General features: G+C 45.7%; 1 protein-coding gene across 2 annotated transcripts; it reads left to right on the top strand.

Annotated features, from left to right (window-relative positions):
* Positions 1–30292: 30292 nt before the first annotated feature.
* Positions 30293–99633, top strand: VSX2 (visual system homeobox 2). 2 transcript variants are annotated; one of them, XM_069208501.1, is made up of 5 exons: positions 30293–31178; positions 45979–46063; positions 65457–65580; positions 85028–85208; positions 96862–99633. In XM_069208501.1, the coding sequence occupies exons 1-5, from the start codon at positions 30815–30817 to the stop codon at positions 97239–97241; spliced, it is 1134 nt and encodes a 377-aa protein (XP_069064602.1). In that variant the 5' UTR covers positions 30293–30814; the 3' UTR covers positions 97242–99633. The 2 variants fall into 2 exon arrangements, with proteins under 2 accessions (XP_069064602.1, XP_069064603.1); XM_069208502.1 differs by having other exon boundaries at positions 30304–31178; positions 96925–99633.
* Positions 99634–144179: the final 44546 nt, after the last annotated feature.

Genomic DNA, 144179 nt, shown 5'->3' with positions numbered 1-144179 from the left:
ACAGTGGTGACCTATACATCACTTCTAGGCTGCGGCAGCCATATGGTAGAGGTGGAGATCAGAAGCCTCTGGTGTTGCAAAGGCTCAGCTCTACATCAGTCATCTGGAAGTATGGGTGATTCACTTGGCATTGAAAGCTTTCCTGCCTTCCATAAAAGGGAAGCAGGTCCAGGTGTTCACGGTCAAAACTACAGCCATGTAGTACTGCACCAAGCAGAGTGGAGTTGGGTTAGGAAGTCTGTGCCAGGTGTCTCTGTGCCTCTGTACATGGCTGGAAAGTCAGGATATTTTCCTGGTTGTACAACACTTGGAGAGATCTCTAAACACAAGAGCAGATTAACTCAGCCGTCAGTGCCTCAAGGTCCACGAATGGCATCTGCATCAAGAGGTGGTTCAAGGTTTCTTAAAGGACTTGGGAGAACCTTAGCTAGATATATTCGCCTCCTACAAGGACGCACAATGTTGGCACTTCTGCCCGCTGGCGATTCCAAATTGGCTCTCACTTGAAGATGCATTCTGGCTAGACTGCAATACGGGACTTCTATAGGCCTTTCCACAGATACCACTCCTCCCCTGAGTTCTCATTAAGATTTGAAGTGACCATGACTGGGCTCTGATGGTACCTAGACCCTCTGAGCACGTGCACCTGTCCTCTGATCAGGCTGCCCTTTTGGGAGGATTTCCTTTTGCAGCAGCAGGGCAGGGTCCTGCACCCAAACCACCTTCATGCATGGAGATTGAGCGGCAGCAGTTGAGGCTCTTCGACCTTCTTCCCAAGATTTGTGATGTTATCTTGGCAGCCAAGCATCCATCAACAAAAACTGTATACGCCAGCCGTTGGGACAAGTTTGTGGCTTGATGCGCTGAGAAACGCATTGACGCACCATCTGCGCCCCTGTTGGTTTTTTTTTGTCCTTAGCTCAGCAAGGCTTTGCTCTTGGCACAGTTAAGGGGTATTTTTCAGCCATCTCAGCTTTTTTGCGGTTACCAGATCAATCCTTCCTGTTTCAGTCACCCATTGTGACACATTTTTTGAAAGGTCCATAGTATATATTTGCTCCCACAGGTTTTGTTCTGTTCCAATAGGACCTCAACTGCCTGGACCCTGTGGTGGCCGTGTTCTTGTATTTAGACTGTACCAAGGAACAATGGGTAGGCAATCAACTCATTCTAGGGTTCACTGAAGGGAAAAAGTGAAAAACGGTGCAGAAATTGACCATCTCCAGATGGATAGTACTCTGTATTAAGATCTACTACGCAGTTGCCAGGAAGCAACCCCTGGAGGGCTTGCAAGCTCATGCCACCTCAGCCAAGGCGGAACCACTTCGTTAGCATGTAGAGTCCCTGATCTCAATATCTTTCAGGCTGCTATATGTGGGCATCTTTGCACACATTTACAAAACACTACTACCTTGGACTTTTTGGTTTGAGCTAGGTTGTAGATCCAACTCAGGGGAGGTATTGCTTTGGTATCTAGCCTAAGGTAAGGAATCTGCAGCTTGAAGTCTCTATTAGATAAACAAGGTACTTACCTTTCGTAATGCCTTAGCTGGTAAAGACTCTGTCGAGCCACAAATTCTTTAATGAGCCTCCCATGCTCCCCATCCTGTGACCTGCCATTTTCCACCTATAAATATCCTAGTAGGTCTTTAGAATATGCACATTGGTCATTGACCTTGTCATGGCTCCAGTCATGAACTGAAGTCAGTGGGCTTGAGTGACGCCTATATAGGCACTGCATACCTCACTTTTGGCATGGACGGCACCTATGACGCAGAGCCATTCAATGCCACTTACCGGCACGTAGGGGTACTGCTCAAGATTTTCTGGATCCAGTCTGATGCCTAGAGAATATTGTAAGGTAAAGAGTCTGTGGCTAGATAGAATGTCTACAAGACAAGGCATTGTCAAAGGTGAGTAACTTGTTCTATATGAGACCCCAAGATGACGGGGCCCTCTCTTTCAGTTAAACTAAATCTATCTGCTACTATCGAGAATGGGCAGTGTCAACAATTCTGCACCTCAGATCTTACTCCCAGGTGCCTGTTAGGAATCGCTTTGTGGCAGGAATGGAAGGATGAACTCCAGTATGCATTTCCATGACCATCTCTCCTGCCTTGGGTTATGAGGAAGATCAAGAGAGTCTGGGCCCAAGTAACTTTTTGCCCTGGACAGGAGAGTGTGGTACCCGATGCTCCTGAACATTTGTCCTCCGAACAAGCTTCCACTTTGGATGACATCCTATCTCAACAACAGCAGGGTCCTGTATCGAAGTCTTACACTTACACATCCATGCATGGAGATTCAGCAGCGGAAGCTAAATGCGTGTGATTTGCTGATGCTATCCTTGCAGCCAGAAGACCTTCAACGAAGTCTATCCATGCCAGCATCTGGGACAAACATTTCAGTGTGTGGTGCTGAAACACCAACTGAGTTTTTACATCGTTTCCACAGAGAACCATCATTTGGATGATCAGATCTTGAGGGGTTTTCTTGTTCAAAGAAGGTCAAAGCATTCAAAAGAGGACCTTGTCAAGGTGGGTAGGCCTCTGCATCAAAATTCCCTATGCACTGGCTACAAAGTAGGCACCAGAGGTCCTGTGGGCTCATTTCACAAGAGCCAAACTCTCTACAATGGCTTTTGTCTGTGAGGTGCTGATCCTAGCTATCTGCCAGGCTGTGGCATAGGCCTCTGTGCATGCGTTTACAAAACATTACTTCCTTGACAGTCCGGTCCTTCTCCTGTTTGGTTCTGCAAGACTTTTTAGTTTGAGCCCACCCCAAGATTCTCCACATTTGGGAGGTACTGCGATGGTATCCATTCGAAAGGTGAGGAATCCATGGTTAGAAGTATCTATGAGAAATGCAAGTTACTTATCCTTACCTTTTTCTAATGGATACTTTATTTAACTGCAGATTTCTCTCTGCCTTACCACCTCCCCATTCTTAAGTTAAGTGGCCTCTTTTACATTTAAAAAGGTTCTAGATAAGAATTTCAGTCTGAAAAAAATTATTCTATGTTCTGCCTCTGAGGGTGCTTAAGTGGAACGATACAAGAAGTTGACAGTGCACAAAGGTGGCACTTACATGCAGCTCGTTTGGAAGATTTCTTTTGATCTAGTCTGGTGTCTTAGGATATTCGAAAGGTGAGGAGTTTACAGTGTGATAGATTATCCACCAGAAGCAGCGTTTCTGGAGGTTAGTAACATATCCAGTGGCACCACACAGTGAGTTAAGAAATTGGCAAAGGTCATACAGATACTTCTGAAGGAGATTTCATATGATACTATATTAATGGCTTTAAAATGAGGCCAGCCTTTAGCTGAGACTCTTTGGATCCTCTTCCACAATTTATTTTTTAAAAATGGCAGCAAACAGTATATTTTACAATTCAGTTTTCCTGTGGCATTGGCTAGTAATTGAATGGTTTTAAAGGCAGTTCAGATATTCTGCATATAGAATTTGAATAGCCTCCTAATATTTTTAAAAACTTTATAAAGCACCCTCCTTCACTTCTGCCCCCCACTACCTTTTATTTTCCAATTTGCAACTTCCAAGTAGATTCTTAGAGATATAGAAGGACTGAGAGTGTACTTGAAAAATACTGGGTGGTTGAGCTCACCACAGTAGACCTATGCAACCCAATATACAGGCCATACAGACTCCAACAGAAGAGCTGAGATTGTCGAAATCTTACATGTTCAGACAGGAGATATATCCATTATGTTACACCAGCCGTACATGCCTAATGAAATCTCAGACATGAGATATATGAAGTGATAATTTCATAAACGTCTTTCAGTATAGATAATAAAATGAGACTCCATGAGTCACAAAAAAAAAAAAAAAATTCACCACGTAGGACACAAAGGAAATTATGCTGCAACAGCCTCAATAATTATGTCCAAGTGTATGTAAGTGGTACTTGCATTGCACAACCCTAATTGAGGAGCAGTGAGGCACCGCATAATGAGCAAAAGTTCAGGTGTATGATTGAAGATCACTTTAATTTAGGCTCCTATCATGTGGAAAGTAGTACCCATTTAAGAGATGTCTTCGGCTTTATTTGGTTGAAACAGTTCTTATGTCAGTGGGGACGCATGTTCCAGATTTTCGGTGCATGGATTATTTTTATGTTTTTGATCATTATGACCATAGTGAACATTCATTTGAAATTATTTCAGACATTTTTTTTAAAATAAAAAACATTAACATTTTATCATAGTAGCCATAGAATCAGTAGTTGTAAATCCAATATTTCATGAGATTTAAGCAAATCTAATGTGTATATTGGGCCAATAAAGCTACAATATGGTCTTGTGACGTTTACACACCTCTACTTGACAGTGTCTTTGCTCGAGACATCCAACTCCTCATACACTGTCAATGTTTATCAAGACTTGGATGTTCACCACCTACCTGAAGCTTACCTTCACCAAGACAGAATTCCTCTTATTTGCTAAGAACCACTAGCAAGAAATAGTACAAACCTTGGTTAATGGCAATAACCTTCATGGGTTTGATCCCCTACTTTTACCTAATACTTGGTCACTTATTCACACTGGTCATCAACTTCAGTCTGACGGAACACATTTCCAAAGAAACAAAGGTGCTCTGGGTCCAGCTGTCTTTTCTAATGAAAGTGAAACTGTGTCTTCCAGAAAGCGACTACAGAACTGCTATTCCAACCTGAATACATGCATCTCTATAATGGTAACACCCTGCTCCAGGGCTTCTCAGATTACAAATTGGTCCCACTTAAGGGCATCCTACACGTTGGTTCATGTCTCATCCAGGGCCTGAAGAAATATTATCACATCACCTCTATCCTAACAGAACTCCATTGTCTTCCCTTGCCGGCCTGCACCATCTTCAAAACTAGCTGCATTATTTGCAAAGCCATTTCGAGCACAGACCTTCTTATCTGACAGATAAACTCAGCGTCTCTGGTGCCTCTCTGCACACCCACAGCCAGGACACAACAAGACAAGAACCGAAGAAGTGCAAAAAAGAAAATCAAGGCAGCAGGTCTTTTCCATCTATGCATCTGAGATCTGAAACGACATCCAGGCCCACCAGGAGCTTTCTAGCTCTTCCCCAGTTTAAGACCGACCTGATAACTCACCTCTTTAAAGCACACTACAGCACATTGCAGTAGTAATATACTTTTGTTTCCATAACCCAGCTACCTCTCCTATCACCTTAACTGTAGGCTTGCCCACTTTACCCACTCTTTTGATTTATTATTGTATAATCAGTTCCTCTTTCGTATTGTATCCACCAGGGTGCCCTCTGGGTTTTCATCTAGTGTTCCTACTTGTTGTCTCACGGATCAGTGACTGAGCCTTGGTCAGTCTGTTGCTTTCAGTTTATTTCTGGGTTGATTTTATCTGCCATGGCCTTATGTTTCTCACTGGGTTGTAGTTCCCCCTTTATGATTAAGAATGAATAAATATTATCTTATAAAGCACAGAGATAGAAGGACAAGTGTGTCCTGGTTCTTACCAGAAGAAGGTGACAAGGCTCATGAAAGAGAGAATGACGCAAGTTACAAGATGAGTAATACATTTTAAAATCTTTATGAAGTGCTATAAAAGGAGTTTGAGCGCAGGTAGAGAGGAATGGTGTGCCATGTTTTAGATACAGCTACAGAGATGGTACTTCTGCCCATACGTGCCGGGCAGAATTTGGGAATAAGCAGCAGACAGGAAGAGCTGGAGCGAAGGGTCCCAGAGGGTCGGCACCAGGTGAACAAGGTGTTCATATACGGTGAAGAAGGGTAGGAGAGAGCTTCATGGAACATAATGCACATTGAAAGTACAGCACTTGTGAACTGGAAGCCAGTGGAGCGATTTAAGATGACTAGATATTCCAGAGTGGTAGCCAGAGGCGGCTCCTCCGCTATGGCTGAGGAGCGCCTCCCCACCCCCCTCCCCAGCAGCAGCTGCAAACTTGAAAAATAAAACGATAATAAACTGTTTATTATCGTTATATTTTTCGGGAGTGGGACCATGGGGATGGCAGGAACCAAGGGGAGTGGTAGGTGCACTCCCCTCAGTGCACATGTGTGGTTGTCCGGCCGTCTCACGATGACCAAACACACATGCGCACTAAGCTATCTCCAACCGGGCACTGTGTTGCCGGGTTGGAGAGTGCAGACACAGGCTTCCAGTCTTTCTGGGAGCGCAAATCGAGAGTGCTCAGGCCAATCCCGACACTGTTCTCAAGCTGCCAGCAGCATGAGAGCAGCACAAGGATCGGCCGCAGTGCAGGCTGGGAGCCTGTGCCCTCAGTGAGGGACCCAGAAGAGCGACAAATTGGTGGCGATGCGGCAGGCAAGTTTTTTTGTGTGCTTTTTTTTGTTTTTTGCCCACCCAAACCTCCACCCCCGCCACTTTGCCTTGACTCCAACTGCCATTGGTGGTAGTCCAAACCTACCACAAGCTTGGCTGCCGTAATTGGAGTTTGGTCAGTAAAGAAGAGGTAAAGGCTGAAGTACAAGGAGTTACATTAATCCACGTGGAAAATAGTAACTGTTTTCATAAAAGCCTCGCGAGAACATTCAGAATGAATATCACCTGAAGCATGAATACACTGTGGCAGTGAATGGGAGTTGAAATCAGATAAGACACAGAGGTTGTGAGCTGAGGCTGAAGGCGAGGGAGATGAACCCAGATTTTCAGGCCCCACAAAGACGACAAAGCGGAAGAGTGACTGAATACAAGAACTTCAGTCTTGTTAGTAGATAGTCGTGGTTTTAAGGCTGTTGACTCTAGTTTTGTGTCATGTTAGACCTTTAGCTATTCAGTAGGCTCTCTTCTTTCCACCTTGGATTTACTCTTGGGTTTCTTTTTCCTTTGTTTTTTTGTTGTTGTTTTGCTAATTGTGTAACGAGTGCACCATTCACTAGTTGCTGTAGTGCGCTCTCAAAGTGCTGCAGAAATTTCACTAAACAGATTTGTCATGCCATTGTCATTCTTTCTTCTGCAGCAGTATTACCTGATTGGCGCTGCCTGCGTGCCATTTTATTGCTTTTAATCAGAGATATATGTGGGCACGTTTTCAATCAGAGGACTAGTGGAATATTTTAGTTTTCAGCAAATACAGCCCTGGCCTCGTTTCTTCTCATTTCATTTCTGGTTCTTTGTAACCCGAATGTAATCGCAGTGCAGGGTTGAAAGTTGCGTCTATTTCTCCACATGGAGATGTATTCCATCAGTAACAGTACTTAATAACAAGTTGAAAAGAAATTCATTTAAAGTAACGCAACTTTAAAAGTGGGAAAAATTCCGAAGAGGGAGCAAAATCTGCTATTCATAGTTGAAACCTTGAACAACAAGGCAGCGTCATTTGTTTGTAGGCAGATCTATTGTGTCCAATACATAATTTTTTTCAGAATGGGCTGTTGGTCAGGTCCTTGCTGGTAATGGATTACCATGCAGCCTATCTAACTTGACTGCTCTTGATTCATTGGCTTCCCTCCCTTTTCTTGTGATTAAGACGCCCGGTAGCTTTAAGATATTACAGTGCTCTGAATGGAAGAGTTGTATCCTTCCACTGCATTCTTGAGGGAACTCTTTCTGCTTTGTACCGAGCACTCCATGAGGCGCGCATGGGCTTTCTTGCTCTCTGTCTTTTTTTCTCCTTGTAAGTCTCCCTTTGTTTTGCCCACCCCGATACTACCTACCTGGTCTTCATCTACATCAACGTTCATTTTATTTTTTCATTTTATGTGGGGCAAGCTGTTGGAAAATGCTCCTGGGCTACTTGCTTCATTTTCGGCCCTCTACCCGATGCTTCTCACTCTGGACCCCTTCCTGCTCCCAGTGTTAAACTATCATTTTTTATTTTGTTTTTATGAGGAATCGGCAGGTGCAAACTGGGCCATCAGCACAAAAAGTAGTTCACATCTGTGCCGAGGATGGCTACGCAATGTGAGTTTTTAGAAACCAAAAATATTTTTACCCTAACCCATTTTTTATATTGGCAAGGGCTCAACAGCTTCTCCAACAATTCATTTGTACCCAAACCATGTCAAAATAAAACAAACATTGACAAAACCAAAATGCTGGCAGTGGACCCCAAACCAGTTGGCCTTGCTTATGCTTGTTTCCTTTGTTGGTGGGACTGCTAGCCCAGTCTGAAATTGGTAAGGGGTACTTTGTGCTCAGTGTACCGAAGTGACTGTGCTGGACTCTAAAAGTGTGAAGGATTTCTTGGCACTTTGTTGAGAACATTAATAAGTGTGACAGACACAAGAGGGTAGGATGCAAAAACATAAATATATATTCAGGTTAAAATGTCCCAATTTGTAAAAGAATACTAATAATTTTATAAATCTGTGTGAATGAGGGAATGGACACAAACATATTCTAGGTCTAACCAAGAGACAGTTTTGATTTCCTTTACAGTCATTAGTAATGTAGAAAATTAATTTGCATTACTAATACAGCACACAGAAAGGGGGCTTTGGGTCAGTCTCCTTCTGCCATTGCTCTTTTGCTTTCACACCTTGGCTCTGCCCACATACAGCATACACAAACATAGAGAAGGTGCAGCCCAGTATTCGTTACACCCAGGGTAGTTACAAGTATCACATTTAAATATGTTCCTTTGGATTCATTTTGACTCACTACTTGTTTGGGAATCCTTAAAAATGTTATAAATACACCCCATTGCAATAAATGGACAGCACAGAATATGCTGTCTATTTACTGTAATGAGGGGCATTTATAACATTTGATAAGGCTCCCAAATAAGCAGCCTGTCAGAATAAATCCGAAAGAAGGTATTTCATGTTGATACATGGTGCATGCATCACACTTTGGTTTAGCCTACACCAGTGCATACATAGAGTGGGTAACACATTCAGCACTCTTCAGCCATTGGCTTCTTGGTAGTGTTTGTCACATTTCCTATCAAGGACAGCCATTTGTTGTCAGGTTCGCCAGGCAGTGACAGAACTGTTACTTTGCTTGCTTATGGTAAGGACCAATGGAATTATGTGGCAGATGAGGAGAAAATTATGCAGCAGGGTTGATTGAAATATGCAGCAAGAAAAGGCATATTTGTGATAGTATTATTTTATTATTTTATATTTTCACACATGGTAACAATGTCTAGAAAAAGGTTTCATTCTCACTAGTTTAACACCCAAATACAGCAATGGAAATACAGTAATAAACAACTGAAAGATGATCAGTCAACCTTTACAAAGTGCCTTCTACAGCACACGAAAACCTGTAGCCATGCTTTAGCAACTTTCGATCAATTTGATCTGCGAACAATTTTGTGGTAAAATCTGCAGATTCTGTAGCAGATGCAGGATTATGTGGCAAATGTGACAAATGTATAATTATGCACAAATACAGTGGCCACATAATCTCATAATCCCAGTGGTCTTGCTTATGCTCAATTTACACAACACACAGAAATGGGCACTGACAGAGTGAAATTCCATCAGGTGATACTTGAAGCTCTCATGCCTCTGTTCCCATTGTGAGGAGTGTGATCTTTACTTCACTGACAAACACTATTCCTCCATGACCTGACCTGTGTGTTCTGTTTCTGATCCCATTGCCTTCCTTGCCTTTCTCCTTGCCATGACACCCTGCAGTCCTAGCACTTTCTTCATCCCAGCCGCTTCCTTACTGCACCTCATGCATTCCTGGCACGTTCTCTGTCCTTCCTTCCTTCCTTTACACCACAGCTCAGGCAGTCCCAGGTCTATCTTTGTCTTGCCATTGGTGTTCATATCATTGTTTTGTGGTGAGTTGGCGTCAGCATTGTTTTTAGAGAAGTGTTCTCAGCTGCTGCTAAGTTCACCAATACTTTTTATTGCCACCTCTTCTAACCTGCATAGTCCATCACTACCAACACCAATACTATCACTACCACTACTATCACCCCTTCTACCATGGCCACCATCAATTCCAATATAAATAATAAATCCAGGATTTGTAAAGCACAGCAAATCACTCATGAAGGTCTCAAGGCGCTGAATTGTAGACTCGGAGTTTAAGTGATTTGCCCAGATTCTCTGTGTGCCGCCCGTTCCGCTGTTCCACACACAAGCAGCGGAACAGGTGGCACACGGCCGGGCCCGTCACTCTTTATCTTCACCGGCCCCTGACACTTCTTCGACTACTCACTCAAATAACTTTTGGCATACTGCACAGGCTCACTATATGCCTTTGTGTATTTACACTTTGCAAAATTACTTTTGCAACATCTGGAACACTATCTTGCCCTGAGGAAGCCCATCTGTATGGGGCGAAACTCGTTAGCTGCTTTTTCCTTATGAACCTTACGTTACAACAAGCTCTTTACGTCAATAAAATATCTTCAGAAGGCAACTGAGAGAAGTCTCGCTTTATTATCATTTCAACAGCATTGGACTCTTCCTGCTCACTGTGGTTGCTGGATGCTTTGAGGTGGTGCACCCCCTGAATGTTTTTGTATTGTTGGGGCCTCTTTTGCCCCTTGGGCTCTTTTTTGCAGCAGGGCCTGGGTGGAGTTGCACACCATAATTTCCATATAACTATTGTTTTTCACTGGGCACCTATAGGGATTGATGTGTGTTCTTTAGGCCTGCTGCATCCTGTCCTTACAATTTACTACGCATTATTATGTACGGTGTCATATGCAAGTGGGAGAGTTGATTAGTTACATGCTCTCCTGCAAGTATGGCCCACAGCAAGAGTGACATGGTACATTGTTTTGAAATACGCACTTTGTCATTGTGTGTTAACATGCCGTTATATGTTGACATTGTTGCATAACCTGTCGCACCTAGGATCACTGACATCCCGATGTGGCCTCCACTTTCTTTGAGTAGCATTTTTTACTATGATGTTGTGCACAGCATTGGCTCACCAGGCTGTTAGTGTTGGCTTAATAAATTACAGTGGAAGGGGCATATCTATTTTGCCTGTTTGTTTTCTTCAAGTGAGAGATACTTGGTGGCCTCTCCTCTTAAGAAATGTGTTTGTCTCCTTCAGCATGTCCTTTGGTCTATCCATGAAGACATGGGTGGAGTGTGTGTTCACTTTCTCTATTTAGGTTAGGGAGAGCATAGGGCAGGGGTCTCCAACCTTTTCTGTAATAAGAGCTACTTATGTTAAATGAAAATTGTCCAGGGCTACTAATATTAGTGTTGTAATAGTGACCACATCATGGAAGTGTCCAATAGTGGTCATGCCATGCAAGATTACTGGCTGTTACACATGACTGCCACTGCAGCCTGAGTGAAATAACGTCCACTTTATTTCACAGCCATTTTTACCTGCACATAAGTAACTTATAAGTCACTTATATGTCTAACCCTCACTTGGTGAAGGTTAGGTGCAAAGTTACTTAGTGTGTGGGCACCCTGGTACTAGCCAAGGTGCCCCCACATTGTTCAGGGCAAATTCCCCAGACTTTGTGAGTGCGGAGACACCATTACACGTGTGCGCTACATATAGGTCAATACCTACATGTAGCGTCACAATGGTAACTCCGAACATGGCCATGTAACATGTCTAGGATCATGGAATTGTCACCCCAATATCATTCTGGTATTGGGGGGACAATTCCATGCATCCCCGGGTCTCCAGCACAGAGCCTGGGAACTGCCAAACTAACTTTCCGGGGTCTCCACTGCAGCTACTGCTGCTGCCAACCCCTCGGATGGGTTTCTGCCCCCCTGGGGCCTGGGCAGCCTGGTCCCAGGAAGGCACAACAAAGGATTTCCTCTGAGAGAGGGTGTTACACCCTCTCCCTTTGGAAATAGGTGTGAAGGGCCTGGGAGGAGTAGCCTCACCTGGCCTCTGGAAATGCTTTGAAGGGCACAGATGGTGCCCTCTCTGCATAAGCCAGTCTACACCGGTTCAGTGTTCCCCCCAGCCCTGCTCTGGCGCGAAACTGGACAAAGGAAAGTGGAGTGACCACTCCCCTGACCAGCACCTCCCAGGGTAGGTGCCTAGAGCTCCTCTAGGGTGTCCCAAAGCAGAGGTGTGAGGGCACAATGGACAGCTCTGAGTGGCCAGTGCCAGCAGGTGACGTCAGAGACCCCTCCTGATAGGTGCGTACCTTTCTTAGTAGCCAATCCTCCTCTGTGGGCTATTTAGGGTCTCTCCTATGGGCATCTCACCAGATAACAAATGCAAGAGCTCACCACAGTTCCTCTGCACTTCCCTCTTCGACTTCTGCCAAGGATCGACCGCTGACTGCTCCAGGACGCCTGCATAACCGCAACAAAGTAGCAAGAAGACTACCAGCAACATTGTAGCACTTCATCCTGCCTGCTTTCTCAACTGTTTCCTGATGGTGCATGCACTGAGGGCTGACTGCCTTCACCCTGCACTGGAAGCCAAGAAGAAATCTCCTGTGGGTCGACAGAATCTTCCCCCTGCTAACGCAGGCACCAAACTTCTGCATCACCGGTGCCCCTGGGTCCCCTCGAATCCTGACGAGCGTGGTCCCTGGAACACAGGAGCTGGGTCCAAGTATCTTTGACAGTCCAGTGGCCCTTCTGTCCAAATTTGGTGGTGGTAAGTCCTTGCCTCCCCACGCCAGACAGTAATCCTTTGTACTGCGTGAACTGCAGCTGCTCGGGCTTCTGTGCGCTTTTGCAAGACTTCCTTTGTGCACTGCCTAGCCCAGGTCCCCAGCACTCCGTCCTGCATTGCCCAACTCGCTGAGTTGGACTCCGACGCCGTGGGACCCTCTTTTGTGACTCTGAGTCGACCGTTGTCCTCAGATCTTCTAAGTGCCTGTTCAGGTGCTTCTGCGGGTGCTGCCTGCTTCTGCGTGGGCTCTCTGTGTTGCTGAGCACCCCCTCTGTCTCCTCCACCAAGGGGCGACCTCCTGGTCCTTCCTGGGCAGCACCCAAAATCCTCAACCGCGACTCTTGCAGCTAGCTTGCTTGTTTGCGGTCTTCCTGCGTGGAAACAACTCTGCATCATCCAGCACGTCGTGGGACATCTTCTGACCAAAGGAGAAGTTCCTGGCATCTTCCGTCATTGCAGAATCTTCGTGACTCTTGGACTTGGTCCCCCTTCCTTTACAGGTCCTCAGGTCCAGGAATCCGTCTTCAGTGTTTTGCAGTCAGTTGTTGTCCTTGCAGAATCCACTATCTCGACTTTACTGTCTTTCTGGGGTAGTAGGGTAACTTTACTCCTACTTTTCAGGGTTTTGGGGTGGGGTATCTTGGACACCCTTAGTGTTTTCTTACACTCACAGAGAGCCTCTACACACTACACTAGGCCTGGGGTCCATTCGTGGTTCGCATTCCACTTTTGGAGTATATGGTTTGTGTTGCCCCTAGGCCTATTTCTCCCTATTGTATTCTACTGTGATTCTACATTGTTTGCATTACTTTTCTAACTGTTACTTACCTGATTTTGGTTTTTGTGCATATTATTTGTGTATACTACTTACCTCCTTAGGGAGTATATCCTCTGAGATACTTTTGGCATATTGTCACTAAAATAAAGTACCTTTATTTTTAGTAACTCTGAGTATTATGTTTTCTTATGATATAGTGCTATATGATATAAGTGGTATGGTAGGAGCTTTGCATGTCTCCTAGTTCGACCTAAGCTGCTCTGCTATAGCTACCTCTAACCTACTAATAAGGGATAACTGGACCTGGCACAAGGTGTAAGTACCACATGGTGCCCACTATAAGCCAGGCCAGCCTCCTACAGTGGGTAATACATGACAGCCAAAACTGTAATGTTCCTGGAACCAAGGTAAAAATATTAGTAATATTGTATGATTTATCACTAGACTATCAGCTTCAACTACATTTTGGATTTTTTTCTCCAAGCACCAGTCTCTGAGTTATGAACATACACACATTTTCATCACAAATTCATGCTTTTCATTTTTGGGATACATTTATTAATTCTGCCAAACAAAAGTGTGACTATACAAAGGAGAGCTAATTTAAAGTAGCTGGAGAGCTATCAGTAGCTTCTGAGCTATTCATCGGAGAAGCCTGGCATACAGCATGTGTAAGAAAATGCCTCCTTGGCATGGTTACCCCCTAACCTTTTGCCTTTGCTGATGCTAGGTTTTGATTGAAAGTGTGCTGAGACCCTGCTAACCAGGCCCCAGCACCACTGTTCTTTCCCTAAACTGTACCTTTGCTTCCACAATTGGCACAGTGATGGCAGTCAGGCAAGTCCCTTGTAACAGGTACTCCTAGTACCAAGGGCTCTGATGCTGGGAAGGTCTCTAAGGGCTGCAGCATGTCTTATGCCACCCTGGGGACCCCTCACTCAGCATGTGCACACTACCTCACAGCTTGTGTGTGCTGGTGGGGAGAAAATGACTAAGTCGACATGGCACTCCCCTCAGGGTGCCATGCCAAACTCACACTGCCTGTGGCATAGATAAGTCACCCCTCTAGCAGGCCTTACAGCCCTAAGGCAGGGTGCACTATACCACAGGTGAGGACATATGAACATGAGCACCATGCTCCTACAGTGTCTAAGCAAAACCTTAGACATTGTAAATGCAGGGTAGCCATAAGAGTATATGGTCTGGGAGATTGTCAAACACGAACTCCACAGTTCCATAATGGCTACACTGAAATCTGGGAAGTTTGGTATCAAACTTCTCAGCACAATAAATGCACACTGATGCCAGTGTGCAATTTATTGTAACATACACCCAGAGGGCATCTTAGAGATGCCCCCTGAATACCAATCCGACTTCTAGTGTAGGCTGACCAGTTTCTGCCAGCCTGCCACACACCAGACATGTTGCTGGCCATATGGGGAGAGTACCTTTGTCACTCTGTGGCCAGGAACAAAGCCTGTACTGGGTGGAGGTGCTTCTCACCTCCCCCTGCAGGAACTGCAACACCTGGCGGTGAGCCTCAAAGGCTCACCTCTTTTGTTACAGCGCCCCAGGGCATTCCAGCTAGTGGGGATGCCTGCCCCTCTGGCCACTGCCCCCACTTTTGGTGGCAAGGCTGGAGGAGATAATGAGAAAAACAAGGAGGAGTCACCCACCAGTCAGGACAGCCCCTAAGGTGTCCTGAGCTGAGGTGACCCCTGCCTTTAGAAATCCTCCATCTTAGTTTTGGAGGATTCCCCCAATAGGATTAAGGATGTGCCCCCCTCCCCACCGGGAGGAGGCACAAAGAGGGTGTAGCTGCCCTCCCAGACCTAAACACACCTTTAAATTTAGTAATTAGGGGCACCCCAGAACCTAGGAAACTAGATTCCTGCAACCTGAAGAAACAAGAAGGACTGCTGACCTACAAGCCTGCAGAGAAGACAGACGACGACAACTGCTTTGGCCCCAGCCCTACTGGCCTGTTTCCAACTTCGAAAACCTACAACCAGCAACGCATCCGACAGGGACCAGCGACCTCTGAAGCCTCAGAGGACTGCCCTGGACTAAAGGACCAAGAAGCTCCCGTAAGCAGCGGCTCTGCTCAAAACCAGCAACTTCTTTGCAACAAAGAAGTAATTTCCAAAGACTTCAAGTTTCCCGCCGGAAGCGTGAAACTTCACACTCTGCACCCGACGCCCCCGGTTTGAGATCCAGAGAACAAGCACGACAGGGAGGACTCCCCGGCGACTGCAAGCCCGTGAGTAGCCAGAGACGACCCCCCTGAATCCCCATAGCGACGCCTGCAGAGAGAACCCAGAAGCTCCCTCTGACCGCGACTGCCTGTAACAAGGGACCCGACGCCTGGAACCAGCACTGCACCCGCAGCCCCCAGGACCTGAAGAAACCGAACCTCAGTGCAGGAGTGACCCCCAGGCGACCGTCTACCTAGCCCAGGTGGTGGCTGTCCCGAGAAGCCCCCCCTGTGCCTGCCTGCACCGCTAGAGTGACCCTCGGGTCCCTCCATTAATTCCTACCTGAAACCCGACGCCTGCTTTGCACACTGCACCCGGCCGTCCCTGTGCCGCTGAGGGTGTGTTTTGTGTGCTTACTTGTGTCCCCCCCAGTGCTCTACAAAACCCCCTGGTCTGCCCCCGAGGACGCGGGTACTTACCTGCTGGCAGACTGGAACTGGAGCACCCCTGTTCTCCATAGGCACCTATGTGTTTTGGGCACCTCTTTGACCTCTGCACCTGACTGGCCCTGAGCTGCTGGTGTGGTAACTTTGGGGTTGCCGTGAACCCCCAACGGTGGGCTGCCTATGCCCAGGAACTGAGACTTGTAAGTGTTTTACTTACCTCACAATCTAACCAATACTTACCTCCCCCAGGAACTGTTGATTTTTGCACTGTGTCCACTTTGAAAATAGCTTATTGCCATTTTAACAAAGACTGTATATGATATTGCTTTTATTCAAAGTTCCTAGGTTACCTGTGTGAATCACCTTGCATTTTATGTGTTTACTTAAAATCTTGAACCTGGGGTTCTTAAAATAAACTAAGGAAATAAATGTTTCTATATAAAAACCTATTGGCCTGGAGTAAGTCTTTGAGTGTGTGTTCCTCATTTATTGCCTGTGTGTGTACAACAAATGCCTAACACTACCATCTGATAAGCCTACTGTCGACCACACTACAACAGAATAGAGCATTGGAATTATTTAATTTTGCCACTATCTTACCTCTAAGGGGAACCCTTGGACTCTGTGCACACTATCTCTTACTTTGAGATAGTATATACAGAGCCAACTTCCTACAGCACGTGTGTGTGTTTTTACTGTAAGGGCAAATTAATCCCTTTTGGAGTTCCTTTTTAGGTCGAGCATAGCAGTGCACAAGCGCTGCTTTTTGACCTGTTGTAATGTATTCTGAGGCCCTTAACCACCCCCATCTCATGCTTATCACTTTTATTCGTTCCTTGGCCTGCCTTTAAAAAATCCCTTGATGTCATTGGTAAATGCTTACCATTTCAGGCACCTTGCTCTTTCTTTGTGATGTCTCTGGGGTCTTTTGTTTTATTTATTTTTTGCAGTTTTATGTAGCGCGAACGACATGAAGGTATTGGGGCACTTTATTTTTTTGTGGTTTTATATAGCGCAAACTTGATACGAAGGTACTACAGTGCTTTACATAAGCACCGCTTACATTACACAAGAACACATTCATTTTTGGTAACAAGGGGAAATTAAGCGATTTGCCCAGATTCACAGGATGTTGAGCTGACGCCGAGACTCAAACCATGTTCCCCAGTCCCAAAGTCAGCATCTCTGGCCCTTTTGCCACATTCTCTCCCCTTGGTTCTTTGTCTGGTGCGTGTTGGGGCAGTCTGGGAATAACTCTTTTTTTTATATAGTGCTTAATAATACAGGTTCTGCCATTTCATAGCACTGCAAAGCAGGTGCCATTCTTAACAAAATTGCTATAATTAATTTGCACGGAGCTTGCAGAGATGAAGGGGTGAAAAAGCTATTTCAGGATAATGTATTTATTTTTTTGCAATTTTATGTACCGTGACCTTGACACAAAGGTAATGGAGCACCTTATGGTTTTTTGTTTGCAGTTCAATACAGCGCAAACTCAATACAAAGGTATTACAGTGCTCAAATGAGCACCGGCTACATTACACAAGAACACATTATTTTTTGGTAGCAAGAGGAGATTAAGTGATTTGACCAGAATCACAGGATGTTGGGTCAGCACTAAGACTCAAACCATGTTCCCAAGCTCCAAAATCGGCAGCTCTGGCCTTTACGCCACATCATCTCCCTTAGGGTTCTTTGTCCGATGCATGTTGGGGCAGTCTGGGAATAACCTTTTTTTTTATATATATAGCGCTTGGTAATACAGGTTCTGCCTTTTCATACTGCTTGCAAGCAAGTGCCATTCGTAACAAAATCGCTATAATTCATTTGCATCGACCTTGCAGAGATGAAGAGGTGAAAAAGCTATGTCAGGATTGTAATCTGTGACATTCTCGTTCTGTCAAGCCTTCTGCAGTGGGTGCATTAACCAACTGACTTGAGTAGAGCTTGACACTAGGCAATAGCACGTGCTCTTGTTAACCTCTGGAGGGTCACCAACCAAGCACATAAGTTAGTTCTAGGCAAGAAGATGTCGAAAGGTGTCTCCAAAATGGTGGAAAAGGAGTTATGACTCCAGACCAAAGCACTTCACGGCCTCAAGCTTGATAGCAAAAATACATCTAGCCTTTGGATGTAAATTGGGCCTCTTTAAATAGAGTTCAGTTCTCAGGAACTCAATACAAATATATTACAGTGCTTTACATTAGCACTGGTTACATTACACAAGAACACATTCATTTTTGGTAGCAAGGTGAGATTAAATGATTTGCCCAGAATCACTGGATGTTGAGCCGGCAACAAGATTTGAACCGTGTTCCCCAGCTCCAAAGTCGGCAGCTCTGGCCCTTGCACCACATCCTCTCCCCTAGGGTTGTTTTTCTGGTGCTTGTTGGGGCAGTCTGGGAATCACTTGTTTTTTTTAATATAGGACTTGGTAATACAGGTTCAGCCATTTCGTAGCGCTGCAAAGCAGGTGGCTTTCTTAACAAAATCGATATCATTCATTTACAGTTCAGCTGCTTCTTCTGTTATTCTCCTTGTATATAGTCAGTTTTTTTAAAGGTTAGGCTGGTGTTGCCAATGTAGAGGAATAATTCCTTTAAAAGTTTAAAACATAGAAATATATGGCCGCTCCCTTTTCTTTGCTCCTAACTCTTTTGACCCCATCATTCTCAGGGTTAAATGCCACAAATGTGCCTCATTGTGGCTTGTTTGGTGCTATAAAAGTTTAGATAAACACACTAGAAAGGGTTGCATCTAAAGGGTATCACAGCCAGTCTGTAAGAATTAGGCAAGAACACTCCCAAGATGGTGGCCTTGTTGTGTCATCTCTCTTGCAGCGACAGGCCTGGGAGGGTTGCTGTGGCACCTGGCATACATCCACTGCACTCCAAACCAAAACACATAGCTAAAAGACATTGTAATTTACAAAGCCAATAGCTTTAACTCTCACAAAAATGTGAGACCTTTTGCACTGCAACTGTCATTGTGTGTTGCTACAGAAAACTGAGTGCTTACGTCAGGCTGTTCGTGCCCATTGTTAGCCCTGAGTAGAAGGCCTGGAAGATTCCTAAATCTTCCCCTGGACGTGTTTACAGTAGCTGAAACCCAGTGGGTGGTGGGAAATAACCTTACTTTTGTCCTAATTACGAATGAGAACTGGAAGATCCCTGCATATTCTCTTAGGAATGTCACTGTTTTGGGGTTTTGTTGTACAGTTTACCCTCATGTCCCCTGCCATGCCACTCTCAGCTCCCCCTCTTTCTCTGCTGCAGTTCAGTGACAAAAGATCTGGCTTTACCAGTCTAGAGCTAAAAAACTAAATATCATGAACTGCCCTCAAACCAACCCCAGATAAAGCATTCGGTAAATCACACGCACGTCTGGACGATGAGTAGAGCAATCCCTCTCCCTTATAAAATATGAAAATAGTTCTGATTTATATAAATAAATATTGGTCAGCTGCTATGTTGAAGGAGGCTGGAGTCTCACAGACCAGTGCCAAGATGCACACAGTTCTGTGGGTGAGAAGACAACTGTGTGCCAGGACTAGGCATCTGGTCACCAGTCTCCATTTCAGGGTGGGCACAAAACCTGATCCAAGTCCCTGCAAGGGGAGCTGAAGATGGTTTGAAACTGGAGGAATGACCTGCAGGGTAACGGGGTGCTGGACTTCTTTCCCAGGGAAGCACCTGCCTTGGGCGGTCATCAGCCCAGCTTTCTGGTCACTTGGAGCTGTGCATGGCACTTGGGTTTGAATACTCAATGGTGCTGGAAGTAGGGGTTCAAGAGGTGCTGCAGCACTCCAGAAACCTCTCATGCAGCTTTTTTAGAAAACAGGCAAGAAGAAGGCCTCTGGTGAGCTTTCCCCGTCAGCATTTGATGTTCGTTAAAAACAGTAAGACTATCCAAAGCTTCTGCAAAGAGCGCTGTTTGCATTCCAAAGGCCATTGTTTTGCTTTTTACAATTATCATATAAGACGGTGCACTTTTCTTTACAATATATGTGTGGCTATTATGTGAGTGGGCATAGAATTAACGAAACTGCATTTCTGGAAAATAAACATTGTTACAGGACATAGCTCACAATCAGTAGTAGAGGGTGCACCAGTGCACTTTCTGACCCTTTACCTACAAAAGTGCAAAAACTGTGTCTGATCCGATTTTATGATATCCCGCTAAAACCGATCTGTCAACATATGCACACCTTCAATGCAAGGCATGTGCTTCACAATAGCACACAGTTGTACACTGGAAGTGCGTTCGGTCATCTTCAGTCAGATATATTAATCACTTCATGAGGCGCGAAGCAGACCGAGGTGTGAACACTTGAAAGACGCACTGTGATAGCGTGATTGCTAAGCAGCAGCACTGCCCATATGTAGTACGCACTGGACCAAATGATATGTGCTAGCGAAGCACAAACAAATGCACCAATGAGAAGTTAAAATACATAGGTGCCAAAACAACAACGTATGATATGGTTTTGTGCATAGGCACAAATATATACAGTGATCACTTGCTGGTGAGCCTTTTCATGATACAGGCATGCATAATCTTGCAACTCTAGGTACAGAGCGTGAGATAGCATAAGCCACAAGCCTCTGCCTAAGTAGAATCAGCCTCTGACACAATATTGTTTGTATTTAGTCTTGACCCGTATTCCAACAAGCACAGTTCTGTGGGTCACGGCCAAGGCATAGTATTCCATTGAAGTGCAACATTCATTCCACCTTATTTCTTCTGGGCACCCAGACTATTTGATGGCAGTACTTGCCTGGCAAGATGGATCGTTTTCTGCTTTTTATTTAACAATTACACAATGGTTTTGATAATACAGTATTTACTATTTTTTTCACTTCTGCTTTGGCCCAGTGTTTCACAATGAAGCTATTTTAAAAGCCACACAAATTTGGCATAAATGAGCTAAAGAATTGAGGAAGAATTGTGAAACTGTGATGGGTAAGATCATTTGTTAGTTTCACTATCAGAGCTGCCTTTTTTAAGTTATTTTGTGTGGACTGTAGAGAACCTGGATAAGAATATATGACAACTATTACACCTTCACTAACAAAATTATACAAAACTTATTCTTACAACTGCGGTGCAGTAACAAGTGACCTAACTTATCTTTCCTGCATGTTCCTTACCTCAGCGACAGACGAATAAATGGATCACTGTACAGCAGAGATAGACTGGAGATTCCTTTACCAGCACCAGTAGTCCCTAGCAATATGGCTAGGGCACAATCAACTCATTTTTTGGATGTACTAAACTGGTGATGGGGTGTTTATGAAAGGATGAACTAAAACTGTCAAGTGACATCAACCATGTGTCACACCAGATACTGGTTGAGGTTGTGAAAGAATATTTTTATATGATTGGGAAAGGCTCATAACACACTGGGGTATTTTTAAAACAGACTATGGTATGTCTTGAAAAGCAATTAAGGCCTCACTCTTTCCCAGTTGTTTAGTTAATAAATATCGAATTACAAGTATTGTTTTAATTAATAAATTAGTAAATAATAATAATATAGTCTAAAAATAAAAAGTTTCAATAATTTACATTACAAATGTGTGTATATATATATATGTGTGTGAGTTTATATATATACAGAGATATATTCTTATACATTTTAAAGACATTGACTTTACTATATTAACAAAAATAAAAGTTAACAAACGTATACAACCAACAAATATGTGACGTAAATTAAATTTTAAAATTAACATAGAGAAATAGTTTTAATTAATGATTTAAACTAAGTGTATAAATATATATTTTAAAAACTACGAGAACAATCTTTAAACAATTTTCAAAAAATATATTAATAATAACAGTAACCAAAAAACTAAATAGAAAACATTAACAAAAACATTTATAATAATGAAACGTAATAGTAAAACAATTAAATAAAAGTAAATGTTTGCAAAATAATATAAACTTTTTTTTTAATTACAAATGAAACATAAACAGAAGCACCAATTCAAACAAAAAAATAAAGTGTGACACCTTGCAGAGATTACATTTACTATTCCCACTCAAACGTAACCAAAACCAGGGAAAGCGTGGGACTTCAGAGTGGCTAGATTTACTATTCCGACTCCAGTTTAAGCAATAGTAGGGAAAGTGGTGGACTTCAAAGGGGTTAGATTCAGTATTCCTACTCCAATTTAAGCAACAGTATGAAAGATGTTGGAATTCTGATGGGTTAAATGTGGTACTCACACCCAAATCTAAAACAACAGTAGGGAAAGGACTGGACTTCAAAGGGGATAGATTTACTATTCCCACTCCAACCAAAACAATGGTAGGGAAAGTGCTGAACCTTAAGTGTTAGGATTTTTCATTCTCACTCCAGTATAAGCAACAGTAGTGAAAGTGTTGTACTTTGGAGGGGTTACATTTACTATTCCCACTACAATGTAATCAACAGTAAAGGAAGTGTTGGGACTTTGGAGGAGTTAGAATTACCATTGCACTCCAGTCTAAGCAACAGTAGGGAAAGTATTGGACTTCTGAGGGCTTAGATTATCTAAAGCCCCTCCAGTGTGAGCAATAATAGGGAAGGTGTTGGAAATAATTACATACCAAATAATTTAAACAATTACATAATTATCAATTAAATATTTAAGTAACATAAATTTATTAATAAACAAGCATAGCAAATTATACGGCTGTGGCCAATATGGTTGACAGGTTGGACACTTACTCCTGCTCTCCCTGGGCTGACTAAGCATTTAAAAGCATTAAACAGGGGCTGAACAACCCTCAAAAGTAAGCCAAACCGTGGGGGAAGCAATAGGGGTGTTATGGCTCCAAAACCAAGATCAGAGCCCAACTGCAGCATGCACAGAGCAGCTCACAAATTGACCTGTACAAACAAAATTCCAGTAGACGCTGAATGGCAGACCTGGGAGTGAGGGTAATCCATCTGGTGGAAAACTCAGCCCCCTGGGAGAAGATACAAAGCAGTGAAGCCTGTAAACGCTGCTGAGCTTGCCCTGTACTAAAAGCAGTATGGAGCAGGATAGACTGGCCTCCTGGTTTCATGACCTTCTGAGCAGAGAGAGAGAAGCGGCCAACCTGGGGACAGACACCCAGAGGAACGGACCTAAGAGAGGAATGCCCATCGCGATTAACACACACAGCCTAGGGCTGGGAGAGGATCCTGGGTCTCCCCAAACATAGACCTTGCTCGCCTCCATAGGAGATAACGTTTTTCACTAAATATATTTGTCATGAGGGCAGGGAAATCCAAAAAGAAGGTAATGTCAGAGCCATGTGGACAAAATGATGGGCCCTTACTTATTGGAAAAGGGATACTCAGCCCCCAACAGCCAGTATCAAAAGCAGAACGCCTGACCTAAACATTTACGGAAAACCTATTTGGTGCGCTGTGGAAGGACATTTATGTGGTTAAACTAGATCAAACAAAACAACTGAGAAAGGTTAAACGGGTCCTGACAGACATTGGTAATAGCGTTTCTGCAATTGGAGAGCCTGTGACGCAAGAGAAGGTGAGATGGAGATGCTAAAACAAGACATTTTGCTACTAAAAGAGCAGCACAAAGATCTTCAGACTTATGCAAAAGGTTTAGAGAAACCCTTCAGGAGGCAAAACATTTGCATAAGAGGGGTCCCACACAATGCAGCCAAAATATACTAAATTCCTTCTGCCACATCCTCGACAAAGATTTTACTTGGGACTTTAAAATCACCAGAGTGCACAGAGTCACATGCACAGATGCATCAGGCCCTAGGGCGTCAGATATACTTGCCTGCATCCACCACTTCACTACTATGGGGACATCCTCAAAGCCAGCTGTGACAAAGGTACTGTAGAATCCCATGGCCATTGGATATCCCTATACCAAGACCTTTCAGCAACCACTGCGCAAAGGCATAGGGACTTCAAACTGGTCACTGACTTTCTCCTCAAGCAAGACATCAAATATAGCATGGGTCAACCCCTTAGCTTAGACTGGCAAGATCACGTTCCTCAAAGGCGATCATTCACTCAGGAATGCGTGCTGCTGGGCCTCAAGACTGAAGATGCACCGCAGGGCATACATCAGTGAAGACAGTCCTGCTGATGTTCTTGCCAAAGTTAGAGAAGAGTAATTTGGTAATTCAAGGCCCTGAAACCAGATCCATCGACAACGACCCGGGAGAGAAGGGCGGTTCTGGTATGCTACAGCAACAGGAGGAAGCCCAAGAGACGTGAACTATATCCTTTCAATGACTTCCATTTACAGGTTGAAGTGGATCCAGTGCCTGCTTATTTAGAGGGCCGGATGGTATAGTTGGCTGTAGGGAGTGTTTGGGTTGCACAAAGAGCTTGATTCGCTGCCCCGCTCCATACACTGGCTTACTTTCTAGGAGAAAACCTTACTTTGGGGATTCTGGACTATCTTATGACGTTAAAAGGACATATGTCCTAAAGTGTATGTTGTTCTTAAGTTACATACTTTGGTCGCTTTGCCACACACATCTTTGCTACACTCTCTACTACTAAAAAGCACTCATGCCCCACTTAACGCCAGATGACTTCAATAGATAAATCTGGGCTTGCCACCGAACTCAGCAAGCCATGGAATGCATTAAGATTGTCAGTTTCAATGCCAGAGGTCCAAACAGCCTGGAAAAGAGGGGAGCTATACTCACGATGTTGGATAAAACTGAATGCAATATCTGCTTGATACAGGAAACTGACCTCTACAGACTGGCATATACTCAGATTCAAATGGTTCCCGAATCAATACCCTGGCTCTCCGTGCTGAAGCAATACTTCTCATTAGGACCAGCAAAAAAGGAAGGGGTGAGTTCTGATAAGGTTGTACAACAGAGTGCAGGCGCCAGATCTGGCGGTCGCCCTGGAGGAGTTTGGCTTTGTGGAGAGATTTTGGAGATGTGGTTACTCTTCCTTCGAGGCCCTAATAAACTAACATTTGGTTCTGTTTCCACCCTTTACCATCTAATTGGGAACAAGACAGGGTTGCACCCTTTCCCCACTCATGTTTGCCTCATACATGGATTCTTTTGCACTGATAATCAGGGCACTTCCCCTCATTCAAAGTATTCTGTTTTTAAAGGAGACACCTAAATTAAATATGTATGTTGACAACATGATCTTCACACTTGAGCAACCCAGATTAATTGCTCCAAGCAGTGGTGGATGAAATGTACATTTTTGGGGAGGTCTCTGGCCATTAAACTAACAGAAGTTCCAAATTCTTAATCTCTCAATTCCAGTCCCACAACAAGAGACCCTTTGTGAGCTGCTCCCAATTCCCTGGGTCCCAAAGTTTGTTACATATTTGTGGATAGAGCTGGCATCCTCACTGACCGCCACGGTGAAAGTCAATTATCAAAATCTACTTTGACAGACCTAAGAGGACCTCAGAATGTGGTCAAAACATGGGCTGTATTGGTCAGCTTGAATAGCTGCCATCAAGATTGTGGCTCTTTCATGAATATAATTTAAGTTTCAATCAGTTCCTTTAGAAACTCTCTCCTCTTTCCCTCTCACCCCCTCCTCGACCCCTGGGCTTTCTCTCAACACTCCAAAATAAACAACTCCTTTACATGGGGGGGCTATAAAACATGCATGTCACTCACACTCTCATACCACCATACACAGGAGAAATGTTTGGGAGTCCCATGTGTAAAAATGCTGGTGCTTTATGGACCAACAGGTAGCAGGGATACACATTTGGAAGGTACCACTGCTGAATAGAGGCCATAGACCCTGGGGCCTATATTATTTCCAGTATAGATCCACTATATTCCCCTAGCCGCTTACACCCATCATCTCCAACCTGGAGTTCACTTCAGCCCTTCATTAAGACCAATTTAGAGCATGACAACATGCAGGCTGCAAACGCACGGGAGAAAGGACGATTGCAGAGGGAGTGCTTATCTATGAGCAACTCAAAACAGAAAGGGGACTGCCCGAAACGGAGTGACTGCCCTAAGCTCGGCGAGGCGCCGCGTCACAAGCAAGACAGCTAATCAGCCTTTGAAAAATAGTTGCTCTTGAAAAGCAGCAACAAAAGTACCCTCTAAGAACGTTATTCCCTTCTACAGTCGGCTGTACAACAGCCCAAATCTCAGGGGCAATTAAGAGGGGGAGGAACTGGGACGCCATCCTCAGGTCAGAAACGGGCTGGCATCTTTCTGAGAACGTGCACGTCACCGCGCTCTGCGGCGGCGCAAGAACAGTGGATAAGGTAGTGACGCACTGGAATTAAAACCCACACAACTTCACAAAAGGTATCCCCAGAAAAGAGATAAATGCTGGAGGGTTCTGATAACACGGGGACGGCGCTTCACCTATTACGGCACTGCAGATACTGGGGTGAAACATTGGAAGGCTTAGATATTATAACGGACAGGGTGATCCCTGTTTACTTGCATGCATACTGCTGGGTCTCCTAAGCAGCCTACCGTGCCCGCCGCGCGGCTCTGCGGAAGGGAAATTGTGCTGGCATTATGCGGGGCTACCTAAACGAGCCTAGCTAACTGACCACAAAGCCTGACAGCTCCAGATATGGGACCTGAAGGCAGTGCTTAATTTGTAAATAAAAACGTGCCGGTGCCCAAAGCCCTCCTCTTAAACACGCGGCTGCTGCAATTAAATGTGGGAACATAGAATATTGAGGCAGCGTAATCCTGAAGCCATCGCAGGCCTCTTCAATCCACATAAAGCCACTCCCTGCCACTTCAGTTGACTCTTGCAGCTTTCTACTTTCTCCCTTTGTGACGCTTTTTCGTTTTTCCCTTCCCCCGTCTTTCCCTTGTGTCTTTTGCTCGCAGCAAAGGCTTGAGGCAGAAAAATAAGCCCCGGCCCTCAAGATTAAGTGCCGGTGCTCAGCACCGGAAACAACAAGCACAAATTAAGCACTGCCTGAAGGGTATGGAAACCCCAACCAGCAAAGAACGTTCTGTTGCATGGCCCTTTTCATTACACTCCCCTCGCATTCGGTACTCACTAATCTTGCATACCTCACAGGCTAACGCAGTCGCCAACAAGAAGTAACACTCTTGAGTATAGTTACCCCTCGGCCTTCCCGATGATGGACAAATGGCCTCACTAATGTCACTGGGGCAGACTGAGCGCGCGCTTCCGCAGTGGCGAAATGTATGGTGTAATGAGCTTGGCTTCCCTGTTTCTGTTATAATTTGTTCAGAGTTATACATTTTGTAGCTTTCAGACACCACCATCAAAGTTGTAGGCCTTAAGCTTGTAACTTATTTCCTTTCCCTTTCCTTTTGTTTGAAAACTAAGACATGAAATGGATCCATACAAAGTATAGTTTGAGTAACTTCCCATCCTATTGCCCTATAGACCCAACAACCTGCTACTAAAGTATAAATTACTAAATTAAACTATACAAAATAACAACGTAAAAACAAATAAATGTTTCTAAAATAAACAATTTGCATAACTGATAATAGGTAAATATTTACATTACTTTAGAATGTAATTAACATTAAAAAACAATACTTTATAGTTTAACTTCCCACTGTGTTCCCCTGCAAACTCAGAAACCTGCTACTAAAATATACATTACTAATTATCCTAAAAGGAAAACAGATAAAATAATAAAAAATAAATAAACAACAATCAGCCAGTTAAACATTTTACATCAGTAATAACATTAAATATTTAATTTACATTAAAAAATAAATAACACTGAAAAGCAGTAAATTATAATTTAATCAATTTCCCACCCTGCTTCCCAACAAACCTGACAACCTCCTGCTAAATTATAAAGTATTCATTAATTTAAAAAAAAAAAAAAACTACACATTTAAACTGATAAACTAGTAAAAAAAAGTACTAAATATACTAATAATACTCGTGGTTAAAATTAATATACTAATATATATATATATAATATACTAACATATATTAAATTGTTTAAAACATGAGTAATTACAACTATATTAAAGTCAATAATAAGAAATAGAAGCCTTAATAACAAAATTTTGTTCATAAAACACAATGTTGTTACTTTTGATACTTTGTTACTCCATGACTTTCATAACTTGATTTCTGTGGCCAGCACCCTGACTCTAAAAATGGTTCCAGCATCACTGCTAATCCTTCTTAAGAACTGTATCTGCCTTAATGGAAGAAGGCACCTCACTGTGCAGAGAAGTGCTGAAAGTGTGCTCCTACAGAGGACTCCATCTAGAAAAAGAGATCATAACTGTGCGGAAGGACAAAGACCTGTGATCAATGCTCTATGGGTCCCAGGGCAGGATCACTTCTCCTGATCCCTTTTTGATGAGCCTCCTTTGAACCTTTCCACTCACTGTGCCCCTAGTATTCCCCAACATGACTTCAAGGGAACTTGGTCCTCCTTCTTAGCCTGGACATGTGCGCGAGGTTGGCCAAGCTAAACTAAATGGAAGACATCCATGCAAACCACTTTAAATTCTGCTGGATATAAAGCCCCCGGCCTTGGTGATGGGAGCCTTTATGTGTCTGCCCCATGCTCTACAACCATATGGATTGCATGGTAGAAATTAACCACATTTGCCAGGGTTTGGGGTATGACCCCTGAAGCGCTGTGCAGTTCGTAGCTGTAGGTGTTTGATGTACTGGGCTTTAACATATGTCTGCTGAGTGGTCACCCTTTGTAAGTACCTGCATTCAGCGGTTTGGAAGATCTTGGTGTTAACCACCATGCAAAGGCTGGAGGACTCTGGGTTGTAATCCCCAGGGCAGCGCTGCTTCGGTGCTGCTCTGGTGGATTAAGACCGCCGGCACTGCCAGGCTGTCAACCGGCGGCAACCTGGCGGTGCCCGTGGTTGAACTTTGGCACTTTCGCCACAGTCAAAATGTGGAGGCCGGACTGCCGCGAGTTTCGCATAATTATTAGGTTTACCTCATAATTCATTGTCTGCTTCCGATTTTAACAAATACATGTTTTTTTCTACCTCAAACGGTTCAAAAGTTACCAAGAATGCTCCATGTGCTGCCCCGTGGTGGAAGGCCCTTTGTAAAGCTGTACTGGACACCATTCTGTTGCTTATTGCTATATTTGGGTGTTAGACTGGTACTAATAAGGTGCAACCAATGCCCAGGCAGCGTTTTCAAGTTTAAAAATGACAAAATAATGAAATAATACTAAGACAAAATGTGCCGCTTATGTTGTATAATGTGCCTTTTCTTGCTGCATAATTTACCTAACATAATTTGTCCCTCTCTTGCCGCATAATTCCAGTGGCCCTGGACATGAGGAATTATCGGAGGAACTGGTACAACCCCAGTAATTCCTCATTTTTTTCCCGGTATTTCACCCGGTGACTCCCTGTGTTTTCAGTTAGTGAAATTTCTGGGCAAAGCACCACAGGCCCAAGAAGTTACTGCAGATCTTGTAATCCCAGTTCAGACTTTCTGTTGCCCTCCGAAAAGAGGGAATACTGAAGAAGTGCCTTGGTACCGGTGTGTTACATATCGAACCCAACGGGTAATGATGCCACACTGGGGGCAGCTGTTTATCAGATGCGAATAACACTAACTGCACACTGCCTGTGAACATGGTGAATACCATGGCCATTGTGGTGTTTACTTCTCGAAAATCTTCATGTCCCTGAATTTACATGGCTTTTTTGTCTGGTACATACGTTTGAGCTGGTGAAATGTATCAGGGTAGCTTTTCATGAGTAATACAACAATTAAACCGCCTTTCCACGCCCCGAGGCAAATAACCGGTCTATTCGGAGGATATGAAAAGACACATTCTTTTAGTCTATGTACCAGCACTTCCTCGGCCGGGAAGCGCCTACTTACGATACAGTTCTCAAATGAGCGCTATGTAGGCCTTCTCGTGCACTTGTCGACAGGATCGAACTGAGAAAAAAAAATAGTCCGGGCAAGAAAAGTGCCCCCCTCCCTCTCTTAGCGTACCATAAAGGTAAGAAATTGTCCCACATTTACAAATCAGGCCAGGTCTGAACGTGTAAGGACACCCTGTGTGGATATTTTGCAAGGTACGGGAGCCTGCTCGCACTTGGGTTTGCTGCAGGCATTGTTTGCAGTAATTTCAGAAAAATGAACAGCAGGAAACAGCCCACCTGGCCTCAGAACAGGCCCACACACTGATCTGTCTGATCAGCCCTTCGGGCACTGCCTGGCTGTATATAGGCCAGTCCGACCTTGCGTGTGACATTGGCAGGAGGCTTCGATGCTTCTAGGCGCCTCTCCTATTGCCCGGGTGCGTCACCTGGTCAGTGACTGCTGCTGAGTGTCAGCCCGGTGTGAAAGGACCCGCGGAGAGCGGGGGAGGCTGCAGACTGCGCCGCTGGTGCTGCCCCGGCCGCCCTGTGTCCCTGCCACTATCCACCTGTGGAGGGCCGGCTGGGAGCTGTGGTGGTGCTGGAGGTCCTCTGGCGTGAGCCTGACGCACGCCCCTTCCTAGTCTGCTCCGCTCTCTTTCCCTGGCCCCCCTCTCCCTCGCCACCCTCCTTCCCACACTCCCTACGCTCCCACCTCTCCCTATGATGTCCCTTCTCACCGTCCCTGCCCCCGCCCTTCGCTCCTCCCCACCTCGATGCCATCCCTCCGATGACTGCACTGATGGATTCCTACTTTTGGCATCCCTAATCGCTCGGGGGCTGCTGATTGGCTGCCAGCTCTGACCCCGTTCGGGTGGCCCCTCCGGATAAAAGGGGGGTTTGCTGGGGGCTGTTGAGCATTGATGCTGAGGGGACACCTGGGACATACTTCAGGAGGGGCAGACGTCACAGGTGGCACAGGAGGACGAGGAGGCCGCGGCCCGGGTGGAGCACGAGGCGCAGGTGGCACAGAACGCATCCAGCCGTAGAATGACGGGCAAAGAGGGGCAGCTGTTGCCGGAGCCCCTGACCAAGACCCGGACGCCCCCAGCCGTGCCCCATCAGCCCCGATGCACCAGCTTCGGCATCCAGGAAATCCTGGGCTTGAACAAGGACCCCCCCGCGCCGCCCAGGCCCGGCCTGGACGCCCTGACCCCCGGGGCGCACCTGCTGGCGGCCCGCGGCGTGCTGAGCCCGGCGGGGTTGGGCATGGGGCTGCTGGGGCCCGGGGGCATCCCAGCCTTCTACAGCCAGCCCGGCTTCCTGGAGGTGCTGCAAGACCCCCAGGGTGTTCACCTGCCGACCCTGGGGAGAGGCCCGGGGCAGAGAGACGGCCGGGAGACTGGCAGCTCAGGTAACGGCAGATTGGAGAAACTGTAAGGGGGGATCATATGTGGCACCAGAAATCTATATAACACCTCACATACTGTAGCACCTCTCCGACGGAATTGATATAAGACCCTTCGCGCACTCCCGGTGCGTCCCCATGCAGTCCGTATATACTCCTCTATTCCCCCAAATTTATGAAATACCCTCCGCGCAAACAACACGAGGGCAGACTCAGAATTTACGGTACACCCCCTCGCACCCCTCATATACAGTACCCCCCACCCCAATTTATAGAACACTCATCGTGCTAAATGCACAAGGCCACACTCGTAGAATGTACAGAACACGCCTCGCGTCCCCCCGAATTTATAGAACTCCGCAAACTACACGAAGAATTTACAGTACACCCCCTCGTACCCCACATATACAGTTACTCGTCCCACCGAATTTGATTGCACACCCACCGTGCAAACCCCACGGCCAGAATATACAATACACCCCTTCGAATCCATCATATATAGTAACTCCCCTCCCCCCGATTTTTTAGAGCACCCTTCCTATAAACAACTCACCCCCAGAATCTACAGTACAGCCGATGCTTTAAATGGGCAGGCACTCAGTACCCGCACGTCTTTACATTGGAAGGAATAACGTCTCCACTTCTTACCAAGGGTGCGGTACTTTTAATGGGAGAGTAATAGTACTTCTCTGTAGCAAACAGGTACTCTGGGATAGCAAGTAACAATACTTTCATATTTCCATTTCGCTCATTAGATACACCCCTCCGTGCTAATAGCACATGCGGCCACACTGCGCACCCTCCTGCATTCCGCACATTAAGTAACATCTCCTCCCCCGAATGTACAGAACATGCTCCGTACAAACGGCACCAGGGGCCACACTCCCAGAATGTACAATGCCCACCCCTTCAGTGACTCCCTGAATTTATAGAACACCCTCAGTGCAAGTAACATGTGGCCACACTCTCGGAATATATAGTGCCCGCCCCTCACAAATACAGCGACCCCCACGATCCAAAGTGCACCTCTCGTGCACTCCGCAGACGGGCGGGCCCCACACGCAGCAAGGAGCCCAGGGTTTAAAGATAAAACACCTACTATCGAAGGGATAGTGTTGAGGGGTCTCACACTCCGTGAGTGGCAGAATACTTTGATTGCCGAGGTGGTCTGTCTTATAGTGGACGGCAGTTCACTGGTGTTATTGAGGGAGCCTGTCATACTGTGGAGGGCAGATCACAATTTGTGCTGGGGGAGCATGTCACTGTGAAAGGCAGTTCACTATTATTATTGCGGGACCCATGCCATATTCTGGTCAGCTCACTGTTGTTGTGGCAGTCTGTTATATTGTGAAAGGCAGCTCACTATTATTGTGGGAGTCTGTTATATTGTGAAAGGCATTGAGAGAGCCTGTCCTATTATGAAAGTCATCTCAGTATTATTATTATTGAGGGACCCCGCCATATTGTGAAAGTCAGCTCACTATTATTATTGAGGGACCCCGCCAAATTGTGAAAGTCAGCTCACTATTATTATTGTGGGACCCCGTCGTATTGGGAAAGTCAGTTCGCTATTGTTGTGGGAGTCTGTTATATTGTGAAAGGCAATTCACTATTCTTGTGGGAGTCTGTCATATTGTGAAAGTCAGCTCACTATTCTTGTGGGAGTCTCTCATATTGTGAAAGTCAGTTCACTATTATTGTGGGCGTCTGTCATATTGTGAAAGGCAGCTCACTATTATTGGGGGTGTCTGTTATATTGTGAAAGTTAGCTCGCTATTATTATTATTGAGGGACCCCGCCATATTGTGAGTCAGCTCACTATTATTATTGTGGGACCTCGTCGTATTGTGAAAGTCAGTTCGCTATTGTTGTGGGAGTCTGTTATATTGTGAAAGGCAGCTCACTATTCTTGTGGGAGTCTGTCATATTGTGAAAGTCAGCTCACTATTCTTGTGGGAGTCTCTCATATTGTGAAAGTCAGTTCACTATTATTGTGGGAGTCTGTCATATTGTGAAAGGCAGCTCACTATTATTGGGGGTGTCTGTTATATTGTGAAAGTTAGCTCGCTATTATTATTATTGAGGGACCCGCCATATTGTGAAAGTCAGCTCACTGTTATTGTAGGAGTCTGTCATATTCTGAAAGACAGCTCACTAGTATTGTGGGTGTCTGTTATGTTGTGAAAGTCAGCTCACTGTTATTGTGGGAGTGTGTCATAATGTGAGAGACAGTTCACTATTATTGTGGGAGTCTGTCCTATTGTGAAAGGCAGAAGAGGACCAAGATACACTGGGACGTTGTATGAAGTAAAGAGTAGGTACAAGGCTGTGCGTGATAAAAAGATAGGAATGGGAAACATGATAATATTTGAAAAATATTAATACTAATATTAAAACTACTACTAATAATAATTATGATAGTAACTGTGCTAAGCCGGCAGAAGAAACACCTTCAATCAAAAAAGTAGTAATAATAAATATTATTCGTGACGATGATGGTAATGTAGCCATGCACCGTGGAAGTTGGATATGGACTCCATTTTAGTCAGGCGTGTCCTCGCAGGTTGGCCGTGCAACATTTCCCTCACACTGACACCACGGGGGACACAACTGAGGGAAGTGACACCTCGTATTTTTCGGCATCTTTCGTCTGAGGCTCACCCCTGCCCTGCGCCCCCCGAGGGGCTCACGCCGCCCGGGCCCCCTGTCTCTCAGGGGCTCTCACGAGCCGTGGCCCCGGTCTCCTCCGCGCTGTGAAGGCTCCGCGTCTTTCACTTCCATTTCTAAGGCTTCCCAAATGTTGCCAGCAAAGTTTCCGTTTTATTCGTTTCCGACTTTTCCACGTCAACGGAAACCAGTCTCGTGGGGGCCTGTATGGGGGCTAAAGGGGGAGGGCGGTTCTTCTCGAAAAGATGCTTCTTTCTACGTTGCATTGACTGTGGGGGAAAATCTATTTAGCGTTCCAGTTACATCGAATATTTTTTACCGGACAATCATTCGTTGATTCACGAGTAAAGTAGGGATTATTCGATTAACGGGGAACAGTGGACCTATCCCTTCGATGTTTGCGGAATATAAAACGCCAGGGACCGTTTACAACCAATGGATGCTCCTTCCCAGGGCGGGCCGCCGGGCCGGGAGCAGGACGAGGGGGCTTCGCAGAAAATGGAAACCACAAAAGCAGGATATCTATCTATCTATCTATCTATCTATCTATCTATCTATCTATCTATCTATCTATCTATCTATCTATCTATCTATCTATCTATCTATCTATCTATCTATCTATCTCTATCTATCTCTATCTATCCAGCTATCTATCTATCTATCTATCTATCTATCTATCTATCTATCTATCTATCTATCTATCTATCTATCGATCGAATCGATCGTCCCGGCTTCTCTTGTCTTCGCATCCATCGCTCCCTTTTTGCTATTCCTCTAATTCCAATCCTTCTACCCCATTCCCTACTCACTCCCCACCCTCGTTCCTCTCTCTGTACGTCTCCCCCTCACTCACTCTCCATAGGCCACCATGTCTTTCTCCGTCTGTCTCAGACTATAGGCTCTTCTAATCTCTCTGTCGCCCTCTTTAACTCTCTCACTAGTTTCGCTTGACCCTCTGTCACTTTCGAGCCTCAGCTCTCTCTCCAGACTGTCTCTCTCTCGCTTCCCCCGTTTCTCTGTCCTCACCCCTCTCTATATCCCCAGACATCCATCCATACAGCCATCCATCTCCGCTCTTACTCTCCACCCTCGCCTGTCTATATTCCATCTGCCCCCCCCCTCCTTGTTTCTCCCTCTCTCACTGCTCCCCCTCTCTCTCTAAATATATATTGCTCTATTGGCAGCCCCCCTCCCCACACCTCCAGCCTCACCTCTCCCTCTCTATAAGCCTCTAGCCCTCTTCACCCTCACCTCTCCCTCTCTATCAGCCTCTAGCCCTCTTCACCCACACCTCTCCCTCTCTATCAGCCTCTAGCCCTCTTCACCCTCGCCTCTCCCTCTATATCAGCCTCTCGCCCTCTTCACCCTCACCTCTCCCTCTCTCTCAGCCTCTAGCCCTCTTCACCCTCACCTCTCCCTATCAGCCTCTCGCCATCTTCACCCTCACCTCTCCCTCTCTATGAGCCCCTCGCTCTCTTCACCCTCACCTCTCCCTCTCTGTCAGCCTCTAGCCCTCTTCACCCTCGCCTCTCCCTCTATACCAGCCTCTCGCCCTCTTCACCCTCGCCTCTCCCTCTCTCTCAGCCTCTAGCCCTCTTCACCCTCACCTCTCCCTATCAGCCTCTCGCCATCTTCACCCTCACCTCTCCCTCTGTATGAGCCTCTCGCTCTCTTCACCCTCACCTCTCTGTCAGCCTCTAGCCCTCTTCACCCTCGCCTCTCCCTCTATATCAGCCTCTGGCCCTCTTCACCCTCACCTCTCCCTCTCTCTCAGCCTCTAGCCCTCTTCACCCTCACCTCTCCCTCTCTATCAGCCTCTAGCCCTCTTCACCCTCACCTCTCCCTCTCTATGAGCCTCTCGCTCTCTTCACCCTCACCTCTCCCTCTCTATCAGCCTCTTCACCCTCGCCTCTCCCTCTAAGTCTGCCGCAGCCTAAGCCCATCTTCACCCTGTCTCTCCACAGGATCTCTTTTCCTCCAAATTCTCTCCTCTCTCGCTGGAGGCAACCTCCACCCCTCACCTCCAGCTCTCTGTCCCCCGGCAGCCTCCTGCCCTCTTCACCTTCAGCAATTTCCTTCCCTACCCCATCCCCTTCTCTCATAAACTCCCTTTGACTGAAAACACTACTTTTTCGGTAGGATTTCCTTAGTTTTTAGTGTCTTAAAGCTGTGCGTCCAGCTCGGCCCCAGCCCGCTGCTCCGCCGGGGGGAAGTTCAACATGTACACAGCAGAGTGAGACGAGGCGTGTGTTTCCTGTCTCCAACCCCGCCCCTCAGCCCCGCGAGCTCCGCCCCTTCCTTGTCCCTCACAGTCTGTCTCTTTAGAGAGCCCTGTGTTTATTGGTCCAATCCGGGGGCTGCACGCGGGGACATCCGCACCTGTGCACGCAGGACCCTGACAGTAAAACTTGACAGGATCCTCCCTCTCAAGACCCTAGGCACCTGTCCGAACAACTGACCACTGCCTCAAAGCGACTCTGGTAATCTTAGACAGGGTGACGGCCTTTCCTGCCCGTGACTTTTTGCTTTTTGGAGAGAGTACTAATTGTGATTTCGTGGAGTGATAAATAGCACACACCTAATTTTCATATATTCCCCTTTCAGAGTCATTTCCAGACGATTTCATCCCATATAAGATTGTTCCCCCATCAAACCACCGGCCTGCCTTGTTTTATCCTCCGGTGTCATTTTCCCCAGTCGACATTGTTGTATTTGCTTCGTTCTTTCAGTTTATTTTACGCTATCGATGTCCTTCAATTCCTTTTCTATTTGTTGCGAGATATTACGTTTTAGTCTTCTCAGTCTTTGCTCATCCTTTTTATATTTCTCCTGATTTTTTCCGTTTATTTCTTTATGTTTTTATTTTGTATGCTATCCCTTTTCTTTCATTTGTTTTTTCTCGTTTTTCTTTCGAATATTCATTTGTTGTGTCTTTTTCCTTAATTTCTTGTTCCCGTTCTTTCTTTGTTAGTTTGTTTAAAGATTTCTTTGTTTCATAATTTATCTCTCTCATTTTGTTTTTTTTCCCATTTGTATCTCCGTGATTTTATGTTTTTTTCTTCTTTGGCTCTTTCCTTCGCTCTTTTCTTACCCATGTGTTTTTCTCAATTTCTTTCCGTGGTTCTGTCTTTCTGTCTACCGTTCGTATTTACTAAGTTTTAATTCGTTTCTTTCACACATTCAGTCTTTGTTCCGCTTATTTTTGTAAATCTAATAATTACGTCCCTTCTCCTTTTTCGATTTTGATATTCCACACTTTTACTCCCCTTCTACTTCCTTTACCTAGCCATTGTACAATTATTCAGCTTTATTTTTTGTTTTCATTTTCTGTCTGTCTTCTGTGTTTCCCTGTCTCCCCCTTTTCTGTATTTCCTTTTTGAAGTTTTATTTAATTTCCTTCTTTTTGGCAGCTTTCACTATTCGCTTTCTTTTTCTTTATTGCGTTGTTTGGCTTTCCTTTTTGTGTGTTCATTCTTACGTTCTTTCGCTTGTTTCTCTTTCTTCTTTGCTTTTTTCTGTTTAGTCACTCTATCTTCTTCCTTTCATTTGATTTGTTGCTTATTGAAATCCCTCTATTTCCCTCTATCTATATCATTCTCTGTTAGTTTCTCCTCTCTACTCCCTGCTGGTTTTCCTTGTCATTTGTAAGGGCTGAAAGTATGCGACTGTTACCACAAGTATTTTTTTTTTGTATGAAGTCTTTATTAGATGCTACCAAAGCATACAAGTCAGAGTCAGCACAGTCTTTGTGCCATATACATTTTTCTTGGAAAACAGCAAATAATTTGCCCATCTCCCCCAACCCCCCTTCTGCTCTATTCATCACTCAGACATTTTGGTTAGACTATGGCATCAGTGTCATCAACCATCTCAGGATCCGATCGTAACTACTGGTATTATTTACTTTTTTCCTCTTCCATGAGTAATAGTTCCGGTTGGCGTCAGCCTTCGGTTATGGGACATGGTTTGTGGCCCAGTGACATGCGCTGGTCCAGCTACTCCTCTTGCGGAGTGGAAGATGGGGATGAAACCAATCAATGCTTATAAATTTGTCACCAGACACTGTCTCACTTCTATTTCATGGATTATTTGGAAGTGTACGGATAAATGTAGGGGTTATGAGACCACAGAGTCGTGGTGGAAATATCTGCTGCTCAGAGGCAATGGAATGAGGGCAAAGAAAGGTGGTGGGAATGACTGATGGTCAGAGATGGGCCAGAGGGACATAGAAAGTTGATGAAAACGATCTGATGTCGAGGATGATAGATGCTGAGAGGTGAGGTATAAGGACATAGAAAGTGATGAAAATGGTAGCTGGTGCGAAGTGGCCAATGAAGGCAGAGAAACCGATGAGAATGACTGATAGGGGAGCCTGATTTGGGCTGGTGAGAACAGTTTCATGAGGCATTCTAATGGGGGCCACTGAATGATGGTGAACGTGATTTATGGTCAAAGGTGGGGTATGAAGACATAGAAATGGTCAGATGAGAGATTTTGGGGTTATATATTGGTGGTGAAACTGATATCCAGATGCAGTGAAATTGGGACATAGAAGGGTGGTGAAAATCGATTGTCAGAGATATGCAATGAGAACATATAAAGGTAATGAGAGTGATTGATGGTCAAAGGTGGGGGCTTAGGTGATGAGAATTGATGGCTATATGTGCGATATGGGAATAAAAGCTGGTGGTGAGAATGAATGATGGTCAGAGGAGATAATGTGGGGACATATGTTGGGGGTGAGAATGAATGGTGGTCAGAGGAGATAAAGGTTGGTGGTGAGAATGAATAATGGTCAGAGGTGAAGTATGAAGACGCGGAAAGTGTTGAGAATGATTGATGGGCAGAGGAGATAATATGGGGACATGGAATGGTAGTGAGAATGAATGGTGGTCAGAGGAGATAATATGGGAACATAGGTTGGTGGTGAGAATGAACAATGGTTAGAGGTGAAGTATGAATATGCAGAAAGTGTTGAGAATGATTGATGGTCAGAAGAGATAATATGGGGACATGGAATGGTAGTGAGAATGAATGTTGGTCAGAGGAGATAATATGGGGACATAGGTTGGTGGTGAGAATTAATAATGGTGAGAGGTGAAGTATGAAGACACGGAAAGTGTTGAGAATGATTGATGGTCACAGGAGATAATATGGGGACATAGAATGGTAGTGAGAAAGAATGGTAGTCAGAGGAGATAATGTGGGAACATAGGTTGGTGGTGAGAATGAATAATGGCCAGAGGTGGAGTAAGAAGACTAGGAAAGTGTTGAGAACGATTGATGATCAGAGCAGATAATATGGGGACATAGAATGGTCGTGAGAATAATTGAGCATCAGAGGTGTGATAGCTGCCACACAATTGTGGAAAGAATGATTGATGGTTGAAGGTGGACTTTAGGGGAACTGAATGCTGGCAAGGATGACTTATAGGCTGTGTGACATAATGGTAGTGAAATTGATCTTCAGAGACAGTTGTATGGATAAATAGAATGGTGATGGAAATATTTATGGTCCGAGGTGGTGCATGAGGATATTGAATAGTATTGAAATTCATGATCAGAGGCGGATTATAGGTATATGTAAAGATGAGGAGAACGACTGATGGTCAGAGGCAGTTATACGAGAACATAGAATGATGGAAATATTCATGGTCAGAGGCGATGTATGGGGACATAGAGTGGTGATGATAAATTTGGTCATAGGCAGTAAAATGGGGACATAAAATGCTGGTGGCAATTACTGATGTAAGAGGGGGTATGGGCACATATAAAGGTGAAGAAAATGATTGCTGCTCAGAGATGGGGTATGGGGGCATATAGGGTTTTCCCATATATATTGATTAGAAAATTTAGTTTGACTGCATATTGTAGACAAAGTATCATGGCTTCAACAGTGTTGAGGACTGAAATATTGAAGGTAAGTATATTTTTTACTTACTTAAAATAACATCAATGTGTAAAGTATAGTTTAATATGTTTTTTTTCCCCTATGTTGTTTAATTGTACTGTGTTATGCTTCTATTTCATTATTTGTTATGGTGGAATATATTTGTAATTATTTGAAATAATATAGGTGGGTAGTTTCTTTTTTAATTATATATTGATTTTAATTGGTTTATTTGATATTTTCTTACTTGATGTTTATTTGCTCACATGTTTAATACATTTTTTATTTTTTCTGTTCAATTTTACTTTCAGGCTGTGGGATTTTGGGGGTTTGGTTGAGTAGTGTTATTTAAAAAGAAATATTAATGTTAACTCATGTTTTAAATTAATTATGTGTTTACATGTGTAATCATGTTTTAAGTGCTTTAATAAACTCAAATTTTTGGTTGTGGGTTTTATTGCGGATTGGTTGGGAAGTGCTTAATTAAAACATAGTTCAAGATATAATAATCTTATAATGTAATAATTATGCTAGTATTTTATTTTTGAACGTGGTCTATGTGTTTAACTATCTTTAATTTATAAAACTATTTGTATATGTTTTTCTATATACTTGTTTAGGTATTTCATATCTATGGTGATGTGCAATGGATGGGTATTTTTATTTCTTAAGGGTAGATTGATTACTTTTTTAATATTTCCACATTTTTATGTTTGATTTTTAAGGTTTTTTATTGTTTTATATTTTATATGTTGCATAAACGGGGGAAGGAGAGAGAAGTCTTTGTGTAAAAAATAAATACTTAAAGCATTAATACCAAAACTATCCTTTTTTATCATAAATTTGTTTGCTACATTTCTTATGTTTGTATGTCAAGTTGGGGGATTGAGGGAATGTTGTTTATTTTATTATTCTTTATATATGGCAACGGAAAATAATGTGGAATTGTGATGTATCTTGTATTCATGTTTTAAATGCTTGCTACATTAAAGATTTTAAAGTTGTTTACAGTTATGAAATCATATTTAACATTTATTTTATTTGTTTTGTTGTATTTAAACCCCATACATATGGTCTTTGCCCAATGCTTGGTAGACTGGAGTTAGAAAAGTAAATCAACACCCTTGCATATGTACTTTTTCTAGTGTTTGTTAGATGGGAGTTAGAATAGTATATCTGAAATCCAAATGTATGCACTTTCCTCTGTGTTTGCTAGATTGGAGTTAGAATAATAAATCTAACCCTCCCAGTGTATTCCCTTTTTTTATGTTTGTTGGTTAGTTAGAATATTAAGCCTGATCCCCAATGTATGCAGCTGTACCAGTTAGACTGGTGTTAGAATTGTAAATCTGTCCTCCAATATCCCCACTGTATGCACTTTCGCCAGTGTTTGTCATATTGGAGTTAGAACAGTAAATGTCAACCCTCAATGCATTTTCCTCTATTTTTGTAGGGTTTTAGTTACTATGGTATAGTTGAATTGTCCTTTTAATTTTAATTATTCTCGATTATGATTAGTTTGCTACATATTACTTTGTCCCTGATTGTTTTTAGATTTTTAAACATATTTAATTTAAAATGCTTTATTTTTACACATTACTTTTTTATGTTTCTAAATCTTCATTTTAACTTTTTATTTACACATTATTTATAATGGTTGAATACATATAAAATATATGTTAATATATTGTTTGACTATTTATCCATAATTATAAATGTATGTGACATTTTATTATTTAGTAGAAGTTACAATCATTAAGTAGTATTATTTAAGAATTCTGTTTAATGTATAATATGTTTACTGTAATGTATAGGTTAATATTACCATTTATTGTGTAATTGTAAATGTATTATACATGTATACATATTTTATACAGTTAATAAAGTAATATTTGTGTTATTTTTATTATATCTGTATGCATTAATTATATGAAACAATTTAGCTTTTAAATTAAAATCATGTTAAGTATAATTAAATACATATAATTGTCATCATATTGTTTTTTTTTAGAATGCATTATTTTTGCACTTCACAATATAAATATGTTAAGTTGATATATTTGTTGTCGATGTTTTTAGCTCAATATTTTTGTACTATGATATTTCTGTGAGTGATTTTTCATCATACAACCACATAGGATGACTGATCATCAGAGGTCGGACTTGGAGACATAGGGTAGTGGTGATAATGACAGATGGTCAGAGGTTTGCACTTGGACATAGAATGGTGGTGAAAATGGTTCATGGTCAGAGCAGGTGGTATGGGAAACAGAATGATGGCCAAAATACTGATGGTCAGCGGTGTGACGTATCATCATGGTGAATATCATGAGCGTAGGTGGTGCTATAGGGACGCTGAATTAAGTTCAAAGTATTGATGTGAGAGCTATTGAATGGGACAGTACAAAGATGATGAGGGTGACTGATGGTCAGATCCAGTTAATGGGATATAGAATGTTGTTGAGAAAAATATCTCGTTATTAAAATACTTGCTGTGGTCGATTCGAATGTCCCTCCGGCTCAGTAGAGTACTTACGAGTCGACTGGACGGCAGAGGGAGGTGGGTTGGAATTACAAAGCTTGCATTAATGGACGCGTTTGCTGTTCACTTGGAGTAGGAAAGATTACCATGGAAATTAAACGAGGCACCATTCTGGATGTCTGAGCCCTGCACACCTCCACAGTCTGCTCACCTGTAAAATCCGCGTTGTGGCATCCTGCTCTGAGAACTAAGCGCCCGGGCAGGAGGCGCAAAAGCTCAGGCGACTGACCGGATCAGAGTCCGCTGCCTGAGGTGACCAGGCGCCCCGGATTTTCCGGGACAGTCCCGTTTTTTTTACCAGCTTTCCTGGTAGATTTCGGGAAATTTAGCTCATGTCCCGGTTTTTAGAGAGGGTCGACTGAGAGCAGGAATATTTAGCAGGTGTCATAAGAAAGCAATTTGAAATACAGGCATGATTTTGGCTTTAAAAACTGTATTTTATTTAGGTTCTTAGTGTCTCTGCTGTAATTCTATGGTGATAGCGCGGTCATTCTGCTCACTCGGTTGAAGTACAATTGTAGTCCTTTTTCAATTTTTATGTAATGTCCCGGTGTTTTTACTTTAAAATTCTGGTCACCCTATGGAAACCGCGGGACATTTATGTCCTCACAGACTTCGACAGGTAGCCACAGCCCGGGCATAAACAGGTCTGGAATGGGACATCACAAAACTAGATCCCGGGGAGGAAGGGAGGCTGCATGGACAGACAGGTGACCGCAGCGAGAGGCAGGCTGCAGGGATGGCAAGAGATGCTGGAAGAAGACAGACAGTAGGAAGAGAGGAAAACGGTGAGAAAGAAGGAGAGAGACCGCAGGAAGACAGGGAAGGAGAGGGGAAGGCAGGCAGGAAGAAGAGTTGTAGACTGCAGGACGAGGGGCAGACTGGAGGAAGAGAGGTTTGAGAAGGAGAAAGACAGACTGGAGGAAGACAGAGTGAAAAGACGAAGACAGACTGAAGGGGAAGATAGGAAAACAGATCGGAAGAAGAGAGGAAGACATACTGGAGGAAGAAAGGAAGACTGGGTGAGGAAGGCGAAGACCGACTAGGGGAAGAGAGGAAGACAGCTCGGAGGACTGTAGGAAGACAAACTGGGCACGGAGAGGAAGACAGGGTGAGAGAGAGGAAGAGAGACAACAAGAAGACAGAGGGAAAGAGAGAGGAAGACAGACCGGAAGAAAAGAGGTAGACAGCAGGGAAAGGGGCAGACTGGAGGAAGAGAGGAAGACAGACTTGAGGAAGAGAGAGATTGGAGGAAGAGAAAGGCAGAATGGGGCACAGAGGAAGACATGCTTAGAAAGAAAGACAGAGGAAGACAGACCGGAAGAAGAGAGGTATACTGCAGGAAGAGGGAAATAGTCTAGAGGAAGGGAGGAAGACAGATCGGAAAAAGAGAGGAAGACACACCGGAACAAGATGGGTAGACTGCAGGGAGAGGGGTAGACGGACCTCTAGAAGAGGGCGATAGACTGGAGGCGAAGAGGAAGGCAGTTGACTGTAGCAAGAAGCAGGCTACAGGGAGAGCAAGAAAGGCTGGAGGAAGAGAGGCTAGAAGAAGAGAGGAAGACAGGTTAGAGAAAGAGGAAGACAGAGCAGGGGAAGAGCGGAAGACAGAGGGGGAGTAGAGAGGAAGACAGACTGTAGAGAGAGAGGAAGACATTGAGGAAGAGGATGACAGACCGGAGGAAGAGAGAATTACAAACGGAGGAAGACAGACCGGAAGAAGAGGGGTAGACCGTAGGAAAGGAGGAAGACAGACTTGAGGAAGAGGGAAAACAGACAGGGGGAAAAGGGCCAGACTGCTGGAGAGAGACTTCAACTGAGCCGGAATGGAGAGACCGCAGGAGCCGGGGCAGCGGAAGTCTACAGAGCCAGGCCGACCACACGAAGAGGGAGACAGACTAAAGGACAAGGGAGAAAGACTGACTGAAGAGGGAGATGTACTTTATAAAGGGGGATATAAACTGGAGGAAGAGTAAGATGGACTGTAGGAATAAGGAGACAGACTGCAGAGATAGAAAACCTGGAGGAACAGACAGTAGTGGGTAGTGTGCAAGAACGGAGACTCTGCAGGAGGAGGGAGCCTGTGACAAGCTCAGCAAGGGCACAGATGGACTGGCTCTGCAGGAGAGTGGGTAGCCTGCAGGAACAGAGACACTGCAGGAGGAGGGAGCCCGTAACTGGCACTGTATGGGCAGAGACTGACCAGGTCTGCAGGAGCATGGGTAATGTGCAAGAACAGAGACACTGAAGGAGGCGGGAGCCTGTGACTGGCACTGCATGGGCAGAGACTGACCAGGTCTGCAGGAGCATGGATAGCCTGCAAGAACAGAGACACTGAAGGAGGCGGGAGCCTGTGACTGGCAGTGCAGAGACAGAAACAGACCGACTCTATAGGAGAACGGACAGTCTGCAGGAGCAGGGCCGCAGCAGAAAGAGAGGGAGAGTCCGTGACTGGCAATGCCTGAACAGAGATAGACTGGCTCTGCAGGAGCACGTGCAGTCTGCAGGAACAGAGCCGCTGCAGGAATGCAGGAAGAGAGAGAGTCCGTGACTGGCACTGCAGGGCAGGGAGAGGAGCATGCGCAGTAACCGGTGCACGACGGAAGAGGGGCGTGGGCGTAGGCTGCGTTGTCTGAGTGCAATCCATCCAGCGCTCCTATCCGTATTTATATCAGTCTCCCAGTGCAATCATCATTAGTTTTAACACGTGGTAACGGGGCTCGGCAGACACCGGCTGAGTGACGTGTGCAGCCCCCTCTGACGAGAACGCGTAGGTAAGGCTGACCGTAACACCAGACATTCATTTAGGCAACAACAGATACATCGACAAACCCCTTTGACGTAACTGTAGTTACTCGGGCCTGGACGGGGTAATCAGGGAGCACACCGCCTGCACTCCTTCTGTAAAACAGTCTCATATCTCATTAGTAGTCTAGCTGTGACGTCACGTGTCCTAATGACATGTCCTATTTAATCATTACAGCAGAGTTGTGGTATCACAGCTCCTGTGTCAGAGCCAAGCAGCCTACGAAGCAACACCTGCCACTTAAGCAAGAGCAGCCCCCCTCCCCTCCCTCCTGGAGAGCCACTGACTGTGCTTGAGTGATTTTGGGCGCTTCATTTGTTGCACTGCTGCAGCTCATTAGAAGAGTGCATGAACACATCTGGCTGTTACCGCACATTGTAAACCACAATGCCGGCCTTGAAAGCGACTTCAATTACAACTCATTAAAAAAGTCTGTAAAAAAGTTAGAAGCCGCATAAGCGCGTTTTTAGTGGTGTGGAATGTATTGTCACATGACACATTTAACACATGCAGGAGTTAATAAAGGAGGACCTTGAATGTAGCCGTGCGTTGTGTGGTCTTGGGCACTGAGGGCCTGATTTATGAAACGTGTGCGCCGCCTTTACGTCATTTTTTGACGGAAAAGCAGCGCAAATTTACAAAATATGTACGTCTGCGCCGTTTTTGCGTCAAAAAATGACATCAGGGCGGCGCTAACTTTTCTTAAATCAGGCCCTGAGTTCGTAGCGGCCTCTTAGAGTCACCTTGCCCTCTATACTGGCGAAAGGCGGGGTTGGGGTGTTAGGTTGGCAGGCTCATTGTGTGGGAAAATGTGGGCGAAGGAGTGGGTGAGGCTAATAGCCTCATGCAACAACAGATCGTCGGTTTCACAAACAATATCTGTCTCTTCTAATCCCTCCAGATTCAGAGGATGTTTCTTCCAGCGACAGAAAAATGTCAAAATCCACCATAAATCAAAGCAAGAAACGGAAAAAGAGGCGACACAGGTAAGGTCTCACCTCTTGAAACCGAAGGCTGCTCGATCAGCCACCATTCAAAGAGCCCATCGTTTTCCAAAGTAACCTCTCCCACCCAGATTACCCATCCTACCCCAGACTCACTCGTCCTCTTTCGAGTTACAGACTCACCTATTTGCTCCCAAACCCTCCCATTTTGTCTAATCCTCACCTTTCGAATTCCAAAATTATTCTCCCAATCCCCGATTCAACCACATTATACCAAACCCACTAGTCCTTCCTAATCGAAATCACAGAACTATCCAAAACCAACTAATTTTATCGGAAAATACCCTAACTTTTTCTGTGCTCATACACCATGTAGTGAATGTATTCATTCATATTCACTCCCATCCTAATTATTCAGAACACACCCAACCAATTCCAAACTCTTCCATCCTATCTCAAGTTCATCCAAGATGTTTCAAACGCAACAATTTTAGTCAAAACTCCCTTTACTTTTTCAAAGCTCACACACACCCTATCCAAACTCGAGCCATTTTATCCCACGCTCTCCGAAATTTAAACACAGCACATCTTATTCAAACCAACCCACTTAACACAAACTCACCCACCCAATTCCATGCACCAATTATGTTAAACATAGCCATACTAACACAAACTCAGCCAATGAGTCTTAAAATCACCCACCCTAAGAATTCCAGTCTAAGCCTACATATCCTACAACCTCTGGTCGTTTCAAACCTCACCCATCCTATCTAATCCTAACCCAGATAAATTTATGCTATTCCGGACTCAAAAATCCTACCCCAAACGTACAGTTTATTCTACAATTTCCTAATTTGCCCCAGATTTTTACTTTCTGTCCCAAGTTTTCACCTTTAATGCAAAGCTCGCCCATAGCTAAGTGATTTCCAGTTAATCCTACAGTTTCCGAGTTTGTTCTAAATCATCTGTTCTTTACTTGAGTTCAAAGAATCTGTGCAATGCCTTCTTAAATCACAGTGAACCAGCCACCCTCCCCAGAAGCCACACAGTTTTACTCATTACATTTGTCTGCCTCCTCAAGGAATCTGTCCCGCACAAGCTGAGTTTATCTCAAACTTCCCCATGCAACATTAACAGCACAGCAAATACATGAGCAGAGGCTGTCTGCTGGCGTTAGGAGGGTCTGGGGAAAGCCAGATTGGGTGGGAAAGGACTAAGGTTGCTTAGCTGGTTAATCGTGTGACTTGTGCTGCACTAATGTCCATCAGTCAACATTTTCAAGTAGTTTTTTTGTAATGATTTACATCAAATTTCCTTTGTTAAACGTTGTTGCCACATTTCATTTACACTTAGCACTGCATCAAAAGATTTTCTGTTTTGTATAAGTGCTTTATGGTGTCATTTACGTCAAATGTTTGGAAATTGCTAAACACCCGCACTGGCAAATATTTTAATGGTATCGAATGGAGGCAGATATGTTGTACCTTCCAAATCTGGTAAACTTTTCTTCAGCAGTTTTCAGGTTTGTCAGCCATAAAAAAGCCCGTATGGAGGCTTGGATAGCATGGCTCGCTTATGAAACGTTTGGGTATAACTCTATCTCTTTGCTTCCCCTTCACCATAACCCTAAAACTTTACTAGAAAAAGTGGCCCAAAGAGGGTTTTGGGAATGTTTAGTGCATGCTGGTTTAGGGGGTAGCTGTGCTAACGCTGCAGGCCATCAAAACGTCTCCTCCTCCGGGGAGTTATGTTGTAAACATAAATGTGGACCACTGTGACGCTCTCCAAAATATGCACAGTGTGTGTTCAAAAGCCTTAAAAGTGCATTTATTATGGTTAAAGAGATCCTTTGCTTGATGTAACTGCAGTCCTACTTAGTTCTTCCTTTGGCTCCAAGATGGACACACACACACAGATATTGAGTTGTATAAGTAAATAATCTTACACTTTTATTACATGTGATTAAATATATTATAGTGAGTGAGTGGACCAGCTCAACTCTTTATTAACCGGAGCATCGCAATAATGACAATGTTACAGCAGCTTTAGATCTATGAAAGTTGAGTGGTACTGTAGATGCCCTTCTCTTGCGAGGACATCTGTATGTTGACAGTGGTACTACAGTCTTCTGACTTCATTTAATGTGGAAAAAATAAGTACTGTTTTAAAGAGTAACTACAGGAGTAATTAATGTCCAGAGTCTTAGGGTGAGGGTTTCTACATGTTGATCAGGATAGTGCAGCCTAACAGTTACTAATGAATTGCGAAAGCAGTTGCAGCCGCCTTTCTCCTCCATATAGACCATCAGAAGGAACATCTAAACGTTGACAGTGGTACTGCAACGCTACTGCTGCCTTCATCCTATATCTGAGTACCACTTGTGAGTGAAGCTGCGGGAGACTTTCACAACATTTAATGTGAAATGTGTTGGTACATGGGGTTTATGTTTGATCATGCTATTGGTTGTCATTTGAGTGATCATGAGCAGTGCATTGGGGCGATGTTAGAATTAGATAGCTATCTATAACTAGGAATGGTAGTTGGTTTTAGGGAAATCTTTGTGTTTTGTAAGGAATGTTTTTATTTATACCATTCACGTTAGTTTGTGACCACAGTAGCCAGCCTAATGTCCCTTTAAGATTTTTTTTTCAGTTAATTTTTTTGGTTTCGTAATTATTTACTGGGGCCTGCAGAGGTGGTGCTTACTCATGCCAACGCAGGAGCCCACTGGGCATATCCTTTGACTTTACTCAACAAGGGTCTGTGGCTAGTTATTCTGCCTACAGAGCACAATGGGCACTACATTTGGTCATGTGCACTGGGATCTGGACAAAGGTCTTGACGTTCAGCAGTGCCATGTACCCACTCACACAATCCTAACAGCCCAGGAAGCATAGCCATATACAATGGCGAGCATGTTCTAGGCATAGGGTACCAACCTTGCTGTGCCTTTTCCCTTTTCTCTGCAATCAGAGTCCAGTGGACCTCCAACCACACCAGGAAAACTTTTTTTCACACCAAGGCCCTAAAACAGGCCCACAATCAAAGAATATCATACTAAAACAGTTTTGGACCGCCCCATCTATCAAGTATGACAACCCCAAGTTTTAATATTAGAAGACAGAAGGTGAATACCAAGATGAGAGGAGGAAGGAGTATTAAGAGAGGGTCCTGACTGGAGTTCCCAGGTCCTCATGGCAGATGATAAGCACCCTCTGAGCGTTTGTCAATAAGAGAAGGAAGCTGGGGAGAGCTTTTACTGGGCTGACCAATTAATTTGCCGCCCTCTGAACAGGAAAAATGTCATGCTAGCTCTTTCATGGCACATGCATACATATTGTGCAGGCGATGGAGGGCTACCAAGTTATGCCACTCCATTCCCTCGTGCCCAGTGTGCCTGTGAAAGACATGAGTGTTTACGCCTATGGATTTCTGTTGCACTCAAGGTTAGACTCCTGATACATGTGCAGTGTCTAAAGAAGTTAAGAACAGTAAATCTATACGTTCCTATGTAAACCTACCTTGACAGTGTAGTAGTAGTAGCATTTAGCAATCAATTGTCCTGGAGGGTGACATTGTGGCATATGATATTGTGGTTTACAACCACGCAGAGCCCTTCGGGCTACCACAGTTAACTACTGCAGGTTTGTATTTGGAGTTCTCTAGCCTAACCTGCTGATCTGGTGCTTCCCTGTGTGGAAGAGGGACGGTTGCAACGCTGTTCCAGTGCTATGTGTGAATGACAGAACCATGGCTTGTAATTGTCTCTCTAACAACTGTTCTCTGGGTGAAAGGGAATCTTGCGCTGCTAACGAGGCAGTACCTGTTTGTGAGAGAAAACTTGATTGCTCCTTCCTGTACTGTGAGTGATTGTACCTGTGTGTTAAGTAAACTTCCTCTGACACTGCTGTACCTCTTTTGTGTTTGTGATTTTAAGCCTGATTCACTTCTTTGTGTATTGCATTCATATTTAAGTAGCACTTTCTATACCTCTTGCAAGGCCTGAAGGACTTTCTGGGTACACTTTTCGTACACCACGTCTTACCCCGTTGCGGCTCGCGGCAACTAAAAGGGGCAGGGCGGTGCACGCAGGGGGGAGAAGAATTAAATTTAATTAAAAATAATAATAAAAAAAAAAACACTTACCTGCCTCCTCTGTCTTCTGCTGCAGGCACAGGCTCCCACCATGTCCTGCGCCCAATACTGACACAGCTCAAAGCAGCGCCAGGATTGGCTGGGAGCGCCCAGCCAGGACGCTCCCAGGCAGACTGGGAGCCTGTGCAGGCTCTCTCCAGCCCGGCAACTGTGTTGCTGGGCTGTAGTGAGCCTACTGCGCATGTTTGTTTTGCCGGCCTGAGATGGCTCGGTCAAACACACATGCGCTCTGAGGGGGGAGTGCTGTGCACTCTCCACCTTTGTTCATCACCCCGTGGCCTGACCCTTTCCCCAAAAAAACTATCAAGGGTTTCAGCTGTTGCTGCTGGCAGGAGGGGGGTGGCGATGCTCCTCCGCCAATATGGAGGAGCCGCCCCTGGTCTTACCTCGGGCAAGGTCATGAAGTGCTCTGATTTGGATCAGGTTCCTGGAGGCCCTTTGGGAATGCATGGTTGGAAGGGTGTTGTTTAAACTCTGGCCTATGTGGAACATGTTGGGTTAGGTGTGTCTGGTTGGAACAATGTGGTGAGAGCATGATGAGCTTAATTTTGTTGTTCATGTGCTTTGGGTGTAGAAGAAAGTAGGGAAACAGAAACCATCAGGCATGCAGGTACTAACCAACTTTAGGATGAACAGTATGAAATGGAGTACTTGTCGTTTATTTACATTGTTGGGTCCCCTGGGTACATGGAGTCCACTCAGTTGCATCAAAAATCCTAACCCAGCGGACAGGATTGTTAAACCACCATGGGATTACTACATACGGTTCGGCCAGGAACAACAGAGTCCCCGACCTGTGAGTCACAAATAAGCCTCCAAAAGAGGCTTTCACGGAGTCCCCCTAGGATAAACGTGACCTCCACTGCCCCATTGACGAGTCCGAGAAGCTAGTCAGGAGGGGAGGGGAAAGGCACAGGTTGTGGCCCAGGATCGACAGCAGTGCCTTCCAAACATGACAGTAGACACCACAGTAGTGGGTCTGCAGGTCAAACCCAATCCGCTGATATCACGTCCCAAGGACAACTAGAGACACCACAGTAGTGGATCTATGAGACAACTATGGAGCTGTAAGGGTACAACCCAGCGCACATTAGAGATACCACAGAAGAGGGAATGTAGGTCCACCCAGAGGTAGCAGAGGCTGATTCCACATGAGTATCACGCACACCATAGTACTTGACCCAGGAAACTGTGGAAGGAATTAGTGCTTAGATTTAAGGTGATGAAGGTGAGGCATGGTGGAAGTGTGGAGGAAGGCAGAGGGTTTGGCCCAAGGCTCTTTCTAGGCCCTTACACCCTAGGCAGGAATGATGCTACAGGAAGACACCACTAACCTCACCACCTGTTACCCGGGTGACCTGGAAGGAGAGATGAAAAGGAGCTGTACATGTCAATTAAGAATAGGAGGAAGGAGGGACTAGAATGAGAGTGGGGCTTACCTAGCACATATGGACAATTATCATTAGCCCAAGCCATGCAAGAAAATACGTACAACAGCAAGGGGAAGGCTAAGCCAAAAAGGATCAAACTAACTCTACAGTGCTTTAGGTTTGTGTGTGAGAGTGAGTGAGAGAGAGAGGCATTAACTTTTGCATGTCTGCTCATGTTGAGGAGATGATTGATCCCTGTGCGACTCCACATTCTGGGTTATGGAGAACAGATGTGAACAGCTCAGGGTTACCCGGTTTGGTCTGCCTTTGAGATATGAGATAATTCATTTTTAGAACATTTCCACAAATGTCAAGACTTTCCAGTCTGAGTAATATTGATTGGTGATGGACTGTGTTGAAGGCTGCTAATAAACCCAGAAGCAGGTGAACTGCTATGCCGTTTTGTGCACAATACATTTTAGATCTTCCCAGATAGAAATCGGGCCGATTCTTTGCCTCTACCAGGCAAGAAACCCATTTGTTGATGTGAGATCAGGTTGTTTTCCTCAATGAAGTTAGTCAGTTTGACAAAAAACCCTCTCACATCCAGCTCATCCAGGAATAGGCCATTTAAATTCCTCGTCGTTTTTAGGTCTGGAAAAGTCAAGGCTCTTCTGTTTGAGTGGTGGTCCCATGTATGAGTTCTTCAGCTCTAATGAGAAGGATTGTTGTTCCGGGGATTTGTTCAGGTTGTTCCTGGCTACTGATTCAGCACAAGTGTCCAGAAGGACTGTTTTGAAGATTTTTGGCAGGCCTGGGTCTGCTGTGGAAACTGAGGAGTTGCTTGCTTTGAAAAGGTCACAAAATTCCTTTTCCAATAGAGTGCTGAAAGAAGTTAGAGATTGTTAAAGGATTTATATGATAAACTCGCTGGAACTTGTGTCACAGAAAACTAGAGATTGTGGTATCTCAGAATTGAAGCACTCTTGGTCGCATTACGCCAGAATCCTGTGTAGCTGCTTTGACTGGCTTTCTGCATCCATTATACTATGCTGCAGTAGAATCTCAGTGCTTCCTCTGATGCCATGACCCAACTGGAACTATCAAAAAGGACTTGTCGTCCTCTACACCAAAGAGGAGATGGCAGCAGGAGACAGGGGTGTGTAAGAGTTGTAAACATCATTGCTCAGTTTCCTCCACAGCTCAGTATCTGTTCTGCCTTTCTCTCTATAGCTCTAGGCCCAAGTCTAATAAAACTAATTCTGATTCCCAAAAATGAGTGAGAATGCCAACCACCTGTAACCACTTACACAAATTAAGCAGTAGCACTAGCACATAGGACTCATTTTTGGGGACTCATTTTTCATCATCAGACTTTGACTGCAAAAGAGAGAGAAAGGCAGAAAGGGAAGAAGGAGGAAGAGACGGTTAGGAAAAAGTGAGAAAGGGATAGTATTGGTAAAAAAGAGTTAAGCGAAGAAATAGGAAATGTATGGTGGCTGAAGAAAGAGTCATGAAATTGAATCAGGAGTTATGAGTTAGTCTTAGTACTAGCAGTACAAGGAGCAGAGTTCTAAGAAAATCTTTGAACCCCTGCCACTTTTACAAATGAAGCACTGGCTGTGAGTCTCTTCCCCTGAGTCCTGAAAGGGTGCACGCCTTTCCCATGGGAGTGCAGGATGATTTCATGGAAAGACCACTTTTTTGTGAAAAGTCAACAATTAGGTAGGAACGACAAAGCCATCTTTCCCTTTGGGGAAAAACTGGGACATAAAACTGTATTTGACCTGATGACCTTAAATGTATTTTGGGTACCCTTTATGGAGCGGTATTCTGGGGGTTCCAAAAAACAGATCTTATACAACATTTGCAAAATCGCTTCATATGCAGATTTTTGGCCGTACCTAAAAATACCCCCATCATCATCTGCCACGAGGAGACGGGTCCCTGATACATGAATGATCAGACTGGGGTTTCTCCTCTCCTTCTTTGGATTAAATGCTGGAGGAATGCTGAGGCAAGTCTGATTAGAGGGTGCATGGTTGAATGTCCAGCTTTGGGTAACGTAAATGGGATTCTGTGGCACCCTTTTTTTAAATTGTCTTTTCAAAATTTGGGCCTCGGTGAAATGTTTTTTAACCCTCAAAATCTTGACTCCTACTCCAAAGAGATTGTAAAATAATGTTATGGGGGGCTTCCACGAGCAGCAGAATAATGATGGCCCAGAAGATGAAGACATTTGAATACTACATTCACATTTCAACGACTGAGCCCTATTTACTATTGATCGAAAAATCAGTTTATTGATCCTATTTGACCCTTTTTAGATTGAATGTAATTCATTTTAAGGTGGCTTTTCCAATACAGTGGATTTGGCAGAAGGATTTGCCCCATGTAATTGCAATTATATGTTAAAACAAAGCACGTCATTTTTTATGTTTTTGTCCTTTAAACTGCGTTCCAAGATCAACCTTTATACTGCCAGTGACATAGTGCAAATATCAGGCACTTTTGAAAGCGCTGGAATACTTACAGAAAGTATGTACACCCCACATTTGTAATGCCGGGCTAAATTTTGTCAGATCTGCATTAACCATCTGGAAACTATATGAGTTAGTCTCTCTTACATGAACGGTATAATCATTTTATGCTCAATAGCTATTTTAGAGATTGTGTACTTTTTGAAAATGATTGCAAAGGTATTGGTTAAGAATATGAAGTGTTTGTTCAATGTTTAAAAAAAAGTTTATATTTGTCTGTATTTGCATTTTATATATATTTTATGTCAATAGCCGAATAAAGATTAATGACTAACCGGGGAATGCAGGAGGAGTGTGATCCTCTCTCGCTGAGCCCCCTGGGGGCAAAAATACCCTTCCTTCGAGCCCTGAAAGGGTGTGAGTCTTTCCCAGTAAGTACAGAGGGGTGTGAGCCTTTCCCCACGGGTACGGGGCTGGGGCGGGGTGAGCCTATCCCGTTGTGCTCCACTGGAACAACGAGCCTCTTCCCCTTGAGCCCTGAAAGGCTGTGAGCCTTTCCCCGTGAGTACAGACGGGTGTGAGTCTTCCGCTCTGAACCCCACTGGAGCAAGGATACTTTTCCCTTGAGCCCTGAAAGGATGTGAGCCTTTCCCCGTGAGTACAGAGGGGTGTGAGCCTTCCGCTCTGAACCCCACTGGAGCAAGGATACCTTTCCCTTGAGCCCTGAAAGGGTGTGAGCCTTTCCCCGTGAGTACAGAGGGGTGTGAGCCTTTCCCCGTGCGTACAGAGGGGTGTGAGCCTTTCCATCTGAACCCCACTGGAGCAAGGATACCTTTCCCTTGAGCCCTTAAAGGGTGTGAGCCTTTCCCCACGGGTACGGGGCTGGGGCGGGGTGAGCCTATCCCGTTGTGCTCCACTTGAACAAGGAGCCTCTTCCCGATGAGCCCTGAATGGCTGTGAGCCTTTCCACGTGAGTACAGAGGGGTCTGAGCCTTCCGCTCTGAACCCCACTGGAGCAAGGATACCTTCCCCTTGAGCCCTGGAAGGCTGTGAGCCTTTCCTCGTAAGTACAGAGGGGTGTGACCAGAGCAAGAATACCTTTCCCTTGAGCCCTGAAAGGCTGTGAGCCTTTCCCCGTAAGTACAGAGGGGTGTGAGCCTTTCCATCTGAACCCCACAGGAGCAAGGATACCTTCCCCTTGAGCCCTGAAAGGCTGTGAGCCTTTCCCCATGAGTACAGAGGGGTGTGAGCCTTCCACTCGGAGTCCTGGATGGCGGAGAGCAGCTCCGACGGGCAGAGAGCCTCTCCCCGGTGCCATGGAGGGCGGTGAGACTTCTCCAAATACCTGCAGTGGGTGAGAGCCTCAGCTCCGAGCCCCGGACCACTGTGAGCCTCTCTCTCTGAACCCCGGGCGGCCCTGAGCCTCTCTCCCCAGCCCGGGAGCCTTAGAGTCCGCATATTCACTGCGGTGAAAGACGCGGGGATTAGTGTCAGCGGCGGTTCAGCTACTCACTGCATTTATGTGTATTTTAAATCCCCCAAGGATTTACAATTCCATTTCTGTAGCTTCTTTGTGGAGTATTTGTCTACAGGGGGTTTTCTGTAATGCCTTTATCCAAATCCTTTATTTTGCTATTTCAAAGGCGGGAATTAGACTCTCTCCAGAATCAAATCAGTGCAGTAATCTGTGGGCGAGAAACCGGGGCAGAGGCGGAAAGTGTGACCCCGAATGTCAGGATGTTTCCCTGCTCAATCTGCAAATCCACCGCGTGCTCCCCTCCCACATCTCGAGAACCCCGCCCGTGCGCCCCTCACTTTCACACAGCCCCCCCGGCACCTCCCCACTCCACCTACAGGCTCCATGCTGTACCACGAGCACCCCAACTATATCCACACACTCCTTGTTCTACACAACAGCTCCCGCAATGTACCCACAAACTCCATGCTGTGCTCACTAGCACCCCCATTTTACCTGAAAAAACCTTACTCCACCAAACAGTATCCCCACTCTACCCACAAACTCACTGCTTTACTCACAAGCACCCTCGCTCCCTCAACAAACCTCCTGGCTCCACCCACAAACTCCTGCTCTCCCCACAAGCTCCCACGCTCCACCCACAAACTCTTGCTCTCCTCACAAGCTCCCACGCTCCACCCACAAACTCCTGCTCTCCCCACAAGCTCCCACGCTCCACCCACAAACTCCTGCTCTCCCCACAAGCTCCCACGCTCCACCCACAAACTCCTGCTCTCCCCACAAGCTCCCACGCTCCACCCACAAACTCTTGCTCTCCCCACAAGCTCCCACGCTCCACCCACAAATTCCTGCTCTCCCCACAAGCTCCCACGCTCCACCCACAAACTCCTTGCTGTACCCACCAGCCCCCCTACCTACTAACACATCCCCTGCTCTACCCCAGTGGCAGCTCCTTCGCTATGGCGGAGGAGCGTCGCCCCCCACCCCCCTCCGCCAGCAGCAGCTGCAAACCGTTAACAATAAAACGAGAATAAACTATGTTTATTCTCGACTTATTGTTAAAGGAGCGGGGCCATGGGGCATGACAGGGGCAGAAGGGGAGTGCACAACACTCCCCTCAGTGCACGTGTGTTTGCCGGCTGTCTCTGGCCAGCCAAACACACATGCGCACTGAGCTTTCTCCAACCCAGCACTGTGTTGCCAGGTTGGAGACAGCAGTCAGAGACTCCCAGTCTGCCTCTGAGCGCCAAGCCAATCCTAACGCTGCTTTCATGCTGCCAGCAGCATGACAGCAGCATTAGGATTGGTCGCAGGGCAGGCTGGGAGCCTGTGCCTGCAAATGGAGCCAGCAGAGCGGTGCGGCGGCTTGCAGGAAGGTATGTTTTTTTTTAAATTTAATGTTGTCCATTTGTTTTGCGTGCCCGCATCGCCCACCCCACCTCTTTACTGCATTGCAAGCCGCGTCTGCACTACCCACAAGCACCTTCGCTCTACTCAAAAATCTGTTCAGTCTACCAGCTCCCCAGCCTATCTAAAACTCCTTGCTTCTCCCACAGATTCACCAGCTCCATCCACCAGCAAGTACCCTGACTCTACAGACAAACTCCTTATTTTACCCATAAACATCCTGGTCTACGCACAGTTGCATAAACGTCCTGGTCTACACACAGTCGCACCCTGCTATACGAAGTGGGCAGAGACTGTCATCCCCACAATGTATTAGGTTGTTAAAGGAAAGGCCCGGATTGGAATATGTGGTACATGATGAATGGGCTATTTGGTAACATTCCACACTTGTGCTCGCAGGCCCCTCTTAATGCCTATAATATGGAGCATTGGCCCATTTTGCAACCTCAGTGAGATGTGCACAATTGTGAGGGGCATGGGATAGCTATAGGTCCCCCTCGCTTTAGGATTTTCCCTTTCACTCCTTTGGTTGACAGGGGCTTTAATTATTATTAGTCAAACAGACAAAATTAATTTCTGGCACGGTATGTTTATTTCATTTGTGTAGTTCACAGTGCAGAACTTGCCACCCTCTTAAATCGTAGAAATATCAAGTACATTTGCCCGAAGTGTTTCTTGGGAGTTATTGCTGGTGCTGCTGAGTGTTGTGTTGCTGAATACCAAGGTTGTCTAGATTTGATTCCATTTTAACCTTCTTTCCTGCACCATCCCACACTTCTTGTCTCTTTCATTTTGTGCCACTCAGTTCCTTGCCATTATTAGTGTTTGTGTCCACAATCGAGGAAAAAAAGCAGGCCCTGGACTTACTAGGCCCTTTATCAAAAGCAGGTCCCTGGTTCAGGGCTCTTTATAGCACACAACAAACCATTGTCGGCAGGTGGAAAATGGTAAAAACACAGTTTTTACAGTTTCATTTCTGCACCCACTGAATGTCTGAATCGGGCAGGGCATCGTCCCCTCCCCTCCTCAAGTTCCACCCCAAGACTGCGCTGCCGGACTCGTAATGATGGCCGCAGAGTTTTAATGTTAGGGTTACTTCACTAGCAGCATCCCACGTCCCTGTCAGAGATAGAGCAAGAACAGGTGGGTTTTATTCTTGTCTTGGGGGTGCTTCCGATGTTTTGGAGTATGTTGTTCTAGAGTTGTGGGCAAGAAGGCATCTGTCTCTGCATTTGTATATGTTTCTAGAGATAACTGGGAGGTTGACTTACCCAGAACGGAGTGGTGTATTAGGGAAATGGTCAATTTTAACTATGGGACAGATGGTCACTTATGAAACCACTTTAGGGGGCAGCACGCAGTGCGTTACCAGAGATTCCTTAAAGGAAGCAGGCAGCTGGTAGAAGGAGCAGGACAGGTCACCATTCACAGGGTTACACGCAGACCGCTTTAACTTGTTTTGGAATGCCCGCAGAGATGCTCTGCTCTCTTAGACACTTCACTCTTCTATCTGAAGTCCCAGAATTCCTGGTTCTCAATTCCAAGGAGCAGCTGTCTATCTCATTCTAAGATATTCCTTCCCAACCCAGTCTCTCCCAGGCTGATACAGTCAACTTACTTGCGAGTTGACAATATCTTGATATCCTCAACGTCCTCTAGTCCATTAAGTCACACTACTCTTGACAACCCAAATCAATACAGACTATTTGATTGATTAGGTCTAAACATCAGTTCCACTCAAGGCAGGCACGGAGCAAGAGAAACATTATTTCTAGTATGACTAAACATCTTAACACCCCTCACATCAAATCAGTCATCTCAGCTTTACGCTGCATGCTTCATAAATGTAGATCAGAAACTAAGCAAAAGCTGGAAAATGCGGACACTGTCGAACACTATAACCCTGGCCTATTAGTCATTTCAGAAACCTGTAATGCTATATCCCACAACATAATAGACCTTCTTCTTCTCCCAAACCACTCCATCATCAGAAATGACCATGTAGGGCGAGAGGGAGGAAGCATCAAAGCTATCTTCAGGGACTCCTTACAATGCAGAGACATACCCAATTGCCTATTTTTTACATTTCAATGCCTAACTCTGTTTCTACTATTCCATATTCAGAATAAATGCCATTTAGCACCAACTGGGTAATAATACAGCTTTTATCAGGGAATGCATGGACTGCACAAATAACTAATCAATATCAAGTGACAAAGTGATCTTTCAGGGACACTTTAAAATTCATTGGGGCATCACAGAAGACTCAGCAGTCAACCATTCTGCCTCTTTCTTTCTGGAAATGATCTGATCCAATATAACCTAAGACCAACACACTCAAGGCGATCCATATTTGACTTAATAACCTCTAAAGAAGACCTCAGTGGATGGACCCATACCAGAAGACCGGTCCATTCATTTTCTTATTCCGTTCTCTCTGTGGCTCTCACATTGCGTGACCCTGGGCAACCAAAAAGAGTGATAGCCTGGTTTTCTGACATCATGAACGTACTTCACAATAGAAGGTACTATTGTCCATCGGCCCGTCACAGATATCAATGACTCGGCTGCCAGCTGTTTTGACTGTCTTTCGGATCAGTTAGATGAGATAACTCCTCTCCAGTGCAAAAAGAACATTCTTAAACCATTGTCTCCCTAATTCAACAAAGCTCTGAATAAGGAAAGAAGAGTCCTAAAATTTTTGGAGAAGAAATGGAGACAATTTCTCTCCGTCAATACCATCACATGTCTCTGAAATGTAAGATCACTATGCAAATGAAATATTTTCTATGTCAAATCAAATCACTTAAGATCTCTTGTTGACTCATCTTAATCCTCTTTAACACTCCTACTATAACCTGGAAACTCACACTGCACAGGGATTTCCAGCTTATGGTATCTCCCAGTGTGTGGTATTCGGCTCCTAAGTGGCAGACTGTGTGAGCAGATCCGCTATCGTGTGACACACAGTTGGACCGTGTGTGAGTGTTGGCAGGTCTTGACATATTGTTTCCACGCTCATTAAAGCTGCAACACGATTATCGTGCTGGAGAGATCACAAGAACTTGAAGGAACATGCGTGGAGTTGTGAACTGCAAAAATCTAAAGAATGTAGCATTGGTTTGTCTTCACCTTGACTGTAAATAAATATTCATTTCTGACATACTTTGTTGTCTGTATGGGTTCGAAGGATCAATGTTTTAAATCGCCTTAAAAAAAGAGTATTCATCAGAAAATGGGGATGCTGAACCACACACTGTCTCTTCTCAGAAGGGCTGTGAGTGTGCGTTGCTCTATGACAGCCGTATAGCTCTTAGAAACTCAAACATTCATAAGTAGCTTGGTGGATATTGTGGTGCTACACACAATAAATTGACTCTGTTACCTCCCATCTCGTCAGACATTTCCTGCTCTGTCCAGAAGCTCCCTTTCTCTACCTAAAAGCTCCCCCTTAACTTCAAGGCTCCTGCTGTACCCTCAGTTCACACAAGGACTATCATCCAACCCACTAGCCTCCAATTTTCATCAACTTGATTAAAATGTTTTTCCGAAAAGTCTCCCTGGTCTACTCACATTATGTGCGGGGATGGGCCATGTTCAGTCTGCAAGTCTCCATGATCAGCCCACAAACCTCCCTGCTGAACCCACAAGTCTCCCTTGTCTCCTCCCAAGTCGCTATGATAGACCCACGACTCTGACTGGTTTATCCACAAGTCTCGGTGATCAACCCACAAATCTGCCTTGCTCTCTTCGGAAGTATTTACAACTCTTCCCTTAAGCCCCTGCTGCTATCTCAACAAGTCTTCCAAACCTCTCCACAGGTCTTTCCTATCCAGATATCTGTTCCTCTCTTTTCACCAGTTTCCTGCTCCCTCTGCACACTTTAGTCACACGTCTTCTCCACTTCACCTGTAAGTCTCCACTGCTCTGCCGAAGAATCTCTCTAGTTTCACCCAGAAGGTGCACTCTCCTGCATAGGTTGGTGTCTCCTCTACCGCCCCTGTGCTAGTCTCTATTTTCCACTTCTCAGGTCTCCTGTAAATTAAACCACGTCTTCCAGAGTCCCCCTGAAAGCCCACAGTTCTAGTTCTCTGGTTAGTTTGTTTCAGAGAAAGAAGGAAAAGGCACTTTTAAAGCTAGGGCTTTCAGACCATTATTTAAGATGACAACAAATGAATTCAAGTGCAACACTGAGTTAATTTCCTGGAAACAAGAAAGAGATTCCCCAACTCTGATGTTCTGATGTTGTGTATTGTAAATCAGCTAGCCGTTTCACACACTACCGCCATAGTGACCACACATTTGACCCCTGCTATGGACAACCTGCCAACTACTTCACATACCTCTGGTATAGAAGACCAGCTAGCCTCGTCACAGACCCCAGCTATTGCTGACCAACCTACCTCTGCACACCACCCTACCATGGCCGACCAGCTACCGTCTTCACACAGCCCTTCTACGGAGGACCAGCCAGGCTCTTCACATACACCAGGTATTTCTGATCAGCCAGCCTCTTCACATACCGCAGCTGAGGCCCACCAGCCAGCATCTTCATACACTGCTTCCTTAGAAGACCACCCAGCCTCTGCAGATACTCCATCTGTTGCTGACCAGCTAGCGTCACCACTTACTCCTGCTACGGACAGCCAGCCAGCCTCTTTATCAACTCCTGCATCAGACGACCAGCCAGCACCATCACACACCCGTGCTATGGACGACCAGCCACCCTCTTCATATACCCCTGCAATGGATGACTACCCAGGGTTTTCATACACCCCTGCTACGGAGGACCAGCCTGCCTTTTCACATACCACTGCTATGTACTACCACATTGCCTCTTCATACCCTCCAATGTGGACAACAACTCAGCTTCTTCATACAGCCCTGCTATAATGGCCATCCACCTTCCACACATACCCCTACTCTGGATGCTCAGCCAGCCTCTTCACATATTACTAGTATCGATGTTCAGCCCACTGCTTCACCAACCCCAGATACCTATCACATCCAGCCTCTTCACATACGCCTGCTATGGACAACGAGCAGAGCCTCTTCACATACCCTTGCAGTGGACGGCCAGCCTTCCTCTTCACATACCCTTGCTGTGGACGGCCAGCCTTCCTCTTCACATACCCTTGCTGTGGACGACCAGACTTCCTCTTCACATACCCTTGCTGTGGACGACCACCCTTCCTCTTCACATACCCTTGCTGTGGACGACCAGCCTTCCTCTTCACATACCCTTGCTGTGGATGACCAGCCTTCCTCTTCACATACCCTTGCAGTGGACGGCCAGCCTTCCTCTTCACATACCCTTGCTGTGGACGACCACCCTTCCTCTTCACATACCCTTGCAGTGGACGGCCAGCCTTCCTCTTCACATACCCTTGCAATGGACGGCCAGCCTTCCTCTTCACATACCCTTGCAGTGGACGGCCAGCCTTCCTCTTCACATACCCTTGCAGTGGACGGCCAGCCTTCCTCTTCACATACCCTTGCAATGGACGGCCAGCCTTCCTCTTCACATACCCTTGCAGTGGATGACCAGCCTTCCTCTTCACATACCCTACCATGTCTTCCACTGACACTTTTTAGAGTAGGGTGCTGGCCACTATTGCTTCCTCACTAAAGGCATAGGGGGGGTGTGACAGTCATTCCAAGAATTAAGACTGTATTGTTCCTGCATACTCAGCATGCACTAATACCTCTCCTTACCGGTATACATACTTGTTGAGTGTGCCCTGTTGTACCTGCACTCTGATACTCTCACTCAGTGTATCCTGGTGTACTCTGCTCATTGATATATTGTACACACTCTTGTGCACTATTGTGTGGCACAGTGTGTCCTAATGTATCTGATGTCATGCCATACTCCTTCTGTTTGCACTGTTATTATCTGATTATTGGTATGCCCCCTTTTATACTCTAGACCCTGGAATACTCTGTCAGTGAACAGCAAGATTATTCTGTGGCAGTCACAAATATCAGGAAGCTATGGACATCTGTTAGTAAATGGCTGGTAACCCCAGGGCTTTACAGCTATTACGATAAAGCATTTCACACCAACACACACACAGCAGTGCCCATTGGTACTAAGTGTCGCGCAAACTAGGACCAGCGTGATTGAAATTCAAGCAACACAGTGCTGCGTTAAAATCAGCAGTGCTGGGTTGCTCAAATGGGAAAAGCTTGTGTGCACCATTACAGTTACTAAGAGTCATACGCTGATGGTGTCATATGTCACACTCATGCTAAAAAAAAGTTGTTTTAGTGTGATCTTAATCATTGCACTGTGGCGCAAAGGCGAGCCAGCCATGCCCGGCGAGGACAACCAGCCACGCTTAAGCTGCGTAAAATGTGTATTTTCACATAAAGTACTAATTATGAGTGGGAATATTAAGCAATATTTCACATGCCCCTTGTCTGCTGGTTTAATTTGCTATTAAGTTCACATGCACAACCAGGTCATGCTAGTTTACAAGATCCAGCATACTCCACCACTGTGCTGTCCTGCAGTTTACTCAGGGGCAATCTCTATCAGTGAGCCTAGGTACTAACATACTTTGTCGCTGTGCCCTATTGCACCCTTCTCAGCCACTGGCATACTTCATTTGTGTGCCCTATATCGGTCTTCTTTTTGGCCTACTGTGGCAGAGTCCCCATTAGAGTCTATTCATTGACATATTCCCTCTCTGGGTCCAGCTGTAGTTTGCTCATTGGCTTATTCACCAGTATACCCTAAAGTCATCAGCTCACACTCTGTCAGTGTTCACTGTTGTTGCATGTGTCATTGACCCACTCGAAGTCTAGCTCGTGAACATATTTCATCAGCATCCCTTATTGTTATCTACTTATTGACACAGTCCATTAGTGTATCCTGTTTTTAGATGGAGCCTACTGAACAACGCATGGGCTGCCTGTTGTGAGGCATATTGTGGCTTACAAAGAACATAGAGGGGCTCCGAGCCTGCCCATTGCACATCATTGGTTTCATTTCCTGTCACTCCCATTTGCCTGCTTATTATTGGTGTCCCAGCTTGTAAGTCTTGTGTTTGTCCCTCCCGTGGAGCATTGCCTCCTTACCATCGCTTTGACAGGCACCTCTGCATCCATTGCCTGCTTTTCAAGCGCTAATTTGTTCTTTTGTGTTAAGCACTCCATGAGAGAACATGTGTACATGAACTGTCTGCTCATGTACTTCTCTCCCCTGGCGTGCATGTTGCTCCCTGTGCCTGGGTGCTTCTCCCCATCTCCTTCTCTTTTGTGCTTCCTAGATTGGTTCCTCTCATTGCCTCTCCCTGCCCTCCATGCTCCTTCCCCATCTGAGCTATCCTTTTCTGTCCCAGCTGTTTGTCACCCCACACCAGTGCATTCTTCCAGCCCGTGTTGCTTCATTGTCCTCTCCAGCGTTGCTTTCACCATCCACCTGCCCCCCCTTGTTGCTTTCACCTCCCTCCCACCACCTTGCATGCTCTCCCCATGTTGCTTCTGTGTTCCCTCGCCGCCACCTGTGCTTTTCCTTCGCCTCAACCCACTTACCCCACGTTTCGCTTATTGAACATTTAGTTTCCTTTTAGTTACCAATTCAATTAGGATCAGTACCTAAAAAGTAAAAAAAAAAAAACATCTGTATGAAAGACTTTAAAACAAAAAGTTTAGGCTCTCAGCGATGCTGTGCAGTGTGGCATAACACAATGGCAGAGAGTGAAAACCATTGGCTTTGACGGTGCTTATTATTCTTCCTTTGACATCCAGCGGATGCCTGACCTACTGTACTGTTCCTGTTTCCTGGCACTCTGGTGTGGGGTACCCTGATGTGCCAGCTAGCGAGCACTCAGCAGTGAGCAGCTGTACCGAGCTCCTTGGCATCGCCGCCAGAGTGCCCGCGGTACCCGTTTTGTGGCGCTGCTGTACCCTTGTGTGCCAGCCGCAGAGAGGCAAGGAAGGATTAGAAGGAAGGCCACTGAGAGAGAAATAGGAAGTGAGAGAGAAAGAGGGGAAGAGAGGTCAAGTGAGAGGGAAAGAAAGGGAGAAATAGGAAGTCGGAAAGTGAGAAAGGTCAAGAGGCAGGCAGGAGTCTGAGGAAGAAGGAAGCTGGGAGGCAAAAAGAGGAACAACAAGAGTGACGGGCGAAGGGTGCGAGAGATAAAGGGTAGAGAGCGCGCCAGAGAGGCAGTGTTGGAATCCAGGAAAATCGACAATCGAAGTGACGGGAGAGAGTGACCCAGAACTGATTACGTTTCCATTAACTTCCTACTCGACCTGTTTTACGTGTTTCTGCTAATTAACCGCCGGGGTGGGGAGATCCCCTTACCAGTGCAGCACCCATCGCCCTGCTCTGCTCCCTGGAGTGTGCATTTCACTCCTGCTCACTAAGAGTCTGGGGCCCCTCGTGGGGTTCTTGTCCGAGGGTCATCGTGGCTCCTACAGGCGGTAGCTGCTTCCTTTGGGGGTTCTTTGAAGTCTTGCGTGTATTCATTGTAAGAGGATCAGTTTGTGTTCCCAAAATGCTTATATTTACACGACTTTTTTTTTTGTCTCCTCAGAACCATCTTCACCTCGTACCAACTGGAGGAGCTGGAGAAGGCCTTCAACGATGCGCATTACCCTGATGTGTACGCAAGGGAGATGCTAGCCATGAAAACAGAGCTCCCAGAGGACAGAATACAGGTAGGAGGCCATTAATTATCCCTCTTTTACCACCACCTTTCTCATCATCATCACCACAACTGTTGCTGTCCCTTCCCTTGCAACATTTGCTCCAACACAGCAACAGTGATGGTTGTCAGAATCCTCAATGTCACCTCTACAATGACTATTACCGTCACCATTCTCACAGTCCCCGCAACCGCCATGGGTCTCAGCGTCCTCACCTTCATAGTCACCACAATCAACGCGGGCCTCACCGCACTCTCCATGACAGCCGCCAACATAATAACCCTTGTGGTCACCATCCTCACCATCACAGCACATCAACAAACTGTCACACTGCCCGCATCCTCTTTGTAACCGACTCAACAACCATGAGTGTCACCATCCTCAATGTCCCTGCTACACTGAGTAGTACGGTCACCATTCTCACAGTCACCCCAGCAGCCATTGGTCTCGGCATCCTCACCTTAAGAGTCACCACAATCACCCTGGGCCTCACCATACTCTCCTTTGCAGCCACCAGCACAGCAACCATAGTGGTCCCGGTCCTCACCATCCCAGCACACGAACCGTCGGTCATACTGGCATCATTTACACAGCAACAATAACTGCCATCATCATCTGTGTGGCCACTACAATAACTATTGCTATCACCATCCTCACCATCACACATACACATTCCCACACCACAACAACCATGGGTTTGACTGCCGTTTCTTTCAGCGTCACCACCACAATACCTGTGCTATCGCCGTCCTCACCATCACAGCCATTAACACATCATGTATGGCAGCCACTGTCCTCACCATCACTGTTACCACATTAACCATGACTCTTACGGTCCTCAACAAAATAGTCACTGATACAGGGACCATTAGGGTAACCATCCTCACTATGACCACCACAGCTCTGGATCTCACCGTCTTCTCCATCATAGTCATCCATGTCAGTCATGCTGTCACCATCCTCACTGTCACAGCAACCACTGGAGCCATGGGTTTCATTATTGTCATAGATACCAAAACAACAGTCATGTTATCACCGTCCTCACCGTCACGGTTCTGAACACAACAGCCATTGCAGCCACCAGCCTCACCATTTCAGAAACCACAACAGCCAATAGCCTCAACACGTCCAAAGCCACCAAAAGAAAAGCCATGCTTTCACCGCCTTCATCATCTCAACCACCACAACAAACATGGGTCTTCACCTCCATAGTCCCCAATTCAACAACCACTGTGGTCATGGTCCTTACTATCATTGTTACCACAACAACTGTGTCTCACCATGCCGGTCACCACCACAACAACCATGGCTTCTGCGATCATAGTCTCACCAGCACTTGGAGCCATTGTGGTCACTACTTTCTCCATCACCACCAAACTCTCTGCCATATGAGGCAATCATCATGATCACCTTCTTCATCATCACTTCTCTGGTCACAATACGGACAGTAGAATCCTGAGGTCAGCTGGTATGATGGACATACTGACCATACAAAATGGTCATGGGGCCATAAGAAGAAAGAAGATCACCATATGCCAAGATGTTGCGCTCATCCCCTCCCTCCATAACACAGGACCAAATTCAAAGTTATTTGTGCTGTAAGTTCTTAACTTATTAGAAAATGTAAGAAATAGAATGTTCTTTGAAATGGAGAATTGAATTATTGTTGACTTCTCCCCTATTTCAAAGTTCATCGTTTGACTGTACACCCTTACTGACAACGATGACAACATTAAATGTGATGTGCTAGAGTATTCAGAATTATCAGCCAGCCACTGCCTCCAACACGCCTGGCTGTGGGAACATGCAATGGTGAACCCACAACCTCAGGACAGACCCTTTACATTTCCTACCCATTCCAACCTGCTGATCTGCCATTTTCTTCCAAAGAGCAGTGCCACTCTCCCCGCCCACGACTGGGGAAACTTTGCATTTTAATCTGTTGCAATGATGGCATAACCATTGCTTAATTTGCACCAAAAACAAAAAAGCACCAGGGCCTAAATAGTTTCTGAAGCAGTTGCTACCCCTGCAACCTCTGGTGCTGCCCCTTTAGTCGGGGGCCCTGGAATTATGCAGCTGGGGATGGCCAAATTGGGTGGCAGGATTGATTCAATTATGTGGCAAGAAAAGGAAAATTATTCTCATAATGCAGCACATTTTTTGATAGGATTATTAAATTGTTTTCATCACTTTTATACTGTTTCAGACAGTGCTTAATTTGAGCCGGTGGTTTACAGTGCTCTCCACTGGCACTTATTTGTCAACACTGGCACTTATGACAGCTGCCAGATGGTGGTCTAGTTCCTGTGATGTAGAGTTAAGCAGAACAACAGTTGTTGTATTAATTCAATATACATTAAAAACAACTAATTTCTGCCTCCTAAGCCATTCTTATAGATTTGGGGGCCTGGGACAGTTCGAGTTGTCACACTAGTAGCAGTAGAATCATTAGGAGCTGTATAGGTACTGTGATGGCAGTGCTGGCAGGGCCAATGGGTGGTGCAAGCTGCGGTGACCTCCTGACAAGGCCCTGGCAGATATTGTTCTTACAAATTAAGCACTGGTTTGGGCATCGGTTGCACCTCATTAGTACCAGTTTAACACCCCAATATAGCAATAAGCAACAGTAACATGGCCAGTCACCCTTTGCAGAGGGCCTTCCACCGCCTGGGGACACTTCCCGCTGTATTTCCCGTAACTTTTGAATTGTTTGTGCTAGAACCAGAACTTTTTGTTAAAATCCACAGAGTATGCAGCAGATGATGCAGCAAATCTATAATTTTGCAAAAAACGCCGCAGCCACACGATTGCCCGATTCTAGCGGCCCTGCCCTATGGTTCTGTTCCTTTCTCTAACACGGGTTCTATATCAAGTCTATTGCTACATATACCCCACGGAATTTAGGTTTAGTTATTCCTTCATGTAGCACATACTATGCCTGATAATACGAGGCTTCTTATAAGGGTGAAGTGGAGAGGGTTGAGGCTGGGCATCAGCAATGGCTGCCTCCTCCTCCCCACCTCCCGCAACCAAGAATGGGGTCGAAAAGTACACACAGTTACAACAGTGTGAGTAGGTAGGGGATCCTGGTAACAGGCCATCCTGCTGTGACTGGCTAATGTTTGAAGTGTATACACTCCTCCCATTGGAAAAAAAATGATTTTTTTGAAAAACACGAAGTGTCCATTGGAGTCCCGGAGTGAGCAGGAGGGCGGGACTGCTGCTCGGGGCAGGATTGTACAATACTACGAGCACTATTCCAGCTTATAAGGGGACTGGACGGCATTCAGAGGGTAAGAGCAGAAGTCACCCAGCAGAGGTCACAAGTAATCCGCCGATGGCTTCCAGGAAGGAATACCTCTGGTCCGGATGATGAATTTGTTCTGGAGGTGCTCCTCCGCATCTAGATTGGCTCCCACACATTACCAGATCTTCTGGGGTGCAGCTTGGTCAGTAAGATTCGGGGGTGGGGTTCAGATTTTGTGAGCGTTAGATTTCCAACAATCACTCTGGCGTATCATCTTAGAACACATTATACGACAAGCAGGGCGCATGAGCGGGGCCGAAGGGCTGTGGAAAGGGAGAGGAATGAGGACTGCTAGGAGCGCTAAGAGAGAGAGAACACATTATTTTGTATAATAACCAACATTTTTTAGGAGTTTTCGAAACAGAGAGGGAAAGTGTGTATGTAAAAATTCCTGGTGAAATCCGAAAAACATTTTAACATAACCGACTAATAGCATCTGTACCCAGCTATTTATCAGAAAATACATTTATTACGGGGGTGTAACACCCCAACTTCCCCTGCCCCCTATGCTACGTCCCTGTAGATCTGTAGCAGTGTGGTGACCATGCAGTCAGCACCAGTGGCGTAACAATGGACCCCTCAGCACAGCAGCTCCCGAGGGAGTTCGGTGGGGGGCCCCTCACTGTTCTTTCCAGGGGACCCCCTCAAGTTTTGTTATGACACTGGTCAGCATAGGCCCATCGAAATGCCACATAGAACCTTCCACGACCAACTGGTGCGCCCGCCAGTTCATGTCTGTTTTCATCAGCAGCATTGAGCTGTGCACTTTGTCACTGGCACAAAGGTAGCCGGCTAGAGTCTGGATCCATCATTGACTCTTTCCGTGGATGATGGCAGACAGGTTAAGCTCTCGAAGATCTCAGTGCAGTGCCACCACTCTGTGACTTATCCATACTTGTGCAGGATTCATCATAAGAGCCATAGACCTGTGTAATCTGCCAGCTGTTAAGGTTCTTCCCAGTCAGGGTACTGTGAAGTAATAACGCACCTTCAGCGTTAGCAGCAGAAGGAAGGGCTTCATGGTATAAAATCTTGGTCACCCAGGAAGGGATATTTCGCTTCTGGAACATCTCAGACCACCCTGAATAACTCCTTGCTGCCAGAATTGTCCATGATTATTCATGCACTGGAGGGTCCACTCACTGTACGTTTCTCTCCTCCACCAAAATGCCCCTGGGCTTGGACCACGACCCTTCACTTTTCCTTGATGAGCTCACAGCGACCCTGAGGCTTTATCTGCAGGTCAAAATCACGGATATCAACCGTTCTCTCTCCTTGTTCCTAAATCCTAGGCAGTACCACACTGCTCACAGGCCGAACACTGAGTGAGTTACGTGCCTGCTATAAGTCAATTCTAGACCTCCTATTTGTTGTGGTTGGCTCTAAGTGCGAGGGCCGGACTGGATATGTAACTCATCAGACCCTCCCTCAAGAAGCTGGAGCCATGGGTGGCTGGTTTTGAGGGCCCAAGGCTGTTCCTGGGCCCTTAAAGAGCCTCTCCAGTTCCATGTTGTTAATTACAGCAGGCACGGCAGGGGGCATGAGAGGAAAAAGCGAAAGAGGGAGGGGGAGGAGAGAGAAAATGTATGGATGGAGAGAGAGAGTGGGGAGGGCTCGAACATCTTTTGCTAGGGCTGCTTCTGGTTCCCAAACTTGGGCTTCTATATCTGCACACTAATGCCAGACCAGCAAGCCGGTCCCACCTGACTGAGTGGTTTCTGAGAAGCAGGCTGAAGCACTGGGCTACTCATGCTACCTGGAGTCAACCAACGGTGAACAAGGCTTTAGCTCTCTCTGTTTGGAGAGTGAACAGGCTGGGAGTGGACTTGTGTGCTATGACTTCCCCTTTGCCATGTTAGCAATGAAAATCAGTAAAATAAAAATGTGGTCATGCCTCCTACAGTAAAAATGCTGCTCAGCAGTAGTGATTCTGACCCTGCATAGTCAGTGTCTTCTTGGATGCAAGCACCTCAGTTAAGCCCCAATGCTCTGAAATGAGTTCTGGTGCTGAGTCCTGGCAAACACTGGCTTAAAGTAAACTTCATATATGAGCAACATTAAAACCCAATAGATAAACATCAAGGACTCCCTCCACATCCTGTGACTTAACAAGTTCGGCACACTTCAATTGTAGTGTTATTAACTCGAGTTTCTTGCTGTTCTCCACTTCTGAATAAAGGTTTACACCTTGGCGTAGGCTTGCATGTCCCCACCACATTCAGTGAGGGGATGGAACCTCATAAAAATGTATTTATGAAGGTAAATTTACTGAAAATAACTTTACAACCACATTTTACGTTCCTCCTAGTTGGTAGACATGTCTGCCACCCTGGCGGAGACAGTCACTACAGAGATGGAAACCTCCGCCACATATGTGGAGATCTCCCTATGTACAATATAAATGTAAATTAATTTGAAATATTTGTTCCAAACCAGGAACTAATAAAATGAATTGTTACAACACAATATCGCATGAAATTAAATGTGTATTAAAAAAATCAATTTACATTAATTAACTGTTTTAAATATTAATTTTATACAATCATTTTAAAAAATACCCTCCCTAACATTTTTATTTTAAGTCAATATTTTGTAAACTTGGCTAAAAGTTATATATTTTATTGTTTCATTTTGCTCATACATTTTTTAAAATCATGTTCCAGTTTCTTGCCATAACTATGTATCCTTACAAACATATAAACATTTACATTCCAAATTCCATGGCACTGTAGAGTGGGTTGGGTGAGGCATGGACCTCCAGCTTGGAGGCTGTTGTGACGTGATAGCAAAACTGTGCTTGGATAATGACACTTCTGTTTAATGTGGCTTTGTTTACAAACTTTTATGTGCTAAAGTCCACTGGTAAATGAGAAATCTAGATTCACAGAGCCACGATTTCCTTGCGAAGAGATGCTTGCTCAAGTGAAAACATCTATCACGGCAACTGACTTTTCTGATCCATGAACCTTAAACTATGGTTAGGAAAAGAGGCAGTCCTGGAAAAGTTTTAAATTATGCTGGCGAAATTTGTGTGACTACCAAATGTGGCATTATGTGAAATTCCCAAAATTACTTGCTGTTTCGCCTTAAGCAATTTTGACTTATTTTTGCATTCAAGAGACTTGTTCGCACTTTTTCCCGAACCAATCACCTGCTCCTATCTTGTGATACTGTTTTACTCAAAATGCTTACTTGTGTGAAAAAAGTAATGTGAGCTACCCTCAATCACTTTATGTGCTAAAAGCTTATTTACACATTTTGTTCCCACTGAATTTAGCTAAAATTCACAGGGAAAACAATGACACCATTTTGCCCATTCCTAAAAAGGGGTTGGAAATTGTGTGTGAGGTAATACTTAATTTGTACTGGCGTTTGTAGGCGGTTGGCACTCTTGGGGACCAGGACTTATTTTTCATCACCTGTGTTTGACCCAAAGCAAGAGAGAGAAAGGTATAAAAGGAAAAAAGAAATTTGAAGTGAAAGATGAGCAATCTGTGACAAAAGGAGAAGGCAGGGATGAAATGAAAAAAAATCTGCAGGAGTGAGCTAAAGAGGCAATAAGCATAAAGTGGAGGGAAAGAGACTAGACTTGCACCTACAGCGGCGCGAGGATACCCTTCTGGGTGTTAGTGCGCTTTACAAGCACACATAACATGATACAAAATTAATAATATGAGGCAGCCTTGGTGTTTGTCAACTCCGGATTTCGGAAATCCTGACACTATTCCCAAAAGAAAAAATATGGGTCCGAGTACGTATTTTTATTTGATTAATATATTTATTTATTACAAATTAAGCACTGAGTTATGGCCCTGAAAACAACCCACAAAGTGTATTTATTTATTTATTAATTTATTTATGTTATCCATTTATAGTGCTGACTTGTGACAGATTGTCACTTTGTAGCACTAGTTAGAGCCTGGTAGGAGTCATAAAAGCCCTCCGGGGGTGCCTGAAATCAACAACAGCCCCGCCCGTGGGGTGAGGGAATCTGTGAAGTGTGTGATATTATTTCTCAAAGCTCCCTCTGTAACAGAGCTCCCTGCGGAGGGGGAAAGGGATGCAGTGGGTGTTTTGGTGCCCTCGGTCACTGCTCTTGCACCTGTCCCTTCTTAAAGTCTTCCTGGACTAGGTAGGAAGTAAAAAGGTGTGAGTCGGTGACCCTGCTGCATTCTCTGTAGCGCCTCCTGCTGGACATACCTGGCTGTGCGCTTGATGGTCAGTCGGAGGTCTCGCGCGATGGACAGCTGTGGCAGGGGAGTGTCTCTCCACTGGCACTGCTGCTTCGCCAGTTCCTGCAGCGCCCCCTGCTGGAGCGATAAGGGAGTGCGTGGTTCGGGAACTGCGCAGACCGCGCTGCAGAGACACGGAGCGGATCAGGAGTGATCTCGGCCTCGCACACTGCGGTTGCGTCATTCCCCGCAGCGCCTCCTGTTGGGGTACATGTTGTCTCTCCCATAAGGTAGCAGGTCGTAATGCTGCGTTTGCATCCCAAGCCTGTAGGAGGAGCCAAGGCTCACTGAGGCCTTCCCGCTTGTGACGAGGCGCCTCTGTTCTTCCGCCCTCTATCTCCCCACAGTGGCGCTGGAACAATGATTAGAGTCGGGTGCTGTCACCAATATTACATTACTGCATTAATAGGGATTGTGAAAACTCCAAGTTACACAAAGAACAGGTGGAGCATATGGGCCTACACTCATTCGCCAAGAAAGTGGTAAGGGTGTGGTATATAGCTGGCGGTGCATTTTGCAGCACACTATTGCAAATATATTTGTTATTATTGTATTTGTTGGATTGTTATATAGCGCAAACTTGACCCAAAGGTATTGCAGAACTTTACCTGAACACCAGTTACATTGCACGTGGTCACATTAATAGTTTTTTTCACGCTGGGGTAGATCAAGTGATTTCCCCCAAATAACAGGATGTTGAGTCAGACTGGGACCTGGTTTTCCAGTCCCTAAGTCAGCAACTCTGGCAGTAATGCCACAGTAATGCCACGTACTCTTCCCTAGCACTAAAGCACGACATGGTAGTGCGCTGTCATTTTCAGACAGCACATTCACCAGTGAAATGGCCACTAAATGTGCAAAACGGTATAGTTTTCAAAACTGTATAGTTCGCAAAACAATAATTTGAGGAAATTATGTTTTCAGTGAATATTTGCTTTGATCGTATTAAAATCTCTTTCTCTTACATTTCAGAATTATGGACAACCACTTAAATTGTGCTTTCCTACTTGCTGCTGTATTTTGAAATATATGCACAGTTCATTTATAGGTATTTCCATGTTGTGTGTTAGAGAATGGCATTCTGCAGCCTTTCCATTCACACCACCAGGATTTTCGCAAAGTTAATTTTATAAAATCCTTTCACTTTGCAGTCGGAAAAAGAAAACACGAATTTCCGTGTTAAAAGAATAAGCAACAATTGTTCAGAAGACATTGTCGGACATTTATTTGACTTCTTTCTCGAACAACACACAACAAATGTGACAAGATAAATCCAAAATTTAAAGGCATCTTTACTGACAATTCACCTTCGTAACTCCAATAGGTGGCACCCCTACTGCCAGCACCGATGTCTTTCCACGTTTGGTAGCAGCAGCAAAGGCCACGTGTGAAGCGCTAGGCTAAACTGTCAGAGCTGTGAAGAGTCCCAATGTCACGCGTAACTCATGCAGGGCAAGTTTTTATATTTGCCCTCCGGAGTTTGTAGCTCTTGCGATCCCGTCATAAAATATGTACTACGAGTCCCACAATGCCAAGAAAACCCTGGAGTGGACGAATTACTTAAGCATGAATTTAGGAACCTCAAGAGCGCTGGACTCCCTGCTACCGCCCGCTAGAATTGTGTGATAAGCGAAGCTGTCAAGGCGTTTGTCGGCTTTGTCTTAACCACTGCGCTGACTTCTCGCTGAAAAAGCAAGCGAGTGGATCAAAATATGTCGGCGCAGAAGAAAGCGCCCAGTCAAGCTAGTCACATCGATGCTGTGTGTGATCGCCGGCCTGCGGTGCCCGAACCCAGGGCAGACTTGAGACTTGATTGGCAGAACCCCCGACGAATCAGAGCCGCGACCCCGAGAAGCGCTGGTGTGCTGGAAGCAGAGGGCCTCCTTCAGAGAGAGTCCACTGTTTTAGAAACTGAGTTGTTTCACTCACGTATCATCACCGGTTAACTCTTGAACTAAAGATTCGTTTTATCACTTATTTATTCTTTGTATAGCACTGTGGTCCCTTGTTTATATGACATGTCGATTACACCATCACATTCCATGTCGTTTCTTCATTTTCTGCAGGAATCGGTCATTTGACCACGTATCTTCATCTTCTTTTTCCCGAACTGATTCAGTATTTGTTATCATATTTTTTTTGCACAACTCGATTATTTTTGTATCGCATTTAATTTTGCATTTATCGCTGCTTTATTTTTCTCAAATAGTCGTTCGAGGTTGGGAAATATTGACCGTTTTTTGTTAAAAAAAAAAAATAGACCTATTTTACCAATATGTGGTTAGTGTTTTACACGAATTGGTTCGTTTTCATCAGATTGGTTAGGTTTGGGCAGAGAACGATTCGTTTTTCTTAATTGTCGGGTTATTTTGGTCACAGAGTGGTTAAATATGTCTCGTGCTGGTTAGTTTATGTCAGTTTTTATCACTTTGGTTAGTTTTTTGGCAGAAATTGATTCCTTTTTTAAATATCGACTTGTTTTTGTGACGTCGTTTTTTGGTTTCACGTTGGTTAGTTTTTAATATATTTATTTTTTACAAAAGGATTGGTCGAGAGTATGCTGCGAGAAATGAATGAAACAGAAATGCGGGCAAAATGTGTGCATTTTTATTACAGTGTTATTTAGTGTATTTATGTTCTACAGATGGAAGATCGATAAAACATCTCACTGAAAAAATGACAGTTTTACTAATGAACTGAAACATTCACCCAGTCCTACTCGGACGGATTTATAGTGTTCCATAGACAATATAGGATGAGATATATATATATATATATATATATATATATTGATAGATAAAACCAATGTCTCTTCTATGGGATCAAATGATTAAAAACAGTACTGACATTTTGCATTAGTATGAAAAGATGGCTGTTTTATTGACCATTTTGTATTATTGTTCCCGGATTGCGTTTTTCCTATTTTCTATTTATGTCTTTTTGCCCCTTTTGTTTTGCATTTTTCCACCGTTGGGTTCTTTTAGAAGGCGGTGTAAATAGTGAGAAAAATACAGACTCGAGGAATGGTTCACATGTATGCAGATGCACGTTTTGCTCTATCGGTAGGATCTTTTAGTGCGTGGTGTACAATGGTGCTAAACCAAAGAATCGAGGGGCGATGCACGCAGACACCTGGTATATAGAGGCACATATCCCGCGCCCGCAGCCCAGGGGTTAACCCGCAGCGCCGCGACGCCGGCAGGTGTCGAGGGCGCTCCTCCAGTGACGCGCGGCTTGAGCCGCGACCCTCTGCCGTATAAAAGAGATGGATGGGCGCTCATCGCGCCTGTACAGAAGCAATTTTTTTTTTTTTTTTTTTAATGTGCTAACGACCTAATCAGTCGGCGGCGCCGGAGAAGATTGCACAGTGACCCCGGGATGCATCTGTCGGGCGCGGGCTCTCTCCCGCCCGCGCGCCGAGGGGGCGTGAAAGCACGCGCCCCTCCCTCCGGCGCTGCCCGTAATTAGTTAAATGTGAAGCGTTTCCGGGCCCCCCGGGAGGGGGTGTCGCGAGCCCGAGGACAGCGGCGCGGTATTAATTAGCGCGGGTCAATGGCGGCGCCCCCCCGGGAGCGGCCGCTTTAATTTCCCGAGATATTTCAAGTGCCTCAACCTCATCGATTCGGCCGAAAATTAACTTATTTTTCAATCAGGCTCCGGAGGCCCCCGAGGGACGCGCTTCCTTTGGCGGCTGCAGCGATGAGGCCGGGCAATCTCTCATCACGGCAGAGGCTCCTCCGGGGAGGGGGCCGGGGTCAGCCGGGGAGTGGGGCGGAAGCGCACCGCAGCCCCCCACCCGGGCCCCGTTCAGACTGGGGTCTGTGTACATCTGACACAGGGAGCCCCGAGGGCCCCTTTACACATGCCCCATCAGGTGTAGGATAGAGAGGGGAGCAACCCACATTCAAGGGGAGAGAAACGGGGGGCAACAAGAGGAGGAACTCGAGAAGGGGCTTCTCGGAGAGAGGAGATGGGAGCTAAGTGGGGAGTCAGTGGCGCGTGGGAGGCTGTAAGAGCAGAGAAACTCACAAGGGGAGAGAAACAAGGAGGAACACAGGGAAGAACACGAGAGAGGCCTTCTCCGAGAAAGGGAGCAAGAGTCAACTGGGAGTCAGGGGCTGTGGGAGGGGAGACACAAGGGGAGCACCATGGAGTAGCAACAACAGGCGTTCCATGAGAGAGGTCAAGAAAGGAGGGAACTATAAGAATAGCAACAGTGTAACAAATAATTGGGAAATAACAGTAGAGCAAAGGAGGAACATGCTAAGTTTAGAACACTAGGGGAGAGCAAAATGGAGAGCAAGAGAAGACTGAGATGAACAAATGAATGGAGGTGCCACAGGGGCAGTAATGGAGCTAGAGCAATAAATGGGGGCAACAAGGGTGGTGGAACAGGGGGAGGGCATCAAAGGGGGAAGGGAAAGGGGAGAGCAACAAGATGTGCGCAGCAGAGAAAATCAATAACGGCAGAGCAAGAGGAGGAAAGCGCTAGCGCAGAGCATCAGGAGGAAAGCGCTAGAGCAGAGCAACAGGAGGAAAGTAGCAAAAGGAGAATCTTGGAGAAAGCACCAAGACGAGCAATAAAAAGCGAGCAACAGGTAAGCACCACAACAAAAGCAAGAGGAAGAGAGTGCAAAGGACAGCGCTTAGCTTGAGCCAGTGGTTACAGGTGGGGCCCACCAGCACTCATTTTCCTTTCTGGGGACTGGAACTTATTTTTCCTCATCAGACTTTGATCCAAAGCAAGTGAGAAAAACACAGAAAGGGGAAAGGAGGAGGAAGAGAAATATGTAAAAACTGACAAAGAAAGCAAGCATGAAAAGGAGAGTGAGAAATAAATGGACAGGGAGTGTCAGGTGTTGAGTGAAAGATGCGTGAGATAAAATCAAGATAACGCAGCCCTGATATTCAACACCCCTGACATTCAATAGTGCCAGCCACGGGCTTCTGAGCAAACCCTGGAAACCGTCACTTATTCATTTACAAATTAAGTACTGACCGGGGAGGACATTCATGGGGTAGCAATGGGGGGGAGCTCCACGTGAGAGAACAGTTTAGAACAATAAAGGAAGAGCTGCAGGGGGCTAAGAACAAGGAGAGAGCAGCAAAAGGTAACCAACAAAGGAAAGCAACATTTGGAGATGAGGAGAACACTGTGGAAGAGTGAAAAGGGAGCAGAGTCGGGGTAGGAATGGGGGAGAGCTATTTGGGAAAAGCAATAGGGAGAGAGCGAATGGCAGAAAGTGGCAGGGTGATTTCGGTGTAAGAGGAGAAACGGGTTCCTCTGACGAGAGAAGCTCTCCGTGGTGGCTTTCGCAGTCTGCCGCGCACCAGTAGGGGCAGCAGAGCTGCTAAGGTGAATGGGGGTTTGCGTCATCAGGGAGATGTCGGGGCCTCTCAAAGGATGAAAGGCACTCACTGGGGCAGATGAGGAAGTGATCAGTGGCACATGAACACTACAAGGGAATCTTATGGATTGGAGGCTACCGTCTTCTCTACAGCACACCCCCTAAAGTGCTAAAACTTTCTCTTTTACTGACACTATTTGGATTTTCCAGACATTTCACCACATGGCAAACAGTGACTCACTCTCAACGCCGGTATTTGCCCTGCAGTGATTGCCATTTTTTTTTTAAACATGGTGTGTTCCCTGTATGCCTGCTCCCCTTCCCAACCTACCGACAGGCATTTGCAGTGCAGGCGGCGACATGTCCGTCGGCCGGAACAATGCAGCCCATAGTCCGCATATCCATTATTTCCCCTATACACCCTCTCTCCTGAACTTATACCCATGCCTGCCCTATTGTCTCTCTTATTGTGTACTCCCTCTCTCCTGAACTTATACCCATGTCTCCCCTATTGTCTCTCTTATAGTGTGCTCCCATTCTCCTGTACTAACACCCTCTCTAATACTAACACTGTCTCTTCTACTCTCTTCTGTACCAATACCCTTTGTCTACTGTACTATTCCTACCTTCTCTTTCTCTTGCTGACAACCCCTCCTGTATTACCTCCATGTAGGGGATCTCAATACCCTCTCTCCTGTAGTAATACCCCATCTCTCCTATAGTGTACCTACTGTCTCCCATACTATTTACACCATATGTCCCATACAACACCATCTCTCAAGTACTGATACCACATCTCTCCTGTAGTGTCCCTCCCCTCTTGTACTAACACCCTCTCCCCTATACAAACACTCTAGATCCCACGTTGAACATCTGTCTTGTGTACTGTCCCTCCTCTCTGCTTTCCCTATCCCCCTCTGTTACACCCCCATGTGTTCAACTGTGCCTTCTCTTCTGTGCGGTACACCCTCCTCTTGTACTATGGACGCATTCTGCCTTGTAATACTGTGCCAACACCCTCTCCTCTGCTGTACCCTCTCCTCACTAACACTTCGCCTTCGGCTCGGGCATTTAACGCGGGAGCGGGCCTTTAATAGCCGGTAGAGCCCGCCACGGCGGGTTCTAAGGCTATATTAGAACATTCTGCCCTCTAGTGGCATAATGCTCTAATAGCCTTACGGCCCTCTGTATTTGGGCTATACCGGCATTAATGTCCCGCTCCTGTGTTAAAGGCCCTTGCTTTCGGCTTGGGCCTTTAACACTGGATCGGGCCTTTAATGGCCAGTATAGCCCGCTATGGCAGACTATAAGGCTGTAATATAGTCACGCATGGCATGTTATAGCCCCCTTGGTTTGTAGATTTCACCTACAGCGTACTTAAGTTTGCTTTATTCTGGTGCTAGGCCTCTCTTTCTCTGCTACTACAGAAGGTCTGTCGTCTCTGCTCATATGCACACTCTACATAGTATTGTATAGCTTCCTCCCTCATTTACTATAGATCATCTCTCTCCTGTAGTAGTCATTTTTCTGTCCTGTGCTACAGCCCCCTCGTTTTGAGTTTTCACTGGAACCGTACTTAAAAGTTTCTTAATTCCTGTGCTATGCCCCTCTTTCTCCGGTACTATAGAAAGTCTGTTGTCTCTGCTTATAGATACACACTACCTGATAATATACATCCTCCTTCCTCCTGTAGACCTGAACTGTAGGCCCCATATTTCTTGTACTGTGAGCCTGTTGTCCTCTGTACTATTTGATTCTCTCTCTTGCACTGTAGACCTCTCATCTGTCCTGTTTATCTCGTTCGTTCCTGCTTTACTGCAGACCTCCTCTCCCGTGTACTGTATACTGTCCACCCAGTACGACTGACCTGTCTCTTCTACCACATAACTATATACTACAGTCTTCAAGCTCAAGCCCTAAAGATCCAGTTTCTCCAGTGATCTACTCCGTCCTCTCTCGTTTGGAGTGTGCTCTCTACCCGGCACTCTTGACCCCAGACTATAAATGTGGCTGCATTACTCTGCACAGTGTGTCCCTGTCTCTATCGGAAGGTAAAGTAACTGAGCTCTGAACAAGTCCCTTTAAGCGGCAGAAATAAATCTGTGAATTACTGCTCGTCCTGCTTTTCGGACTGATTATTTCTTTTGTGAGAGCGCCACCTGGTGTTTGTCTTTGGTACAACAGATGTATTTTACTACCGTACCTCTTTGCTATGACAAAAGAAGCAGGAATGATCAGATACCAAATAATTGTTAAACGGATTTAAGTGACTGAAAAGCGTGGAGACCGCCTCACTCTTTTCCCTATGTAAACAAGATTCTATAGAGCAGTCATTAATCCATGCTTATACGTGTCCTTGGAGCGCTCTTGTCTACTTTCAGCAAAGAGACAGTAAATAAAAGAGCATATATTATATTTTATGCTAACTGTTCACAAGGTTTTACCGTAAAATATCGGCCAGTACCTTTGCTTAAATGTGCTTCCTTGCTCCCCAAATGCCAAATCATGCAAACTATTGCATTCCTAGAGGGATGAGATTCTGCCCTCCGTAGGAAAGCTGGACCTTCTTATTGCCAGAAAGGCATTGGTTCCGCCTGCTCATAAGATGCAATAATTGGCTGTGTAAGTCGATAATATATTATGCCTACGCAAACTGCAAAGTGTTATTTTTATTTCAGGGCCACTATAATGATGCGGTTCTGCGGCCGCAGCACTTTCTGCATAATTAAGTATTTGTCGCATTTGCCACGTAATTCGTATCCTCCTGCATAATTTGCAGGTTTTACCAAAAAAATTGCTTTTAGATCAGCATTTTCCAAACTGAGTAGCGACCCACTGGTGGGTCCCTACCGGATTTCTTTTGGGATGGGAAAGAGCAATAAATAAAGGTTCCTTTTATATTTTACATTTATCTTACCTCATTTGCTGTGCTTCAAAGACAGAGTTAAAACCTCAGGTTGTGTCTAATGCCAAATTACTGCTTGTGTTGATTTAACATGAGAATTGGTGTTACTTTTCCTTCTCTGACTGCAAAGTGAAAGGAGTTTTCAAAGTGAACTATATGACAATCTTGCCGGTGTTCATGGAGTGTGAACGGAAATGCTGGCGGATGACATTTTTATGGACGCAACAAATTTTAAATACATGTAAATTAATTGTGCACATATTTCAGAATATAAAAGAAATTAGGAAAGCACACATTTAAGCACATTTGTTATAATTCTGAAGTATGATGGAAACAAAGATTTTAATAAGATCAGAACAAACAGACACTTTTACTTCATGATACGCAAATGATAAATATTTGCTGAACACGATTTCCACACAAAATCATTTGTGTGCTATATAGTTTTATCAGTAAAACTGTATGTCTGTGCAAATTTAGTAGCTATATCAATGGATTTTGTGCTGTCTTTAAATGACAGGGTGCTACCGCACAGTGTTTTAGTAATATACTTGGTGTCACTGCACCTGCTGTACAGGTAATCCCTGCGCTTCTGCTTATAGGTTTCAAAGTTCCTCATTCACCTTGTCTTCCCTTCTTTCCACCTTCTTATCATCTCATTCCTTGCTTTCACGCTCTCCTCCCTGTCCCCTTCATGTCTCTCGCTATCACCCCTATTCCATCACTCACACTTTCTTACCTTCTTCTCAGCATTCTTATTTCAGGCCCCTTTGCTGTCCTCGTGCCTCTTTTGCTCGTCCTTACCCCTTTACTCCGTTTGTCTGATCCCTAACACCATTCCATTCAATTTCCCTTTTCCTCACCTTTGTATCTTTCACCCTCTCATTTCATTCCATCCCTTTCCTCTTTTCCATTTCTCCCTTATCTTCTACTCCCTCTGTATCCCTTCTCCTCTCACTCTTCTCATAGAGTAAACATCATGCCAAACCCCAAGGCAGATTCTGTGTTTGAACAGTTCTGAAAGGAAGGTCTCTAAAATAACTGCAGATGGTGTAGGATAGACTGGGCACCTCCCACCTCTGGGATCTGGTGCCGCTGCACCACTGGCAGCTATGCCCTTGGCCAAAAGGTTGAGAGGCAGGGGTGGCTCCTCCGCTATGGTGGAGGAGCGTCACTGCCAGCAGCAGCAGCAGCAGCTGCAAAACTTTGACAAGAAAACAATAATAAACTATGTTTACTATCGTTTTCTTGTAAAAGGGGTGGGCCACGGGCAATGACGGGGAAGGGCCGGCCAACCCCACATGGGCAGTAGGCTCTCTCCAACCCGGCAACGGCAGAGACTCTCACTCTGCCTTGGAGCGCCCTGGCTGGGCACTCCATCCAATCCTAACGCTAGCAGCATGAATGCAGCATTAGGATTGGAAGCAGGACAGGCTGGGAGCTTGTTGCTGCAGTGGAGGACCAAGGAGCGGATCAGAGTGGCGCAGGGCAGCAAGAAAGGTACATTTAAAAAAAAATCCTTTGATTGTTTTTGCCTCCCACAACCACGTGCTGCGCCGCCCCATCCTTTTTTCCTCCTGTGAGCCGCCACTGATAAAAGGGTACGTGCATTAAAATGACTTGAGGTAAAAACTGGTTTTGACGATAACACAGGTTTGCAAAGAGGGTGAGCCTATAGAAGTCTGCAGCATCATGTAAATATCATTATTAAGAGGATAGCACTTCTAAATGAGATGAGTTAACAGAAGTTTGTTGTTGGAAAAGGGACTAGCATTGCAATGCCCCCCACATTTTTAGTCCCATATTCACTACCAGATGCCGTGGTTTTTGATCTGAGAGTGTGCTGAGGCCGGCTAGCCAGACCTCAGCACCTGTGCTTTTTCCCTTTAAATTGCAATGTGACTTGGTATACCAAATTGACATAGATTTAAACACATTGTCTGTTCCCAGTATATGATACCAGGGGTGCCCAGGGCATGGGTGGTAAAGAGGGTACTAGGGCTGCAGCACTTATTGTATCACCATCAGTCACCCAGGTAAAAATGAAGTCTGCAGATCTGCCATGCCAGATCTGCGCAAGCAGCCTGTCTGCTCGAGATCGACCCTGCACACACCATGTGTGACAGGGTCACTTCACTGCATTTAATATGTCAGTCATCCGTAAGGTAGGCCTCCTAAAGCCCAGGAGGCAGGGTGTATTATATTATCTGTGTGGAAATATATGTGCAAGCACATATTTCCCTGTGGTAGCATTTTAAAGTGACTTCTACCACAAGTAGACCATAGCTGGGTACAAGTGCTTTCAGTCTGGAAATGTGAAGTGTCTGACGGATTTCACCTGGCATTCTCCATGCCCACACTGACAAAAAGATACACTCACTCTCTGTTTTGAAGGCCTTAGAAATGTTGATTAGTTGGAAAACGATTGTGTGTTACGTACACCTAACAATCCACACCCCTCTCTCTTTTCACTGCCCCTTAAGCCCCCCTCATGTCCTGCTTCTCATAAAGTGTTTTAACAAGATGTCCCAGCATGATTGTTGGGGCACTCTGAGGCTCATCCCCAACTCCCCACCCAGCCCCTATTCAATGACTAAGCTGCACCCCTGATTACAGGTGCCTTGAGGTGATGAAAAGCAGGTCTTTAGGTACAAGAGAGTAAATGGAGGTAACCTTTAGTGGCACCCTGCCTGCACCCTAAAAAACCTTCCAGGTTTGAGAAGTGTTCTATCCAAGAGGTGGAATCTCTCCTTTGCAGCTTCTTCGGAGAGTAGAGGAGCTCTCCCTTTATAGGAAATTAGCAAGCATTAGACATTGTGGCACACCTTGTTACTTAAGATCACACAAAATAAAATGTATGTACTCATTTACACATCCATTCTGATGCCGTGCATTTCATCACCCGCCCCATGATTCATCCTCTCCCCTTTCTGTATCCAGACGCTTCCTCTTCTGTCCAGGGTACCTCCCAGTCTGGACCTCTTCTCTCTCTGTATCTATGCACCTTTTCTTCTCTCCATATCTCTGTGTGGGACGTCACCGCTTCCCTGTACCAAATATGCAAAGTAGGCACCGGCCTGTGGGCCGCACTTCTTTTAGTGGCCCCACGACAACGGATCAAAATAATATTGATTTGATCTTGAAAGAAAATTACAATCAAGCTTTTTTAATTGTTTCCAAAAGATGGAAAAAAAATAATCAACTCAAAGTAAGTCTTTACATTAAAGACTCTATAGAGAAAATACTGTATTAATGTAATGTACCGATTAACAACTTAAAGTAAATAAACCATGGACATGAGATTCACATTCCAGTTTGTCTCTTAAAAGCTCATCTTATGTCAGTTTGTAAAAATAATTCGGTGCAAACTACTTAACGTGTAATGTTTAGTTTTGTGTAATACAATTGGTTTATTATAATTGTTGGTTGATAAAATTAAAAACGTATTAGGACATAGTTTGGGAAAGGGGCCCGAAATTTCACTGCCTGGGGCCTCCACAGGGTTCAATCCGCACTGCCGCCCCCTGCCTCTCCCAACCCTCTCCGCCCTCCGCCTCTTTCAAACTCCTGTCGAACCGTGTCTCCTTTTCGCTCCTGCCCCTCGTCTTGTCCTCGGACACCTCTCCCTCCCTGGTATAACCCCGCTGCTCTGCTGTTCCCACAGGTTTGGTTCCAGAACCGCCGTGCCAAGTGGAGGAAGCGGGAGAAGTGCTGGGGCCGCAGCAGTGTCATGGCAGAGTACGGCCTGTACGGGGCGATGGTGCGCCACTCCATCCCGCTCCCAGAATCCATCCTCAAGTCCGCCAAAGACGGCATCATGGAGTCCTGCGCCCCCTGGCTACTCGGTAAGAGTCTCCGCGACCTTTTCTTTTCAGGGGACGGTGCGTTCCAGGTCTGCTGGGTAACAGGCCTGCATGGAACTCGAGGCTGGGCGCCCTCTCCTTAAACCCGCAGCCCGCCACTTCACGAAACCCCGCTCTCAGTTACAGCCCCAACCAAGCCCAACACCCCAAAAACCAAATCAATCAGTGAGAAATCGGATGTAAGCGTCACCCCGGGCAGGTTAAACTGTAACTGCGCCCCTTTTCGCACCAGAAATCGCCATTCGCTCGCATAATAACGGAACAGTAGTGCCACCTAGCGGTCAAATTAAGACTTGCGTTGTACTTATGCAGTAAAATAATATAACACTACACATCGTGTCACTGTAGAGCAGTGGTCTTCAAACTTTTTTATGCCGCGCCCCCCCAGTTGAAAAATAAAAATCATTGGGCCCCCCTTCAGAATTTTTCACAATTGTTTTAGAAAGATGGCAACTTTTAAATAGGTCTAGACCTATTTAAACATTGCAGTTAAGTGCTGTTACCTTTTTAAAACTGCAATAACATGCTTCTGCTTAAAACAAAGGCCTGTTATCTGTATAATATTTCTTTTGGCCAGAGTTTGGCACCCCCGGAATCACTTGAGGCCCCCCAGTTTGAAGACCTCTGCTGTAGAGCGAAAGGTGAGCTGTTCCGTGATTTAAAATAGCTGTGAAGTCGACAAGCAATGCAGCGCATGAGAATAATCCGAGAGCATGCTGGAGGGAGGAATGAGAGATGGGGTTAGTGATGCAAGGTAGAGGAAGCGATGGAGAAACAAGAAAAGGTGGGGATAGGAAAGGAGATTAAGGAATGGATGTTAAAGGGAAAGACGAAAAGCCGTTGTGAGTTAAAAAAACACTGTCATAGTCATTTTCTTTTGTAAGCTCATTTTCCCTAAAAGCCGAATAATTGTCCTTCTCACCGAAATTTGGGGTTTCATCATAAGCCTGGATGCACATCTGTGGTTGTTGGATTTTTTACTTCTACCCCGCATTTTTTGCCAGAAGGTGTGTGTCTTCACATAGGTGCTTGCTGGAGGTGGTTTGTTTTATCTTTCTTGAGGTGGTTTCTTTGAACTTTTCCACTACGGGGTATTTACTGGAGCATGTGTTTTTGCATGAATTTACATGCTTTCTGACCGGTGTTGTGTGCAATGTTTCCTCTTTCCTGGAAGCTCCTACGTCTCTTTCCTGGGGTGCTTCTTGTAGTCTGTATCTTCCAAGGAAATTCTTGCTAGAGGTTGTGGGGCATATTTTTCAAGCCCCTTGCGCCGCCGGTGCGGATATTTTCCCCCTATAAAAAGTGACGCACTTGCGGCTCAAGGACGTTGTAAATTTGTCCCTGTGTTCTTTCGTGCATGTTGGAGCTTCTGCTCTCTACTGGGATTAGAGGTACCTGCTAGAGCATGTATTCTTCCCTTGTTGAGGTTGCCTGAGCCTTTGTTTCTCTATGGAATGTTTACTAAAACTTGTCTTATTTCTTCAGGGTTTGATGGAGATTTTTCTCATCACTGTGGGAGCTTGCAAGTTTGTGTTCTTCTCTAGAGGTGCTTTTTTGAGCTCGTGTTCACCCCGTGGAATTCCTAATGCTTATTCTGTTCCTGCCAGTGGATACTAGATGGAGCTTATAGTTCTTTCCTGGAGTTTGTGGTTTTCTCTGGGGTTTTTGCTCAAATGTGTTTTATATTCTTGGGTGTTTTCTGGTGTTTGTGTTTTCGTTTTCGTGGTGATGGTTATGAAGCAACTGTCATGTGCCGTGGGTGTTGGCAGTGGCTTTGTTTTTCATTTTGGGTGATTGCTAGAGCTTGTGTTCGTCTTCTCTGGTGATATTTCCATGTGGTTGTCTACCTCTTGCATGTTTGCTGGATCCAGTGTCTTGCCTGATTTCTACATACGCCATATTGTTTTGCCTGGTGATATTTGCTAGAGCTTATGTACTTCCGTGGGGTCTTTGCTTAAGCTTTTGTTTGCCTGGTGGTAGATGGCAGAGCTTTTTTTCCCCCATTGATGACTGATATTTGCTGGAACATACGTTTTTTTTCCCTTTTGGAAATCTACTGGAGCTTGTGTTTTCCATGGGGATGTATTCTGCAACGTGTTCAGCAGTGGGCTGGCTGTTATGCAGCTCTGGCCTTTCCCCAAAACGCTGTATCATAGGAGCTGCTTTCAGCGCAGGATAGGCTGCCTTGACACAAGCATGCCCCCATTTTAATGGCGGCCTCCTAAAGTAAGGTACTGGTTTGAACATGTCTGCTAGGGCTGATTCTGATTTCTGGTCTGGCCCTGCTTGAGTACTTTTATGAAGATGTTTGCCGGAGCCTGTGCTTTTGCCTTGGGATATTTGCTGCAGCTGGGCTATTTTTTTTAGCATGTTTGCTGGAGTTTGTCACCCCCAGCAGTGTCTGTTGGAGTTTGTTTCCTGCCACCGATGTTGCTGGTTCGTGTGTTCATTTCTGAGAATGTTTGTGCAGCATATGTGTTTCTCCCTGGATATGTTGAACTTATATTTTTCACAGGTGATGTCTGCTGGAGCCTGTGTTCTTCTTTAAGCGTCTTTGCTGGAGCTTATGTTTTTCCTCTGGAATGTTTTCAGGAGCTTATGATTTTTCCAGAGGGATGTGCTGCAGCCTGTGTTCTTCTCTGGGGGTGTTTTCTGCAGCTTCTGTTTCTCTCCAGTATGTTTACTGCAGCTTGTGTTCTTCTCTGTGTGTGCATGCTGGACCAAATGTTTTTTTCAAGGTATGTTTTCTACAGCTTGTTGTGTTCTCCTTCGGGGGTGTATGCTGGAGCTATTGTTTTTTTCCCCCAGGTATGTTTGCTGCAGCGTGTTTTCTCAGGGACTATATGCCGGAGCTTATATTTTTCCCAGGCATGTTTGCTGCAGCTTGTTGTGTTCTTCTTTGGGGGTGTATGCTGCAGCTAATATTTTCCCCAGGTATGTTTGCTGCAGCTTGTTGTGGAGTTCTCTGGGTTGTATGCTGGAGGTAATGTTTCTCTCAGGTGTTTGCCGTAACTTGTGTTCTTGTATGGGATTTATACTGGAGTTAATGTTTCTCCCAGGTATGTTTGCTGTAGTTTGTTCTTCTCTGGGAGTGTATGCTGGAGCTAATGACTCTCCCAGGTATGTTTACTGCAGTTTGTTTTCTTTGGGGGTGCATGCTGGAGCTAATGTTTTTTCCCCAGTTATGTGTGCTGCAGATTGTCGTGTTCTTCTCTGGGAGTGTGTGCTGGAGCTAATGTTTTTTTCCCAGGTATATTTGCTGCAGGGTGTGTTCTTCTTTTGGGTGTATGCTGGAGCTAATGTTTTTTCCCAGGTATGTTTAGTGCAGGCTGTTGTGGTTTTTTCTGGGGGTGTATGCTGGAACTAATGTTTCTCCCAGGTATGTTTGCTGCAGCTTGTGTTCTTCTCTGGGGTTGTACGCTGGAGTTAATGTTTCTCCCAGGTATGTTTTCTTCAGCTTATGTTCTTCTCTGGGGGTGTATGCTGGAGCTAATGTGTCTCCCAGGTATGTTTACAGCAGCTTGTGTTCTTCTCTTTGAGTGTATGCTGGAGGTAATGTTTCTTCCAGGTATGTTTGCTGCAGCTTGTGTTCATCTATGGGGTATATGCAGCTTGTGTCCAGGCGAAGGGAAGGGCACCCCTGTGGCCCCCAGCACTTCCTTTCTGCCAGCCTTTTCATGGCAGTTAAATCGTGGAGGCTGAATTCCGCGTCGCCGGGACTGACCACAAGTCTGACCGCCGTCAGCCCGTCGGAAACCATGTTCCTGGTGAGGATGGCAATTCCCTGGCAGTCTGACCTCCAGGATCCTAATGTGGCGGTTGGACCGCCTGGAGTGAGACAGTCCGCCGCTACTGTGAAGCTGGCAGTCTCAAGAGCTCCAGCCTCATAATGAGGCCCTTAGTCAATACCGCTCTTGACCTATTACTGGACTTACTTTTGGCCTGGATGCAGGGATTAGCTTGCTCAAACTCGTACTCTCTGTGGAGCATTTGTAGAAGTTGATTTCTTTTCACCTGGGATGTGTGCAAAGGACTGCAGTGCACATTCATTGAGGCTTTGCTGGTGTTTTTGCTCTTTGCCTAAGTCTTTGCTAGAGATTGTTTTTCCCAGGGTTTATATGTTGATCTTCATCTCTATCCCAGTGGGTCTTTGCTTGATAGTGTGTGTTTATCTGGGAGTAGTAACTGTTACTTGCGTTTTACTGGTGATGGTATTTTCAGAATTGTTTGTATTTTTTTACTGCGGGTACTAGCTGGAGATAGTATTTTTCAATGGAGGTGCTTGGTAGGTTGTTTCTATTGCCTCTATTGCCTCTGGCCCTAGGCTTTTTTGTAGAGAGGGTGCTTTTTGACCCTTTTTACTGTTACGATTTTTGTTGGAGCTTGTATTCTCTCCTGTGGGTCTGTGATGAGGCCTGAGTTTTCCTCAGTGGTTTTATGTTGGCGTTTGAGCCTTTTCCATATAGATGTAAGCTGCAGCTTACAAGTTCTGTTTTTTTGTGTACCGTTGGAGAATTGGCTATTACCTCCTGTGTTTGCTTGGAGTTGTAATTTTTTTCACTGGGATACTTGCTGAACCTTATTTTCCTAACAGGTGATTATTAACTTTGGTTCTTCCTTATAAGTGCTAGTTGCAGCTTCTGTTCTTCACTGTAGTTGGTGGGCAGAGCTGGATCATATTTGAGACCTGTGTCTCTTACCTGTAATGTTTTCTCAATCTTGTGGTCATTTCACTGGGGTTGTTTTTTATGGAGTTTGTATTTTTCTATATGGTGCTAGCGAGGGAGGGAGCTCTTCACCACTGTTAGATTTGTCATAGCCTGTATATTTCTCTGATAATGTTTTCTGCAGTGTTTATTTTCATTGTTATTGTGTGTTGGAGCGTCCGTTTCTCCCCGGAGGTATTTCCTGGAGCTTCCACTTGTTCCGTGTCTTGTGTCTGGGAGCTTGCTTTTTTGGTCTGGGGCATTTGTTGAAGCATACTGAAACTTGCACCTTTTGTCTGAGGAAACATGAATAAGCATGCTTTTCATCCTTGAACTATGATAGAGCTTATGTTCTTTCCTGAAGATCCTGGTTGGATACTGTGTCTCCTAACTGGTGACATAGCCGGAGCTTGTATTTTTCCCTTATAGTGGTAGCTGTAGCTTGAGGTTTTGTCTGGGACTGTTTGCTAGAGCTTTGGCTTCCTTGCAGGTGCTTGCATTCTTCACTGGGGATACCTAATAGAGCTTATTTTTTTTAATGTGAGAGATTGTTGGTCTTCTGGTTCTTACCTGTTGCTTGAAGGTCCTTTTGAGCTTTGCCAGGCATGCTAGAAAGTGCTTGAGCTTCCTCTCTGTGCTTTTGTTATGTAATTAGTGTTCCTCTATGGTAAATATTATTGCTGCTTTTTATCTCTGTAAGGGGTTGCCTGACCTTATGTTCTTACCTAGGGGTGTTTATAATATTCACTGATGGTAACTGCTCATGGTTATGTCTCAAACTTTGAGATTCTTATTAATAGCTGTATAGGTTTCCTAGAAGATCTAAGTGGTCCTTGAGTCTCTGTCTCATGGCTGCTTGCTACTGCCTCTGTGATGCTGTAGTTGCTTCTTTCTGGATGTGCTTGCTGAAGTTTGTTTCTGTGGCAGTACTGCATGGTGTTTGCATCTCTACAATGTCAGTGTTTACTGCATTTAGTCTCCTTCCTGGAAGTTCTTACTTGTTCTTGTTTTCTTGTCCAGTAATACTTGTTGGTGTATTCATGGGTGTTTACACGGAATATCAGACCCAGAAATATTGTGGGACAAAATATTGTGTCAAGAATCTCGCAGACAGAAATATTGTGAAGGTAAGTTTCTATAGGTAAGTAAAGTTTTACTACATTTAACTCCACATTTATGTACCTTGATGATATATATACATCTTCAAGGTACATAGATGTGGAGTTAAGAATAGTAAATCTGTACTTACCTACTTGCACTTACCTTCTTGATATTTTAGTCCTTGCTATTTTTGACATAATATTCTGTCTACACAATATTTTGGGTTCTGATGTTCTGTCAGTGGTCAATTTTCAGTAGTACTAAATTATGGATGTGTATCTTCCCTAGAGATGCTTGCTGGTGTTACTGTCTCTTACTTCTGGGTGCTTGCTGGTTCAGGGCCCCCCACCCCTGACGTTATTACTGGTTCTTGTTTTGTTCCCATGTGTTTATTGGGATTACTGAAGGGTAGCTGTATCCTTTATCTGAGCCGTTTCTGTTGAATTTGCCTATTCCCTTGGACGTATAATTATCCCTCATTTAACAGGGGCAGTAAGAGGACATTTTCAGCAAAGTCCAGAGTACCTTCGGTGTTTGCTCATCACTTGCTTTGTCCTGTGTCACTTTTCACCTCTTTTCCATTCCTAGACCTGGTTCTCTCTGGACCTTTGTCCAACATGAGAGCCCAGTTGTCAGTGTTGTTGCATCCCTCCTCAATCAGGCCTGCATACTGACTTCATACAACGTATGTCTCCATCTTTATATTTCTTTCATCACCCTATACTTTTCGTTCCCAAATCTGTCCCGTTCACTGATTCTCCTCCTACCTTTCCAGCCAACACCTGTTTGTTCACATGGGCACCTGAAGGTCAGGGCTCAGTACTGTCTCCTGCCATATTTAACTTATACATGGAGCTGCATGGTGCTCTACCCTCAGATAACAGCACCAAGCATCAGCAATATGTAGATGATACACAACTCTATTTTAAAGTGTCCTCTGCTTCAGACACCCAAAGCCTCAAAAACTGCTTTCATATCATCCATACCTGGATGTCCAGTACCTACCTGAACTTCAGCACAACCAAGGCAGAATTACTGTTGTTTGCCAAGAACAATAAACAGTATACACTACAAACCTGGCTCAATTACTTTAATCTTGATGCCTTCAAACCCCAATTTTCACCAAATGTCAAGTCACCCTGCACACCAACCTCACCATCAAGGAACATATTTTAAAAAAATTAAAGATGGCCTGGTACCAGCTCTCTCTTCTAAAGAAAGTAAAATTACTTCTTCCAAAAAGCAACTTCAGAACTACCATTCAAGCCCTCATACTCTCTCATCTGGATCGTGGTAATGCCCTACTCCAGTGGTTCCCAAACTGTGGTCCGGAGACCCCTGGGGGTCCCCGATGCCTCCTTAGGGGGTCAGAGACTACTTAGAAAATTATCTAATATCAACAGATTAATAAAGTGTCTGTAAATAAAGTGGCTAAATGTACAATTGAACAATTTAAAATGTACTGTAAATGTCAAGCAATTTGAAATTGGAGGCTACAAATTAAATTAGTATCCTCAGATTAATTTGGGGGAGAAGTGAAGGTGCATGAAATAGAATATTGTATGGGAGATGTGTAGCTTCACTTTAATTTAAGAAAGCTCCAACCTTCCTATTAAAATTGAAATGTTCATTTTTTAAAATTTTGTTTGCAAATTAAATAAAACGTGTTATCATTTGTGTATGTGGTTGGTAGACTACTTGTTTCTTTATTTTTTGTGTATTGATTCACAGTTCAAATCATCCACAGTGTTTAGGCCTGGGTCCCAGGCTTCCAGTAATGACTTAGTGGATGGCCCCTGATTCAAATAATGATTCGGTGGGGGTGCCCTGGTTCCAGTAATGGGAAAGTGGGGGTGCACAGAAGTCAAATTGGTGGGAACCACAGCCTTACTCCATATCCTCCAGACCCCCCCACTGGCACCCCTTAGGGGCATCTTACACACCACATCTCATCCAAAACCTGAAGACATTTGATCACATCACCCCCATCTTGGTGGAACTCCATTGGCTCCCCTTGCTGGCCGGCACATCTTCCAAACTAGCTGCATCATTTACAAAGCTTTCACCACCAGCACCCCTGCTTATCTTGCAGACAAGTTTACCCTATCTGTGGATTATGGCACACCTGTAGCCCGGACACCACCAGATTGCAGACTAAGAAGTGTAGAAAAGAAAAAACAAAAGAGCAGGCTTTTTCAATCTGTGCACCCGGGATCTGTTACACACCATCCTAGTATCTATCAGGATCGCCCAACGCTGCTCCAACTTAGGAAAGATTTGAAAACTCTCCTCTTTAGAGATCACTATATCATAATGCATTAACCTTCCACAATGTTGTTTCCTTTCCTGGGACTTGTTGACTTTATTCTTGTCTTTGACAATGTACAGCTCTTTGTTAAATACCATATTCATCCCTACATACATCTGTAGTGTTAAACAGATGAACCTTTTTGCTTACCAGTATACTCCACAAATTGACTTGTGTTGACACTGTAATAATGAGTGTTACAATTACCCTTTGTAATGGTGCTCATTCTTTGGTCAAAGAAGCAAAAAGGCTGAATCACAGCTGTGGGGATTCAAACATGTGACCTGCAGGGTACACATAGATTTAAGTAGCGTTTTCTCAACCCATTGTCTGTCTTAGCCTTTGTTTTCACCTCTCTACCATTTCCAAACTTGCGGGGTCCCACAAAGTCCCACTAAATATGTATCATTCTTTAGCTCTCAGTTCTCTCTTGATCTTTCCCTTAAGTCCCTCTACTATATTGAAATCTGTGCTTTATTTCTCTGCTTTTTCCTTCCATTGTCTGTAGATTGCCAGATTTCTATATTTTTGTTCACTTCTGTAAATTTCTCATTCTCCTCTACGCTACTCTCCTTTTTGCCCCTCAAAAATACCCACTTCTACAAATGTCAGCTTCTTCAGATATCCCACCTATTAAAATATCTCACCCTCCAAATAGCTTACCAGTCCAAGTACCGTAACCCTCCAATCGCCCCACCTCTCTAAATACTACACTTCTCTAAATGCCCACCTCTCAAAATATCCAAATTCTCTAGATACCCGATCTCACCAATGACCCCACATTTAGATCTCCAAATAGCCCCACCTCCAAATGTCCCATTCACCAGATGCCTACCTTACAAACAGCCTACCTCATGCAAATGCCTTGCCTTCCTAGACAACACTACATTTCCAAATACCCCAACTCTGCACTTGCCTCATCTCCCTAAATAATGACATCTTCAAATGCCATACCTCTCTAAATGCCCATGTCACAAATAGCCTACATCATACAAATGCCTCTCCTTCCTAAACATCGCTACAGTTTCAAAACACCCCACTTCTCAAATGCTCTACCTCCCCAAATGTCACTTCTTACTACTCTAATTCACTCATGTCTCCAACTAACCTACCTCTCAAAAATAGCTACCTACCCAAATGTCCTACATCTAAAATAGCCAATTTCTCCCATGCTTTGTCTTTCCAAACACTGTTACCTCTCCAAATATCACCTTCTTGCCAGACTACTCCACCTTTCCAAATACCCCAACTCTCCACATACTCCAGCACTCTAAATCCAACCACCGCTCAAAAAAAACAATTTCCAGCTGCCCAGCCATATGTCTCTCTCTCAATTTTCCTGCTGTCCTTTTTTTGCTTATTTTCACTCTTCCCTTTCTATATGTGCTATTTCCCACAGCTTTGCCACCTATCTCTGCAATTATATTGCTCCATTCCCTTTCTATATTTGTCTCCTTTTATGTTTCTCTGAAATCCAGTTATCTGCCATTACATCTCTTCTTCCACATTTCTTTTCTTGTCCCCACCTCTTAGTCCTCTCTCCGCTCTATGTTGCTCTATTGTGTATATTATGTATCCACTTTAATCCTCTTCTACTCCACGCTATGTGTAAAGTTTAGCCTAGGTTTGAAGCACCTCTTAACTCAAAAACCTTTTTCTATTTTGCGTAGTCTCTAACCCCATGCTGTATGTAATGTTTTATCTAGGTTTGATTTTGACATGCTCTTGTGTGTTCTTTCTCTGTTTTGCCGCTTCTCTGAACCCTCGCTGAGTGTAAAGTTCACCATAGGCTTGAACCGTCTCTTCTCTGTGCCCTTTCTCTCTTGTATGCCTTCTCTGGTACCATGTTGTGTGCAAAGTTTATCCAAGCTTTAACTGCCACTTTTCTCATCGCCCTTTCTGTGTTTCACTCCTTCTCTGAATCCATGTTATGTGTAAAGTTTAGCCTAGGTTTCTACTGCCTCTTCTCTGAGTGTCCGCTCTGTCTCGACTCTCGCTCCTTCTCTGACTCCATGTTGTGTGTGAAGTTCAGCTTAGGCTTCAACTGCCTCCTGTATTAGGGTCCTTTTTCTGTTGCGCGTCTTCTCTAACTCCATGCTGTTGATCGTCTTCTCTAACTCCATGCTGTGTGTAAAGTTTAGCATAGGCTTGAACTACTTCTTCTCTTAGTGTCCCTTCTCTATTTTGTGCTTTCTCTGACTCCATCCTGTGCACAAAGTTCAGCCTAGGTTTGAGCTGCCTTTTTTCTCAGTGTCCTGTCTCTGTTTCACTCCTTCTCTGACTCTATGTTGTGTGTAAAGTTCAGCCTAAGTTTGAACTGCCTCTTCTCGCAGTGCTCTTTCTCTGTTTCACTCCTTCTCTGACTCCATGTTGTGTGTAAAATTTAGCCTAGGTTTGAACTGCCTCTTCCCTCAGTGCCCTTTCTCTGTTTCACTCCTTCTCTGACTCCATATTGTGTGTAAAGTTCAGCCTAGGTTTGAACTGCCTCTTCCCTCAGTGCCCTTTCTCTGTTTCACTCTTTCTCTGACTCCATGTTGTGTGTAAAGTTCACCCTAGGTTTGAACTGCCTCTTCTCTGTGTCCTTTCTCTGTTTTACTCCTTCTCTAACTCCATCCTGTGCACAAAGTTCAGCCTAGGTTTGAGCTGCCTTTTTTCTCAGTGTCCTGTCTCTGTTTCACTCCTTCTCTGACTCCATGTTGTGTGTAAAGTTCAGCCTAAGTTTGAACTGCCTCTTCACTCAGTGCTCTTTCTCTGTTTCACTCCTTCTCTGACTCCATGTTGTGTGTAAAATTTAGCCTAGGTTTGAACTGCCTCTTCCCTCAGTGCCCTTTCTCTGTTTCACTCCTTCTCTGACTCCATATTGTGTGTAAAGTTCAGCCTAGGTTTGAACTGCCTCTTCCCTCAGTGCCCTTTCTCTGTTTCACTCCTTCTCTGACTCCATGTTGTGTGTAAAGTTCACCCTAAGTTTGAACTGCCTCTTCTCTGTGTCCTTTCTCTGTTTTACTCCTTCTCTAACTCCATCCTGTGCACAAAGTTCAGCCTAGGTTTGAGCTGCCTTTTTTCTCAGTGTCCTGTCTCTGTTTCACTCCTTCTCTGACTCCATGTTGTGTGTAAAGTTCACCCTAGGTTTGAACTGCCTCTTCTCTCAGTGTCCTTTCTTTGTTTCACTCCTTCTCTGACTCCATGTAGTGTGTAAAATTTATCCTAGGTTCGAACTGCCTCTTCCCTCAGTGCCCTTTCTCTGTTTCACTCCTTCTCTGACTCCATGTTGTGTGTAAAGTTCAGCCTAGGTTTGAACTGCCTCTTCCCTCAGTGTCCTTTCTCTGTTTCACTCCTTCTCTGACTCCATGTTGTTTGTAAAATTTTGCCTAGGCTTGAACTGCCTCTTCTCTCAGTGCCCTTTCTCTGTTTCGTGCCTTCTCTGAATCCATGCTGCCCAGCTCTCCTCTCGCTCTGACTGCTGTGTGAGTGTTTCTGCTCTCCCTTAATGCCGGCCTCTCTTTATCTTTGCTATTTTCAGTTCAGGATGGCTTTCCAATGACCAGACGCTTTTCTAAACCAGAATACCAACAATTCTTTTCAGGAATGCACAAAAAGTCTCTGGAGGCGGCAGTGGAGACGGGAAGAAAACCCGAGACAGAGCACCCCTCCCTCACCAAATCCAACAAAGACGAGCAGGAGGAGAGGACGTCCAACGCAACAGCTCCCATCTCCAAGGAGGAGATGAGGGAGCACAGCATCGCCGCCCTGCGGGCCAAGGCCCAGGAGCACAGCGCCAAAGTGCTGGGCACGGTGCCCAGTGACGCAACCAGCAGGTTGGCGGAAAAGGACGAAGATGAGAAGGCAGAGAGGCCGCTTGAGACCTCGCACTCATCAATGGAGGAGGAAGCCATGATGTAGAAGGAAGAACCCAGACTCGTGGACATAGTCGAGGGGAAGCGCCTTCCCTGATACTGTCTGGGGCGCTGCCTCCTGTAGGGTGATAGGACACGAGTAACTCAGGGGATTCCAACCCCTCTCAACGGAGAGTGCGCTGCATCTACCACTCCTCCGCAGTGAGAGACCACTCTCCTCATCTGTGCCCCACCACGGGCAAGACTACAGCGGGAGGCAGAACTTCTATGCGGCCCTCCAAGGACGAGAGCGCCTTTCCCCTACTGTTCCCTTTAAGCGGGTTCTCTTTCTTATGATCTACAACGGCCTTCAGGGGAGAGGCAAGTATTAGCAGGGAGAGCCTGCAGCACTTCTTGGCAAAGCACTTCTGTACAAGGCACACAGACACCCACCATCCGCTTTACAGCGAGACAGCAGCTTCCAGTCAGTCCCTTTCTGTGGATGAGACTTCAGACACTCCCAAACCTCCTTATCAGGCCATGTTCAAGAGGGCACTGAGCACAAGGGCACCATGCTGTAGCTGACATCAGACAGCCCAGAGCACTCTAAGCATGTATGATCTGTGTGATGTTTACAAGTAGCTCTTTTTAAGTTTGGAAAACATTTAATTCCTATTTAATAACAGGAGATGCAACACCAGCCTTGCCTATTCAGGAATTGCTGAAAAGTAGTTTCTGGTGTTTTTGAGGCAGAATGGCTGTGGTAAGCACTTTGGAACATGTGGGTATGTACATCAGCAGTGGCCTGGGACATGTGAAACACTTCTGTACACCTATGTACACTACATGCAGACGTCCGTGCCACCCAGTGCTTGTCCATGCTAATATCTTCTTATTTAGGGCTTCCATTTCCTGTGGCTAGATCTGGAAAACCTGTAGCCATTCAAGATACCTGCATAGACTAGTTCCACCCGTATTGACACAATGTACCCATATGCCTTTCAGTAGACATTCAGTCCATCCTGCTATCTGTCCATGCTTCTATAATCAATGTACAGTCACATGTAAACATTGGAGGATAGACTATACATCTCTGCAGTATGAAAGGTTGCGACCACCGAGGCTACTGTCTTACCGGTTTGTGAAGGATCACACCCTAACTTAAACTTCTATATCCTCATAAATAGCACTTATTAACAGTGGCTTTGCATTTTCTACAGGCTACGTAAACATGAAGGGTCTTCACAGTTTGCATAGAAAGACATTAACCAATATTATTGCAGCAGCCTGTAAATAGTCAATCTTACAGCCAATGTGTTTATGGAAAACCAAAGCCACAGAACAGACTTCATGCGTTCTAGGCATCACTTACATCACACACAGAAACAGATCGCTTCTCTCACAGGAAGATGGCTCATGCCAACAACTAATGAGCCTTTTAGATACACACATAGCTGTTTGTCACTGCTCTTCACAATCACAGATGGTTCCCCAAACACACTGATGGGCCATGAGACACAGTAGTGGACTCCCACAAATTATAAAACACCTCATCCCAAATACCCCGCCCCTACTCAGATTCCCCCTCCATACCTGCATGGATCCTGCAAAATATAGATGTCTCACTCCAACAAATGGACACACACACATCTCCTCCTAGTCACAGATTCACCTATTGACCTACACACACACAAACACACATGGCTCATCTGGCACACAAATGTCTGTTCCTACACAGAGATGTGCCCTCCCATATGGTATGGTTCCTCAGCAACACAAATGCTTCACTCCAACAAGTGACTAATAAACACACACTAACACACGACATACCTAAATATATCTGGACCGGCCATTGACTCTGATGGGGTGTGTATTTACTGTTCTAACACCACACACCTGATAATGCTGTGGTTATTCAGTGGACAAAAGCAAATAAATATAACTCCACTTTTAGACTTTTGATGCACTCGAAAGTACCAAAACACACTACATGAACCAGTCCCTGAAGCGTCGTGTTCCGCCCAGCGACATTGTTTATCGGGCTGTGTCTGGGTTTAGCTGCACTATGAGGACCGGTGTTACACATTCCCACAAACCTTCTCACACACAGCTCCTCTGACACACAAATGTGTCTTTGTAGGCACAGGCTTTCCCTCCCGTAGAAAGAAGTCTCCTTCAATCGGTATTTGCCAGTCTGATTAATGGGGTGATTACCAATGCCTGCTCAGGCTGTCTGTGGAACCGGCTCCTCACTGACTACCTTTGCAGTCCTCACTACTACTGCGGTCATCCCTAGGTCGGCCTGACCACGCTGCACCTCTCTTCATTTGCAAAGTGTCGCCGAATGCACTCTCCCTCTACTGTTTGTAAGGGTGTGGAGGTCTCTTGTGCTGTTATCTTTGTGGACTGTTTACAAAGGGTCATTTTTGTACACATTGTAAATAAATAACGTCAGGAAAGACATTGGTAAAGCTTGTATCTGTCATGACTTGTAGTGACCTGTGATTTCTGTGCACTATCTGTACAAATATCTCAACAATGCTAAATAAAGACAAGGAAGAGGTGTCTGTCTGCCCTACACGTGATGTTACCACAGTGCGCCCCTTCCTTTCTCCTGCACTATCTTGTTAGGACCCTTCGCTCTCCTGTACGCTTTTTTCCTGCCTCTCTTCCCCTCTCTTTCCAGCATCCAGCTTTTCCTGCGCTTTTTTTCCAAGCACCTGGACAAAATCCACGGGAAAGCAGGATAGAAGCAAAGGTAGAACATTCACTCTAGCAGAAAAACTGTTCCCAGTGAATAAACACAATCTCAGACCTTTGATGGGCATTTAAGAAAGTCAGTGACCACAGGCTGGAGGGGGAGACAGGCAAGGGCAGACTAGGAAAACAAAGCAAGATCTGTCAGCAATGTGCATCACAAAACACCTCAGACCTCTTCACACTTTCGAAAAAAGTTCTAAAAAATGTGCAAGATGGAGTCTGGCCTAGAAGACTATCACGGTTTTCAAATTACATATATGATCCACATATTGTAGAATTCACTGAAAGTTCACCCAATTGTGCTGTTCTTCATGCAGGCGAAGCGGTAGATTTACTACAGTTGTGCCTCAGAGCTTGCATAATGCAGTTCAAAACATAGCGCCTTTTTACTACCCTTTATAAAAGCCCATGAGCACATGGCAAATTGTGAGGCGCATCACGAGTCCCTGCACAACAAGCAGTAGTAAATCTCCACACCCCCAAAAAGTCTTTGTTGGTTAAAAGCACACACTTGCCTTTTAGAGGCGGCTACAGAGAAGCCCTTTTGTTGATCTTTAGGTGGGGACTTGATTTTATCATCATAATTAAAAAGTTAGAAAAGAGTATTTTTTAATGTCAGCGTAGGGAAATGACACATGATGTGACTTCTCTGTTCTAAAAGGATACACGTGGGGGTGCCCACCAATACACCGCATGTGGCAAGAGGTAACGACGCAAACGGCTAACTGGTCGAGATTGACCTTACTCCCAACTGTGGAATCCTGTCTACTGGGGATACGCCCACGGTGAGGAAAGGACAGACAGAAACTTCGGTGTGCCGACCTTGCGTTCGTGCTATTTAAATGGTTAATAGCAATACAATGGAAATCGCCCAGCGCACCAGACATACGCCGATGGACATCAGATCTACTGCAATGGGCGAGGGCGGAAGCGCAAGTAATACGCGAAATGTGCGATAACGAAATGGTAATCAAGGGGGCGGAAATATGGGACTCCCTTATAGAACAACTGGAGCAAAAAGATGACACCCGACCTCCATGAGTTCACACCACTCCAATTGCATATATATACACAAATCATCTCCTTGTATTGAAGGGAGTCCCCTAGTGATAGGCAGCCCGACTCCACTCTACACCTCCTCATTCACTTCCCTCCCCCCCCCCATTTCCTCCCAAAAGGCTCTGGCTCCCACGAGTCCCCCCCCCCCATATAATATGGGACATGTACCGGTTCGCTGGCACGCGACAATTTCTTTAAATGGCGCCTTATTATTGTTAACTTTCTTTTCCTTATTCTTCCTTTCTATTATTGTTGAATGCTTATTGAGAGAACTGCTAAGGTGTCATGCAGACAGTAGTGTTGATCCGGATGTAGGATGGATCGTCACAACAACTTGATGTCATGATTAACACACTGTAAAGTACTTGAGAAAATTAATAAACAGATCTTAAAAAAAAAAAAAAAAAAGGATACACGGTACCATCGGGGCATCAGTAACATTTTTGGAGTGGAAGTCATAAAATGCCAGGAAAGAAAAAGTGGAAGCTATTTCATTAAAAAAAAATGTAATACTTCCATTCTTAAAATGTTGAGAGTGTAGTTTCAAATTGCAAAAGCCTTGGTGCCCAGGGTGACAGGAGATTCTGCCAACACCCTCACACAGTACGATGCCTGCAGGGAAATATTTGCAGCATTCTCCACCTGCTGTGAGATACGTGAGAATCATAAGCCTCGCCAACAAACCAGTCTCCCAAAATAGAGACTGAGCCAAGCTGGGTATCGAACAGATAGCCAATCCTGGCAGACGAGGTTTAACACTGAATACCCTTGAACAGAACCACCACCATTATATCACAAATCAAAGCACACCTGGATTACCAGAGATAATACAACTACCTACGTGGTGTGACAATGTTCCTGGCTGCATGTGTCACTCATAGACCTGAACTTCCCTCCCCACTGTCTGGGCATGTTGGCGTTCAGAGAAAAGAAAGACCTGGAGGGAACTGATGGGCCCCAGAAGAAGGTGTTATCAGGACTTAAGGGGTATGTAAACACGAGGACTGGAAAAAGACCATCTATCTTTAGACCCACCAGAATGAGCTAAAGTTCAGTCTGTGACTTTTAAATGAGCGAAACAACACTACGGCACCCAATGCGACGTGAAACCAGTAGAAACAATTTCAACATGACAATCCGGAAATCACATGCTGCTCAGTTTGCCGGTATCCTGTGTGGAGCCTGTCATTAATCACTGGTGCCCCAGGGACAGGAATAGCAAACCACTTCAACTGGATCACAAGATTACTTGCCTAGATTTCTTGACGCTCCAGGAGAAACGAAGTTGAGCAATCAGAGATTACTCTGCTATTAAGCGAGGTACTTTGGGGTGCAATAGACTGCAACGAGGCAGCTTCGGAACGAGGCGAAGCTCATGGAGGGACAAGGTGGAGGGGGATCCTCCGAAGTGACAGTGTGATCAGGAGATCAGTGGATTGGGAAAATAAAAAAAAATAGATTTGGGTGAGGGCTAGATAGCATGAATATAAAGAAGGTAACTGGTATGTACGCTGAAAATAACGTGGAATGGGAAGCAGCTTGTAAGCAGAAGGCTGTGGCCTACACAATGAGCACAGGCGCGCAGAAGGTATCTCGCCTACAGGAGACAGAAATTGCACACAAGGGTACAGGGATATTTTTGATAATGGAGTAGACAAGGACATTAGTGCCTAGTAATCTTTCTTCTAAAACCTGTTGCACATAACACTTGTAGAAGTGGCCTCAAGGTGCTCTGTGGCCTTTGCTTCAAACACTTTTGGTTCCCTCCACTCTTGAAACAGAGATCCAGGATCCCTCTCATCTGGCCCTCTTATTCTTTCTTCCTCCTGAGGTGACAGCCTACTCAAGCAACCAGTTGAGGACAAAGAGACTCTAAGGGCCTGATTTAGAGTTTGGCAGACGGGTTACTCTGTCACAAACGCTACGGATATCCCGTCTGCCATATTATGATATCCATAGGCTGTAATGGGATCATAATATGGCAGACGGGATATCTGTCACCTTTGTGACAGAGTAATCCACTCTGCCAAACTATGAATGAGGCTCTAAGACAGGTCAATGATAAGTTTAGAAAAGTCCGGCTTCCAGGTAAAGAAGTTTACAATGCTGCTGGAAAGATCCAGAGAGGTCATAAACCACCTGATAACCTTATTCAGTGGATGACAAGCAGCAAGCCAACATTTCCTGTCCATGCACAGTTAGGGTGAGGCTTGAACCTCCCAGGCTTTTCCTTGATTGAGAGGCTGTCCATGGAGCAGTCTTATACTTACAGTTCCAGGCTCCAATGACTAGAGTTAGAATGACACCAGAGAGCATAGGCTTTCTTACGACACCGTGGCCTGATCCCTCTCCCCTCCGCCAGACCTGCATCGACCCGGGTAAGAAAGGCATCTCTTTCCATGTGGCACGGGAGAGCAAAATAGTCAGGAAAGGCAGTGTGGCTTAGGAGAGGTGAATGCAGGCCAGGTTCATTCTGTTATAGCAGATGGCATTATCACGTCTGCAAGGTTGCTTAACTGTTAATGATACTAACAAGGCATTCGTATGGGTAACTGTTCTTTGTCAAATATGATGTCTGTATTAACTCAAAGGTCAGGCCCCGTAGTAATGACAAGCAGGTCAAGTGGAGGTGCGCAGCAGTGGCCAATGTTGTTAATAATATTTTGGCAACTTTTTATTTCCTTCATGTGAATTTTCACAGAAACACAATGGAATGCATGATCATTGCTTTGTGCGTTCTGAAGAGAGGCCAACAACTGGATGACCATGTTTTCTGAACACCTTTTTGACTCAGTGACAGGCACTCTAAGGAAGAAAATAAGTTACTTACCTGTAACTGTAGTTCTCTAGTACTGGCATCTTTCATAGATTCACATGCTTGAATTATTCCATTAATCATAAAAGTAGGAGTTCCATGGTACCATAGAAACAGTAGATACATTTCTACATAGGAGTTAATGTACAACCACCGCATCCCACGGGCCTGTTAAGAGCAGAGTGCAAGTTCACAATCCTGCCCACAGGGACTTTGCAGAGCTTCAACAGGCAGACGAGGCAGCACGTTGGGTAACGTCAAAGCAATCCAAGAAGCATCCTTATCTGACTAAAAGACATTCATGACAAACTCGACGTCGTTAGTTGCATGAGGAATGTTCATCCTACCTCCTGTATTTCAAGTCTGTGATTAAAATGGCAGGGAGAGCAGTCAGTCCTGTCTGTGTGATCCCTAATAAGGCAAAAGAAGAGGTGTGAAGGACGCAGGTGCGTGTTTACTTCCTCCTCAAGTTATAAGGATACTTCTGAGGCTCTACTGTAACCCATCGAGGTCTTTGACTAACTGGCTCCTATTGGGGGGGGTTTTCTGGTTCTGAAAAAAGCACAACAGGGTTTAGCTTAAGCACTGAAGACAATGTAAAAGAACGTAATTGTCACTTAATGGCACCCTGCAGCAACTGTTGTGTCCCCAGATCACTCATCTCTTCCTCGGAGGCAATAAAGAGCAGGCATGTGTGGACGAGAAGAGTGATGGATGGTGTGTCCTTCTGTTGAGAAAGAGCATGTTGTTAGGTACTGTAGAGGATTTCCGGTTGAACTGCAGAGAGAATGTTGCCACATAGCATGGCAGATGCTCATGAAGATAATCCTGGGACATGTTTGGAAGGGAGCCTGATTTCGCACTCTGAACACTAATAACTGGTGAGGGTGGATGTAGGAAGTTATGTGTGTTATGTTGACTGCCAGAGGAGTGCCACAATGAGCACTGTGGACAGCTAGGTTGAGGAGGCTGGTCACTTTTTACGGATTCATGCAGAGAATAGATGCACATGTGTCCAGCACAGTGTAATTGTTTATTGTATTGTATTGTAATAGTATTTATATAGCGCTTACTACCCCTGACGAGGCGTCTAAGTGCTTTTTGGCGCATAGCACGCTACTCCAGAACCCAACTAGAATTAGTGATGGATTAGTATCGGGAAATATGAGTACAGTTTTAGTATTATTATGAGTTAATTTGAGACGTAGATATGAGAATTTGTTAGTTAGATTGACAGGAGTAATGGAGGGGTGGAGGAGGAAAGAAATCCAGAAGTGTTAATTGGGAGTATATCCTCATTTACTCATCCCAGGGGCTTGGGATGAGTAAAGTGGAATGGAGGAGGGAAGATTCTGTGGAAGGGTTAGGGAGATCATAGTAGCAGGGTGAGATAAATGAGGGCAAATTTAGTAGGGTTGTTTGGGAGGTCATGGTAGTAGTACGTGCCCGTCATCACTGAAGTACAACTAGTACTCTTATGAACTAGGTAATGGAAGAGAGGATGATTAGTCCTGGGGTGGCGGGTAACCGATCAACATTGGGTTCACTCTGAACATTTTAAGAAGTGACTAGATGCTGTATTGAACTTTTATTCCACTCAGTTACAACAACCCCTGGCATGTCAGACATCATATCATTGTTCTCTTCTCCTCACCTCCATCATCATTGCAGAATCTTCCCCCAATATTCTTAAAAGTGATCCTTAACCAACCTCCACCACCTTACCAGCATTCCTTAACTCTCGTAGAGGTGTACGTTCACATGTTCTGCATATTTCGGCCATCTAGTGTTGGGTCCGGAGTTGTGGAAGTTGTTTTTCTCCTTCGAAGAAGTCTTTTGAGTCACAAGGTAGAGTGACTCATCTCTGCGATATTGCGCATGTGCATCAACTCCACTGTTAGATTGTTTTCCCACAGGCAAGTGAGAAAGAAGTGAAAGGTATGTGTAAGAAAAGGTGTTTTTAGCACTGCCTGGCCCACACTGGCGTGTTTGTGTGCTAAGACAGCCATTCAATAGTGAAGGTGTGTGGTGTAGACCATGAAGCTGCCTTACAAACGTCCGCTAAGGGAAAGTTAAAGAAAGGTCATAGTGGCTCACTTTTTACAATTAGGGTGTGCTGTGGGCGAAACAGGTAAAGGTCTTAGTGTAGCAAGTGTGTATACACTTGTGACTTAATCTGGATGTGCTGGATTTGCATTTAAAGTATGAAGAGCTCTTTCCGCAACAGAATTTGTTTGCGGGAAAAAGACTGGGAGCTCAATGGACCGATTGAGGTGAAAATGTGAAACTACCTTGGGTAGGAGTTTAGGATTAGTGCAAAGAACCACTTTGACTATGTATTTGGAAAAAAGTTTTTTCTAAGGTTAAAGCTTGGAGCGCACTAACATTCCTAAGTGAGGTGATGGTGACTAAGAATGCCACCTTCATTGACAAACTGAAGTCGGCATGAGGGAAGAGACTCAAATGGGGAAGCAATGAGCCTAGTGAGAACAATGTTAACGTTTCAGGACTGTGCTGGAGAAACCAGAGGCGGAATATTTCATATAAGCTTCAGTGCCTGGAATTTTGAACAATGAGAGATGCTGTTATTCTGAAGATAGGCAGCCATTGCAGCAAATAGTGTATAGAAGTGTATGCTACATATGCCTTCTGCAAATGAAGCAGGTAGCCGGCAACGTCTTGCACCGCGGCTTTCATAGGATCAATTTGTTTGGGTTGGCAGTAGCAAACAAAACGCTTCCATTTTGCTTTCTAACAGGTTCTAATGGTAGGTCTGCGGGATTCCTTGAGAATGTTCATACATTCTGGTGGTAAGCCAAGGTAGCCAAACTATAACCTCAGGAGCCAAATTGCTAGGTTGAGCATTTTTTGCGTCTGGGTGTCTCATCAGGAACTACTGCGAGATCTAGTAGTGTTGTGAACCTGGGCTGACGGACTGGGGAAGTGGGAGCTACAAAGATCATGGTGAGATGTTTGCCTGAGCTTCCAAACCAGAAATGGAATGAGAGGGAAAGGTGTAATCATGCACACCAGGCCCCAGCACCTGTGTTCCTTCCCTAAACTGTACCACTGCTTCCACAGTTGGCACACCCCTTATACACAGCCAAGTCCCTTGTAAAAGGCAACAGTGCTACGCGTGCTTCTCATGTGGCCTGGAACCTTTCTCCAGTTGTGCTGCGTGGGCTCCCCTGCTACTCCTGGTTCCTCTTCCAGTGGGTCTCCTGTGGGGGCTGCCTTTTCTTCTGTGGGCTCTGTCTTGCCGAGGGTCCCCATAGGACTGCCCCCATGGGTTGAGTCCTCCTGGACCTTGCTGGTCCCCAGCAGCTCTACTTTTGCTTCACTGCGACTTCTGCCTTTGCCAATGCTTGTTGATAGCTTTTCCATGCCACTGACGACTGCAATCATCCATCCAGCGTGGGACGTCGACTGCATCCTCCAGGAACTCTTCACCGACTCCGGGGCTGCATTGCTGACCATCTTCCGTCGACCAACTCCCACAACCACAGACAGGTGGGTAGTGGCTCCTACCCCCACTGGACACTTCTGTGACTTCTGGACTTGGTCCCTTTCTTCCACAGGTCTTCCTCTTCAGGAATTTACAGCTGGTTTCTTGCAATCTTGTCTGGGTGTTGCATTATCTTCTTTTTTGTCCTTTTGGGTGGTTTGGCACTGTGGTACTTACCTTTGTGGTTTCCTAATTCCTCCAGCTCCCCTCTACACACCCCACTCACCAGGAGGGGGGTGAGGGGAGGGAATTGGGGTTCCTGCATTCGCATTCCATTTTATTAAGTATATGGTTTGGGTTCCCCCTAGGGTCACTATTGCCTATTTGCTATTGCACTGTTTTCTATTGCTTTCTATGCCTAATTCTAATTATTAGTGATATATCTAGTGTCCTACTTACCTCCTATTGGAGGTTTGCCTCTAGTATCTTTTGGTAACTGTGTCACTAAAATAAAGTACCTTTATTTTTGTAACACTGAGTGTTTTCTTCCATGTGTGTAATTGCTGTGTGACTACAGCAGTATTGCATGAGCTTTGCATGTCTCCTAGATAAGCCTTGGCTGCTCATCCACAGCTAATCTCTAGAGAGCCTGGCTTCTAGACACTGCCTACACTTCACTGATAGGGCATACCTCCCCCTGGTATAAGGTGTAAGTACCTTAGGTACCCACCACACACACCAGGTCAGCTTCCTACATATGTCCTGCCATCTTCAATTTAGAAAGGGGCTAACAGCTTGGCTCTTCAGTGTTACCTTTGTTGCTTAATTACCTCCTTAATTCCTCTGTGCCAAGGCATCATCTTTTGGGTAACAGAGGTAATACACAAATCTCTTTTCTTTATTCATTCATTCAAGTACAATGCCAAACAAATGGGTTTTCTAATTCATATTCAAATTCCACCCCTAACCACTTGTTCAGGCTGCCATCTTGGAAAATCTATGAGGATTGCTTCGTTGCTGGAGCTGAGGGTATTGGGATTATGTGTATTTGTATAGTGTACAACTCACCTGGGAGGGTATCTTGGCCTGGTACTGAAGCAGGAGCTGTATTGGCCAAGCCAGAGCTGGGACTAGTTGGCTAGTAGGTCTTCAGTTTGTTGTGGAATTCATGAATTGAGGAGGTAGCTCTGAGGTGTAGGGGAAGGTTGTTCCAGGCTTTTGTAGCGGTTGAGTACGAGTTTAGCTAAGAGGGGGGCTGTCTAGTAGGTTTGTGGGAGTTTATGTGGTTTGTGAGGTATGTGAGGCCAATGTTGTGTAAGGCTTTGTATGTGTGCGAAAGGAGTTTGAAGAGTGCTCGTTTGTGACTGGGAGCCAGTGGAGCTCTTTGAGGTGTGGGGTGAGGCAAGTGCAGGGTGGGAGATAAAGGGTGAGTTTTGTATGGTCTGGAGTCTGAAGTTTTCTGTTCAGTCGAGCGTTGGTTCCAGCATAGTTTGTTGCCATAGTCCAGCTTGCGGTTGATGAGGACTTGTGTGACGGGTATGCGAGTGATTTGAAGATCTTCTTGAGTGTGTGGAAGCAGGAGACTCTTGGGCCCATATTTATACTTTTTTAGCACCACATTTGCGCCGCTTTTTGACACAAAAACGACACAAACCTACAAAATACAATTGTATTTTGCAAGTTTGCGCAGTTTTTGCATCAAAAATGACGCAAATGCGGCACTGAAAAAGTATAACTATGGGCCTTTGTGTCTCCTTAGTGCTGCCTTAGCGTTAGTTTTTTTTATGCCAAGGCGGGGCTAAAGTGGCCTTTTACCCATGCCATATTTATAAAGTGGGCAGTGCATGCATTGCGCCACTTTGTAACCCCTTACGCCACATTATGCCTGCGCCAGGTAATGTATGCAAGGGGATCTTTCGGCACTAGGAGGACCATAGAATGGTGCAGTGAAATTTAGCAGATTTCACTGTGCCATTTTTGGTGTCATTAGAGCAGTCGTTAAAAATGATGCACCCATAGAAACCTATGGGCCTCCATGCACTTTGCTACACTAGCATCAAAATTTTGACGCTAGTGTAGCAAAGCGCCACAGTAGCTTCAAATATTTTGACATCATTGTGCTAACGACTGCCTTGGTGTGCTGTGTTAAAAATACAGGGCAACCATGGTGTCATTAGGTGCCGGTAGGAGGGGCGTAGAAAAAGTGGCGTGTCAGTTCTGATGCGCCATTTTCATAAATTTGGGCCTTTCATAAATATGGGCCTATATTCACTTGGCCAGCCATGGTGAGTTGTTTGTCGATTAGTGTTTCGAGTTCTTCTTGTGGGTCTGAGTTTGCCTGACTTCCAGGTGAAGTCTCAGAGCGAGGTGTCTTTGCTGACGATTACTACTTTTGTCTTGTCTGGGTGAGCTTGAGGCAGTTGGTTTTTATCCACCAGGTGACTTCGGTTATGCAGGCAGAGAAATTTGTCTGAATGTTTGGTGTTTTGTTGGGGAGGGAGAATGTGAGCTTTTTGTCATCAGTGTAGCTTATGATGTTAATTCTGTGGGTGCGGATGATGCTGGTGAGTGGGGTAATTTAGGCGTTGAACAGGGTGGGGCTGAGGGAGGATCCTTGTGGAACTCCGCAGATGAGATTGACAGCATCCAAAGTGATGGGGGCCAGGCTGACCGACTTCATGCGGTGTCAAGAAGGAGCAAATCCAGCGAAGTGCAGGTCCTTGGCTGCAGGATTCGTACTGTTGGATAAGGATGGGGTGGGAGATGGTATTGAAAGCTGCAGAAAGGTCGCCTCTGTTCAGGATGCGTTAGCGATGAGTGTTCTCTGCACTGTGGTTGGGCTTGAATCCAGATTTAATTATGTCAAGGAGGTGGCTATCATTGAGATAGGTGACTAGGCGCAGTCTTCTGCTAGATAAGGTAGCAGGGAGATAGGCCAGTAGTTGGCTAACTCCTTAGATCTGCTGAGGGTTCAGAGAAAAGCAAAAGTATTGGGTATGTTTACTGGCATCTGAGTCAGTTCTACTGAGGGATTCTTGAGGAGGGGGGGGCGCTGTGGTATGTTTCTAGGAGTCCATAGGTGCAAACAATGCAGGTCTGGAGGCACAGTGAGCAACTAGTGCAGCTAAGAGGAGGGAAGGAACGTTCAGATACAAGTCCATTTGTTAATCAGAGGTCTGACATGCTTGACCAAGGGCTTGCAGCCATATTCTGAAACTTTTTCTAACGCCACAATTTCTCCACCAGAGTAATGCCGCCACCACTCCCCTTACTCCAAAAGTCATCTTCAGCTGACTGTCCCATCTAGGTTTTTGTCCCTCAACCTTTTCTTTTTCACTCCTACCTTTTTTGTTAGTTTGTCATTCTTCATTCCTCCCCACCTCGTCCCTTAGTTTGTCTGATTACCAGTTACTTTTCTACCACCATTCTGACCTCCGCCTAGTAATGTCCACCTGCTCCTCCTTCTTTCCCATTAGCTCCTATTATTGGTCCCAATCAATCCGTCTTTGTTACCCACTCTCCTCTGCACGTTTTTGTGTTCTCTTTTGTTCTTTCTTGGCCCGTTACATTCTCTCCATGACTCTATTCTCTTCCTACCTCAACTTTTCTTACATGTGTTGTATCTTTACCCAGTCATATACCAACCATTATTCTCTCTCATTTCCATCCCTTGACGTGCATCCTTTTTCCCATTTCTCCCCCTCCCTTCTCTTCCACTTTTTATCTGTACCTCAAGCAGTATTCTTCTGTTTCCTATGCTTATACCTAATGTTTCATGCCAGAGCACCTGTTCTCTGTAATGTTGAAGGATTTTTCTTTTCCCAGTTACATGTCCAGTACCCAGATACCTTCAGGTTGAGCGCGCTTTATAAGAATGCATAAATGGAGGGGGGGGGCCAAGATGGCATCTGGATGAGATGGGTTTTTAGTCTCTCCGCCGCCTGGGTCGATCAGAGCAACATCCACTGGCATCCCGAGCCCTGAGAGCCCCTATTCCCCCATCTGCATGTCTCCATTATGATGCTGAAGTCACGGAGGGGTGCTCGCTGCATCTTCCACTACCATACGCTTGGAACCCACGAGGCGAGCAGACAGATTGGATCCCACTTGAAATCGAAGCCGCAGAATTGTGCTGCTGGGCCGACTACCCTGAGCCCGCCAACACTGCTGAATGCTTCGATTCTGCCACCACAGAACTGGTAGCTCCCCGACTGCATCCATCCCGGGGCAGGACCTCCCAGACACACGCCTGTGACCTCCCTGCCTAAAATTGTAATTTGAAAGCTTGCGCCACTTTTGCGTCCAAAAATGATGCAAATACAACACTAAAAAAAGTATAAATATGGGCCTTAGAGTTTTAGCATCCAAATATGAGTTTGAGAACAGTGTGGACATATACATAAGGGACCAGTTTGTTTTCACCTGTTTTAAAAAAAATATATACAAGAAAGACTTTTGACTTGTAAGAATCCGACTTTAATGGAAACTATTGACATAGCGAAAAGTATTGAGATGTCCATCGTTACCACACAAGTAATATCAAATCATGTGGGTGAGCAAATTAATCAGAGTGGTTTGTCTCCTATTAACTCTATTTCAAATGATACATCGTCCATATGTGCTCTGAGTAAAGAAAACAAATTTCGGAAGAGCAAGAATTCTTGTTACAGATGTGGGTCTAAAAATCACATGGGAAACTCTTCAGCATGTCCAGCCCAAGGATGAAAATGTAATAGATGTCACAAGTTAGGACACTTTCAGTCTGTGTGTAGGGCGTCGTCTGGAGTCCACAATAAAATGAAGATCAACAGCCTCAGCTTACGTGATGAAGAAGAAGATTTACAAGACTGCAGGAAAAAACTTTCAAATGTGTTATTAACAATAGATGTTGAGTCGAGGGAGAAAAATCTTTTAAGTATCGATGGGAGTAAAAACATAAAGGGACCCTTTTGTCAAATAACCATTGACCTTAGATCACTTAATCAGAACATAGTGGTAGACTGTCATCCATTACCTCACATTCAAGAAATGTTGGCTAATGTGGGAAATGCCAAGTACTTCACGACTATAGATCTACATTCTGCATATCATCAGATAGTGCTTACACCAGACTCCCAATCCTTGATGACTTTTGTGACACCTTTTGGGGCATATAAATATTTAAGGTTACCTTTTGGTCTTGCTTCAGCAGCAAATCATTTCCAAAAAATGATGGACAATTTGTTTGATGAACTGAAACAAGTCCCAACTTTTCAAGATGATGTCCTTGTTTTTACTAAAACTAAGGATGAGCATGTAATTATCTTGGAAGAAGTTTTGAGCATTTTATCGCAACATGGGATGACAGTCAAAATAGATAAGTGCAAATTTATGACCACAGAAGTAGAGTATTTAGGGCATACGAATTTAGAATCGGGAATCAAACCTAAAGCTTGTAATGTATAAGCAATAGTAGATGCACCTCCACCTGTTGACAAGGATGCCCTCAAATCCTTTTTGGGTCTTTGTGAGTATTATGCTAGATTTGTTCCAGGTTATAGCTTATTGGTACAGCCTTTGCGTTCTCTTCTCAAAAAAGGAGTCACATTTATTTGGTCGGAACAGGTAAATCAAGCTATCCAAGATATAAAAAAAACTGGTTGTTTCAGCTCCTTCACTGCAGCCCTTTGACCCACAGGGAAAATCGTTTATTACTGTAGATGCTAGTCTGAAAGGAATAGGGGCAGAATTTGGACAATGGTTGCGTGGTAAGGAAAATACTTTTGCCTTTGCATCAAGAACGCTATCAGAGGGTGAAACTAATTATAGCACTATAGAAAGAGAGGCATTGGCTTGTGCATGGGCAGTGGAGAAATTCAAAACGTATGTTTGGGGAAGGTCTTTTCATTTATATACAGATCATAAGCCCCTTCTTTATCTATTGAGTGGTTATGGTCTGGGTAAGGCTTCTGCACGTCTTATTAGATTGTTATCTAAACTCCAAGAATATAATTTCACTATAAAATACCTTCAAGGAGGGAGAAATTATCGAGCAGATTGCTTATCAAGGCTACCATTTGATGAAGAAGATGGGAGAACGTTTGAAGAGGAAGAATGTGTTGTAGCAGTAATGGATGTTCTTGCTTTGTGTGAGGGTTCGATTTCGGAGCAAGAGTGGGTGACAGCTTCTATGCATGATTAGTGTTTTCAAAGAGTAATTGAATACATTAAAACTGGGTGGCCATCTATAAAGTAGTTGTCACACGATTTGAGGAGTTTTGCGCAAGTATCTTCAGAATAGTCATATGAGAACCAGGTCTGCACGCGTAATGGTTTATTCGTACCCCCTTTGTCTTTACAAACACGTCTCACTGAGATAGCACATGCAGGACATTTGGGTGTTTCAGCAACTTCTAAGAAACTTAAACAGCACTTTTGGTGGCCATGTCTAGATAAATTTGTTTCAGCTTCAATTGAGAAATGTCCACAATGTATTGTCTCTGACAAGCACTGGAAGTGCACTCATAATCCTTTGTTGCCAGCATCTTTTCCAGAGAGGCCATGGCATAAAGTAGCAATGGATTTTGCAGGGCCTTTTCTTCTTTTACCTAGCAAACAAAGATACTTGATTGTTTTGGTAGATTATTTCTCAAAATGGGTTTATTTTGAATTTGTGGAAACACCTTGTACAAAATCAGCTATTGAATGTTTGGATAGAACATTTTTACTTGAGGGTAACCCCACATACATTGTTACTGATAACCGAACACACTTTGCATCAAAAGAAATGAAAGATTTTATGCATGCGCGAGATATTCTCCATTTACAGGTAGCATTATATAGTCCGACTTCAAATGGTTTGGTTGAGAGGGTCAATCGTTTTTTGAAGGGGGGTGTACAAACGGCTCTTAGTTCAAATCTTGATGTGAATGAATGTTTGAAGAAGAATGTGTGGGCTTATTTGACTACACCTCACTCTACCACTGAAATAACTCCATTTAGTGCTTTACGAGGTAGAGAGGCTAACACAAATTTGTTGCCTGCCTGGCTTGATAGCAACACAGAGAAGTATGAAAAGGCTTGTCCAAATGAGGAGGGGTTTCGAGAAAGAGTTTTATGCAATTAGGCTAAGCAAAAAAAATATTTTGATATCAAACATAATACCCGTGAAACTAACATGGAAAGAAATGATTGGGTTCTGATTAGAAAACCTAACAGAGTAAAGAAAGGAGAATCAACATTTACTTTACCTGTAGAAGTGATTAAAACCAGCAAAGCAGCTGTTTTATTAAAAAATAAAGGGTGGTGGAATAGAGACAGTGTTGTACCAATTACCAAAACACAGGCTGAAATATATTTCAGAACGTGTCATAATGATGAAGAAGACAACTCCATGATTGCTACTGATGTTTGTTCATACACCACACAAACAGGGAAAGTTAAAGACACAAATCAAATCACTCATGGAGAATCTAGCATGTCTACTTCCACTGATACTGTTATTGAAAAACAAGATCATAGGATTCAACGGTCCAGTTCTAGACCACTAGTGTTACCTGCAAAGTTTCAAGATTTTGTTTTGTATTAATTATTTTCCTTTAATTATTTGAGAATGTATAATTACTTACTCTAATTGTTAATTTTATTCTGATTGTTGTTTTTTGTTGTTGTTGTTTTAGGTAGAGGGTGATGTAGCATATACTTAGAATATTATGCATTCTGTGTTGTATGATGTAAGTTAGAATGCGACTCCTAGCGTTCGACGGGCTCCGTATTCCACAAGTGACAGTTTCTTGTGGACTCGGAACTTATCGGTCGCTGGAGTCGTGAGTTCGTATTTTACCTTGTGTACTTTTAATAAACCCGCTTTCCTTAGAAATATATCTACCGGATTTGCTCTTCCTTATCCGTTCATCTACACCAGGACAATTCATAGGGAGCCACCGATGTGGAGCTCGCATGGGTCACCAGGGGCTTTTTGACATCCCTTTTCAACTCCCTGAAGACGGACTTGCAGGACCTTAAAAAGGACCTGTCTCAGGAAATGAGTGACCTCCGAACTCAACTCGATACAAGAGAGGGCGTCTGGTCTAGAAGACAATGAGATAGCGAGATACAAAGATGTTGATGAATTGCGTCAAGCAATTGTCTGCCTCCATGAGCAACAGGTTCTCCTACCAGCCCAGGAAGAGGATGTAGAAAACGGATCCCGCATTAGGGGGGTGCCCACGGGGGCCAAGGGCGAGTACATAAAAGAATACGCCACAGCCCTCTTTGGATCGATCCTGCGATGGGATGATGACAGAGATCTACAGCTAGACCGAACTCACACGGCGGGCCACCACGGAGGATTTGGTTCTAGGCCACGGACATTCTAGAATGTGTCCATAGCTCGCAGACCAAAGAAGACATCCTGTGGCTCGCTCGAGAAAGAATGCATAAATAAATAATAAGAGGGGGTGGATTCAGAATAGACAGCCGCTTAAGCAAGGTAACAGCCAGTCACACATGGCGTTTTGTACAAAAGGAAACTGTTTATCAGCTGCCCCAGGTGCCCTGCACAGCCAAGGAAATATGAAGGCGATTGCCCACAAATGGAGGTACTTCCATTGAAAAGACATGCATTTAAGTTTTTCATTTCTTGTCTTTTGGGGTGTTTCTAGTTTCAAGTCAGTGCTACTGAGGATGGTGGAGAATTCAATTAATTCTGGCCCCCAACATTCCTGTTATCCTCTGACTCACAACATGGCATTTGAAATAAATTATTGGTGTTACCTATTGCCCAATGATTGTGTTTAGTGTTCTGAAAGCTATTTATATTACTTATTACTTTATGTTTCATTCGTGGTGGTGTCAAGGACTCCCTGTGCTGAAGTGGTGGCCCTCATGATACATAAGTTCCTCTTCCCTTTTAATTGAAATAGAAGTGTTGTAAAGTGCAGGAATGATGAGGACCCCTGGAAGCTGACGGATGAGAGGAATCAATGCATGCAGCCACAAAAGGGCCAATATTTTCCCTCAAACCGAAAAAGTAAGTTTTTTCATGTCTAGTGGTGGTGCTACTAGACAGTGCAAGGTTGCAGTGAGGTTAAGATGGGCCTTGGGAACAGAAACAAGCTGAATCACTGTATCCTTCCTCCACCACTTCCTGTTTCTTATGAAGCCCAATCCTCCTTTTGTGAAATAGTCCTTCATTTTAGTGCTGCCTGAAGGGGACACACATCTTGGAATCCGCCAAAAATCAGACACCCACACAACACCGCCACACCAAAGGTCAGTGATAAACTGGCGGAAACAAATCCTCCACCTCCACGCCAACAGAAACACGCCCATGCTATTACGACCCACGAATCCACGCGGCGGTCTTTCAACGCGGTATTCCATTGGCGGTACACACCGCCGCGCTCAAAATACACACACATCTCCAAAACACCGCCACATTGGACAATTCAAAATACACACACCTGATACACATACACACACCACTCCCACACACCCAACACAATATAAAACACACACCCACATCACCCACAAACCCCTACGACCAAACATTAGACACGAAGGCGACAGAGAGAGAGCACAGAATAGACAACCCCACTACACAGAGGCACACAACACCATCACCCACACAACATCCACGCACAAAACACCACACACCACTACACTCACCACACTCATCACCACATACACCACCCCACACATCAACCACACCACCCCATGGCACGCCAAAGTCACCCCCGCTTCTCCGAGGAGGAGCTCAGGGTCATGGTGGAGGAAATCGTCCGGGTAGAGCCACAGCTATTTGGCTCACAGGTACAGCACACATCAATAGCCAGGAAGATGGAGTTATGGCGCAGAATAGTGGAGAGGGTGAACGCCGTGGGACAGCACCCAAGAAATAGGGAGTACATAAGGAAGAGGTGGAACGACCTACGGGGGAAGGTGCGTTCAACGGTCTCCAGGCACAACATCGCGGTACAGTGGACTGGCGGCGGACCCCCACCTCCTCCCCCACAACTAACAACATGGGAGGAGCAAGTCTTGACCATCTTGCATCCTGAGGGCCTCGCAGGAGTCGGTGGAGGATGGGACACTGGTAAGTCAAATCTTAACTATCATATCCCCCACCCTACCTGCATGCTATCACACCCCCCTCCCTCACCCCCTCCCCTATCACTACAACTTCGCACTAATGTACCCATGACACAAACCACCCATCCCAACACCAAGCCCTGCATGACACTACTAAGCATGGACACCCCTCATTAAAGCATGCCCACTGCACATACCCAGTACACCCCCCCAACCATCACCACACAAACTCACACACAGGAATGCATGCACTGGGGTACACAAACACCCACCCATTGCACACTATTACACACACACATGCAATAATCATGCTCATATGCCCCTGTAGGAACCCGAAGGACCATCACCACACCAGAGGGTCCAGACAACACGACTCCACCCCCAGAAGAGGCCCACAGTGACGAGAGCAGCTCTGCCCTACTGGATCCTGATGACCAGCCCGGACCATCGTGGGCCTCGGGACCGTCGGTTCCCCTTGCACAGGCACAGCCCAACACCGACCTTCCACCCTCTGGTAACACCATGACAGCACCCACCCAGCGGGCCCAAACCTCCCTACCCAGGACAGGTCAATCAGCGGTGTGTCCACCACTATAGGGCACCCAGGCTAACCCACCACCCCAACAACAACAGGGACCTGGGGGCAGTGGTAGTGGGCACACGGTCCAGGGGACGGAGGCACAGGAACACAGGGGAACTGGGAGTGCTGCTGTGCGACAGGGGGCGGACAGGCCAAGGGAACCAACTCTCCACGAGGCCCTCTCCTCCATCATGGGAGCATACCAGCACTCCCAGGAGACAATGGCGACGGTTCTGGACAAGTTGCAGGAGACCCTGCGCCTGCAGGATGAACTGTATTTGGGGTTCAGGGAGGAGCTCAGGACCATCAGCTCTGCCCTGGGCACCATTGTAGGGGTGCTGAAGGACATACAGCAGACCTTGAGGGACACCGTGGCACTCCAAGGGACCCCTGACACTAGCCAGGACGATGAAATGCCCACCAGCTCCGCCAGCGCTAGTGGACAGGACGCCCTGCCACAGGACCAACACACCAGCGCCCCACCCCCTGCAGACAGACAACCACCACGCAAGCGGTCCCTGAGATCCAGGAACAGGACAGAGCAAGATGGCAAGACCCCGCCAGGAAATGAGACCACCCTGATTGTCCTCCCACTGTCCCACTTTGTTACCCTGTCCATACTTTAACTGCCCCAGCTCCTCTTCCTATGCCCAGATGGGCAGTGCACCTGTGAGACTAATAGACTGGACTCTGTCATGGACATTCCTCCACCATCACCCATCCTCATTTTACAACCCCCTCCCATTTCTGAGCACTTCAATAAACACCCTTGAAACACAAAACAATCTGGAGTCAGTCTGTGATTTAGTAAAAATGTATTATCAATGACAGTGTAATAATGGGTGTACCATTCTAAAGCTAACATACCTATGTCACACATCACAAGCCCTTGAAGGATGCAAGCAGTTGACACGTAGGTAACCACACCTGTGAAACCGTAATGGAAGGGTACAACTCAGTTACCAAATGTTGACTTAAATCGAAAAACAGGATAGAGGCAGACGTGTGAAAGTTAATGTAATGCTAAAAGTGAAAATGTTCTCACCTGTGTGTCACTGGAAATATTGCTGTATGACTGACTCCCTGTTGTCGTTGTCTTCTTCATCAGCTTCATCCTCATCACTGTCCACAGGCTCCACAGCTGCTACACCACCGTCATCTGGATCATCCTCCTGCAGAAAAGGCACCTGGCGTCGCAATGCCAAATTATGGAGCATGGACAGGCGATGATGATGTCGCACACCTTCTTCGGTGAGTAGAATAGGGATCCACCTGTCATATGGAGGCACCTGAACCTGGCCTTCAGGAAGCCGAAGGTGCGTTCGATCACCCTCCTAGTCCGCCCATGGGCCTCATTGTAGCGTTCCTTTGCCCTTGTCCTGGGATTCCTCACTGGGGTCAATAGCTACGAAAGGTTGGGGTAACCAGAGTCCCCCAAAAGCCATACACGGTGCCTCTGGAGTTGACCCATCACATCAGGGATGCTGCTATTCCGCAGGATGTAGGCGTCATGCACTGAGCCAGGGAACATAGCATTTACCTGCGAGATGTACTGGTCGGCCAAACATACCATCTGTACATTCATGGAATGATAACTCTTCCTGTTCCTGTACACCTGTTCACTCCTGTGGGGGGGGGACCAGAGCTACATGGGTCCCATCAATAGCACCTATGACATTGGGGATATGTCCAAGAGCATAGAAGTCACCTTTCACTGTAGGCAAATCCTCCACCTCAGGGAAAATGATGTATCTCCTTACATGTTTCAGCAGGGCAGACAACACTCTGGACAGCACGTTGGAAAACATAGGCTGGGACATCCCTGATGCCATGGCCACTGTTGTCTGAAAAGACCCACTTGCAAGGAAATGGAGCACTGACAGCACCTGCACGTCAGGGGGGATTCCAGTCGGATGGCGGATTGGTGACATCAGGTCTGGCTCCAACTGGGTACATAGTTCCTGGATTGTGGCACTGTCAAACCGGTAGATTACGATGACATGTCGCTCTTCCATTGTCAACAGGTCCACCAGCGGTCGGTACACCGGAGGATTCCGCCATCTTCTCATATGTCCCAGCAGACGGTGCCTACGAAGGACAACAGCGAAGAACCAGTCATTAGTCCTCCAGGTATGTACCCAAAGTCACACACAAGACTACACCACTCACATAACCCTTCCTGTATGTGTGTTGAGTGTAGGCCTAGCTATGTGTGACACTATGAAATGGCAGCTGCCTGACCTCTAAACTGGGACAATGGGATTGTGGGGTAACTGCGCTTGTATTACACACCGTCGCGGTAGGCTGTCGTAGACCGCGGCGCAATGCTGAATTGGTTAACATTGGACCCTATGGGTCCCAGGAGCCTATGAACAGGTGCGCCGGTGGTGATGATGCGCACCGCCGTGGACGTCACCGCCGCGGACGTCACTGCCATTTTCTATCTGTTCAATCACTACATACCTGACCTTCGACAGGAGAGGACCTACACTGCAAGTGCTGCTGTGACCTCAGTCTGGAAGCGACGATGGCTGGTGCGTCTGGGGAAAGGGCCCCTGCCTTCACTGCACAGGAGTTGGAGAAACTGGTAGACGGGGTCCTCCCCCAGTACACGCTACTCTACGGTCCTCCAGACCAACAGGTTAGTACACAGAGAGCACATTGTATGGGCTAGGCCTGGGTGGAAGAGGGAAGGGGGCAGAGTCCATAGAACATTAATGCATGGGAATGAATGGGCCACATGGCCAGAGTAGGGAGGGGGCCACTCACAACTACGGTGCAGTTGGTAGTGACTGTTCCTCTTTCCTTGTGCATGTCATGTAGGTCAGCGCCCACCAGAAGAGCGACATTTGGCGTGCCATCGCCAAGGAGGTCCGGACTCTGGGGGCCCACCAGAGACGGGGCACCCACTGCCGTAAGAGATGGGAGGACATTCGCCGCTGCAGCAAGAAGACGGCGGAGGCTCAGCTGGGGATGGCCTCCCAACATGGGAGGGGTGCCCGTCGCACCATGACCCCCCTGATGTTCCGGATCCTGGCGGTGGCCTACCCGGAGTTGGATGGGCGCTTGAGGGCATCACAGCAGACACAAGGGGGTGAGTACAACCTCATTCTGCGGACTTTGCGTGCAGTGGAGGTGTCTGGGTGGGGGAGGTGGGCTGTGGGTGTCCCTAGGCCAGGGCGAGTTAGGTAGGCAAGGCCCCTCCGTAATGTAGCCCATGTGGCACTCTACCCCACCTCAGCAGAGTGGCAAGTCGAGGTATAGTTGCCCCTGTGGCATCCATGTGCGCCGATGTCCACCATTGCCATATAGGCCATTTCCCAGAAATTGCATGTGCAGAGGGCAGGAGCACGGCGTAATGCAGGGGTCTGCTGCGTTTGTCTTGTCTGCCAACGGTAGCGGTATGCCATGCACTAAAACCCTCTTTCTTCTGTCTCCCCCCCTTTGTCTGCTCTCCCTGTCCTTTTGTACATCAGCATCAACAGGCGGAGGTACAGTGGCACCGGAGCATGAGGGAGCTGCATCCCACATGGCCATGGAGGGCCACACCACAGACTCTGAATGCACCAGTGGGACGGAGGGCGAGGGGAGCTTCACGTCGGCCACCGGATCACCAAGCAGCGACACAGACTCGTTCGACGATGGGAGCTCCCTTGTGGTGGCGGCACCATCTGTGCCCCCCACCTCTACAGGTACAGCCGCCACCTCCCCTACCAGCACCGTCCTCCCAGCAGCCCCTCAGCGTTCGCCCCGTGCCCGCTCACCCAGGAGGGTGGGCATCACCTTCGCCCCAGGCACCTCAGGCCCTGCCCCAGTCACCCTTGCTGCCCTCAGTGAGGACGCCATTGACCTCCTCAGGTCACTCACTGTTGGGCAGTCTACCATTGTGAATGCCATCCAGGGTGTAGAACGAGAGTTGCAATACGGTAATGCATTCCTGGAGGGCATTCATTCTGGTCAGGCTGTCCTTCAGCGAACCCTGCAATCTTTGGCCTCAGCACTGATGGCAGCAATTGTCCCTGTGTCTAGCCTCCCCCCTCCAACTTCCTCCACCCAGACCCAATCTCCTGTACCCCAGCCCATCCCAAGCACACCTACAGACCAGCATGCACACAAGTCAACACACACAAGTAGCTCAAGCAAACCTAGGCACCACACACACCACAAGCACTCACGCAAGCCTCACCCACATACAGACACAACAACATCCACTGCCTCCACTGTGTCCCCCTCCTCCTCTTCTCCCTCCTCCCTCCCAGTGTCGTCTACACCCTCACCTGCATGCACTACATCTACAGCCACTAGGACTCGCACCAGTACACCCAGCATCACACCCCGCTAACCTGCACTCACCACCTCCACTGCCATTTACACGTCCCCTGTGTCCTCTCCCAGTGTGTCTGTGACGCCCCCTCCCAAAGTACACAAACGCCGGCAATCACTCACCCAACATCCATCCACCTCACGACAGCCTCCAGTACCTGCACCCAAAACAGCTAAAGTGACACCTCCGACAACCACCTCCTCTTCCTACACTCCCAGACCCCCTCCAGCTACCCATCCCAGTGTTCGTCAGAAACTGTCCCTCTGTAAAGTTGACCTTTTTGCCCCCACCCCACCCCCTCCAATTCATCAGTCCCGTCGTAGCGCCTCAGCCAAAAAGCCTCCAATACCAGTGGTGCTTGTTCAAGGTTTTTGGAGTGCACCGGCCACCAGGGCAGGCAGTAGGACCCGGAGCCAAGGCACTGCCAGCCCACCCCCTGTAAAGGCAATAAAATTGGAGAGTGGACGACGGGACCGTGTTAAGACTCCAGGTGGGAAAACAACTGACATGGGTTCCAAGGGGATTGGAGAGTCAGCTGTGACTCCACCAAAGGTGGTGAAGGGCCAGAGGAAGTCTGCCCAGCCTGTTGTGAGTGTCACGGCGGAGAAGTGCGCCATCATTTCCGGCGGTCGAGACACAACCGCCAGCACCGTCGTTACTGGTCCAGAGACCACGGCCAGAGTCACAGCCCAGGAGGGCCCAAGTATCGTCACTGGTCAGGAGACCACCGCCAGAGTCACAGGCCAGAAGGGCCCAAGTATCGTCACTGGTCAGGAGACCACCGCCAGAGTCACAGCCCAGGAGGGCCCAAGTATCATCACTGGTCAGGAGACCACCACCAGAGTCACAGCCCAGGAGGGCCCCACTATTGTCACTGGTCAGGAGACCACCGCCAGAGTCACAGCACAGGAGGGCCACACTATCGTCACTGGTCAGGAGACCACCGCCAGCGTCACAGCCCAGGAGGGCCCCACTATCGTCACTGGTCAGGAGACCACCGCCAGAGTCACAGCCCAGGAGGGCCCAAGTATCGTCACTGGTCAGGAGACCACAGCCAGAGTCACATCCCAGGAGGGCCCAAGTATCGTCACTGGTCAGGAGACCACCACCAGAGTCACAGCCCAGGAGGGCCCAAGTATCGTCACTGGTCAGGAGACCACCGCCAGAGTCACAGCCCAGGAGGGCCCCACTATTGTCACAGGTCAGGAGACCACTGCCAGAGTCACAGCCCAGGAGGGCCCAAGTATCGTCACTGGTCAGGAGACCACCGCCAGAGTCACAGCCCAGGAGGGCCCAAGTATCGTCACTGGTCAGGAGACCACCGCCAGAGTCACAGCCCAGGAGGGCCCCACTATCGTCACTGGTCAGGAGACCACCGCCAGAGTCACAGCCCAGGAGGACCACACTATCGTCACTGGTCAGGAGACCACCGCCAGAGTCACAGCCCTGGAGGGCCCAAGTATCGTCACTGGTCAGGAGACCACCGCCAGAGTCACAGCCCAGCAGGGCCCAAGTATCGTCACTGGTCAGGAGACCACCGCCAGAGTCACAGCCCAGGAGGGCCCCACTATCGTCACTGGTCAGGAGACCACCACCGGAGTCAGTGCCCTGGAGGGCTCCGGCTGCCACAGCCCCACTGGGCAATGATGAAACGTCATGCCACACACCAATGTCCTTATCAGAACCGCCATGGCAAAGCACCGCTGAACAGTGCAAAGACCTCCATGTCAATTCACCGCTGAACAGGGCAAAGACCGCCATGGCAAAGCACTGCTGAACTGTCCTGAACCGCCATGGCAAAGCACTGCTGAACTGTCCTGAACCGCCATGGCAAAGCACCGCTGAACTGTCCTGAACCGCCATGGCAAAGCACTGCTGAACTGTCCTGAACCGCCATGGCAAAGCACCGCTGAACTGTCCTGAACCACCATGGCAAAGCACCGCTGAACAGGGCAAAGACCGCCATGGCAAAGCACCGCTGAACAGGGCAATGCACCGGGTAGGAATGAATGGCCCGCCACATCAGGCATCCTTATCCCATGTGCAGCTGGGACAGTGACAGGACACAACCTTTCATGGGGAGACTCATCCAGTCTGGGCACCAGTCCCCCCAAGTACCAGTAGAGACCTGCATCAACTTGAGAGACTGTGGCTTTGCACTCCCCAGGATGGCAGAGTGGGCAACCCACCCACTGTAGAGACTTGAGAGACTGTGGCTTTGCACTCCCCAGGATGGCACAGTGGGCAACCCACCCACTGTAGAGACTTGAGAGACTGTTGCTTTGCACTCCCCAGGAGGGCATGAATGAGCATGGAGCCCTGTCGTGGATCTGGCTTTGCAGTAATCCGGCTGAGGTGCCCCCCCTTCCCTTCCCCCTGAGGTGCCTGTAGAATTTCTATCTGATGCCCCAGCAGTGTTCTCTCCGATTGTGGTCAGGTATCGTTAGTGGGCCTCGCCCATGTATTTTTGGACTGATGGTGCACGGACATTGTTATGTACATATCTGCACTACTTCTCGTCTTGTATATAATTCTGACTGATTTTCAAATATATATTGTATATTGGCACATTACATTGTTTGACCGATTTTCGCTTTGTGTATTCATTCTTCCGGGGGGATTGTGGGTTGTTACTGTGATTTTTGTGAATGCGTTGGTGTGTATGTTGTAATATGTGGGGGTGGGGGTGTTTGGTGTGTGTCCCCCTAACTTTTGCCTCCCCCCTCCCCCATGTTGTAGGTGCAGTACTCACCGTTGTCTGCGGCGCCTACGTAGCTGTTGGTCGTAGAAGAGCAGAAACACAAGGGCAGGGAGTATTTGGAGTTCCGGCTCCATGGATTCCTCGTTCCTCGTGGGATTTGTTAAGGTGAGCGTTTTCCCATAGCAAAAGCTGTTTCCGCCGTGTTTTTATCCACGGTGAATCCGCCCCGGAAAAGGTGGCGGATTGGCGGGTTGTAATAGTGTGGGCGGTACATTGTCTTCCACCTGTCTGTTGGCGGTGACCGCCGCGCTGCTTGTCTGTACCGCCGTGGCGGGCGAAGTGTTAAAGTGGCTGCCTTTGTTGGCGGTTTCCGCCAGGGTCATAATTCCCTTTTTTTGTCCTCCGGACTGTTTGCGGTATTTCCGCTGCTTTAACACCATCCGCCAGGGTTGTAATGACCCCCTTAATCTACTCACTAAGTCATGGTCTGGGTAATTATTTATGCATCACATGATCCCTAGGATTCATAATCAGAGTCTAGCCTCATGGAGCATTGCAGATATACAGATTAGGATACTGAAAAAGGCACATCACATTTGATGGGTATGAATGTACACCCAACTTCACACGCAGTGTAAATGACATATATCCTGTCCATTTCACATTTGAAGGTCAATATCAGAGGACCACAGCTATGGCACACATCCATGTTGGCAACATGGTTCATTGCAGCATATGGCACACAACTAAGACACCATCAATCATAAGGTACAAAACTGCTTCATACATGAGGCAGTGGATGTGCTATTGCATCGGTAACAGGAATGTATTACCAGACCCTTGACAGCAGTAAGTGGGACATCAGCTATCTATGCAAGGAGTATGTGTGACAAGAAGTCCATGTAAGCTGCAAATGGATAGCACGAGTGCCCCAGGTATGACAAGCATCGCTCACAAGACATGCCCTGCGCATGTCATCCCAGGTTATAAGTCCTGCCACTGCCATGTTTTCAGTCTCTCCCCACCCTTCTCTTGGGGGCCCTATAAATGGACTATTTGTACCCTGATAATCCTTCATCTACACACAACCAGACTCACATTCTGACTCCAGTGTGCTTCCCTCTTTAGTATGGCATGCCATAGTCCTAGTTCATCTGTCTGCATGGACTTCAGTTCCGATAATGCACTGCCTGGTAGTCTGTAGGACCTGTAATCACCTGTCCATTGCTTCCCATGTGAAAGGTACTGTTGGGCCTTTCAACTTGATTCTCACCTACAGGACTTGTGAGAGACTGAAGCTGCACACACCTGTGAGCACTTCCATGCAGACCAGCCATTTGAACCTGCACTGCCCTTGCTGCTGCCTGGAACGGCTTAGAAGCTGCCATTTTATGTATATGCTTGTTGTGCATTACCGTATAAATCACTTGTGTATCACAGGCTTTAGGTGATTGTGTAACATTGCAGCCCACAGCACAAATACAGTTTTCATTTTCCACAGTGTTGTTCCAGCTTTTCACAGTCAGAGTCTGCTCACTGTGCATTAGCCTTGTTCATGTTAGTTCTTGACAGAGCCTCCATCCTGTTAACCTGATTGGTTCCTGTCTTTGTGTTACCATAAAGGTTGCCTGTGGCAACATTTGTCTCATAGTTGCTTTCCATGCCCTCACTTTCCTCCTGGGGTATTGTGTCTGGTAGGTCTACGATGAATCCTCAAATAGATTGTATAGCGTAATCAGTTTACTTATCGTATCATGGTCTGGGACATGTCTTCAAATAGCCTAATCCCGGCCCTATCCCTTGTCTGGGTTTCATGTATGCATGAGTGACAAACAGTGACAGTGTACCATGGCTGTATGCATGGATTGGGTATGGTGCCTGCAGCACAACAAACCACGTTTGCTAATGTGCATGAAAGGACAAAACATGTTTGTGCCCTGACAGTCCACACACAGATTCACATTGGCTGCAACCCAATGATGGTGCTTGCATGGTGACTAGCTGTGAGATTAATCAGCACAGAGGCACTGATGTTCCCGGTTGCAGTGGGAATTTTAGAGGACACCCTGTGTACAAATGTTGTGATGAAACCTGCCGGTTTTAAATTACTGATCCATTAACTTTGTGAGCACACCAAGGTTTCCCTGTTGTCAGTCTCATAAAACTTCAGCAGTGCCATAGCTGGACTATCCCCCTGTGTGTTGTGGATTCCTCTTTGGCTTTCGTTCAATTCTGCTTTCAAGGATACTCTGTTAATGCAGGGAATGGCTCCACAGACACATGAGGAGACATGCACGTAACTGTGACAACATGGAACCCAATAATGACACAGGGTACACATGGCCACACACTTGAACTGGACACCTTTGTGCAATTAACCACTGGAAATATGTGAACACATGCTGCTTGGTCTGCTGGTCCTCCAATGCCACAAGAGAAACATAGGTCATTTATATAACTCAAACTGTGGAGTGATATTACATTTTTGGATTGGTTTTGTGACTCTGTGTCACAAACACTGTACATACATAGCATTTTCAAATGCCTGACTCATGGGTACTATACAAACAAGTGACCAGGGAGTGGTATCCAACATTCCAGTACAAGTGACGGCTTAGTCTTGTAACATTGCCGTTATCAACCATATCTATCCTATGCATAGTTTGTCATGGGAGATGCTTTTGTCCCAAAAGTCAGGGAAGTTCACACAGTATTAGTTGCTACATGTATGACAAACACATTTCCTGACTCATTTCCACACTGAATAGCATCTGATGGTTATCCACATTTACAACACATGCATACAAGCACATTTATAAAAACACGTCTTGTGATGTTCACACAGAGGCCCAACTAAAATTGAAATAGGAAATTCATAGACATTGACACACAGGGAATGAGTCAATGTATTAAGCTGCGTAGCCTTGCTATCCTCTATTGACGTACAACCTGCCAAAACTGGGTAATACTAATTGTATTCCAAAAGTTTGGGTATCTATTGCGTCAGTAAAGAGTGCTAATCTGGTACAACAACTAGAGGATCATGGTCCACAGTAGTGTGATCTGCCACATGTGCCCAAACACTGCACAGTGCTGGTGCAAACAGCCTATCTCTGTATAGATACAGCTGTCATGTACTATAAAAATGTGAGAAATGACCCAAACCCAGTAAAAGACATAAATTTTGACGCATACTTGTAAAAAAAGACGCATATGAAAAACAAATCGCTGCAAATGCGTAGAAAAATGACACTCACAGCCATAATACATCCATTGGCCCCGAGCGGTAATTCTTACACTGTACCCCATGAAATTGGTTACCAATGCTAAATATTTTGACCTATGGATGTGCGTAAAAAAAAATTGACGCACAGACTGTAAGCGTCAAAATATTTTGACACATCATAATAAAAATACACCGCATTTGAGGCAGGAAGTGATGTAATAGGATATCCTGTTTACAGAATTGGTTCAGTGGGTGTACTTTCACTTTGCAGTCTGTGATTTTTATAGACTGTGTGGCTGTGCTTAGAGTTTTGTCTGTCCCAATTGTGCTTTTGTCTCCTGTGTGCCATCCTATTTGTCATCTGTTTTATTTGTAATTGTCTCAGTTGTTCATTGTAAGTGTTTATTTGTCATTTTTGGTGTCTAATTTTGTCTTTGTACTGTTGGGAGTCTGTTAGTTGTTAGTATGGGGATAGTTGGGCTGGTTTACGGTTACTTTTCTTACATTTTCCTCCCTCCTTTCACTTTATTATCCTCTGTACCCCTTTTTATTCCTATATTTCCTGTCATGTTGGGTAGGCAACGTCTGGGGAGAATGGGTGAGGAGGAGGAGCTGGGGGCATTTATTTGGCTGGTGTGCCACTTCCTCCCCATGATGATCGAAGCAGGTGGCAGGGTGATACAAGGGTATCACCCAGAGGCAAGGAGGCTCCGGTGGTCAAAGGTGTTGTACCATCTGGGCCGCATCTTCAACACACCGCGCAACGACCACCAACTAAAGCACCGCTGGGCTGACCTTGTTGCCAGAGAGCAAGACCACCTTGGTATTCTGATTGGTGGCCCTGTTGGTGAGTACAATTTAGAGTAATGAGCACATTTAAATGCTTTGTAGTGACAGTAGCAGATTTGTTGATATGCTGCAGGCAATGTTTTTGGACATGTGGAATGCAAGTTAAACATACAGTGACCCTGAGTTATACAATAATTTCTACACATTACCGTCATTTGTTGACGCAACAGCTGCACTAACTTACAAAACACAACTGGATCTTGTAAATTAGTGCTGCCTCCACGTAAATAGATGATGGTAATGCGGCTCAAACATATGATTTATCCATGGTCTGTGAGTGTACCAGGAAAGAGATGTTTTTCACACGCTAATTCCAAGAATTTATGTGTCCCCCAATTATTTAGAATACATGTCTGAACTGTATTCCGGCCCATACATACCAATTTCTTTCTAACCTCTGGTAATATCTTAGGCTGATAGTTTGACTTGGTTGTGCCGCAATTAAATTAGGAATGGATGCCAAAGTAATGCACACGGGTTCATATCTAAATGTTTGGTGCTACTTTCCATAGCTGTAGCATATAACATGAAGCAAATGATACAAATTGGGTGATAACAACTATCCCTGGCCCTCTGTTCATTGTACCTGTGTTTTTTATAAATTGTTCTTGGGCACAATAGCTGGAACAGAGCTAATGCATTTCCCATCTGTGTTACTCTATAGCCATGCACTTCTCGTAAGTTATGGGGTCATCATGGGATAGCTGACGTTGGGGAATGCATGGTCACAATGTATTATGTGCATGATGTCGTGCAAGGGACCCCTGACCAATTCCATCATACATATAAAGTTCCCTAATACTTTGCTAGTTTATGTTTGGTACACCACTTCTGATCTAGTGCAGCATTTGTACAATAAGTAACTTCCCAGTATGGAGGCTATCACAGACATGGGTGTATGCTAAGATCAGAAGACCAGCATTCCTGTGACTGCTGCCATTCTGAAGGTACATACAAATTGAAACCTACATCATCATGATTGACACAGTGGTACATTTGCTAAACCATGTTTCAATAAAGTGATAGTGTCAGTTTGCTGTATACCCGCTGATCTCCCAACCTGGCAAATGTAAGATTATGATTGTGGCTAACCATGATTTCCAAAACCCATTATGGGTACACAGGGCAATGAGTGACACATTTCAGGTGCAATGACTACACCTGTGCCCATGCATTCTGTCATGGATGACCACAATATACATTGTCAGCATATATTTCTTTGTTGTATTAAAATATTTAAAATTACCAATCCATGTCTTGCCTCAAATTGTCACCAAGTAACGCACAGGATCCCTGCCATTATGGTGTCATAGGGGGCATATGTGGCTCAGGGTAAACTGTTAACGTAGCATATGTAACCTACACACAACACAGGCCCTACATGTAAGAATCCATAGAAAGCATAATGAATCATGACCTTCAATCAACCCACATGAGCATCACACAGTAACTGATTGTCCCTTGATGCACAAGCCACAATACCTGAGTGACTGGTATTGCAGTGCTCCAGGAATGTGGCTTTGCATGTCTCTCATTACTACAAATGATGTGAGGAGTACACTCCATAAATGAGTCTGCAACCAATTGATGGAGCACGTTTGTCACCACATGATAGTTAGGGCCACTGCATGTGTGCAGATGTGTGTGTATCACATTCCTGGAGTGAAAGGGTCTATACATGTTTGCAGTGCTATGTATGTTGGAGTATCATCATGCCTGAGAGGCTGGACTTTCAGATATAATGTCACACACAGTAATTTTATTTGAAAGTGTTGTACAGTGCACAGACAGTGAGCACATTTCACACTTCCATGCTTTACAGGTGGACCTGCCCCTTACACAATTGGCAAAGTGGCTCGATTTGCGGACCCAGGCATATCCAGTAAGTGTTGATATTTCTGTTCTGTGTTGTGTTTACAGCTGTTGTGTGATTGACTCCTGTGTGTTGGACACATAGCAAGGTATGATGTGCTGGCACATGATCTGATATGTAACTTGATTGGAGTTTCAATTTTTTCCATATTTGAGTTGGACAATACGTAGAGTATAGTCATATTTTGGGATTGCAGTGTAGCCTTGCAGGCATGGCCATGTGAATAGGGTGACATTTGTTGTTACATTTCTTCTAAAGAAAATTTAGCAGAGGGCCATATTCATGGTTTAGACAGCAAGTCAGACCCTGAATCTCACAGAATAGGGATGCCAAAGTCTTACCCACAGACTTGAGCCTCCCTGTTCACTAATTAACATGTTCGACTGTATGTTTGACTTCCTAGCAGCATGTAGCTCCACATGTTGTGCTACATGTATTTGGCACTTGAGTACAATGTCATAAGTGTGCATGCAGCCCATGGCCAGATGTGTGCTTGCATCTATCTGCTTGTTGTAGGACAGGTATTAGTGGTATCAAATAATGTTGACAATTGTCTGCAATTACAAACATAAATGTGGATGGGATTGTCCAGGTTTTGTGTCTATTCTAGTTGGACACCCTCCTTACCTGTGGTGGACTGCCTAAACCCACATATATCTGTCCAAAGCTTCCTGGGTGTCCTTGATGTTTAAAAGCATCTGTTGCTTGTCCACCCCCACCGCCCCCAAAGGCACAGGCTTAGGGTTATGAAATGTGTACATAGGTGTGATGATCCACGTTTAGTACACAGACATGTTAAATCTGTAAGTCACTTGTCCAAACCTCGGATACCCACTCTTGTTTAGCAACTGCATACCATCCTGGCAATTCCATTTACAAATCACAGATCTTGTGGCCCTTGATTGTCATCCAGAAGATAGTCATTAGTTGTCCTGTCACAAGTGGAGGACTTGCAGCATTTTTTACGTGAATAATGGCTGAACAATGATGCTTAGATCAATTTAGTTGGTACACATCTTTTAGAGCATTGCTGTGCTGTTAGATAGGACATGTGTAGGCTATGTTGGCATGTACTTCCTCAGGGAGAATCTGTGATCTGTATGGTGATATGGCCTGTTTCAGCTACTTAAATGTATTGTCTGATTCTCATCAGTAGCTATATCACACAATGAAGTACCTAATGTTTGGCTTTATCTTTTTTAACAGCAGCCAATATGGATGCCACCCAGATCCGTGAATTTCAGCGGCGGGCGATGCGTTACCGCCACATTCTGGATGTGGAGTCTGGGTTCTGCCACATTGCACGGCGTTATCGCCATGAGAGAGCCTCAGGGGTGTGGAGGGCACTTGCCAAGGGGGCCCTTCTGTGTCCACATCAGCCGCCACCACCAGCACCACCACTACGACCCAGGTGGCACCAAGGATGACAGCCACCACTGCAGCACCATTGACTTCCTCAGCTCCAGGACCACTGACAGCAGCACCTGCACCTCCCCCTCCAAGCTTGGCACCAACTGGACAACCCTCAACAACAGGCACTCAGACCACCGCTGCTGCAGTCATTGACACTGGTGATTTTCGTGCTATGCAACGTGACATGCAACGGATGTTGCGCAGAATAGACAGGCTGCAGCAGGAGGTGTCACAAATAAATAAGAGGGTGCGGGCCATTAAGAAGACCCTGCGGAAGGCAAACTTGTGAATCTGATACCCTCACCCATGATTCCCTCCACTCCCTCCTCTTTCCTGGTTCTTTTAATTAGTGGGTTTAGGGGGCTTAGTGTTCGGTTAGAATAGGCTGTTAGTTTAGTTATTAGTAGTGGGTTGGGGGGTGGGGGTATGACATTTTTACATTTGTTTTCTTATGTGTTTGGGTGGGTGGATGGGGGATGATGTTGGGGTTTTTGTGTATTAAATAAAAAAAAAAAAATTTTAAATATAAAAAAAAATAAATATATATATATACATTTGTTTAGTATAAGATAGCACGTGTTTAGGTTAGTATATGTTGTCCTCCATGTGTCCCGTCATATAAGGGGGGTGGGAGGTTGATGTTTAGAGTGTTTGTTAAATGTGATAAGTAAGTTTAGCTTAGGGTAGTTAGGGCCAGTTGTGGGTAATGTGTAGTTAGGATAGGTTAGGTTAGTTAAGGTGTTTCCCCTAGTTTTAGTATCCTTTTTTACTGTTAAATAAATATTTAGGTACTCATTTACAATATGTGTCATATGCTTGGGGATCAGGGCCTTTGCATGGGTGAACAGTGTCAATTTAGTATTTGCCTTTGTGTTCCATCCTGCATCCAGATCCCAATTGATATGTCACACTGGCAGCTACACCAAAGCTACTTCTCTATGCATCTGCAATCCATTTCCCCCACCACTCAAGGTTACTATGGATCCCAATGTGTTGTTAAGTTTGGATGTATGTTTTCAATCTGACATACTTTGAGACCAGATTTGGTATTGAGGACACTGTGCTACGTCTGCCTGCTGCCTGATGGTCATGTGAACCCTGATAAGGTGAGTGGTGGTTTAATCTCATGTAGTATAGTATACATGACCCACACCTATCATTTGTTACATTGTACAGCCAGGTTACTTATTTGTACGCACACTCATACACATCCATTTCTGCTGTATGGTGTGTGTGAGGAAAAATTTGAGTCAAATGTCACCTACGTAAAGATTGTCTGGAAGAAAAATTAGAAGACAATGGGGCATATTTATACTCCGTTTGCGCCGGATTTGCGTCGTTTTTTTTACGCAAATTCGACGCAAAACGAACTCCATATTTATACTCTGGCGTTAGACGCGTCTAGCGCCAAAGTTCATGGAGTTTGCGTCATTTTTAGCGTGGACACCTACTTTGCGTTAATGATATGCAAGGTAGGCGTTCCCGTCTAAAAAATGACTCCGAGGCATGTGCGCCGTATTTACACTCCCGGGCAAAAATGACGCCCGGGAGTGGGCGGGTCAAAAAAAATGCCGTCCAGCCGCTTTTACGTTATTTTTTAGCGCCTGGTCAGGGCAGGCGTTAAGGGACCTGTGGGCTCGGAAGGAGCCCAGAGGTGCCCTCCCATGCCCCCAGGGACACCCCTTGTCACCCTTGCCCACCCCAGGAGGACACCCAAGGATGGAGGGACCCATCCCAGGGAACTTAAGGTAAGTTCAGGTAAGTATTTTTTTAATTTTTTTTTGTGGCATAGGGGGGCCTGATTTGTGCCCCCCTACATGCCACAATGCCCAATGACCATGCCCAGGGGACATAAGTCCCCTGGGCATGGCCATTGGGCAAGGGGGCATGACTCCTGTCTTTGCTAAGACAGGAGTAATTTTAATGGGGGTTGGGAGTAAAAAAAAATGGCGCAAATCGGGTTGAGGCGAAAATTTTGCCTCACCCTGACTTGCCCCATTTTTTGGCGCCCAAGCTCCATATTCCCCTACGCCGGCGCTGCCTGGTGTACGTCATTTTTTGGACGCACACCAGGCAGCTCCGCCGGCTAACGCCGGCTAGCATCATTGAATAAATACGGCGCCCGCAAGGCGCTTCAGAATGGCGTTAGCCGGCATTAGATTTTTTGACGCACAACTGCGTTGGCGCAGTTGTGCGTCGAAAAGTATAAATATGGCCCAATATTTTTCTGCTTAGACATCCCTTGAAGAAGACTTATTCTGTCCAACACAGCATTATACTGTACAGTTTCTATTTACCTCAGAATTAACCCTCAGGATGGGCAGATGATGGTACAATCCAGACCACAGTGCATAGTTATCAGCCCACATTCTTTCAGGCCAGTTGTATTGACATTCTATGGGCATTGACATAAGGCAAACATCACTAATCTCCCTCACGTTTGATGTGTCACATTACACAGAGACAAAGTGGTTGTGTAAGTGCTATTTATTTTGAAGTGCTGTAGTGCTATTTTACATAGTCCAGGATTGTGAGTCCATTAGTGTGACACCTTCCATTGTGATCCTACACAAGTGCAAAAGGACATGTCATTGGACATGCTGGGGTGAAGTGTCATACAGTGCAGAGGGACATGAATTGCCAATGAGGTAGTGAGAGATAATCACAGGGCATAGTGACAAGGTAAACAGTGGGCTGGTGAACAGTGCTTGTGAGCAGCTGTTGCAAGACTGACATGTTACTAAGCACAGGACCTTGGTTATAAGTGGCCATGTGGCATGGACTTCTGCTACCGGGTACTCTTACTGGTGAAGGTGATCTGTTCCACGTCTTCATCTTCTGATGTGTGTGTTATCTCCTCTGCCCCTGGTGGTGGTGGGTTTGAAGGGGCAACACACACTTCAGTGTTTGAAGACGTGGAGTCAGAAATCCCGGTAGCTGCCAACTGTGGGGCTATTAAGGGCAGTACTGCAGCAAGGAGGAGCTGCTGGTTCTTGGCCTGTGATGTTGGCCAGTGATGGCCTACATCACTGTGGTAGGCAGCCAGGTCGGCCCTGAGGGGGTCAATATTGCATTCGTGCACGCGTTGAAAGGTTTGTTGGTGGAGGTGTTGTGTCAACTCCCTTACTGCTGTGCTGATTTCCTTCACACTTTGTTGAAGTTCTTGCAAGATTGATGTTCACACTTGCATGGCTGCTGCCTGTTCTGCAGTTGACATCATGCCCAAACGCACCCCCTCTAGGCTGGCTGCATATTTTGCATCCCCACCCGCACCTCCTTGGCCAGCTCTTGCTGTACTCCAACTACAGTCCTCTCAAAGCTGGTGCCAGTGTCGTCAGAGTCCTCAGCTGGGTTGGAGCTGGCAGGTCGTACTATTGGGGTGGTGGGTGGGTCCTCTGTGATGGCTGCTGTATCTGTGCTCCTCCTTGCGACTGAAGGTGGGGTCTGGAGGGTTCCGAGGACATCTTGGAGGGTCTGCTGGCTGATGTTTGTCAGCTCATCATCCATGTCATCAGGGAATTCCAGGACAGGCATATCCCCAAGAGAGCCATCGTCCTCTGCAATGAGATATAGTACAATTAGTGTGTCTGTGTTGTGGCATTTGTAATGTGATGTGCCTGACTTCCTATTAGCTGCACATTGTGATATTGGTTCCTGTTCATTGTTCCGGTAATTAATATTTGCATTCTCCCAGATCTATGCCCCACCTGCATGTCACATGTAGTGTGGGCAGTTTGAGGCAATGTTAGCGTCATATCCTCTAGGTGTAGGTTCTGCCCAAATTGTATGTTGCCACCTTCTTGTCCTACTCAACCCTCTGTCTACTTCCATTCTCATGTTGTGGCCCTGCACTGGCAGTGGGTGTTCCGATGGCCCTTGAACCACACTTAACAATGTGGAACTGCCCCAGTCTCTGATATTTCACATCCAGCTATATGTTGCTGAGGCCTAGCATATACTATGTATAGCATTGGCATGGCACACTACAGATGTCAGCATTGGTAGTGTGTAATGCTGATGTTGGGGAATGTGTGCTACATTGGATTGCACTGATGGTCCTAGCAGTGTTCCATTTCCTTTTCTGACTGTGAGGGTGAATTTCACTAGCCAGTTACATATGTCCTCCCCCTCAATGCTGTTGTCTGAGCAGTATAACAGTTGGGATTGCTGCATGGTGTCATTGCAGCTATTGTGACCCAGGCACAGGGTGGACCCTGACATATGCAGCATGGGTATGATATTACTGCTGTGTACCTCATAATGTTTATGACAATGGCTGATGTTTGTAGCAACTATGGACATTCACATTTGACAGGTTTATCACATTTTTATTGATTACAGGGGATTGATAACGTTGTCATCCTGAACCCTCTAATTTGAGTGTATTTGATCCATGGGCATATAACTGCCATTAGCTACTTGACCTGCACACACAGCAGAGGTGGTAGTGGCAACTGTTGTCAATGTTAAATTCCACTTGTGGATATGGCCCGAGACTGTTATTTGAGCCCTAATTCATATAGCAACAATACCAGCTGTCATGTGACAGCAGGCCAGTTTTACGTTGTCCCTACCCTCCGGGACTGGCTTTACCTTTCCATCATCCTTGGCATGGTAGCATACCCCAATGCAAATGTTGTTGGTGTAGTGTAGTACTGTGCCCCAGGTTTCCTATGAACAGCCCATGCCCCCGTGCCGTGCCCCTTTGCCCATTCCACTCCCTGAATATCATGACTTCCATGCATTGTGTAGTAGGTAGGTCCCCCCTTCTTACAGTTTACAAATAGCCATTTTAGTTCCCCATGCCACTTACCCTGCATCTGTGTTGTTTCCTGGTAGTCTGTGCTGTCCTGTCCTTGAATCCCTGTGACGGTGTCCTCAGGAATGATGGCTGCCACCATCTCCTCCATGTGGTACAGGGCTTCCTGCAGTGCTGGGATCCCACCTCCAGTCTGCAGTGCTGCCTTCCTGTTCCTGGCCATCTTTTCCTTGGTACTGCGCTTGCAGTCATGCCAGCGTTTCTTGCACTCGATGACTGTTCTCCATACTTCAGCCACACTGTTTATCTTGTCGACAATTTGCTGCCAAGTTGCCTCTCTCCTCCCAATTGGCAATTTAGAGGTGACAAAAAGTTGGTGCTGGTGTTCCGTCACCCCTTTCACCAGTATTTCCTGCTCCTCTGCAATGAACCAACACTTCCTTTTCTTCTTCTCCCTCTCCTGGGTCTTGTGTGGGTCCTCCTGGCTGGTTCCTGGTCGGTTGTCATCTTCCTGGGGTCTCTCAAAGCTTCTGGGATCCATTTTGGCTCTGCTTTGCACATTTTGCAGTGTTTGCGCCGCTTTTTGACGCAATTGCAGCAAAAAAGGCACGTATCCGGTTTGCAATGCCGTAAACCAGCTCAAAGTAATTTTCGTCGCGTTAACGTCATTTTTCTTTACGACGTGACGCATTGGTTTGAGTAAAAAAAAAAATACTCACACCAGTGGTTTGCGCCACCGTGCGTCAAAGTATAAATTTGACGCCTGAGTGGCACAAAGAAATGGCGTTAGCCGGCGTTAAACTTTTTTATGCAAAACTGCGTTGGCGCAGTTTTGCGTCAAAAAGTATAAATATGGCCCTAAGTCTTCACATACATACACCATCAAACTAAGATATGATCACTCACACCAGCAGAAAATATCACACAGAACTTTACATCACACCGGCACACATAATCACGTACTTTATTCACAACACACGCATAGTCATTGCATACTTGCATTGTGATGGAACCTTATATTGTTGCTGCTCGTTCTGTACTCTGTGTGTAGAACTAAACACTTCTGCTGCCTGTACTGTGACTTTTCTGTATGTGAGGAAAGATTGCACCGCTGCTGCACATGGTGTACCTGTTCTGTCTGTGTTTGTGCGTGGGTGTAGGCATGCATTGCTTCTGCGTTTCTTTAGGGTTCTACATATGTCAGGTGCCCATGTTGTACCTCGTGTGTGAAATGGAAATTCTTTATTGCTTGATTCCTTAAAATCATTGCATGACAGTACAAAATACAATATTAAAAATAAATCCCAAATAACCACCCCGGGGCCAGCAATACAAATTGGATTTAAAAAGATTTGCAAGATAAATACACTAATGTCCTCTGATAAGCCCTACATTGTGGCATTAGGGTATTAACGCCCTTAAAATAAAAAAACAAATCATGGTTACCAAAAATGAATAGATAAAATAGTTCAGTGCCCCAGAGCCCACAGATTGCACTTGTGCTATTGTCTCTAGTTGTGGTGTTTTTAAGTGGGACATCATTATCTAAAAAGAGCTGTTCTTATTAAAAAAAACAGTGTGGGGTGTGTCAGCCAGCAGTGCATTGTATAAGTTTATATTAAACCAGATCAAATGTCTTATGCGATGACTGGATTATAAAATGTGTAAATACCCACACTCTGCTTCCAGCACGAATTTAAAATTATTCAGAGAAAATACAATGAATGCTAATCTTGTAGCATAAAAGTAGTTTAAAAAAAAAACTAGGAGCACTAAGCGACAACTAGGTTAGAACTAGCTATGCCCATTCTGGCCACATAAACCACTCTTGCCTTGAGGGCTCGGCCAAATTAGCCACAGCCCCTCACTTTTGCCCCCCTGAATTTACCTTTACCCGTTTTGCAAATCTCTGCAAAAATGTTACCATAGTGCAGCTTAATCTGAGGACTCTATTGTCACAGCAGGACAAAACTGCCTCCCAGCAGGACCTTATGCTTCTAGCATTCCATCTTCTTCATGGAAGCAGACACTGATCCTGTAGTAGGGTCGGACATATGCACAATACATGGATAATGTCCTCAGGCCCAAGGTGGCATAGCCGGCAGCTCCCTTATTCTACACATCTCTTCAAGGCTGGTAAGTAACATCTGAAAGGTGGTAGCCGCAGCCTCAACTCATTAGCGGAGACTTTGTTTTCCTTCAGAGACTTTTTGAGATTACTCTGGGGCTTCAGCAGCTTGTAAGTTGAAGTGTCAGCCTCCATGTTTGCATTGTGCTTGGGTGGCCTTGTCTTCAAGCAGGGAAAGCCGTTTACTGCTAATCTTTATTATCCTTTTGAATTTCTGATGACGTATTAGTACATCCCAAGCAGGCTATAAATTCAAGGAGTTCAGAGACTGATGCAAGTAAGATCGTGCTTGGGAACTGAGTGTGGAATTCAGTTAAATCAATATATGGTGGGCCAGAGATTCTTTTTTTGCAAACCTTAATTTGTGACATTGCAGTACTAAAGCCCACATCTGTGCCAAAGCTTTCTTAGTAATCCCAAATTAAAGTCTGATCTGAGCAGGCGACACATACGAGGGAAGCTGAAAGATCGCTGTGTGGATCTTAAGTAACATTTAATCTAATAATTCACAATCTTTTCCCTTAACAACCTCACTCAATAAGCCAGCGAAGGCACAACCTTTGCCTGACCCACATGCAGGTTATGGGAAAGGGTGGGGCCTTTAATCCTGGTGGCGAGAGATTTAAGATAAAAACACAGTGCATTTCCTTTTCTTCTGATTTCTTCCAACTGATATGCGTAGTTTCCATTTGCGTTGAAATCGACACCCATATATTTAATGCTGGTGGTGGACTCACGCCTCTCTTTCTCCAGGAACCACGTTTGCTGTTTTGATCGGTTGCCTTTGAGGAGCAGGATCTTTGTCTTCTTTTTGTTAATTACCAGCCCTTTCTTAGTTGAGTAAGCCAGCGTTGCTTCAAAAAGGCATTGCCAACCTTCATGCAGCTTATTAGCATCAAGTCGTCAGCATATAACAAGTTTGAGAGCTGGAACCCCCACAACTTGGGTGGGTGAGAATTTATTGCATTCAGAGCTGGAGTTAAGTCCAATAAGAACAGATTAAATAGGGTTGGTGTGAGGACACAGCCCTGTTTAAGGCCCCACATAGTTTTAATTGGTCTAGATAATCGGAAGCCATCACCAATTTTTACTCTGACTCATGTGTCCTTGTGCAAAAGCTCCAAGTCTCTAAGAAGCCTAGCCGGGATACTGAAATTGGCTAGTTTTAGCCAAAGGTTCCCTCTGTCGACCTTATCAAAAGCTGCTTTGAAGTCGATGAACCCTGGATAAATTCTGTGGCTATTTGTCCTTCCCTGGTCCGATAATAGGGAAAGAGCTGTGAGATTACCTCAGGTTCCAAAGCTCTTTGTAAATCCTCTCTGATTTAAGAGGATGATGTTGTTCACCTCGGCCCATGCCTATAGCTCCTTCAGTAGCACTCCTGCAAAGTATTTCACATTATTGTCTATGAGGGCTAGCAAGCGATAGTTCCTCAGGGCGCCCCTATCGCCACCCTCATAAATTGGGACTAGAATCGAGCCATGCCATGAAAGCGGGATGTAGTTCAGCTGAAGAATGGTGGCAAACAACGGAGCCAGATGGTTGGACTAGAATGTTGGATCCTTTTTGTAGATGGCTGGTGATAGGCCATTCGGACCTGGAGATCCTTCCTTATGCCCTTTGGCTGTCTGTTTCTGTAATGTTGAGGACCCCTGGCAGGCAGTCCCAGTTATCTCTAGCTGTAGAGCCAGACCTCCACCTCTCCCCTTGGGTACAATTCAGCTGAAAGGTCAAGCTAAGTGTTTTACGTAAGGCGTTTCTTAAGACTGAGTACACAAATTTGTTTTGCCTTGGGGTAACAGGCTCCTTCCACTCATGTTCTAAGACATGCGGGTAGCCAGTTTTTCTGAAGGGAGATAAAGTGATACCCCACTGCAAGAAAGTCTCAGCGCAGTCCAGGACCTTCCGAACCCATTCCACGGAACTCCAGATAACCTTTGTTGATTCATTTAGTTGACCAAGACCAGGAGCAATGAATTCTATAGAGGCAATATCATCTGATGTTAAGTCTCTTAATTGGCTAATTGAGTGTGTCAGCCTGAGAATGTTTCCATGATTCAAAATGTCATACAAGCCTCTAGACGAATATTCTGGGTAAAGAAGCATGCAAGCTGAGACCGGTTGTGAAATTTTTTGGAACTCCTCACCAGACCTGCGGGCCCAGTGTCCTCCCCAGACTGTTTGAGGTGAGGCTAGGACTACTGCTGGCCACCGTTTGTAGCGTCAAGTGAGGCATCTGCGTTTCCCCCACGAATGGGTCAGTAGAAACTGAGGCCTCATCCTTTTTGCTAACTGTAATAGTTAGAGGAGCTATGTTACCCTCAAGCTGGATAGTACTGGAAGACACCTGCACTATGCCTGTGGCCAGAGTGGTTTTAGATGCAGGACCTGTGACGTTATTTTGATTGATTTCCCCAGAAGTAGGCGTAGCAGCCACATTTAACTGGCCTGACGAGCATGGCTTCTCCAGCATCATTTTTTATAGCGAATGGGGTGAATTCTGCCGACTTTCGCCCATATGTGTGGCTAATTTGGAGATTTGTTGTCCTCTCGACAATGCCGCACTTGCCTATGGTGCAGTGCAGACAGTAGGGGCATCTTCCTGGATCAGAGCTTGAGCCTCAGCTGGGAACACTGGGGCCGACCTAAAGGATTGGGTCAGGCTCATTGGGACCGTCCCTGTGCCACCTCAGAGACATCTTGAGCTTGTTGAAAGTTGAACAATTGGATAAATCAACAGGTTTCGAGCCTAGGCTGTCCTTTTATTACACCATTTCCTTTTCTTGGATCTCTTCATTTGTTGCTTCCACTCAGGAGTAGGGCCCTCTACAACTGGTACCTGCAGAGAAGGTTGGGTGGGCACAGGTTACAGCCCTTCGGTGACCCCCAAATGACTTAAGAGATTGGCAGGAGAGGGGCCCACGGACATTCCCGCCGTTGGCCTCTCCCCGTCCGTTAGTGTGGCGGAACTGTGGCAGTTACATCTCTGAACGGGCACATATGCATTGGATTGGGCCCTGTTTATCAAATTGTTCAGGTTTGAGCTTTTTTGTCAAAACTTGCAATTTACACAGCTAAAGTGTTCAGCAGACTAATTTGTATGTACATCTTATTAGCTTGAAAGCTCATGGCCTCCACTGAGTTCTGTAAAATCCCAAGTGCTCTAATCCATAAGGATTCCTGAGACCCTTGGGGGTCGGCAGTTCCCGCTCTGAAGGGACTAGAGTTCTTTGGGGCATCCGTAGCCTAAGAAGCCAACATGTTCTCCCATTCCTTAGAATGTAGTTATGAAAGATCTTTACCAGATGTTGAATGGCCCTCATCACAGGCCTGTTAACTAAAATCAAATTCCTCTACTTTTTTTGATTTGCTGCTGTCAATTTCCCCAGGGGCTAAAGATGGGAGTACTGGGGGCACTTAGTGCATATTGTGCCTGGGCCCCCTCACCTTTGTGGTGCAGGGATGGTCGGGCTAAGTCGGAAGGGGCTTGCTTGTTTTCCTCTGTTTCTAGCTGTGACAGTAACTTGGACAGGTATTCGCCTCCTAAGGAAGAAGTATGGGAAGGTGGGGCCGAATTCTAAAATCTTCCATCTGTAGAATTGGGATCCGGAGCCCTGGGTTCCTTTGGTGAATATTCATTATTCAAGCTGCACAGAGTCTCCTTCATGCAAAGCATCACAGACGATGCTCCTGTAAGGGCTCGTGGATGGGATATCGAGCGGGGAGTCCTCCCTGTGCCATTCTTTACTTTAGGAGGGTGAGCGCCTGATACCCAAAGGTGCGTGCCCAGTATAGAAAGTGGCGCAACTGTTTGAATCCTCAACAGCCCTAAGGGTGACTGGGCCCTTTTTTCAATCATCACAATAGGATCTAGGGGAACAGGCAGACCCTTGATGTTGTTGTTAGAAGAGAAAATGGCAGCCCTGGCATCCTTTAAGTAGTTACATTTTGAGGTGATTTTTGCTTGGCCTAGCTTTAAAGTACAAACTCCAGATCCGTTAGCTTCCCCAGCTGAAGGATAGCCTTCCCTACTGGCCCCTGTGAGACAACACACAAACCCTGTATTCTTGCTGTTGTAGACATGGTTGGAGTTAATGGTAAAATCAAGTCTTTGGAGGTAATGATTGCTGCATTTATTTCCCTCTTTTTCCTCCTTTTTAAGTTCACTACTGGCCCTCTGGATTTTCCAGATCTCATCCTATTAAGGCCCCTGCTGAAGTCGACCAGAGAAATAGAGTTGTCTGCACGGCCTCACCCCTCCTCAAGCCTTCGCCCCGGTGGGTGGCTACAGCCGAAATGGGGGTGGGGGCATGAGGGTGGGCTGACAAGCAGGCAGGAGGGGTTAGCAACACCCCCTTAGGCCCGCTTCTAGGTCCCCCTCTTCCTTCTAAGGAGTCTTTGAGTTCTTCACTCTTGGTTTTAGGCCACTTGCTTCTGGCTAAGCTGGCAGTTCCACCTCTTGTCACTTCTTTGCCCGATTCAGCGCCACCACACCCACCTTAGTTTCCCCTTTTCACAGAAGGGGGGCACGAGCACGCAGAACCCCCGTCAGCCAGCCAGCTGCATTCTACTACACACACCTGTTCCTGGATTTCTAACGCCATGCCCACACTCCTATTCTTTATTGAAGCCCGGGGATTAGCAGGGGGGGGGCACCTTACAGGACGTAAGACATGGGTGTCCAAGCTCAGGGCTCAGGCGCTGTTGGTTAATGGCTAAAAGTTGACTTCAACACAGCAGTAGAAATGTGCTGTCGGCACGGTTGACCACCAGTAGCTGGGCAAGGATCAGAGCGTTAAGTTAATGAGTCAGCTTTGCAGGTGCTGTGCAGTGCACAAAGCCTGCCAAGTTGTATATGCCGCTGGGAAGGAGGCGGACTGCCTCAAAAAAAAAAAAGTCTGGCAGTCTCATAATTAGTATGCAAGTGGCACCGGTGAACAACAAGGAAAGGTGAGACTTCCCTGTGGGGCAAACCACACGGGCCTACTGCTAGCCTCTTTCA

This window comes from Pleurodeles waltl, chromosome 9, assembly GCF_031143425.1.
Source record: "Pleurodeles waltl isolate 20211129_DDA chromosome 9, aPleWal1.hap1.20221129, whole genome shotgun sequence".
Lineage (NCBI taxonomy): Eukaryota > Metazoa > Chordata > Amphibia > Caudata > Salamandridae > Pleurodeles > Pleurodeles waltl.
This window is presented reverse-complemented; position numbering and strand designations above follow the sequence as displayed.

Excerpts from the sequence above, each read along its gene's own strand:
- VSX2 (XM_069208501.1), top strand. The coding sequence starts at position 30,815 with ATGACGGGCAAAGAGGGGCAGCTGTTGCCGGAGCCCCTGACCAAGACC. Across the intron at positions 46,064-65,456 it reads CGGAAAAAGAGGCGACACAG|AACCATCTTCACCTCGTACC; the intron begins GTAAGGTCTCAC and ends TTGTCTCCTCAG. Across the intron at positions 85,209-96,861 it reads CTGCGCCCCCTGGCTACTCG|TTCAGGATGGCTTTCCAATG; the intron begins GTAAGAGTCTCC and ends TGCTATTTTCAG.